At 36.3% G+C, this 144,179-nt stretch overlaps 4 protein-coding genes and 1 pseudogene across 10 annotated transcripts; 3 read left to right on the top strand and 2 right to left on the bottom strand.

The window, feature by feature from the left end:
- Positions 1-28,423: 28,423 nt before the first annotated feature.
- On the bottom strand, positions 28,424-28,867 carry LOC131148089 (uncharacterized). Its single transcript, XM_058097825.1, has one exon. It carries the CDS (start codon positions 28,865-28,867, stop codon positions 28,424-28,426), a length of 444 nt encoding a protein of 147 aa, XP_057953808.1.
- Positions 28,868-35,127: 6,260 nt separating this feature from the next.
- On the top strand, positions 35,128-43,766 carry LOC131148091 (long chain acyl-CoA synthetase 5-like; annotated as a pseudogene).
- LOC131149855 (uncharacterized) lies at positions 43,539-50,507 on the bottom strand. 3 transcript variants are annotated; one of them, XM_058100629.1, is made up of 4 exons: positions 49,809-50,495; positions 47,432-48,373; positions 45,175-45,327; positions 43,539-43,671 (listed from the first exon to the last, which is right to left on the bottom strand). In XM_058100629.1, the coding sequence occupies exons 2-4, from the start codon at positions 48,353-48,355 to the stop codon at positions 43,654-43,656; spliced, it is 1,095 nt and encodes a 364-aa protein (XP_057956612.1). In that variant the 5' UTR covers positions 48,356-48,373; positions 49,809-50,495; the 3' UTR covers positions 43,539-43,653. The 3 variants fall into 3 exon arrangements, with proteins under 3 accessions (XP_057956612.1, XP_057956610.1, XP_057956611.1); XM_058100627.1 differs by lacking the exon at positions 43,539-43,671 and having other exon boundaries at positions 44,915-45,327; positions 49,809-50,507; XM_058100628.1 differs by lacking the exon at positions 43,539-43,671 and having other exon boundaries at positions 44,915-45,327; positions 47,432-48,405; positions 49,809-50,507.
- Positions 50,508-73,697: 23,190 nt separating this feature from the next.
- LOC131149857 (pentatricopeptide repeat-containing protein At2g27800, mitochondrial) lies at positions 73,698-106,019 on the top strand. 5 transcript variants are annotated; one of them, XR_009135310.1, is made up of 3 exons: positions 73,698-75,530; positions 105,043-105,365; positions 105,576-106,019. XR_009135310.1 is itself a non-coding variant. In XM_058100630.1 (3 exons), exon 2 carries the CDS (start codon positions 74,165-74,167, stop codon positions 75,518-75,520), a length of 1,356 nt encoding a protein of 451 aa, XP_057956613.1. In that variant the 5' UTR covers positions 73,700-73,906; positions 74,021-74,164; the 3' UTR covers positions 75,521-75,530; positions 105,043-106,019. The 5 variants fall into 5 exon arrangements, 3 of the variants coding, with proteins under 3 accessions (XP_057956616.1, XP_057956613.1, XP_057956614.1); XM_058100630.1 differs by having other exon boundaries at positions 73,700-73,906; positions 74,021-75,530; positions 105,043-106,019; XR_009135309.1 differs by having other exon boundaries at positions 73,719-75,530; positions 105,462-106,019.
- A 3,774-nt stretch (positions 106,020-109,793) lies between these two features.
- Positions 109,794-113,828, top strand: LOC131149858 (elongation factor 1-alpha). Its single transcript, XM_058100634.1, has 3 exons — positions 109,794-110,061; positions 111,948-112,430; positions 112,557-113,828. The coding sequence occupies exons 2-3, from the start codon at positions 111,969-111,971 to the stop codon at positions 113,439-113,441; spliced, it is 1,347 nt and encodes a 448-aa protein (XP_057956617.1). The 5' UTR covers positions 109,794-110,061; positions 111,948-111,968; the 3' UTR covers positions 113,442-113,828.
- The last annotated feature ends 30,351 nt before the right edge of the window (positions 113,829-144,179 follow it).

Consider the following 144,179-nt stretch of genomic DNA (forward strand, 5'->3'; position numbering starts at 1 on the left):
GTCAAAAGCCAGGAGTTGGGGTTGATTAAAAGGATTATAGGGTTCCCAAGTAGTGAGTTTCCTTTCAGGTATTTAGGGATTCCCTTGGTTGCTTCTAAACTAAATTTTATGCATTAGTCTCCTCTCATAAATAATATTGGCAATCTCATTGGTTCATGGCCTGGGGATAGGCTTTCTTATGTAGGAAAGTTGGAGCTTATTAGTTCAATTATTCAGAGGGTTGATTGCTTCTGGCTTGCTATTTTTCCAATTCCTATGGTTGTAATGAATGATATCATTAAGTTGTGCAGGGTGTTTTTGTGGGGTGGTAAAAAGAAGTCGCTTGTTACTTGGAAAGAAATCACTTTTCCTAAGGAGGAAGGGGTATGGGGGTTCTTGATCTCTGTATTTGGAATTGGGCTTTGCTTACAAAGGCCTTGTGGAATATTCATGCAAAAAAAAACTCCATGTGGTCTAGGTGGGTCAACAAAGTTTATCTTAGGGGAAGAAATATCTAGGAGGTTTGTGCAAAACATAAGGACTCTCCTCTACTCAAGAAACTCATTGAAATTAAAGACATGATTCTCTAGAGAAGCGACTCTTATGAGGAGGCTGATTTGCTGTTTAGAAAATGGCTTGTGGGGGATCAAATGAGTTGCTCCTTGGTATACCAGTTTTGTCGATTCAGACATTATAAAGTCCCTTGGCATTTTGTTGTCTAGAAATTGGCAACACTCCTAAACATGCATTTGTTCTCTGATTATGTGCTAAATGTAAACTTCTTACTGCAAATAAAATGCCGATGGAAGGTTATGATAAAGTGTGTGTCTTGTGCGATAATGAAGAGGAATCTCTTGATCACCTATTCTTTAAATGCAAAGTTTCTAAGTCAGTTTGGGATCAGCTTAAGGCTTGATTGGGTTTGACAAGGAAGATGTCTACAATTAAAGCTTCCCTCAAATGGCTCACTAAGGAAGCTAGGGGTAAAGGTATCCAGTCTTTAGCCAAGAAGGTTTGTTTTACCTATATGGTTTATTCGATTTGGCATTTTCGGAACAAAATGAAGTTTGAAGGTTCTATCACTTCGGTGGATTCTATTATTAGAGTTGTTCAGATCCATGTGTATCTGGTCTTGTATGACAAATTTCCATCTTTCTTTGGACCCTTGGCTGATGTGGAGAGTTGAGGTTGTTTAGTTGTCATAGTTGCTTCTTTGTTCTTGGCCTTTGTGTCCTGGGTAAGCCCAGATTTGATGTATTTGTTTTTTTTTTGTTGTAGTTGCTTCTTAGCTACTTGGCCTTTGTGCCCTAGGTATGCTTAGGTTTGATGTATCTTGGTTAGGTTGTTTGAGTGGGGTTTCCAATATTCTCGGGTATGCCCAGAGCTTCTGTATATATCCTTTTTGATCATTACATCTTATAATTTACAGATCAATATATATATATATATATATATAATTTTAAATTCTTTATTCATTTAATAGTCATATTTTACACACAGAAGAATTAATATTTAGCTTTATAATTTTTAATTTATGAAATATGTATTCTAAAATTTTCATTTATGTATTTTAGCTATATATTTGATAACTTACTTAAATTTAAAAATATTAAATTATATTTTATTGGTTTTACGATGTGTTTAGCCATTTAATTTGTGTGAAACTTAACATGTAAAAAACATTTTATGGCATTATAATTATTAGACATTTTTATGATTTATTAGTAATTTTTAATTTTTTAATATATTTTTAAAAATTAAAATAATAATAATAGAATAATTTTATCATTCTAATGTCAAATAATTGATCCAAATTGATGTACCAGTCAACTTGAGAACAGTTAGGTCTCCTATTCACTTATTCAATTTTCAAGATATCATGCTAATCGGTATTGTGAACTAATATATTTTAAATCCAAGACATTTTTAGATGGGTATGCTCAAGCAACCAAACATGTCCATAATGCAGATGATTTGTGAACAACCAAAGAACATCCCTTTTTCTCCTTATAGATCATTATCATTGTGCTCATCATCGTCCTTACTATCATTCGACAAACCGCAGACCCTACAAAGTAATAATTATATAAAAAATTAGAATAAAATTTTTAAATACGTACGCACTATAAGTATAAATGATTTGATAGTAAGAATGGTTATACATAGTTAAACAACAAATGATACAATTTAAATATCTAAGTTTGATCAGCCGGGAATGAACTTTTGGGTACCATAAGCTCCAGCACGTCCAACTCAATGTCACAGACGTGTCAGAATTGACCCCACTCAATTTAGAGAGGGTATGCTTGACTTAGAAACCTGAGTGCTTAAATCAATTAAGTTTTCTTGTAAGCGCATAATTTTCAACTGTGGAGGAGTTTTTGGGCAACGTCTGCTCCGACACGTCTAGCTCAACGTCATATACGTTTCAAAACTAATCCTACTCGGTTTGGACCTCATATGCTTGACTTGGATACCTGATGGTTGGACCTCATATGCATGATTTGGACACTTGAGTACTTAAATTGACTAAGTTTGTTAAGTTTGCTTCTAAATGCATAATTTTCAGTCGGGGATGAGTTTTTGGGCACTGTCAGCTTTGCCACATCCACCTTAACATCACGAATGTGTTGGAACTGACCCCACTCAGTTTGGAGAGGATATCCTTTTTGATCATTACATTTTATAATTTACAGATCAATATATATAAATTTAAAATTTTTTATTCATTTAATACTCATATTTTACACACAAAAGAATTAACATTTAACTTTATAATTTTTAATTTATAAAATATTTATTCTAAAATTTTCATTTATGTATTTTAGCAATATGTTTTGTTGACCTGATTGGTCACACCCAATTTTGATTATGACAAATACTTTTGGTACTAATGGTTGTACTAAGACTTGCATGTAGGTTCACTGTGCACGTGTATTCGGACTAAAAGACATATCATGATGGCGTGCGGTGTTCGTGCCGAAGAATGAATAATTGTGCTGTGTATTTGTATTCATTATTTCATTTCTTCATTCTAGGATGTAAATTAATTATGGATTGTGCACTCCTATAGCTTGTAATAATTTGCATCATGCAGGTAGGTAGGTATGCTCAAATCAACCCTAATTGGACTTTAGGTACCTACACAAACCATAGAAAGACCTCAGGGAACACCCTTCGGTTGACCAACACCGAATTTTTTCAGTGCACTCAAAAAAGCCTAAAATGACCCTAAGACACTCACTCTTACACGTATATGAATGATCATTTGAAATGGGTGATTGAATGCTTAAAACAAAACTGAAATGCACAAAGCATGCATGTTCGGTCGACCAAACCTTCCAGTTCAATATCCCCTGGTCGATCGAACCAAGACCGGGTCAACAGGTTGACCACAACCCGGTCGACTGAACTTCTGTAGTTCATTTAGCCCCGGTCAACCGAACATTCCTGAAGTCAACTTTATTGACTTCCTGGTCGACCGAGTACTTTTTAAATACCACCAACCTAGTCGACCGACAGGCTCGGTTCAAATTGACCCTAGTCGACCGAACCTCACAAAAATGGGAAAATCACCTTGGACTTACAAGTTCGGTCGACCGACCAAGTTAGTTCATTTTAGTCCCGGTCGACCGAACCTCACAAAAAGGCTTCGGATTTACAAGTCTGGTCGACTAAACTCACAGTTCATTTGACTCCTAGTTGACTGAACCTCTATAACTTAGGTCGACCGAACTTGCCCTAGTCGACCGGTGCTCTCGGGTTGCCCCATATTTTTTACCACGGTTAACTTTTTTAAATGTGATTAATTTAATTAAATAATATTAAATTTTTTCTAATTATTCCACTTATGTCCTTAACGGTTATATTTTTGGAGAAGTTTATAAATACTCCCTCATTTGGAATAATTAGCAAGAGATTAGTAAGATCATTAAGGTCAAAATTTTCTCAAATTCAAAAATCATTTTATAGCCCATACTACTCCCATACACTTCAAAACTTCACTTTCCTTGATCTTTCAAGTGTTATGAGTATTTCTAACTTTAGTGTGCTTAATCTTACTAGCTAGAACTCTCACTTGTGTTTTTGTTTGACTGATTTTACTTGAGAGTTTAGCATTAAAGTTCTTCCACCGATTTCATTTGATAAATCTTGTGTGGGAAGACTTTAAGGGTTGTGGTTCTAGCATTATCATTGCAAGATACCTAAACCTACATTTTGGTGTGCAAAAATCCTTTTCAAAAAGCTAATGTTTCAAAAAACTCCATTGTGCTTTGTATATTGAAATATATCATTGAGTTTGCTTGATTCAACTTGCTTAGCATATTTGAAACCCTGATATGATCTTGTGTTATTCACATACTGTGTATCAAATCTTGCGTGAATATACACTCTAGATCTGAACTAAAAATCCATACTTGATTGAGTGTTTAGCACACATTAGAGCACTGAACATATTTAGATATCATTCGCGCTTGTAATATTGATTGAGCTATATTGGTGCACATATCTGCTTGTTTAAAAGCGTATTTCCGTGTACACATTTTATACACATTGGTTGTATTCCAGGAGCAGACTTGAAGAGGAAGACTAGCCCTGTGGAATAGTCTCGAATTGGCTTAGACCTAATTAGGAAAGTTAGGTGCGTCATCCTGTTAAGGCGTGTTGGTTGAGGCCAGCCCCTTGAATTGAGCTGGTTTGTATAGGTGCCGCTCCACCCGTTTAAGTGAGCATTATAGTGGTAATCCTTGTGCTGGTGTGGCCAAGGCGGAGACGTAGGCAATTTGGCCGAACCTCAATAACATATTGTGTGTACTGTTTACATTTCCGCACTTTACATTTACTGCACGTGTATGTTTATTTCTTGATTGCGTAGACTGACCCTAGGTCGTATTACACTATTGATAAAACCAGTTAACCAAGGCAATAAATTTTAAATACCCAATTCACCCCCCTCTTGGGATTGCACAAAAGCTAACAATTGGTATCAGAGCCTCGCAACTTAGACTTAGACGTCATTTAGTAAAAGATCATGATGGCTCGTGTTAGTACATCCCCTTCATGTGAAGGAAGATTGGTCACACACCCACCAGTATTTTGTGGTAATAACTATACTGTATGGAAATTCCAAATGACTATGTATGTGAAAGCTTTAAATTGGAAATTTTGGAATGTCATTGATTAGGGTGATTGTGTGCCTTAAATCTATTGGTTGTACTAGTGTTTCTAAATCTGAGTATGAATTGAATGATCATGATAGGAACTTAGTGCAAATAAATTTTGATGGCATGAATGCCTTACTGCATGTTTTAGATTTTAATGTTTTATGCGAGGTTATGGCGTGCAGTAATGCAAAGCAGATTTGGGATGAGCTTGAGAGGAGATATGGAGCACCCATACAAAATAATGTGATCTCTCTGTGTGACTCAAGCCCTACTAATCCTGAAGGAGGTAACCAGTGCTTTGTTGCCTTAACAGTTAATGAGGTTATCTCTATTCCTTCTGCTTTAGTAGATAAATTTGGTAATTATTAATGTGATGAATTGAATGATGCATCTGATACTAAATCAAATGATAGTAGTGATAGTGAGAGCACGCCTACTTATGAAGAACTGTAAATTGAATATATTAGAATTCATAAGTCACTTGTTAAAGCTAATAAATTATATACTACTTTGAAAAACAAGTATGAAGCATATGAGAAAGAATGTAAATTAAAAGTTCTTGTTGAAAGGGAAAATGATTTTAAAATCAAACAATTAGTAAACAAGAATGAAAAATTAGAAAAATATTTGAATGCATTAAGATCTCAAACTTCAAATGATAATAATAAAGATCTTCTTATTGCAGAACTTAAGAGTAAAGCAAACACAATGTCCAATGAATTCATAAAATTACAAAGTGTTTGCAAAGAATTGAAAAACTCAAATATTCAAGATCTAGAAAATTAAATTGAAGACCAGTATAAGATCGTCCATACATTCACTAGAGGTAAAGAAAATTTTGACAAACCCTTAGGTTCACAAAAGATGACCTTAAACAAAGAAGGTATAGGTCATAATGGGATATAAAATAAGAAAACAAAGAACATATACATGGGGTACTTTGTAAAAGAATCGAAACACTATGCTAATACCTCTTCCAGTCCATACACTCACACCACATGTGTCTTATGTAAAAAGAGGGGGCACACAAAATTTGATTGTCTGTTTCAAAGAAAAGATGTGAAACCCAAACGAGTATGGAAAATTAAAGAATCACTAATTCTTAGCCCATCGAGAATAAAAAGTAGAAAAATGATATGGGTTGTTAAGAAAGAAAACCCCTTGAAATTCAAGGAAGAATTTGTTCAAACAGGAATTACATGATCACATAATTCTTCCTTAGCAGTTAGGATTAGCTATAGGGGGTAGTGTCTTCTAAAGGCTTAGGAAGTGGTTCAGGGCGGAAAAATGTAAAATCTTAGTATATGTCCACTTTAAAATTTTACATACTAAGTAGTTTGAAAAATCAAGCCAATCTGCAAATCTAAGCATATAACCAATCTGAACTTAATGCATATATTCAATGGTTGAAATATGAAATTATTGACTGTTTTAATAAAAATCCACTTCCAAATGGACATGACATGTTTGTCTTGTATTTAAATTTCAAATTGCTTAATTCACGCTTAAATATGAATACCTAAAGTTAAGCATACTCTGTCCATTGCACAAGTTTGAGTTTTAGGAAATGAAGTTAAAAAATCTTATCCTAAACTCATCATGAAAGCCTAAAATGCCTAATAAAAGTTTCAGTTATCACTCTAGGCTTGAAGCACCATTGATCATAAATTCCAAATACTTTTGGTGCTTATTAAAAGACACTTTTTTCTTGATCAAAATTAGAGGCATCCACTAGGAGATTCAAGTTTCACTGTTAAATCAAAAAAAAAAAAAAAAAATCCCTTTGAGCTTAAATTATAAATCCTCTAATTTTGCTTTATATCCTCCATAGGAGATCTTTACCATACCACGATCACATCAAGTAAAGATCCACCCTCTCACTGGTTCATATCCTTGCTCCAAAATTGTGATCATACCTAAAGGATACTTTCCAATCACCAAAGAGCAATGTTCCAAAATTCATACTCTCCTAGTTGCTCTTTATCTAAAGTGTTTGGGCATATTGTCTTCCATGCAAATATCTTGAATCATGTCCATTTATAATAAATACTCTTTGAACATAACATAAATTTTAATTTTTCAAGATTATTAATCCAAAATTTCTTTTATAAGCTCTCAAACATTAAATCAAATCCTTTAGAGCTTCAGCTTTGTGAATTAAGTTAAATGACTAAAATGAGTAAAGGTTTCAATCTAGATGATGGAACAAAATTCAACAAAACCTAAGCACGAACCTTAACATTCAAAGCCATTTAAACTTAGGTCTCTCACATATTGTAAATCATAAGAAAAGAAGCAAATATAGACTTAGAACTCTCAAAGAAATAATCATTGTGACTTTTTGGTTCGTTAAGCCTAAGAACTCAAAGCCAAACTAAAATCATTGAAAATATTATAACACTTGGCTAAAGAACCTGAAAAATAAGAAAATGCATAAAATGAATTAGCGCATAACTCAGGGAGAGCATATATTCTTTCATAATTATATACATTTAAATGCTCTCAATTTTTATTTATGCTTATATGTTTGTATGCCTTTATGAGAACAACTCTGCACTAATCTCATAACTATCCATTGTTAGTTACTAGTCATGTCATATGTTGGATATTTCATTTCTTTTATGAGTTGTTGATTGTACTACTGGAAAGCATGCTTGTGTTTTAAGCCTCCTGCATAGCGAATGCAATGATATAATTTGCATGTTAGTTGTGGATATTAGGTTGTTGCTTGCTTTATATGTTTTATCTATTGAAAACAACTCACTATTAGGTACAAGTTTTATGAGAAAATGTCCTATATACAAACGGCATACTGTCGAAACTTCGCCATGATTTTTCCATATAAAACCATGTGATAAAGATGATTATGATAAAATTAACGTTAAAATATTTTTGAAAGGATGAGTGAAAATCAATTAAGCAAATTAAACTTCATCTTAGCATAATAATCAAATATTTGGAAAGGCTAAGATTCATCCCTAGAAAAGGAGCATAAAGAACTCATTTGCATCATGCTTTAAATTTTAAATATTGAGGCTTTTCTAAGAATCTTGAACATCATATCCAGCTCTTAAAGCTATATATTTAGATATGGATTATTCTCGGTTATATACTTTATTTCACGCTTTAATATATATTCTCTGATGCATTTTGAAGATTCAAGGGAGACTATATTGGTTGTCATGTGTAAAATAAATAAGCTATATCCAATGTAGTTATGTTAAAAGTTTCAAAATGATGGCTTATACAACTAGGCTTAATGAAATTAATCTGTATTAAGTATAAGCAGTTTATTTTATCTAAACTAGTATTCAAATTCATAGGGGTAGACCTTAAGCTAAAATCATAATCTTGTTGTGCTCGCTCATTTTTAAGCTTAGATGTGCTTAAGTTGTTGTGTGGCATATGCTTGAATTTAATGGTCATATTGAAAATTTTAAGTTGAAATATGTTGTTTTGCCACAGTCAGTTGTGTAGCCATATGATCCTTGTTTTGATTTGCCTGATTTCTTTAGGATCTTTATGGTTGAGTTTTCTAGTTATATTCTTGCATATGCTTAATTGACAAACTAGAAAATTAATGCTTGCTTAATCTTTGAAGCTTCTTTTTCAGCAAGCAACCCCCAGTTTTTTTTTTTTAAGCAAACATCATAAGGGGGATATTTATTTATATATATGCATATATATTTATTGTAATACTTTATGGCAAGAACTACTTTCAAAACTCAAACTTTTTTCTTGCCTCATTATTATTATTATATACATATATGGTTTTGAAGTCACACCACCACAGGGTCTTAACTTCAATCCTTGTCATTTTTATTGGAGCAGATTCGTGATTTGGGGATCCTAGGCACCACTCCAAAGTTAAGGTAAGAAAAATAAATTATATCTGTCGTTTTAGAATTTAACCGGTTAATGGGAGCGTGTGAGCTTAGGGATGTTAGGATAGTAATTATTTCGGGATTTAGCTGATTAAACTAAAATATATGATTACAAAATTTTGTGCTCCGAACACTGTAGGCGTCGGTTTAGGATCCTTGTTGGCATATTCTCAGAAAACAAGTAAGGGAAATAAATTATGTTAGACATTTTCTAAAATTTAACTGATTAAATTATAATATGTGGTTACAGAAATTGATATATATGTTTTTTGGGTATTCGGATATATTGAAATTGGATTTTGGATTATTATTATTATTATTATTATTATTATTATTATTATTATTATTATTATTATTATTATTATGAGTTGATTTATTATTATTATTATTATTATTATTATTATTATTATTATTATTATTATTATTATTATTATTATGAGTTGATTGAACCCTAAAGGAAGGTGATTCATTTTATTTTTAGTGAAATGTATGTATATTCTTCCAAGCAGTTATTAAACTATGATTTAATACTCAAATTGTGTGGCATGAGTATATACGATTTTTAGAAAAGTTGTATAAAAATTATGGAGATATAATATATATATATATATATATATATATATATATATATATATATATATATATATGGTTGTGTGTCTAGATATGATGTAAATATGGCTGTGTGCCGAGATGTGCTATGATATGATTTTATACAGAGTAAATTGAGAACATGTTAGATTTTATACGGTTATATATAAGAATTATACTATATGGTAGCAGAGCCCTGATGGACTGTTTCATTAATCTTTGGAGCACGGTATCGTAGCTATGATAATGATAGTCAGTGCAACCACACTACTCAAGGAGGGTGTTGGTATTGGAAGTCGATTGGGCCTGCGGAGAGATGTTGACCGCTCCTAGGTCCACACCAGGTTGCGGTATGCCAATTGTACTACAGGCGTGTATAGTTTGACTTAGCCTGGTGGTAGGCCAACCATGGCTAAGTCTCGTCTTTGGGTTGCACAACCCGATAATGTGGGGTTATTACATGATGATGTATAAACGTCCATTCAGAGGAAAATTCTTTATGTGTATGTATATGAATGATGATTTAATTATTGCAGAGAATTGTGTTTTGATACGGTGTGTTTTAAAAAGGAAATATATATAGGTTTGAGTTCAAGTTACAATATTTTGTCAGTCAAATTTAATTGAATAATGGATGTATATTTGGAATACTAAAACTCATATTGTCACACATTGATAATAATTTATTCCTTCTTATTAAGAGGTGTCTCGCCCCAAGAATGTTAAACATTTCAGAAAATCCAAACAGCTAAACGGAGCAAGCTCCGAAGAAGAGGAAGCCTACTTATTGTAGTTCAGGGTATGTCTTTTTCTGGAATTAGGGATATTTTGGAGACTTTAGAACTCTGGTATTGTATATAAGGATCAGGTATGTTATGTTTTCCGCTGCATTGATAGGATGTATTTATGGACACGTGTATCCTTAGTATCCCACTTTGGGTCCGAGTTGACTTTGTTGATATTATTATAATATCAAAGTATTTTTATAGTAGAATTTACAGGGTCATTATATTCGGGCCTCGTGAGCTTTGCTTATCAGTTAGGCCACCCTACTAACCAGTGCTCAGTCTTTATTTTGCCTCTTAAGTTGTGCTCATCAAATGGGCTGGTCTTCAGGCCTCATAAGTGGTGCTCATCTGTTGGCCCAGTCTTCAGGCCTCATAAGTTGTACTCATAAGTTGGGTCACTCTACTGAGCAATGCTTAGTCTTTGTTTTGCCTGATGAGTTATGCTCATCAAGTGGGCTAGTCTTTGGGCCTCATGAGCGGTGCTCATCTGTTGAGCCCTTCCTTTTCAAGTCTGTTCAACTTCTTCTTATGGTTATCACCTCTTCTAGGCTGATGAATTTCTGGGTGCATGTCATCAATTCTCCCATGTTGATTGGGGGCTTCTTCCCTAGTGAATTTAGGAAATCCCCTGGCTAGAGAGCCCTTGTTAGGGCTGTCACTGCCACTCCGTGATCTAAGTTTCGAATCTGTAGGTTTTCGTTTACGAAACGATGCATGAATTTTTTTAACGTTTCCCTTTCTTTTTGAACAAGGCTCATCAGATGAGCTGAAGTTTTTGCTATTTTCTGACTGCTGATGAAGTGTCCAGCAAACTGCTACTCCATTTCAGAAAAAGATCCAATGGAACTAGGCTTCAAGGTTTGATACCACGCCTTGGAATTCCTTTCTAAAGTGGCTGCAAATGCTTGACACATGATTGCATCTAGTGCGCCTCGCAATTGTATCTACACTCTAAAGGTGTCCAAGTAATCAACAAGATCAGACAAGCCATTGTACCCTTCTATATTTGGCATTTTAAATTTGCTAGGTATGGGAACATCCATTACCTCTTTAGTGAAAGGTGGGTCTGAGGATTTAATTGAGGACTCCCTAGTGGAAGGGTTGCTGCAAGCTTCCTTCATCATTTTCTCCAATTGATCAAGTTTTTTTTTTTTTCTTCTAATTCGTGTAATCGTTGTTCAAAAATGCCCTTGCTATTCATGTCCTCCAACTTCTTTGTTGGATAAGATGCCTTATTAGCGACTTCTAGGAGAACTACAACTTTCTCATTTGAGTCGGGTTCTACTCAGTTAGGATGAGGATCAGGTTCCTTATGATTCTTTTTTTTTTTTTTGCTACAAGATCATAGCAAACATGTCCTCCATCCTTTTTTGAAATGTAAGGAATTCACTTCTCGTTATGCTAGAATTGTCACCAGGTGCAGAATGTATGGATTAGGGAAATTGACCACTCATTTTCGGTTCTGACTTCGAATTGTGTGATGTAGCCATGATCAAGGATCGGAAAAAATCTCTCAAAAGAATTCACTCAAACAGCGCTAATTGTTGCCACCTGAAAATCGAACGATCTTCGTGAATCGTTTCCTGATCACGACCACCTGAAAAAAGTCAAGTAAGGATGACTTGGAGGACTCGAGGTGTTCTCCGGGGAATCACTACGATGCTTAAGTAAGGGACTAATGAAAGACTATGAATTGCACCAGTAGAAAAAAGTGAGTATGAGTGAGATGCTTTATCTCTTCTTCAAGTCCTTTTTTATAGTGGTAGAGGTTGATCCGGCATTGATGAGCGCATTATTGCGCTTATGGGGGTTATAAAGTTTTATGAGTATTTATATGAGGGTTTTTATTGTAGTCCTGTAACGGTTTCCTCGCATGAATGTATTAAAGTTTTCACATCAGTTATATAGAGGTATTTTTATGGTGGATTCGTAACTCTTTTTCTCTTTATGAGTATTAATTTTGGGTATATCAACTTTAAAAAATGAGTACTTATTATAAAATTATTTACATTAAGTACTAGTGGATTATGAACGGAAGGAAGAAAACAAAAGAGTTCACTAAATAAATAAAGAAATAGGATACACAAAACATTTTAAGGAAAGCAATTTAAAACTTTTTGGTTTACAACTTTACCTAATCATCAAAGTGCGGAGACAGGAAAAGAAAGGGCTAAAAGCCAAACACCTCCATTTTAATGTCCACTTGCTTTCTCCATATACATTTTTATAGGGACCATAACCACATATATGTGTGTGTATATATATAAAATGCAATTGTACCACGTCAATGATGCAGACATCAAACTACCACTTGGCTTGAATCATTCAAATGCCGAATCCATATCTCAAACTTCAGCATTTAATTTTTTGAGAAAGTGGATCAAGCTGACTAGGCCATCTTCATCCTGCCCACTGATAACTCCATCTGCATGAAGAAGCAAGCAAATCTTAGATACCCGTAAGTTTCATTTGTAAGGATATTAGAGTCAGCTGAGTTAAAAACCTGGCAGTACTAGCTCTGTGAAACTTCACTTTGTGAGTCTCACAATATCAGAATCACTAAAAATTCTTGCTCTCATTAATTTGGAAATATAGTCTGCGTAGCAGATAATATTTGGCATGAAAAGAAGATTGTTGACACAAATAATGGCAATAGTCCTTAAAGATATATCAATGCATTATGAATTTTGCTGAAAATTAAGGAACATGGTTCTCTTTTAGGACAATCGATCAAACAGAAATGAGGTAACTAAAAGAAAACATAGTGGATAGAGCCACTTGAATATATAGTTGAACACATCTCTCTACTACTACTAATAATAAAGAGAACCCAACATTGAAGTTTCCAACATTCACTCTTTGCTCATAGTCTCATCGTTTCTCCCAAATACTTATGAAGAAATTCGCATTTTCATGTTTAATTATCAAGGAAAGTATAAAATAAAATAAAAAATATATCAAATCTATAAACAAAATTTTGATTCTACTCATCATTAGTATATAATTTTTTCATATTTTCAATCATATTAAAATAAACTTTTATTTTAAATAATATTTAACATAGAAGGAAAACACAATGGAACATGAGTTTCCTCCTTTTCCTTTTCTTTCTTTTTCTCAAATAAAATCATTGATTCAAACTGACCCCAAAAGTATCTCTACTACTTACTGTCCTAAAAAAACGCAAGAAAGGAATAAGTCATTCTTTCTAGCTACATAACTATCACCTGTGTTTAGAGAAGACACACCAGCAAAAGTCATGACCCCCTTTCAAAATTTTTATGAATCGAGTAACGACACCTACATTAAGACATCAACATGAGAATGTCAGTTCAAGAAAATGTCCTCAATCGTGTGAACTGGCGAAAAAAGATTCATATATGATCCCACATGATGGGACTTAAGGCTTGTTATTAATTGTTGTTGTTAGGAGTGTTCATGGGTCAACTAGGTCTGGTTGGGCTTAAAATTTCAACTGATTTGATCTTGTCAATTTGATAAAAAGTCAATCTTAAATTCAACTATTGAGGATATAGTTTGGGTCAAATTGAGTATCGAGTAGGTTAGTTCGGGTTGACCATTTTACTTGTTTTAAAGTGAAGTAAAAAAGGGGGGAAAAACACAAAGGAATATGTGTGAGATTTTTTATCAAATATAAACACATATATTACATTAAAAATACTACTTAAACTAGTGTTATTCAAGTTAAATATATTAAATTAATAGACTTATACACACACACACACTCTAGCAGAGACCCCATGCTATGCACAGAGTATATTTTAATAATATATTTTATATAGAATCATTAAATTATAAGTCCATAAAAATATGAAAATTTAATTTTATGCGTTAAAATTTAAAATTTCACTATTCGATTAAATACATGCCAGAAAATTTTTGCAACATTTTCTATATTTCAAATATTTTCCTTAAATCCAACTTTAACAAAAGCCTTAAGGTCTCATTGGAACTTGAAAATGTTAGAAAAATAAAATAAAAATTTGAAAGAATCAAAATTTTCATATTTAGTCTTGAAATGTATGAGAGTGAAAACAAAATCAAAATATATACCGAATTAATAGATAAAATTTTGATTTTAAGCATCACTAATTGTAATACCCCAAACCCCGAAGGATCTGGGATGTTTACTTTTTGCCATTAATTTACAGCTAAACTTGATTATTATTAAACCAGAGCGTTAATTAACTGTATTACAATCATTTATGCTAAAAAAAGAAAAATTACACAAACATAATCATCTAGCATCATACTAATATTACTAATCAAGTTTCTTCTTTTTTTTCTATTCCCACCCGCATGCTTGCTATGCCTGATTTCCGATATGTCTTTGAGAGTTATCTGAAATATAAAATATGATTGGGGTGACGACGCTCAATAAGTAAATAAGATTATTATTAGTGTGTGGCCAAAATGAGTTTTTATAATTTCGTAAAACAATATTTAATACTATAACTTCAAAACTGCTTCTAAAATAAATGTAAATTTAAAAATTTCTGCATAAAATTTTTACCATCAACTATAACAGTAAAATTTAATAATCATATACTGTGACTGTTAATTAAACTTTTAACTTTAAAACTATCACAAAAATATTTAATTATATACATACATACATATATATATAACTCCTTATACGTTTCCATTAGATCATTATTTAGGCACAAGAATGACCCTATTCATATAAACATATATTTTTCCTTCAAATCATCAATAACTCTATACACGTAATTAAATATGTATAAACATATATTGTAAAAATCACCCTTAGGCCTGTTAGCCGTAAGTCATATTTACCCCCATGATTAGGTTGTGCAGTCCGAAAACTGGACTTATGTAAGAACCCGACCCGAGATATGCAGATTGACTTAATAACGAAAAGGTAAAAAGGTAAATTTTGCAGGCTTCATCGATGAAGTCATTGTTCTTGTCGATGAAGGCCTTTATAATCTTCATCGCCAAAATTCAGAGCCTTGTCGATAAAGAGATACCGAACGTGTTGTAAAATATTGGAAAAAAGTTCGTCGCCGGGTCGGTTCGTCAACGAAAGGCTTTCGGGCTTAGACATTTGCAGAGGTAGTAGACAAAGCTGCAATGATTAAAGGTGGCCTTTAGAGAGGCACCGCAGCACAGAGTCAAGGGAAGAGGCCCACACCTTCAGATGTTTAGGCAAGGTCCAGTCAAGGGTCTTGGAGAAGGTAGGATAGTAGAGGTGGACGAAGACAGATAGTGAGAGATCATACTGTACAAGGTGGACAGATGCCCCCTCTTTGTCCTATATGCTACAGGAGACACCCGGGAGAATGTTAGGTTAGGGAGGTGATATGTTATCGGTGTTATCAACCCGGGTATATAGCGAGGGATTGCTGAGCACCACCAGTTGCCGCACCTGTTCCTAGACCATATCAGGGAGGTTATCAGGCACCTCGAGGTAGACAGTAAAGGAATATTGCCCCAGCACGAGTATATACATTGACACTGGGGGATGTAGAGGCAGCAGGGGATGTGGTGACAGGTACCGTTTCAATTATGTTATTTACAGCTACTGCATTATATGATTCAGGGGTGACTCATTCTTTTATCACCTGAGAGTTTGTTAAATTTTATGAGTTAGAAATACGGCAGTTGGATGTCAGTTTTTTAGTGGCTAAGTCGATAGGGGCTATGGGGAAATGTGGTAAAGTACTTAGTAAATGTTCGGTACGCATCCAGGGGAGGATTCTATTCGCTAATCTGGTGGTTTTGGACATGCATGGGTTTGAGGTGATATTGGGTATGGACTGGCTAGCTACTCACTATGCCAGTATTGATTGTCATCAGAGGGAGGTAGTGTTCAGACCTCTAGGGGGACAGGAGTACAGGTTTGTGGGATCTTGTGTGTGTACCCCACCACAATTGTTATCCGCCATTTAGGCAAGGCAGTTGCTGCTAGAGAGTTGTCAGGGTTTTGTGTCTTGTGTAAAGGAGACATCAGAAAAAGAGTTGAAATTAGTGGATATCCCGATAGTGAGGGATTTTTCTGATGTTTTTCCCAAGAATTTGCCTTGACTACCCCCTAATTGTGAGGTGGAGTTTTCTTTTGATTTAATTCCGGGGACTACGCCGATTTCAAAAGCGTCGTACAGAATAACACCTGTAGAATTAAAAGAATTGAAGGACCAGTTGCAGGAATTGTTAGACCGGGGATTTATTCGGCCTAGCGTATCGCCCTAGCGAGCGCCGATATTATTTGTGAAAAATAAAGATGGGTTGATGAGAATGTGCATCGATTACTGTGAAATTAACAAAGTGACTATCAAGAATAAATACCTGTTTCCCCGCATCGATGATTATTTGATAAATTACAGGGGACACAGGTTTTCCTGTAGATTTAGGATCTAAGTTTCATCAGGTAAAATCAAAGCAGAAGATGCTTCTAAAACGTCGTTCAAGACTTGGTATGGCCATTATGAATTTTTGGTTATGCTGTTTGGATTGACAAATGCTTCTGCAATGTTTATGGATTTGATGAACTGGGTATTCTACCAGTATTTAGATCAGTTTGTGGTACTTTTTATTGACGATATAATGGTGTATTCAAAGAGCCCAAAGGAGCATGAGAAACATTTGAGGATAGTACTTCAGGTACTGAGGGAAAGGAAACTGTTTGCAAAATTCAAGAAGTGCGAGTTCTGGCTAGAGTAGGTTACCTTCCTTGGATATGTGATCTCCAAGGGTAGTATCTCAGTAGACCCAAGAGGTGGTAGTAGATTGGGTGCGACCGAAGAATGTGCAGAAAATCAAAAGTTTCCTAGGATTGGCTGGGTACTACTGCAGATTTGTTGATAGTTTTTCAAAATTGTCGGGTCCATTGACTAAATTGACGAGTAAAGGGGTGAAATTTGAGTGTTCTGATGATTGTGAGTAGAGCTTCTAGGAGTTGAAGCAGCAGCTTATCACTGCACCGGTGTTGACAATTCCTTTAGGTGAAGAGGGTTTCGTGATTTATAGTGATGCATCACATAAAGGGTTCGGTTGTGTTCTGATGTAGCAGGGGAGAGTGATTGTTTATGTCTCAAAACAGTTGAAAGAATATGAGAAGAATTACCCTACCCATGATGTTGAATTAGCAGCAGTGGTATAAGCACTAAAGATTTGGAGACATTATCTTTATAGGGGTAGGTGTAAAATTTTTACTGATCACAAGAGTTTGAAATACGTTTGTATACAGAAAGAATTGAACATAAGGCAGAGAAGATGGCTAGAGTTGATAAAAGATTACAACTACACCATCAGTTACCACCCAGGAAAGGCCAATGCGGTGGCTGATGCCTTGATTCGGAAGTCAGTGGATGCATCATTGTCTGCAGTAGCGATCCAGCATCTAATTCAGATGGATCTAGAGAGACTAGGGATAGAACTCGTAGAGGGTGATTATCGTCCATATATTGCCAATTTGGTGTTGTAACCAACTCTACAAGAAAGAATTAAAGAAGCATGGATGAGTGATGTAGAGTTAATAGAACTTATAGAGAAAGTACAGGATGGTATGGAGGAGGATTTTAGTATCTCAGATGATGGAGCCTTGAGGTTCCATACCAAGTTATGTGTACCTGCCGATCCTAAGATTAAGAAAGTGATTTTGGAGGAAGACTGTCGATCATTGTATACGGTACATCCTGGTAGCACTAAAATGTACAGAGATCTTCAAGAATCTTTTTGGTGGAGCGGAATGAAAAAAAAGATTGCTGAGTTTGTAGCACAGTGTTTGACATGCCAACAGGTGAAAGCTGAGCATCAGAGACCGACGGGGTCATTGCAACTAATGTATATTCCTGAGTGGAAGTGGGAGCATATAGCGATGGATTTTGTCACTGGGTTACCGCCAGCACTACATAGACAGGACGTCATCTGGGTAGTTGTGGATCGACTTACGAAGATTGCCCACCTCCTGCCTATCAGAGTTAACTACTCCTTAAACCCATTAGCAGAGTTATACGTTCAGGAGATAGTGAGAATGCATGGCATGCCAGTGTTCATAGTTTCATAGAGATACACATGGTTTACATCTCGTTTTTGGATGAGTTTGTAGGAGGCCATGGGTTCTCAGTTGTCGTTCAGTACAACATTTCATCCTTAGTCAGATGGGCAGACAGAGAGAACAATACATATATTGGAGGATATGCTACGTGCATATGTGCTAGACTTTAAAGGCAGTTGGTTGCAATATATACCCCTAGTTGAGTTTGCGTATAATAACAACTATCAGATTAGCATTGGGATGGCACCATTTGAGGCATTATACAGCAAGAGGTGCCGATCTTCATTGTACTAGGATGAGATTGGGGAGAGACAAATATTGGTGCCAGAGCTAATACAGCAGACTTAGGATAAAGTCAGACTTATCAAGGACAGGATCAGAACAGCACAGAGTCGGTAGAAGAGTTGTGCAGATACTCGCTGACAAGAGTTAGAGTTTAATGTTGGAGATCACGTATTTTTGCGAGTGGCACCATTGAAAGAGTTATGAGGTTTAGGAGGAAGGGTAAACTAAACCCTAGGTATATTGGACCATTCTAGATTCTTAAAAGAGTGGGTCCAATTGCCTACAAGTTGGCATTACCACCAGTTTTATTAAGAATTCACGACGTATTTCACATATTCAAGTTGAGAAAATACTCCCCCGATCCCTCCCATGTGATCAGTTATGAGGCACTAGAGCTCAATGATGCTTTGTCTAATAAGGAGGTGCTAGTGCAGATTTTGGATTGGAAAGAACAAGAACTGCGTACGAAAAGCATACCACTGGTAAAAGTTTTGTGGCACAACCATGTAGTAGAGGAAGCTTCTTAGGAATTAGAGGAGCAGATACGCCAGAGATACCCACAGCTGTTCAGTGGGAACCAGGATTAAGGTATGTGTTTTAAATTTGTACAGTATAGGTAGTATTTTGGCTTTAATTGTTTTGGGAGAATTTTCTTTCAATGGTTGTAATCTCTTAGAACCCTCTACATAACCACGGTATTCCTCTGCCATAAGTGAGGGTAATTAATAAAAATGGTGGTTTCTGAGAGCTGGAGAAAATTGGCAATGGTTTTCTCTGCAGTGGGCATATAAGGAGATCCCGCGAGCGTTTTTTCATCTAATCACACAATTCTCTCTCTCTCTCTCTCTCTCTCTCTCTCTCTCTCTCTCTCTCTCTCTCTCTCTTATGCAAACCCACGGACCTTTTCCTTTCTTCCTTCGATTCCGACTCTGTTAAAGCCCATATTGATGATTGGGAACCACCACAGGATTCCTATGCAAACCCACGGACCTTTTCCTTTCTTCCTTCGATTCCGACTCTGTTAAAGCCCATATTGATGATTGGGAACCACCACAGGATTCCTAGAAAGATTCTCTGCAACGTACGTGGAGCAAATTTTCAAGTTGAGATTCTGAGGCACCATCCCAAAACCAGGGTAAGTGGTGTATTTTAGGGTTCCTAAGTTATCTTGGAGTATATGAAATGTAGGAAGTATTATATGGAAGTTATTCTGGGAGTTGTGTTGAATAATTTGGGGAAAATGTGAATTGTAGGTTTTTAGGCTGCAAACACCGAAGAGCGTAGAAAATTGGGTGTTTAGTGGAATCTCAGTAAGCCAAGTAAGGGGAATAAATTATTGCAGTCTTTTTATGGAAATTATGGGTTGAGAAATATGTGAAAATGGTGTATGATATTTTACCTAAAATTTATTTATGATATAAATATCAGACGAATTTGTGTGGCATATGATTTATATTGAAATGTGTACATGGAAATGTGACTACTGAATTGATGAAATGAATTGTGAAAGTTGAAATGAGATTATTGAAAATATGAATTGAGATAAGAGATTTGAAATTGGGGAAAATGTTGAAAGTGAAATGTACTAAAAATGAACATCTTCTAAGAAATGATGAATACGTGACATATAAAAAGGTTTTATTGAGAAATGTGAATATGTGAAATGAAAATATTGTAATGTTAATTCTACAATATGAAAATGAGAAATGTGAATATGAGGACTATGAATATGGCAAATATGAATATGTGAAATGAAAATATTGCAATGTTAATTCTGTAATATGAAAATGTGAAGTATGATTATGGGATATGTGAATATGTGAAATGTGAATATTGCACCGTTAATTCTGTAATATGAATATTAAATTATGAGAAATGAAATATGAAATTCGAAAGGGAAATACAAACATGTGATTGATGAAATTCCAATACCACATAATGATTGTTGGTATGTGGTAGTGATAACCCAGGTGGATGGATATGGAAACCCTAATAATGGGTTGTGATATTGAGAGCACGGTACCATTGCTAGTGGTGTTAATGCAATCACACGGACTCATGGAGCGTGTGGCGTGAGAGTCAACTGAGCTTTATAGTAGAGTTGTTGTGCCCCCTAAGTCCGGATCAGGGCTTTTGGCTAACCAGTCATACTACAAATAGGAGACATGTGATGATATTTGACCTAACCGGGTCGGCCAACCGCGGCTAGGTCTAGCCTTCAGGCTACACAACCTTCACCATGGGGGGAAGCATGGCGTAGCGAATATCCTCAGGGTAGCCATGAGTACAGACACATATGTATCGGTTATGGTGACACTCGTGATCTTGATATGAAAATGGAAATGAAAAGGAAATGGAAATGGAAATGAAATGAGAATGGAAACAAAAAAGAAAATGAGAAATGGAATAGCACAGGTTAATAAATAATTAAAGCGAAGTAAAACACACCGCTTGAGGCTTACGGAGTAAGGTGAGTGCTCTAATAAGTATCATTTGTAGCTGAACCTGAGTTAATCGGGTTAGACTGCAAACAATATCAGGACAGAGGGAAGCTACTTGTATAGGTGGGTAAGCTTCCCTATTCTTAGGACCTTCGCCGGTAAACTTGGGAGATGAATGAATGATTTTGGAAATGGAAGTAAAAGCTTATGAAAGCTTATGTTGTATATCTATATGATTATGATTATGATTATGGAATTGGTATATTTTCTCAGAAGATATTATTATTGTAACGAGCATATGTTATTATATAATGAATCTTATATTGTCACACACTGTAGATAATTTATTTCGTCTTACTGAGATGTGTCTTACCCAATCATTTAAACATTTCAAGAAACCGAGATAGACCCGATGATAGAGCTCCGAGATAAAGGGGAGCAGATATCCTGTGTAGTCGGGGTGAGTATTTTGAGCTAGGGAGGTTTGATTCCCCTAGAGGTTTATGTAATAGAAATGTATATATGGATGGTATGGTACTCTGGCATGTGTATTTGCTGTGGTATGTATGTATATATATTTGAAATGACTTCCGTTATTAGGGTTGTGTATGAGTATGACTATATACCAGGTACCCACTTTCAGATTGGGTTATGTATTATGTTATCAGTGGTTGACGTAGCCGATATGTGGTGTATGTATTAATTAAATGGCAAAAAAATGGTATGAAAAATCAGAGCGTCACATTACAAATCTACTCCAACTGAGAGTACTTTCTGTATGAACAAAGTTGTTTCTTGGTTTCTTGTTTGTTTCACTATTCAGGATTGTTGGATCATTGCCTAGAGAGAGGGGATTCTCGTTAGAGAGGCGAACTCCACCTTTGAGGGAGAGAGGTTGTAACTTCACCTAGTAATGAAGTTGGGAAAAGGAAAATCCTCACAGCGTGTTGCTTGAGGCAAGGATGTAGGCTGCTAGCCGAACCTTGTAAAAAATCTGGTCTTCAACTCTTCTTCCCTTATTCTCTTTACTTTATTGCAAACATATAATCTGCGTGTATGATTATTTGGTTGTTGAGAATTTGCTGCATATTGGAAGTTTTGTTGAAATACTAATTTAGTTCATATTTGAAATCAATAAAAGTTATTGGTTGTTTGATTGGATAAATTTTGAATATTGAAATTTGAACACAGCTGGCATAAATATTGTGAATTTAAATTATCTTATTGAAGATAAAATACAGAAAATTTAAGATCAAATTTCTAAAAGTCTATCTTGATATTTTTCATTAGAAGTTGGATTGTGATATTGTTGGTATTGTGATTGTAATCAAGTTAAACTGAAAAGGGATTGTGTGACTATTGGAAATTAATTTGAAAAGAGTAATACTTAATTAAGGTATTTGTAAAACAAAGTTTAAAAATAAATTTTAAAAACCCAATTCATCCCCTCTTGAGAGTACACCTTAATTCTCAATTGGTATCAGAGCCCTAGGTTGTAGTAAATCTTAAACTATAAGTTACATAAAGATCCCTATGGCATGCCTAGGTGTATCCCCTTTTGGCGAAGGCCAATCCTCATCTAGACCACCTATCTTCTGCAGTGTTAATTACACCTTCTGGAAACAATGAATGAGAATACTTTTGCAAACCATGGATTGGAAAGTCTAGAAAGTAGTCGCACATGGCAACCTCATCCCCACTAAAAATGTAGATAACAAAGGCATACCTAAGGTAGAAAAAGATATGACTGACAATGACTTGAAGATGCTGCAAATAAATTCTAGTGCAATGAATGCACTATATTGTGCCTTAGATGTCAATAAATTCAATAGGATCATGGAATGTAAATCAGCTAAAGAAATCTAGGATAAACTTGAAGTAACTTATAAAGGAACGATAGACGTAAGGGATAGTAGAATTGACATGCTCACCAGCGAGTATAAGGCGTTTATGATTAACCCTAAAGAGACCATTACTAGTATGTATACTAGGTTCACCCACATAATAAATTCTCATAGTGCATTAGGGAAAAACTACTCTACTTATGAGATGATTGGAAAAATTCTTAGAGGACTTCCACTGATTTAGGAACCTAAGGCCATCGCCATAACGGAAGGCAGAAATCTGAAGAATACCTCCTTAGATGAATTGATAGGATCGCTGATCACGTATGAGTTGGCGATAAATGAAAGAAACATTGAAGGTATCAAATAAAAGAAGTCAATAGCTCTAAAAGCTACAAAAGAAAGTTCTAGTGAAGATGAAGACAATGAATTAGGTGATGATGATATAGTCTTATTCACTAGAAGACTAGGAAAATTCTTCAAAAAGAACAAGAAATTTACTCAAAAATTCAGAGACTCAAAATATGATAAAGGAGAAACTAGTAAGAAAGAAACAAAGAATGAACCTCCTATATGCTATAATTGCAAGAAAGTTGGACATGTAAAACCTGATTGTCCATAGCTAAAGAAATACACCAAGAAAAAGAAAAGAAGGCGATGAAAGCAACTACATGGGATGAATCAAGCTCGAGTGAATTAGGAAATGAATCAAGTGATCAAGACATAGCAAACCTTTGCTTCATGGCAAAAGATGACGAGATAAATTCCTACTCTAATTCATTTGAAGATTCTAGTGATGAATTGTGTAGTGACTCATGTGAAAGCATGCGTTCATATAGAGAAATTCAGGTTGAACTATTTTCCTTGCATAAGAGGTTCATAAAAGTAACCAAAAGAAACATAGCATTGAAAGAACAAAATGAAAAACTAATGAACCAACTAGAGACATCAACATCAGCTGAAAAAGAAAATGACTCACTTATTGATGAACTCATGAGTAAAATCAACAAGATGTCTCAAGATCTAGTAAAGCTGCAAGTAAATGGTAAAAATATAAAAGACTTAGAAATCTGTGTTCTCAAAAGTAGAATTGAGGATCAAACTAAAATCATCTACAATTTTACTAGAGGAAATGAAAACTTTGATCAACTGGTTGGATCACAAAGAATGTCTTTGGATAAAGAAGGTATAGGATTCAATGGAGTTAAAAACAAGAAGAGAAAGAACCTCTACATGGGCTACTTCGTAAAAGCCTCAAAACATTTTGCAAACTCATCTTCCAAAAATGCATATGAACACACTACGTGTTTCTTGTGCAAGAGAAAGGAGCATATAAAATTTGAATGTCCTTACAAGAGAAAAAATGTTAAAGTTAAGAAAGAATGGAGAGTCAAAACTAAAACTAAAACTGAATCAAAAAGACCTAAGAAGGTTTGGGTACCAAAAGTAACACCTTGAAACCCTTCTTGTAGGTATGTTTTAGGACCACCCCATCAAGACAAATGGTACTTGAATAGTGGATGTTTAAGACATATTGACCGGTGCAAACTGCAAGTGCACAATATCGTAGTTTTATAATATAGTGATGTGTAAAGTATTATCCTCGGGGATTGATGTCTTAATTTTACCAAGTACTGAAATTTTACTAACCTTGATTTTATTTAGAAAAATTAACAATTTTAGACTGCAAAATTTAAACAAAGCTACTTTAAATAAACTATTCAGGAGAATTTAAAACTGGATACCGCATGTTAAATTGATGATGGTGAAAACTTCTAGAAAACCGATTTCACCGAGTTTCTCACTATGCTTTACTCATTTAGCTAATTAAATTTTTTTTTCTCTGTTTGTTAGCAAATCGCTAATTTTTCCAAAAGCCTCTTTCGATAGTCAATCAGAACCTATTCTTGTTTATTATTTAACATAAGAGTATGCAACTTAATAACGCAAGAACGCAGTAAGACCCTCGATTTTTAATGCTACGTAGGTTCATACAAGTCTTTCGATCTCTATATTTACCTATGCTGAATTATCCAAGATCTATCCTATAATCCCCCCTTTCGGTAGCAAATCACAAGACTAAAATCATTTAATTAATAGCCAGTTAATTAAAAGCATTAGGCACAAAATAATTCAAACAAACATTAATGAAAACTACTTCAGATTAGCATCAAAGAGCAAGCATAGTTCGAAACTGGCTACATCGTTTTCCTAGAATTCAAAAATTTAGTTCATTCCAAAAATTAAATCCAACATAACAAATTTCACCATATTTTCTTCAATTTGGAGCGTACGGAAAAGATCAACACTCGCCGCACCGCCGTCGCGCGTCACGAACACCCTGAACACCACTGTTGTTCGTCGCCTTCCGATTCTGAAAAGATAGTATTTTCGCGTGCTTCCAACTCTCCTTTGCTGGCTGTGTGTGTATCTTCGCAGCACCCCCCAAAAGAAAACCACAAGAAAGCTCCCAAAAAGATAATTTTTCCAAGAAAATTTTCGTGGTTTGGCCTCCCTTGTGTGTCTCCCAAGAAAAATCTTTTTTTTTTTTCCATGGTGCGGCCTCTCTCTCCCCAGCCCAGCGCACGTTGCCCCCCTTCATCTCTTCTTGCACACGGCTCCCTCTACAAGGAAACCCTCCTTTGACTTTTCCTTTTTCAATCCTTTCCTTTTGCTTTTCTTTCCTTTCTTTTTTTGTTTCTTTCCATTCTATGTACCCAGCGCACACTGCCCTTATGAGATGACCCGGCTGCATGGCTGGGTCACATCTCATTTTTTGATTTTTTGATTTTCTTTTTTTTTCAAATGTACATGAACTGCCCTCCTCTTTCAAGCCCACTTTCGACCCTCTTACAGCTCGTAACTCTCAAAGCTTAAAACACAAAAGATGTAAAGATCTTTTTCAGCTTTTCCCAAAATTTTGAATCATCTCAATCAGAGCTCGTATGAGAAAGATACGCCAATATTACGAAGAATTGTCGAAATAATCCATAAAACGGCGTATGCTAACTTCACGTCTGATTTCGATCTTGATGCATCCATTATTTCGTAAAATGCAAAACATGAAAATTGTAGAACATTTTCTTATCTTTATATGGCATCCTGAATCATCTGAATTGGAGGTTGGATGAGAGAGTTACGCCAAGATTACGAAGAATTGTCGTTGGTTTTTGGCTTCCGATAGTTGCCCTACAAGAAAAAATACCAAAATTTCATAAATTACTTAATAAAACTCAAATATTATAAATAGAACATAATTTTAAAATATTGAGAGTAATTAGGCATTTAAATACAAAATAGGATTCCCAATGCATGAATTAAAGCACCTAATTACGCAATTTAAGCGCGTAATCACATATGATAGGAGACAAATCCAAGTTTACCTCATTAAAACTAAAAGATGGTGGACATGTTGCCTTCGAAGACAATGCTAAATGCAGGTTAATCGACATCAAAAAAGCCAGTAAGGAAGCCTCTTTAATAATTGATGATGTTTTATTGGTAGATGGGTTGACAACGTATACTGCATAAATTTTGAAAACTTGATATCTCAAGAAGTCACATGCTTCACAACTATGAATGAAGCCAGTTGGCTATGACATAGGACTTAGACTTTAACTTGCACATTACTTTAATTTATCAAAAGAAATCTCAAACATCCTAAAAAACCTGAATCTGAACTGTGTTCAATGCCATTTTATTTCTCACTTTCCGATTGGAACTACGTAAAATTTGATATTAAACTGCATTCTCTGAGAAGACAATATGACCTTTGGCCTAAATATTACATGACAGAACTATTATACTTGGGATAGCTTCTGAGCTGCTCATTTTTAGAGTGAGTCTACTTGACATACCTGCATCAAATGTGTCTCATGCTTCTCGAGACTCCTCTAATAGACCAGTAAACACCAATACAAACTGATCCAGATACTGGTGGAAGACCCTATTCATCAGATCCATGAATGCAGTTAGGGCATTCGTCAATCCAAAAGGCATAACCAGAAATTCATAGTGGTCATACCACGTTCAGAACGCAGTCTTTCGTACATCCTCTGATTTAACTTTCACCTGATGATACCCATATCAAAGATCGAACTTGGAGAAAACATGTGTGCCCTGAAGCTGGTCAAACAGGTCGTCAATGTGGGATAACAAGTACTTGTTCTTCATCGTCACCTTGTTTATCTCCTTGTAGTCGATGCACATCCTCATCGACCCATCTTTCTTTTTAACAAACAGCACTAGTGCTCCCCAAGGTGACACGGTAGGTCTGATAAATTCCCTATCTAGTAATTCCTGCTATTGCTCCTTCAATTACTTCAATTTGACTCGTGCCATTCTATACAGAGCCTTGGAGATCGGTGCCTTACCTGGAAGCAAATCAATAGAAAACTCCACTTCACAATTAGGAGGCAATCCAGGTAAGTCCTCTGGAAAAACATCCGAGAACTCCCTTACTACTAGGATGTCCTCCAGTTTGAGTTTTTTCATTAATGCTTCTTTCACAAATGCTAAGTACCCCTCGCATCCCCCAAAAATAGTCTCTTTGTCTGAATGGCTGAAAGAATCTGTAGGGCAAAGCGCACACATGACCCAAAAAATTTAAACTCCTGCTCCCCAGGAGGTTTGAACATTACCTTTTTCCTATGGCAGTCAATACTCGCATAGTTGGATGCTAACTAGTCCATCCCCAAAATGACATCAAATCCATGCATATCAAATACAATTAAGCTAGCTGGCAGCATTCTACCCTGAATATCCACAGGGCAATTTCTAATTACTTTACTACATGCTACTACCATCCCTATCGGTGTAACTACTGATATATCGTCATCTAAGAATTGTGTTTCTACCTCACTTAATCTACCATACCCCAGAGATACAAACGTGCACGTGGCTCCTAAATCAAACAACACAATAGCTTTATTTAAAAACATATAAATGTTACCTGTCATCACATCTCCTGCATTTTTCGCATCGCCTAGAGTCAAAGAATACACTCGCACCTAGGCAGCACCCCTCTAGTAGTTCTTACGCGGTGCCTAATTACCTCCTTGGTATTGATGAGGTGTAAGTGCATTGCCCATCGGCCCACGGCAATAACGAGTGACGTGGCTGGGTTTACCGCACCTATAACAAACATTCATTCTTTTCCAGCACTCCCTCGGATGCCTTTTTTCACATGTAGGGAAAATAAGGTATGATGGGATACCCTGAAATTCCCCACTACCCGTCTCCCGTCTCTAACCTCCGTCATTACCATACCTCCTCGAACAACCCTGCCTCACACCTGTGAGAGAACTAGAAGGAACAGGCCTTTTCTTCAGGTTTTGTACCCTTACACCTCTCTGTCGACTCATCTTCGCCACGGTGGCTTTATCCACCATCTCTGAGAAGTCCTGCACCTACAAAACTGTCACCTGCTCGAAGATCTCCTGTCTCAGGCCCCTCTCGAACCTCCACGCCTTTCTGAACTCGTCAGGTACCATATATGGAGCGAAGCGTGACAGATCCACAAACTGGGCAGCATACTGTTGAACAATCAAATGTCCCTGAGTTAGGTTTAGGAACTCCTCCACCTTAACGTCTCTACTAGTGTTAGGAAAGTACCGATCGAAAAAAATCTCTCTAAAGTGCTCCCAAGTCAGCATTGTAGGTACCGACCTCTGTTCCTCTAGTAGCTTAACAGCCAACCACCACCGCTCAACCTCTTCTGTTAGCTTAAACGTGGCGTAAAGAACCTTCTGTTCATCAGTGCAGCGTAACAATGCCAAAATCTTCTCTATCTCTTGCACCCAATTCTCAGCTACAATTGGGTTGGCTCCTCCTAAGAACGATGGGGGGTTCATCCGGGTGAACTAATTGATGGTATAACCCAAGTTGACGATAGGATGGTTCTATCCCCTAGAACTCCGCATGACCTCAACCGTGAATTGCTAGGCGAAGTCCCGAATCACCGATGTAGAACCATTGCCATCCTCATTTGACATCCCTTCGTTACTACTTCCTCGGGCATTTGTATTATTATCCTTAGGATCCATCATAAAGACCAAAATGAATTCAGAATTTTAATATCTTAACATGTCTGGTACATTTATAACACTAAAAGACCCATTTAATATCTTAATTCTCAATATAAACCCCAAACATCCAACATAGACACAAAACCGTCAACATTTTTATTGAGAACCCCAAAAACCGTTAACAATTTGTGAACACCCCCTCAAAAACCGTTAACTATTTGGCCCTAGCCACCTTAACTAATCCTTCTTCCTATACAGATTTAATAAATTTTAAGTACTAGGCCTAAATCATCACCTCCAAATCACAACGTACTCTGCCAACTAAATATTCCCTTTCAAACTTTCAAGTTCCAGTCTCTGCGCTTGGAAACAAAACCATCGATGGATTGCCGTGGTTTATCTGAAATAGTCGTTTCAGGAAAAACACAAAAGTCCATCAAGGAAATTTTGCGCCCCAGGCTATGAAACCAAAAACTCAAAATTGCTACTCGTATCCTAACTCGAACCTTTACTTTGGTAAGATTATCATAACAAAGTCTGCTAGCAACCTAGGCTCTGATACAAATCGTAACACCCCCAAAGTCGAAAAGGGGCCCGAAGGGTTATATTAAATAAATCTCCAATACCACTTGTGATGCCCCGAACTCGCCATGTGGGGCCCAGAGTGCCACGTAGGAAAAGCTACATAAATCATGTAATAATCTTTGATACCATAAATGCACAACCTGCCCCCAAACTAGGGTCTCGAGTGTTCCTGTCCATAACTGAAAACATAAATATGCAACGGAAGACAAACCACCTCAAAACACATTAGCAGAGTTCTAATTGTCCCAAACACAATTACAAAGCTCCGTGTCATTATATTACAACCCAAAATAACAATACACGAAATTTGGTGTCTCACCAGCTCTGACAACCACTATTGACAGTCTAATCCCAGCCCGAACTACGCTAGGCTCGGTTCTTTGAAGGACCTAAAATATTAAATGGATATTGGGGTGAGACACTTCTCAGTAAGGTGGATCAGATTATCATCAGTGTGTGGCTAACATGAGTTTTAGTGTGAATATAATATTTGCATTTATTTAAGTGAACATAAAATGACATTTGAAAAATGTATTCTCCTGTATAACTTAAAAATACATATACCTTTACTTCATAACATAGTTCGGCTCAATACAGCCCATTTATCATAAATTCAAAAATATATGCATAGAAAAACCAACCTCTTGGTCTACTAGACTAACGACATGTTTCCCCTCATGACGAGTTGTGCCGCCCAAAGGCTGGACTTAACATCTGACCGGCCGACCAATGCTAAGTCAAAGTAACTAGTCTATAATTACAATTTGCCTACCCTATCCTGGAATGTACCTCGGTAGGGTCCCCCGAATGTCCTTCAGGAGGGGTCTCCCGACATATCCTTCAGGAGTAAGACTGTACCCAGGCCAAATCAACTATCCCCTACCACACTTCTATACCAATGTGGTTGCACTCCCTCCTGATTATAACTACGATACCATGCTCACATTACATTTGATCCATTAGGGTTCTTAAACCATATATTGCAATTTATGAAATAAAACTATAATAAAATCTCATTTCCGTATATCAGTATAAAACATGTCATATTGTATCTCGGTATCGAGCCGCTGTTTCATAAGCCAGTATACAACCATTATTTCATAACCCGGCATATAGTTGTTATTTCATAACCCGACATACAGTCGTTATTTCATAACCCGACATATAGCCGCTATTTCATAACCTGACAAATAGTCATCATATTATGTACTGATAAAACACCTGATAAAACCATCATGTTTAATTATGTTGCAATACTCATTCTCATGCCACACAATTTTGACTAATAAATCATAATATAATAAAGTGCTCGGGGAACATAAAAGTTGTTAAAAACAAGGGTGTGATCCTCTCTAGGGTTTCATTTAACTCAAACTATATGTTTTATAGGAAAAAGGAGATGATCGACCCATTCACTTTAGTTTTCCTTAAATACGTATAATAATCAAAACTATCATTTTCATAAGCCTGATAAGTTCATAAAATCATATATACCGTTTCTAAAATCATATACATCATTTTAATCGGTTCATATTTCAAAAAGAGCTGACACAATCTAATCCCCTTACTTGTTCCTGGAAAATCTACCTAAAACCTTCAGAACCACGAAACCCTAGCCGCCTGAATTTGTCGAGGATCAATGACCTACGAGCCGAAAGGGGGGAGAGAGGATCGAAGAGCACGATGGAGACCCAGGAGAGTTTTAGAGAGAGAGAACTCCAAACCCTAGGAGATATATATATATATATATATATATAGAGAGAGAGAGAGAGAGAGAGAGAGAGAGAGAGAAATTTATTTTTCTAAAAACAATGAGCTCAACTCTATTTATAGGCAAGCTGGCCCGCATGAAACCGTTGATGGTTTGGCAATTTACCAAACCAATTTCTTTCGCAGAAACCTCTCAGTAGTTGAAATCATCGACAGTTTTCCTGATATTTCCAAAACCATCGACGATTTGGTCTAAAACCAAACCTTCCCACCTAAAATCGTCGACGGCTTTCCCTTAGTCCTACAAAACCATCGATGGTTTGGTGTTGTACCAAACCATCTCCTTTCTTTTCTTTTTCTTTCTCTTTTCTTTTCCTTTTTATTTTATTTTTCCTTTTATTTTATTTATTTTCCTTTATTTTTCAGGTTTGGGTCACTACACTTAGAATATTTGGCCCCACCCAAACACAGAGTCTATGTGACGACCCAAAAATTCTACCTTTTTTTTTTTTACACATGAAACTCTTTTACCATATATAAACCACCCGACCCCCAAGTGGATACCAAATACAACTATCCATAAGCTATATTACAATATAATGGAAGCATAATATACATACATCTCATATACAATACATACTAGAGTATTATTACCATCATAATACAAAAGTATCTCTTTAAAAACCACCTATATAACCCAAGGTACATAAACATATCTATACACAGATAAAATAGCAGTGTCTCACCGGCACTAACTTCAATCCCCAAAACCACTAATCCTTCCCAGAGCTCTTCAAGCTTGTCTCTCAGGATTTCCTGAAATGTTAAAATATTATGGAGTGAGACACCTCCAGTAAGATGGAATAAATTATTGTTATTGTGTGACAACATGAGTTTAAATGAATCAAAACACGTTCATTTAATAAATAATTTAACTAAGTGATCATGAAATATGTACTCATATCCATATGCATATATATACATTTGCAACCATATATTTTTCTCAAAAATATGTATCTGCTCAATACGTTTTCCTAGATTTGAAACCCAACATGTCTGTAAACGTTGTTTCATCATGTATGTAATGAGGAACCCAGCTGAGTGGAAATCCATATATCACTGTTATGTAATCACCCCACATGACTGGGTTGTGCGACCCGAAAGCGGAACTTAGCCACGGTTGGCCCACCAAGGTAAGTCAAAACAATTCTCATCTATAGTATGATTGACCCACCGCAGCCTGGTCCATACCCATGGGTGGTCAACTTCTCCACAAACTCAATCGACTTCCAATACCAACACTCTCCCCGAGTAGGGTGGTTGCACTGACTCATTTCCTAGAAACGGTACCGTGCCCTCATGTACATCATTGGTCCATCAGGGTTCTCATTTCCGCAGTTCCACAGTAATCTCAATATCAAAAATATCACGTATGTATAGTCTAAGAGGAAATTAATACACATTCGTCATTGTTGATGACTACTCCAAGTTTACCTAAGTACTTTTCTTATCCTCCAAAGACAAAGTGTGTAAGATGTTAATCAACTTATACAAGAAGCTTCAAAACGAAAAAGGGTATGGAGTTCTAAACATTTAGAAGTGATCGAGGTAGAGAATTCAAAAATAAAGATATTGAGAAATTCTGTGATGAATATGGAATAACTCAGAACTTTTTGGCACCTCGCACTCCTCAACAAAATGGAGTTGTTGAAAGGAAAAATAGGTCACTTTAGGAAATGACTAGAACCATGCTAAATGAGCATAACTTACCTAAGTATTTTTGGGCTGAAGTGGTAAATATCGCGTGTTATATGAGGAATAAAGTCTCCATTAGAACTAGTCTAGAGAAGACCCCCTATAAACTTTGGAAGAAGACTGAATATATCTTACTTTCACATATTTTGGTGTAAATGCTTCCTATTGAATGATAAAGAGGACTTAGGAAAATTTGACGTAAAATCAGACGAAGAATTTCTTAGGATATGCATTGAATGATAAAGCCATTAGAGTCTACAACAAGAGGACCCTTTCAATCATAGAATCATTCCATGTAGCTTTTGATGAGGCAAATATGTTAGACCAAATAGTTAAAGGTCTTTCATTCCTACTATGTTTTGATGTTATCAACCCATTAGCTGCTCTCAAGGTCACCAACGTTTCTCTAAGATATGTTTCAGGTATACAAAATGGCATCTGAACCAACAAACAGTCAAAGCAACTCATGTCATGAGCAGAAGCACAAATCTCTCAAAGCATTCATGAACAATACAACAAATGTACAAAAGTCATCTGAAAAATGAGAATAAGAGAGATATCATCCTATAAATATCTTGTACATAGAGTGAAACTCAATACTAAGAGCAAGAAAGGGGCGTATCACACACACACAACAAAATACTAGTAAAGTCTTAAAGTCTATAAAGAAACCCCCAAACGGACAAGAACCATCTTAGAAACTTAAAAGGACAAAATTTTAAGAAGGAGGATCTCGTCGACAAACACAGGACTTTGTCGACGAGTTTAGCACAAACTTCGTCGATGAACACAGAATTCTCGTCGACGAAAAGTTACCGAGGGGCATCTGAATTCAAATCCACAACTCGTCGACGAACACAGGGCGTTGTCGACGAACTACATGAAGGACTCGTCAACAAACACAGGTTCTCGTTGATGAAAATATACCGAGAGGTACCTGAATTCAGAACCAACATCTCGTCGATGAACACAGGGTTTCGTCAACAAAATTGCTGAAGAGCTCGTCGATGAACACAGGGCTTCGTCGACGAATGTCGGGCAGCAGCTAACATTAAATGCTGCGAACGACTATTTTTGAATTTTGTCTTACATTCATAAATGCCCAACGGCTTTCCAGTGTTGCACTCGTCCATTTAATGTATAAATTGGAGTAAATAGCATTTACTTCATAACTAGAGAAATCATATTGAAAGAAGATCATTAATTGGTGTTGTCATCTCTAGGGTTTACTCACAAACTCACCTGCCCTCTTCTTGCTACTCTTAGTCTTGCATTCACTCTATTAACAAAGAATATTGGCTTAACTACCTCAAGGGAATATTCAAGCTTCATTTAATCTTCATCTACCCTTTTGTAAACAAGGGCTCTTTGTGAGCTGTTTTTGGGTGTCTCTAAGTGAGCACCTTGTTGAAGCTCTTTGTGAGCTGGTGTGTATTGGCTTCTCCGCCCGAAGGAGGATTTTAGTGGATTTTGGGAATCCTTGAGTTGGTCTCAAGGCGTGAACGTAGGCGGGGTGCCGAACCACGTAAATATCAATGTGTTAAGCTTTTCTTCTCTCTTATCTCATTTATATTGTTATCGTGATTTTCTACATTTCCTTTTACATGAAAATTTTTATGCACTTGCTCTTTGTAAGATTTCTGTGTTTGCAGAAAGTAAGCACATCACTGAAAAAAGTCTATTCACCCCCCCTTGCTCCATGGACTAAGCCTTAGGATAGAAATCTCTAATTAAATAGAGGTCGGGTCGTCATCCAAATTAAAACACAACTAGGCTCCACAAAAGCCCAACAAAAATTTGTGGTTTATAACGACTAATGGGCAAAATAAAGAAGTTTTGGGCCTCATTTTCTTCCCGTTCACTAACGTAATTATTTGTACTTGCTTTTACTCCTCCCTACACTGCACATAAAAAAGAACATATTCTACTGTTTTTTTATTTAGAAATACTTATGGTTTTGCTTTCTGTTAAATTTTTCTTATAAAATCATCACATTAGTTTTAGCATTGTTCCTTCCATGCGTCCTTGAGGTGTACATGCTTTTGGTGAACATTATTGGTGCCTACTTAACATTTTTGTTATTAACTTATCATTCATGTAATTCTTGGCTTTTTAACACTGCAAAACTAATTCAGGCCTGCTATGCTCATGGGCTATATTGCGTTCCTTTATATGACAGCTTAGGTATGTATTCCTTCTTTTCCACGGGCCTGCACTGCATAAGCATGCAATGATGTCTTTTATAACATAGACCCATGTAGTTTCTCAAGGTTTATGGGAATGAGCAAGATTAGGACCCAGTAACTAATTGCCAATTTGTCATTACAAGTTCAATCTTCTTTCTGGAGACGTTTTGTGGACTCCTGAACTCAAGTTTTGAGTTCTGTTCTGCATATGTTGAAGGAAGTGTGACCAATTGCCTTTTATGGTTTGGTGTTTGAAATACTTTCTGGATATTTTATTATCCATGCCTATTGACCCTACATCAACCTAGCAGCATGCTGCATACTAATTAAGGTTTGGACGCTCCTTTGTTATAATTTAGGTGCGGGTGCTGTAGATTTCATCATTTGCCATGCTGAGGTTTCAATTGCATTTGTTGAAGAGAAGAAGATTCCTGAGGTACATGTCTTTAGCTTACAGTTGGATTCTGGACAAAGATGGTTTCGGAAATATCATTAATTAGCGAAGATCTTATGTAGAGCAGTAGAATAGAATAAAATTCCTGAGGTATGTTTGCTTTTATTTACATTTGGATTCTAGATTTAGATGGTTTAGGAAATATGATTAATTAGTATAAATTTGTACATAATCAATTATTCTATATATATGGAGTCATTTTTAAATTTTAATAACTGACAACATTTGGCTCTGTTTTAGTTTGTGAATGTATATGCTGGTGCACAATAGATATACTTTACAGCAAGCTTCTGGTGTGGTAACTTTAATGTTTGAGATTGTAATTTCTTATCCACTTTGTCTTCTGATTTTTTAGATGTTAAAAACATTTCCCAACACAGCAACATATTTGAGAAGTAAGCAGCTCGTCTTCATAAAATTCCCTTATCAATACGCAGGGTATGAAGGGAGAAAAATTAACCTTTGTGCTTTTCATTATGTAGCAATTGTCAGCTTTGGGAAAGTTACACCAGATCTAATGGTAGAAATTGAATGGTCTGGGTTGAAAATATATTCATGGGAGGCATTTTTGAAGCTGGTATGCTGGTTCCTTTGATCTGTAACTTTTTCTCATGCTTCATTGTTCTGTTAATATATGTGACATTTGACATGAAATTCCTTTCAGTGCATGAACTGCCTAAGAAAAAATAAATAAAAATAAAAAAAGAAAACTTGCTGTGCTGATATTATCACTAGGACCTCATATTGTTCTTTTTATGATGATTGTTAATTAAACTGTGGCAAACGGTTTTATTTTTATTGCTTCTATTACTTGATGATTATTAACCCTGATATGAGAATTGATATGTGCAGGGAGATAATATGTGTTTTGATCTTCCAGTGAAAAAGAAAAGCGAAATTTGTACAATCATGTATACTAGTGGAACAACTGGTGACCCCAAGGGTGTAATGATTTCCAATGATAGCATTTTATCTCTTATGGTTGGCGCAAAGCTCCAACTAGAGAGTGTAAACGAAGCGGTCAGTTCCTTTGATTTCATGTCACTGAATAAAATTTAGGTAAACCAGATTAAAAAAAAAGGCAAACTTGTGCTTGAGCTTTTTTGGTTCACAAATGGAAAAGCCTAAATTGCTTAATCTAGTCATTTTGTCTTAAATTTTTTTATTTTGACAGCTTTGTTGAAACTTTGCAGTTAAGTGAGAAGGATGTGTACATTTCATATCTTCCTTTAGCTCATATCTTTGATCGGGTGATGGAGGAGTTATTTATTTTTTATGGTGCCTCAATAGGGTTTTGGCACGGGGTGAGATGACTAATTCTTCTTTCACCAATTAAGACTTCATTAATGAACTCATTCTAATGCATGCATTTATTACTTCCTCAGGATGTCAGATTATTGATCGAAGACATTGAAGAGCTAGAACCAACTATTTTCTGTGCTGTTCCACGAGTGCTGGATAAATTTTATTTAGATTTGTTTATATGTTATGCATTAATGTGCTCTATGAGTTGGATTATTTGCACATTTGACGCACATGTTAAATTTAAGGAATACTTGCAATAGGATGTGTTGATGCCTTTGTGCTATGCAAATGTTATGGGTTTTGGGTTGGTTGTGGCCAGACCCAACTCGTTCAAATAAAACAAAAAGGGGGGCTGGGGTGGGGAGGAGGTAGCTACATGGAAAGTTGAACCTTGCACGGAGAATGCATAGAAGACTTAAATTCTTGACCAGCACAAGCACAGTTTGCTATGCCAAGCTTGTTTTCAAGACCAAGTTGTCCTAGGTTTATATATGCATTAGAGGGGCTCCTTTCCAATAGGCGCATGGTGGTTTTCCCTTGAAGATTCTTTACATATGGCAATGTGCATACTCTTCCTAAGCATGCAAGAGCATATTTTCAAAGTCACGCCTAACAAATACAACAACAACAAATCAAGTCTTAAGTCCCACTAGCGGTGGGGTCAGCTATATGAATCCTTCTCCACCAATTTCTATGATTATGAACAATTTCCTTCGACAAATTCAGGGCTATTAAATCCTTACTCACTATCTTATTCCAAGTTATTTTAGGTCTACTCTAACCTTTGTTGTCCCTCACAGTAACTAACTCGCCCTTCCTCATTAGCGCATTAGGTGGTCTACGTTGCAAGTGCTCAAACCATTCGAGTCGTCCCTCCCTTATATTATCCTTCTACAAGAATTACGTCTAACTTACCACAAATATGTTCATTTCTTAATTTATCTTTTAACATTATACCACTCGTCCATTTTTGCATTCTCATCTCAACAACTTTTACTTTTTGGATATGCTATTTCTTAGTCGCACAACATTCTGATCCATATAGTATAACTAGTCTTACAATTGTCCTATAAAACCTCCCTTTTGTAAGGGTATTCTATAATCACACAACACACTTGAAGCACTTCTGCATTTTACCTAACCTACTTTAAATCTATGCATTACATCTTCTTCAATTTCTCCTTTAGCTTGCATAATAGGTCCAAGGTATCGAAATCTACTAGTCTATTAATTTCTTCATCATCAAGTTTAGCTTTGTCTCCAATATTCGTCCTATTATGACCAAAATTACATTTTATATAATCTATCTTATTTCTACTTATCCTAAAGCCTCTAGATTCTAAAGCTTTTCTCCATAATTCTAACTTAAATTCTACTCCACCCCTAGTTTCATCAATCAAGGCAATATCATCTGCAAATAACATACACCATGGAACCTCATTTTTGGTACTCCTAATCAGTTCATCCATTACTAAAGCAAAAAGACGAGTTCAAAGCAAATCCTTGAAGTATGTCTATTGTGATTGGAAATTCTCTAGTCTTTCCACCTATAGTCCTTTAATGGGTGATTGGTCATTATATATGCATGTCAAGTCTATAAAAGGAGTAGTGTCTGGTGACCATGTGAGAAGAAGAAGAAGATATAGAATAAAAGAAATTGGTGTGTTTTGTGGAGTTTTAAGTTCAAGCTAAGGAGAGGGACTTTATAAGAGGTTTACCTTAGGTTCTTCCTTGTACAAATTTCTTTTCTTTGGTTGTGTAAGGGTTTGTGCCTTTTCACAAATTGAGGGGAGAGAACTATGAAACTTGGTTATTGTATTTCTCTGACATTAGGCCTAGTGCAGAACCATATAAATTTCTTCGTATTGTAGTTGTTTAATTTTCTTTTATTTCTTGCAATTTTATCTCATGTCATCTCCAATCCTGGTGCGGGTCGTCCTTGTGGCCTAAGAGTTGCATTGGTCATCAGCAGCAGATCTGTCATGATACATATTCAGGGTGGACGGTCAAGTAATTGATTAGTCCAAATGTTTAAGTTGGCAGGTACTTTCTGCAATTCTGAGAGTACTGTAAGATGCATGCAAATGATTATGTTGTCAAATCTGTTTAAATTTGTCATAGGTTTTGGGAAGTGTCGGGGTGAGGGGGGGTGTCGATGTGAAGCCCACGCCGGTCCTGAACTACACAATGAGAGGTAGCTTATCTCCCATCTTATCCCACTTCTCAACCCCTCCCAGGATTTGAATCTAATAACTCCAACATGGAAATCTCAATCTTCTAGGATGTCCTCTAGGAGACAAAACTCTGGTAATTTGATTCCCATATTTTCTACATATCTGGTGAGGGTAGAAAATTCTAACACAATGATTTGCAGACTAAACGAATTAAAGATTTTGCATATCCTTCAATCATTACCAATAATTGTTGTCTTTCAGGTTTGACACACAAGATCTCCTCAGAAGGTTTCCTGAAACCGCATTGTTTAATGCTGCCTACTCCTAGTAAGTTATATTCTACATTCTTGTTTACAAAATTTGAATAAAATGGAAATTTTGGAAATACAAGTATTGGAATCATCTAATAACAATCTTTGTCATGCGTTTGTATTCTACACCATCCTTTCTGATTTCAAAATCCAATCCTCATAACACACCAGAGATATTAAAAGTTTACAAAAGATAGCGATGGTATCAAGTATCAAATTTTGTGCCTTTTTTTTGGTAAATAATAATTTATGGAAACAAAACAAGAAGCAGAACACACAGAACCAGAGCAATAGAGCAGTACACAGTTATGATCACCAACACTAAAAAGCAATGGAATAGGTCAATGCAAATCCCATACAACCACCATCTCATTATATTACATCTCCTCGAACCTTAGCCTGCCCTCCTTAATGTTGTTTTTCACAACTCCCTTCATATCACTGCTATTATTTCTAAAAATTCTGCAATTTCCTTCTACCCAAGCATGATAGACAGACGCAACCATCAACTTTTGTGCCCTATGTATTTCTTTTGCTAAATTTTCTGTGCTTATGTTCATAAAGCATAGGTCACCACATCATTGGATTTTACTGGTACTGTTTCTGCTTGTTTTTTTAATAGAAAAATACTGTTTTTGCTCTTTTTTTGGAGGTAATTATCTTATATATGCCTTGTCTGACTTAATTAATTCCTATGTCAAAATTCCCATAGCAAATTAAATAACATGAAGAAGGGGCACAAACATTCAGATGCAGCTCCGATTTGCGACAAAATCATTTTCAGCAAGGTGGTGGAAGCAGCTTCTGTACTTCATTTAGAAACCTTTAGAGTAGTAATTCAGTTATCATACCTAAAAACCAATCTTTAGTTATTCTTAATTTTTCTGCCTTCCTCAGGTAAAGCAAAGACTAGGGGAAAATGTTCGACTCATTCTATCTGGAGCTGCACCTCTTGCTAACCATGTAGAAACTTATCTACGAGTGGTGACATGTGCCAATGTTCTACAAGGATATGGTATGCTGTCCTTTGAAATGAGTGTCTACCATTTATATACTGTAATTGTTTCCTTTGCTTTTTATTAATATATATATATATAGAAGCCAACTTTTCCTCCTCTTTCTTTGGGGGTGGGGAAGGAGGGCATAACAGTCTTGCCTCTCAGAAAATACAGCTAGAGTGCCAGGTTGCAGCATTAGATGGCAAGTAGTTCTCTTGTTGAAAATTATAAGGGTAGGGAAATTTGAGCTGATTATTACACTGTTTAAAAATCCTTTATTTGTGGCATTAGTTGGCACGTAGGGCTTTATGCATTTTAATACAACTAATATGAACCCCTCTAATGAGCAGCACCAAGGGCAGGGGGCCTCCTGCATTTTTTTATTTTTTATTTTTTTTATAGTAAGGGCCTCCAGCATTTTAATAGGACTAAAATGAATCACAATAACAAACAAGATGATCAAATAAAGTATTTCTTTAAAAACCATTCGTGTATAACATCCTTGCATTTCTATCATTTTCTATATACTGTAGATGCTGTTAGGGGGAAATATGTAACTGTTACCTCGTTTAGAAACTCTTATCAAATGATCATGAGATCCGTAACCATGCATTCTAATGATTTTTTTTTTTTTGGATTGTTTTGAATCTATTATTAATCCATTTTATCATGTATATTGCTGTGTATTGCTATGATCAGTCTGTTTTGAATTGACATATGAGAGCCAGGTGTTTATGCTGGTCCTTCATGATTAATGAGGCCAAAAAAGTATATAAATCAAATCTTCATAAGTTTTTGCTTCCCAACTTTCGGCAATTTGTTTTACATCATTGATGATGTAGGTCTGACAGAGACATGTGGGGGAAAATTTACTGCAGTAGCAAATGAATTAGAAATGCTGGGTACTGTGGGCCCTCCATTACCAAATGTGGATGTACGTCTTGAATCTGTTCCTGAAATGGGATATGATGCCCTTTCAAGTACACCAAGAGGAGAAATATGTGTGAGAGGGAAGACCTTATTCTCAGGATACTACAAAAGTGATGATCTTACCAAAGAGGTCATGGTTGATGGATGGTTTCACACAGGTTTGCCCAAATAATTATCTTCCTAACTTTGCACTTGATCACAAATTTGATTTTCTGGTTGACCCTGCTCATAACAATCTTTGCACCAGGCGATATTGGTGAGTGGCAACCTGATGGAAGCATGAAAATTATTGACCGTAAGAAGAATATTTTCAAGCTCTCTCAAGGAGAATATGTTGCTGTTGAAAACTTGGAGACCATTTAGAGTCTGGTTTCTGATATTGAGTCAGTAAGTCATCAACTGATAAGTCTGCATTAAGGAACACGAACATTTCTAATGGAGGAGCCCTTTTTGTGCACAATACTCACTTGGCATAGATACAGATCCAACTTGCCTAGGCTTTTTTGACAGGAATTTTTATAATTGTTTAGGGTTAAAATGCAGTAGATTTTTCTCTGACAACATTATAAAAATTCAAGTCCCAAGGGCATTGATAATTGGACAGGAAGTGAATAGAAGTAACAAACTTATGCATACAAAAACACACCCTTATCCTTGAACCATAATTCTCTTAAAAATTATTCACACACATGTGATTGCATCATGTGAACTTGTCCTGTTTTCTTGTCCCCACAGCATAGAATTGTAATATCATTATTTCTAATATAGATAAAGAAGTTAATGATCAAGGCAATATATGTGGATCCGTCCATCTTTAGAAAAGTTTGATGTCAATGCCGTGTAAAATATTTATAAGATAGAGATAGCTGCCTTCTCATTTGGAGATGGTCCTTCGTGTGACCAACTAGAATGAAAAAGTTTTTTGACGAGGGTCATTGTCTTGAAGTCTGTAAATAAGTGAGGTTCTCTATGCAAAACCTCCCTAATAGTAAACTCCCCAGACCTCGCGGCACGGTAATTTGGGCAAGGACATAGTATTATTATATTATTGTATGAAGATATTTTAAGATTTTTCACATAGTAGCTGTATGTATATATGCTTGTAAGTTGCAACCAAAGGTTGAAATCCGAAGGCAATTTTTTTGACGATATGGTGTAGATTTCATAGAGGTTCTGTAATTATAAAAACACTTCTGAACCCGGTCAATTGTTGTTTCTTTTTTTTTTTTTTTGGGTTTTTATTTTGATGTTGTATGTGTCCATATACATAGGGCATGTTTCACAACGAAGTTCTCCACTCTGTTGATTTATAGGTTTGGTAGGGACACGTGAATGAGCTACCCTGTTTATTCCAGTTCTTGCTCTATCAAATGGGGATCTGCTTATCTCTTAGGAATTCATCTCGTCCTTCAATTTCAGATATGGATTCACGGGAACAGCTTTGAATCATTCCTTGTTGCTGTCGTCAACCCGAACAAACAAGCACTTGAACGTTGGGCTGAAGAGAACAACGAAGATGGGGATTTTAATTCCCTTTTGCAAAAATCCGCGGGTAAAAGAATACATACTTGGAGAGCTCACAAAGATTGCACAAGAAAGAAAGGTTGTTCCCAATAGAAATAACTTTTCACCTAAAAAAAAATTTAAAATAACCTCCCAAAATTACTTGAAACTTATATGATGCTTGGTTATCATTATTTGACAGTTGAAAGGTTATGAGTTTATCAAATCTGCTCACCTTGATCCCGTGCCATTCGACATGGACCACGACCTTCTGACTCCCTCATACAAGAAGAAGAGACCCCAGTTGCTCAAATATTACCAGGTAAGTCCATGAGTTTGGCATCAAAAACACACATGCACACACAGAAGGATTAAAAAGGCCATGTTATTAACAGATGAGACCCTCTTTTGCATGCCATAGATTGAGCAGAAAGCCAGAAAGCAAACTGGCCATAGTGATTCTTAGTTTATTTTCAAATTCATATAGCAGGAAATTGTTAGACATGGCTGATAAACTTTATGTTGGTTTGCATTGTGTTTGTGGCAGTCCGAAAACTGACTAATACCTGTTTCACAGGATGTGGTAGACGACATGTACAGAAGCACACGTAAGCCCATTGCCTGAAGGTTAAACACACATACAGCTTGAAGGTCTCACCCATTTGGCCGGCCATACCCTGTTCTTCCCTGTCTGTTGTATCCTAGTATTCCTCCAGGCTCTGTAATTGCATACGAGCTTCTTATAGTTCAACATTTATGCACTGCTGCTATGAGCTTCCACATATTAAATGGTTTAAGGTTAAAAATTTGTGCACTGCAGAGAGTTTTCTTTTTCCTTTTCCTGTTTCCTTCTCATCTTTCTGTGCATTGAAATTTTTATCATATTGCATTCTTGCCAGAGGCATTTTTTGTGTAGAATAGTTTCCTCTTTTAGCTTCTGTTCATATCAAGGATTTTGTTTGAAAAAAAGAAAATAAAATAAGGAAATCTATTCTCTATTACTTTTCTCTCTCTATATCAAATACAGTTCAAGGATGAAAATTTGTTCTGAATAATTAAAAATAAAGATCAAATATTAATACTGCACAAAATTAAATGTTTGTTCACTAATTTATTATATATTTTATTTTCTTTCTCATTGTCCTCAATAATCAAACATGAAAAACATATATTTTCATTTTTTTTCATTCCCATAGTCTTTTCTAAGTTTCAAAACAAGGCCCTTGGGTACAATTTGAAATGCATAAATAATGGAGTGTGAATAACTTAAAATGTCTTTATTCAAGCAATTTGGTGATAGTGTGGAGTTGGCATTAAACTGAATCACTTATCGTGGTACACAATTATCATCCTAATTTTCGATAATGGGGACCTTTCAGCCATATAAACAAGGTTCATCGCTTTTATTTTTTTTGGTGGAGGGAGGTTGGGGATGGGGGATGTCTGTTTCTATGGAGTTAATTTGACCTCTGGATTTCCAATTCAAGGAATTGGTCTTGTAAAATTAGAATTCTGTTGTTGTTCGGAGACAGGTTAGTAGTGTAAGTACAGCAACAATGGTGATGAGGTGTTGAATGTGATATGTGATTAATTGATCACATCATTTACTTTTGGGAGTGTTGGTGCAATGAAACATGACATGAGCATGGGAACACGAAATCATCTTTTAAAAAATAGAACACGATAGGATAAAGATGCGTTAACTAATAAAAAATATAATATATTATATTTAAATATATTAAATATAAAAATATTAAACATTTATATTTATGTATCATCATTATCTTAGAAAATCCAATACGAACACAAATGCATTGTCCTCCTCTCCTTTTATGTTCCAAAACATACTCTTGTGGTTACTTTTCTATGTAACCCAATTCCCACTAAAAGAAATTGCATTCATGCATAATATTTGCACATTATTCTGTACTCATGGTAAACAGTAGGACAATGACAGGTAAATTCAAAACAAAAATGGAATCATCAACTCCATTATCCACAGCATTTGAAGCCATTCCCTCCTTTAAAATGAGGTTGATAACATTACATGCGCAAAATCTGGCTCCCTCAATAGAAGCAATTGAGCGGCAGATTGGACTAATTTAAAAGGCTATCTACAGATAAAAGCAAAAATATATATATATATATATACTTTTGAGTTATAAATAAATAAATAAATAAATTTGACCCAGATGAAATTAGCTTTTAGATTCATCTGGTACCTGAGCTGTTGTGCTCGAATTTTGCTGGCATTCCTCACCCGCATCAGTTGGGGCATGAACTTCCAATGGCACCAGCTTTGCTTCAAGATCCTTGACTACAGAAGTTAGAGATCTTACACCTTGTGCTTCAGCTAGCTCACCAGGAGATGATATCTGTCACAAGATAGAAAAGTTTGGCTGTTAGAAATATACAAATATGTGAAAACAAGCAGAAAGCTTCAGGCCAATACTCAAGCCCGTAAATCTTTGTTAAAGTGCTGCACACTGGATCAAATTTTATTACCTAAAAAATATTATCATTTCTCTTTGCTTTCAATTCTGAATATATGCATCAAACTAAACCCAAAGTATTTGTTAAAAAGTTTGATATACATTGTTGACCCACAACATAACAGCTTCAGCTTTTAGGGAAAGTGGTAATCTAACATCGTATCAGAGCTGGTTTCCGGGTCCTAGGTTCTAGTCTTGTTGCCCGTGTTTATTGTGAGATATTCAAAAAAAATTATTGTATTCCCTATAACAAGTGATATTATTGTGTCTTAATCTCTCCACATGCTGTCAGGCTGCACGTGTGAGAGAGTGTTAAAACTTCATATACATTGTTGGCCCACAACTTAACAACTCAAACTTTTAAGTAAAGTGGTAATCTAACAGTATTAAATAACCAATAAGGCATAAATGGGAACTGTCAGAAACACAGGTTAAACCATTGTATTAGCAAGTTCTAACAGTACACTTTTTTTGTTCAGATAATGAGTTCTTAGGATTCTGAATAGAAACCAAGGGATGGACTCAAGTTCACTTTGGTGGTGGAATTTGAAAAAACAATAGAAATTATACCAAATTACAAAATTTCCCAATATAGTGACTACAAACTGAGGGTTAAGTAAATTCCCTAATGTGATAAAAAAAAATTCTAACTAAAATATTTCACCAAACAAGAAAATTTATTCTTACTATAATAAAATTCTTTAATCCTATGAAAATTCTGCTCCTAATATTTTTCTATTTTTCTTCCAAATGTACATAAGTTTTCCCCTTTTCGATAAAAAATTCTAAATCCGCTACTAATAGCAATTGAACTGTCAAATTGATACTTCACGTGTGCAAGGGCGCAAAAATATCTGGTATAAACCACAATAAATGGAAAAGGAGACCAAGCTACCAAAACTTTCCAACAACCACATCTTTCGGTCATTTTGCTTGTGTTTTGTCTTCGGTTTTTTTTATATAAAAATAATTATTTTTTAACTTCTAGTACTAGAGAAAATAATTTCAGTGTGACCTTAAAATTTTTATTCATTACCAACAATGCTCCATGTCTCTATAATTTTTGGAGGTTTATAGGATTCCAAAATTTTCTTCTATTTTCTTAAATCTCTACACCAATGGTGATCTGATGAAGGATTTAGAACAGTGGTCAATCATGTTTGATTTACTAACGGTCTGTTTGGTATCGTTGTCGCTTCCTGTTTTCTATTTCTATTTCTCCACAATAAAAAAACATATTATAAAAATGTGTTTGTTTCTGTTGTCAGTTTTCTATTTCTGTTGCTGGTTTTCAATTGTTTGCTAAAAACTGAAAACCAGATTTCATGGTTTTCGGTTGTTTTGGCAACTTGTTGCTAGAAATTTTAATATCCATAAATAGTTTTTTTGGATTAAGTTATTCATTTTATACACTTCTAAATTAAAATCAAAATTAAATGATCATATAAATTTAAATATAATCAAAAGAAAAATATACATAAATTTTTAAAAATAATAATAAATTCAATTACAAAATACTTTTACTATTTTTCAATTATCATATCTAGTAAAATTTTTATTGTAAAGTAAAATTTAAAAGTAGAACAATTAAGTAAAATAATTATAATAAAATTTATTTTTATTATAGTAATTTTTTAAATGTGTATTATTTGGAATTTTATTATTTTAATCTTATTTTTATAATATTTTGATTTAAAGATGAAAATGAACATTTTTTTAATTAAATTTTTAATTTGTATTGATTTTATAAATGTTAACCAAACAGGATGCTGGTTTTTAATTTTTAGCTTTTGTTTCTGTTTTTCAATTTTCGTTTCTCTAATTTTTTATAGTGACACCAAATAGCCCCTAAACTTTAATAACCTTCAAGATATAAACTTAGAAGCGCTAAAGCAAGTTACTTCACTACCTACAACACTCCATTAAGTGCTAGTTATTTTCAAACTACAAGAAAAATAAATGCATCTAAACATCTTCTAAGGCTCACCATTTCTAGCTCTTGGATTCGTTCCTCCAAATTGTCAATGGAAGCTTCCCTGTGAAGAACTTTAAGAACATACAGCAGGTGCAAATGGAGATCATCCAAACGGTGCTGCTGAAGCATACAATCAGGAATAGTGCACTGACACCCCACTGAATAAAAAGGGCAATTCACTAGCTTCATAGGACAAATAGTAATGCAATGCTTGTCCATTGCACGTCTCATGATATTATCCGAGCACTTCTGCTCACATGGAAGTATCTTAAAGGGACATATTGAATCGTGCTTCTCCATCTGAGCAGCAGAAAATCTAGCACTACACCCCTCATTTGTGCAGTTTAAAGATCTAAACCTGCACTGCAGGCCATGCTCAGCAAGCTCTTCCTCTGAGCTGAATTTCAAATTGCAGTGGAATGTATTCTTTACGTCAAGATTCTTAAGCAAAGTTTGTGCAATGATTTCCCTCCTATCAACAAACCAAAAACCATTAATTTCCATCTCCTGTACAAAATCATCAATCTTATCCTCTCTGCTCTCACTCAGTAGCCATCCCGAAACCCGGCTAAACAAATTCATCTTTGAACTCGCAAAATCATCAACAAAATCAGATATAATATCGTACGGATGGTCCGATACTTCTTCATCAGGACCATCTTCTGAGAGAACAGATTCTGCAACAAATGTTTCACTTCTCTGTGTAAGGTAGTCAACCATCTCTTTTCTCATATCAACAGCCACTGAAGCAGGGGTCTTAAATAGATCACCTGTTGTGTTATCCACACAAGCTGTGGCTAAACCTGGGAGGAACACTTGTGCTATCTTGTGAACTATTTCTGTATCGAAAAGATCACAATGGAACAAAGGGCTTCCCTCTTTCACCTCTTCAAGCTTCTCCGGTTGCAGTTCCACATCGGCTAAACAAAGTTCCATTTGAATTCCAAATGTAAACTGCAGAACAGTTTTTCAGCTACAAAAAATTACTGTCATGGATGACAAAAATACAAAAGGGCTAAATTAGAAGGGGATAAATGCTGGTAAAATTAAAGTCCAATTTTTCATTTTTTCTACACGTTTCTGCTTTGCATTGGCAGCTTACTTCTAAAAACTTTTAAAGGAGACCCCTTACTATTGAGATGAAAGTAGTCCAAATACAAGGCTTAAAGTCTGTGCTACTAAGTGTTGTGTGAAATTTTCCCTCTTTTTATCTTGGCTGATTCAACAATCAACAAATAATTCAGTATGTAAAATTTATTTCTTCTTGAAAATTTCATTTCTCCATCTTGAGTTACTTTCTTAATTGCCTGCATACATAATTAATGAAAATGGTCTAATTTTTCAAGGAAATCCTTGACCTTGCATTTGGGAGCATCAATTCCACACCTTGGATCTACAACAGAATGGATTTGGACAAATCACAATACAAACTTATATTGAATTTCATTAAATTTCCATGTAAATCCAAACCAAGGCTCAAAATCTTTAGTATCAAAGATGAAATTTTCTATTTTTTTAATGTCGAGCAATCCAAAAATCACCAAGAAATTCAGTACCTATTCCAGTTCCTTTCTTCTTGAAATTGTCATTTTCTAAATCTTGAATAACTTCCTTAATTGCTTGCAAATTATTACTAATTAGTAATTAGCCATCCAGCTAACTCTCAAATTTGTCTAATTCCAATTCTGCATGAATAAACTCCATAACCTAACCTTGGATTACTGAATAAACATAAATCATCTAGCTTCACAAGAAAAGAAATGAATTAATGAATCAATCAATCCATCGATCAAGAGAGAGAATATTGCTCTTACTCTTGTGAGGCCTCAAAGATCCGTCAAAAAGTTTCTGGAGTCATCGTCTGACCAAATCCAGAAGTGAACAGTAGCAAAAAGAGTTCTTTTACCAAAATGGGAATTTTGTGAAACCTAAACACTAACAGTGGGTTTCCACATTTTATAAATTTAAGCCAATCTGCATGCTGAAGAGGCAGATTTAGAATGTGACCAAATCAGGTGTCTGAACATACCGATTCACCTGAGTCGACATTTTGAAATTGCTATATGGGTGAGAAGTAATGGATAGCGTTTTCCTTTCATAGTTAACCGCAGCTGATACATATACATTTCGAATGCATTACCGAAAAAAAAAAAAACATAGTTGGTGAATGAGATTGAAATACACAGAATCCCGGTAGACGAATACTCTCGTTTTTTCCCACCCTATGAATGTTTATGGATCTTTGTGTTCTCGTGATCTTGTTAAACGACAGGTAGATTTCAAATTCGAGTTTGATTGAATCAACTATTCGACCACGGGAATGACGTCCAGGTGAAATTGAAAGAAAAAAAAATCAAATAGAGATTGATGGGGAAGAATCCTTTCATACCTGGAGGAAAATGGAAGATATCGATCTGCGATCGTCAACTAGAATAGTGCTTCCGTCCGAGGAGTGTAGGAAAGAGAAATAGAAGCCTAGAGTAAAGAACGAGCAGAATAAAATGTGCGACCTCGGATATTTTGGTTGAGCAGAGTTTAGAAGATTTTGCCCTAGCTTTTTCTTGCAAGCCTCCGTCGCCGGACGTCCCGTCGTCAAAGGTCTCCGAACGGCGGATCTGAGAGAGGCAGACTCCGGCGAATCTATGCCCTAGGCCCTTGTTTTAGATCGAGTTTTTGCGAGCCTCCGTCGCCGGACGTCGCGTCGGCGAAGGTGAAACTCCAAACGGCGAATCTGAGAGATCACAGAGCTTCAGCGATAAAGGCTTCGGACCCATTCCGTCTAAGTGGAAAGGACGCTGTCAGAATAACTCCGCCGTCGGCGTTCGTTGCAACAGTGTGGTGCCCTAGCTTTAGCTCGAGATTGCGAGCCTCCGTCGCCGGGCCCGAACGGCGAATCTGAGATAGGCAGACTCCGGCGATCCTGTGCCCTAGCTTTCCTCGTGAGCAAAGGTACGGATTTCTTCCCCGATTTTTTTTCCTCTTTCCCTCTCCGTTCGCATTTTTGGGATCTCACGACCTCCTCAAAGTGTTTTGAATAGGGGTGCAAAACGGGCGGACAGGCCTGTCCGGTCGGGACGCCAACGGGCCTATTCATAAACGGGTCCATATTAAATATTAAATGAGTTAACATGCCCGTTTAATAAACAGACGTATTATAGATTACTCATTTAAAAATATAATTTATTTATTTTAATTTTTTAAAAAAAAAATTTCAAAATTATTTTAAAGAGTTAAAATTTACAAAAATAGATAAAAAAAAATACATGTGAGGGAGTGTGAAGAATTAAATATATATTTTTTAAAAAAAATAAAATAAAAACTAAATAAAAACATATCCCAGATGAAAATAACAACCTTGAGAAGGAACTTGTTAAGAGCCACAAATTTTGCCAAATAATTAATGGATGTCAAAAATTGCACAAAATCATTAGTTAGTTAATCTAGACGCTTGAGTTCTGGATGAAGAAAATCAAAAAATGGGGGGAAGTCAAGTTCAGCATGATTGATTCAACTCAGAGAAAAGCAAATGCGAGCGATCAGACCAATCATCGTCGATGGTGAAGACGTACTTCTTCTTGGAAACGAGGAAGCCGAAGCAATGGCAGGTGGAGTCCTTGAAGGAGATGCAGAAGCAAAAGGCCTTTGGTCAGAGGATCCGATTCACGTCGTTCTGGTTGTAAAGCTCGAAGTTGAACCCATTGGGCACTTGGATCGTCCTACTCGGATCGCCGTCCTGCACGATGATCAAGTGGGTATGAGTGCAGGAATGGCCTCCACATCTCTAAGAAGTCCAGGATCCTGATTGTCGAGATCACGATGTCCAAATCGTCCTTCAGCGACGGTGAGAGTCGAGACTGAGAGGAGAGCCGCGTGTTGGCCTTACAAGACTTAAAATCTTATTTTGATGACAACAAATCAGAAGAACTTAACATATTTAGTTAATTGATGATATTTCGGGATTCAAATATGTGAATATAAGGTCAAGTGCTCACAAGGATCATTGAAAGTTTATACTCCAAAGAAAGATGATCAAATGAAACTTAAAAAATATTAAGACATGAATTTAAAGAGATCCAAAGATAGCCTTGCAACATCAACATGTGTAAAGTGTGTAAAAATTTAAAGCTGACTCAAGTTCAAGTCAAAAAAGAACACAAAGCAATATACTTATAATAACTCAGGAAAAAAAATTTTAAAAAATTAAAAGAAAATTAATTAATTAAAATTATTAATCAATTAATTAGTTAAGCATTATTAAATTAATTAATTAAATAAACAAATAAAAGGAATAGTGTGGAAAAGAAAAAAAATTGAAATAAAGATATATAAATATATATATAAGATTATTACATAATATAAGTTAAAGTAGATATATATATATATATATATATAATATTAAAATAATATATATTAAATGTAATATGATGGATTGGATTTCAATTTGAAATCCAATTCCATCTTCTTCAGTCACCTCTCTACATCTCTCTCAGCTTCTCTTCTGCGTCCGTTCTCACTTCTCCATCTTCATCTCTCTCTCCTCAATTTCTCGATAGATATTCAGCCGATCAAAAAACGGAAGGTACCATTGGATTCCTAATTCCGCCACTGACATTTTTATTGGAGCGGATTTGTCGTGAGGATGACGACGTAGGTACCACTCCTGAGGAAAGGTATATTTCCTCTAAATCCTAAATTTCTCCTTAAATCTGTCGTTAAATAGACGATTAGGCACCACTACATGGTCCTAGTTGCGATTGTCGTCATTTCAACGTGAGTAAATTTCTAATTGGGGTTTTCTAGACTCCACTCCAAAGCGAGAGTGAGATTTGAAATATTGGGTAAATTAGTTATATTTGAGGGTATAATTATTTATTTGAAATTTATGGACCTAAGAAATATTAAAATAATATTTTATTTATGGTTAATTTAATGGAATTAGGATTTTTGATTAAGGGCTCAGGTGAGCACAGCAGGTATTTTTCGGGGTCCCTCTTGGCGTAGTTCAAAAAACCAAGTAAGGGGGGAAATATATATATTAAACCAGAATTTTTATGAATTTAATAGAAAATAAATTGTGTTATATATACGTGTATATGTTTCGATATGAGTTTAAAATGTCAACCATTTAAATTATATTTTTTCAAGTTTAGGATTGTTTATTAGATATGTATATGCGAAAATGAACTGATGAAAGTGGAAAATATTATCAGGATAATTATGTTAGAAATGAAAGGTATTTTCAATATATAAACGTTAAATGTTGGTTGGTTTATTTTACAGACAATGTATGAATTTTATTACTAAATTGTGTGGTATGAGTAAATGTAGGTTTTGTGCAAATATATGTTAAATGTATTAGATGCAGGCTAAGTAAGTAAAACATTAAGAATGAAATATGATATAAAATATGCTGCATGTGAGTATTAATGCAACCATATAAATATATGACAGTTGAAAAATATTGGGTAAAACAGTTGAAAAATGTTAGGTAAAACAGCTAAAAGATGATGGGTAAAATAGCTGAAAAATGTTGGATAAAACAGCTGAAAGATGCTCGGTAAAACAATTGAAAAATGATGGGTATGTAATAAAATAAAATGAAAATGGAAATGAATGAAACGAAAATAAAGTGTAAAATGTGAACAATGTAAAATGGGAAAGAGTTACTTAAAGTGAAATGAAATGTTAAAGTTATAAACATGAACATAGGTGAATGGTTGAATAATAATAGAAAGAATAATGTATTATGATATTAGAAGTATCTATGCTAGTAGAACATATTACGATTGGGCGGAGCGTACTCTTTGCCTGAGAGCTTGTTGATAAATGCGAGTGCGTTAGTAACTTCAGATGTGGCAGTAGCTGCATAACGTACTAGGGTAGAGAGAACTTACTTGTATAGGTGGGTAGATTTCCCTATCCTTGGGGCCTTCGTGGTAAACCTTTGCTTGAACTGTGTGAGTACGAAATCAATTTAATACTTGAGGGCTTACTGAGTAAGGTGAGTGTCCTGGTATGCTTTAGTTGTGACCTTCGAGTTGTCAAATGTATCAGAACAGAAGGGTACTACTTGTATGGGCGGGTAATCATCCCTATCCTTGGGTAATCTCATGGGTTAAATCTTTTACATGTGATTGATTAGGTTCAGAGAATGATTTCAGAAATTACGCTAACGATTTTCAAATGTTAAATATTATGTTGTTATATAAACTCATGTTAGTCACACGTTATTTTAATATATTGTTTCTTCCTTTACTAAGACGTGTTTCACTCGAATATGAATTTATCTTTTTCAGAATTTCCTCGAGATTGAGCTTAGTGAGTTTGAGGTTTTATAACATTTTTGGAAATAGAAAAAGAAAATGATATATTTTTATGTTAATTTTGAGATGTATAAATTTATGTTTTATGTTCTATATTTTAAGTTTGCTGAGATATGGATGGTTGAGAATACCGGTATTTGGAGATTATGTTTTGGAGACATATATATATATATATATATGTGATTACGGGTAGTGAATAGTTAATTTGGATTATGGATAGGAATAGTAAACTTTGGTATTATATTTATGGAAAATATATTTATGTTTTTCGCTGCGTACATGATATTAGCATGTGGATTATCAGGTAAATGAATAGATTAGTAGCACTCCGGACCCACGTAAGGGGTCGGGGCGTTACAATTCCATGGAAGACTCCAAGCTTAGAGCCTTGTTGTAAGTACTTCATATTAAAAGATCTTATGGAATTATGTTGAAGCTCTTTATGAATTAATTATGGACTTAGAGACCTTATTTAAAACCCCGAAAAAAGTTTTATAAGAAGTCAAAGCAAGAGGGCAAAAAGAACTTCTGAAAACTAAATTGAAAAACCAAAAAAGTGACTGCCCAGATGACTGAAGTGCAATTCCAGAATACTGAAGAATTGCCTGAGAAGACTGAAGTTTAACTTCCGTTTTCTGAAGAATTTCCTCAAAAGATTGAAAAATAAGTTCAGTCTACTGAAGAATTTCCTGTTGGAATACAAAAGAGGAGTACCCTCAGAAGACTGAACCCTTCATCCCAGTCAACTGACCCTGTATCCAGTTAAATTTTTCAGAGTTTTAAAAGTACTTCAGATGACTGAACCCGACACTTCAATCTACTGAACACTGTTAACGGTTAGAAATTTTAAATGTTTTAAAATTCAAACTAAGGTTTTGAAATTTGGAATAGCTTCCCTAGAGAGGGGGTGAATTGGCTTTTAAAAATTTCTTTTAGATCCTTTTTAGAATTCTTAAACTTATTTTATTTCTTTTAACCAATTTATGACTTATTTGTTTAATTTGTTAAGCACTCGAGAACTTAGTTTCTTTATTTAATCTTTAACCATACAAACATCCAATCATTCAACCAAACCAATCAACTATAATTAGAAAGCAAACAAACAAGCCAATACATAGCACTTATGTAATATAAAAACTCAAAATGGTTGTTTGTTGATATTAGCCAAATTTGAACCAAGCCCTGTAGTGAATGAGAATTTATACTTGCTGATGTAAAGCCCTGTATAAATGAATCCAATCACTCTTTCCAAATATTTAGAATTTAAATAAACTTTTGGTAAATTTATCTTTGGGATGTTAACCAAATAACATACTCCCGTATAGTTTCCGTAAGATATGGTGTAACCAACGTACTCCCTTTCGGTTTCCGCAACCCAAATCAAAATTGGACTCTAAGTTTACTTGATTTCCAAATATGGGTAGTATGTATAATTTAGATATTTAAAACATCCACGCAGTTATATATGAACTGAAAATAAAGAATAAGGAAAGAGAGAGTGAGACAGAGATTTTTACGAGGTTCGGCTTCAACACAGCCTACATCCTTGCCTTTGGAAAAATCACCAAATGAGTCACTAAACCTGTTCCATTTACGGGTGGAACAAAACCTGATTACAAGCAATACCCCACACTCAAACACTCCTTCACTAGGCTAGAGTCCGCCTCTCCAAACGATGTCCCCTCGTTTGGTCACTCCTTTAGGCTAGAGCCCGCCTCTCTAAGCAATATCCCCTTACTTAGCCAACGATCCAAACAATCCTTAGAACTTCGAAGAACTATAAGAAAACAAGATATAATCTGCGTACAAGTATACTCTCTCAAAGAGCAAGTTAGTATAATTTCAGCACTATATACTTCAATGTAAAATATCAATATGAAATAGAATGAAGCTCAAGTGTAGAATTCACCAATATCCTTCTTAGATGAGGATTAGCAGTAGTAATTCAGAGAATGAAGTATTAGCACTTCAGAATATCTCAGCAAAAGAAATTTGCAATGAGTGAGCAAAAGAATTTTGGGAGAACAAGAGTGCTTTCAGCTTCTCAAAACAAAATTTTCAATTCTTGGATGTATTTTGATTTGCAAAACCATGTATTTATAGGCTTTCAAACTTGTTTCCATGTTGCAAAAGTTTCCTTTAAGAGTTTCCCAAAATTTTAGAAAGTTTGGAGCTCAAACGGCTATTTTTTAAAATATTAGATTTTAAAAAAAATTTCCCATTAAACAGTGTTCATATGTCTGAAGGTTTGAGTTTAGTCATCTGAAGTTCCTGAAACCCCTTTAAAAATGTACTGGACATAGGGTCAGATGTCTAAAGTGAGGGTTCAGACGTCTGAGGTGTTGGGTTCAGATGTTTGAAGTGCCAGGTTCAAACGTGTAACGATCTGAATAAAATGGTTGTTAAAGAGTAAAAGAAAAAGGGATATGGGAACAGAAAACAGAAGGAGGCCGTCGTTGGAAGGACTAATGGAAAAGGGGGGGGGGGAAACAGCAAGACTTCGTCGACGAATACAGGGGATTCGTCGATGAAGGCTTAAGAGAATTCGTCGACGAACACAGGGGCTCATCGATGAGAAAATACCGAGAGGGGTTCTGAGGCAGCCTAAATTTCGTCGACGAATACAGGGCTTCGTCGACGAAATTTGTGAAAGACTCGTTGACGAAGAACGAACTCGTAGACGAAATCCTCTGTTTTATATATATACAAAAATCCGGATAATTTGACTTCTTAAAGAAGCCAACGCTCCCTCTCTCTCCCCCCCTCGGCTCACTCTCTCTCTCTTTTTTTTTCGTTTTTGGGCTATTTTTACGCCAGATCAACGATCCGAAGTCACCACGACGCTCCTGGCGGAGTTCTCTCCAAATCTGCTAGAGCGGATTGTGGGAGAAAGCTAGTTGGAAATCATCCCAAAATTGAGGTAAGGCTTTTTAAGCCATATTCGGTCTTGCGCTAGTTAGAAAAAATGTTGTGCACATGAAAATACTGAAGTTTAATACTGGGGGTTTTCAATTTTAGAGTATTGGTCAGGGAACCCCTCAGGTGTTAAACTTGAATGCTTTTGGGTGAAAACTTTCTACTCAATATGCGGGTTTTTGACAGTTGAGGAAAATATTGTATGCTTAGAAATACCGAACTTTAATTCTGTCATTTTCAAGGTGTTGAGTTAGGAACCCTGCGGGTGCAGAGCAGTTTTATTAGGGGGCTTTCCAGGAATCAGGTTGATTACGCGCCGAAATTGTGTAATTGGACGTTTAACCCGAGCTTTACGGTTTATATTTTTAATTAAATGTCCAAAATTGTCCAATATTTTAATAAAATGCCAAAATCATCATTCTTGAACTTTATTGCACTATTTAGGAGAATTTGGTAATTTTTTGTCGCAGGAAAATACCTGAGAATCAAAACCGACACCTGTGTGTATTTCATACATAACTTTTCCGTCTGAGCTCCGATCGAGACAATTTAAATTTATGGAGAAAGAGGAAAGGATCATCTACAACTTTTGTGTTTTGAGCTTTGTGAGATACGGGCTTCAGAAGAGCAGAATTTGTGACGAACAAAGAACAAATAAAATGAGAAAAAATATAATAATTAGGTTATTGATGTGACCCGGCCATGCATGGCCGGGTCGGGTTGTTCCACGCCCGATCCTAGGGCACCCAAATTCTCCCTTTTTATTCTCTCCTTTTTTTCTTTCTCTGGCCTGTTGGGCGGTGCCCTGCGCACCAAGCCTTCCTCTGTTCTTCTTCTTTTCCTTCTTCTTCTTCTCCTCCTCTTCTCTTCTTCTTCTTTGGTTTTGTTTTTTTTCCCGTCCATTGCAGTTTCTCTTCTTTTTTTTTTCCTCTTTCTCTATTTCCTTGCCTCCTGCCTTCTTTCCCTCTCCCGAACTCCCTCTCTCCCTCTCAATTTATTTTCTCCACTCTAACCACCTTAGCTGCTACCGGCCATCACAGCAAGCTAGCAGCAGCTTCACCGAGCAACACCAGCCAACAGCAGTCCCTGCTGCCTGTAGCTCCATCTCCACCCCAAACCAGCAGCAACCGAGCAGAGGGCAGCAGCAACTGAGCAGGAACAGCAGCACCCGAGCACACCAGTCGCTGCAACCAGCTTCTCCAGCACAGGCAGCCCCCACAAGCACCAGTGCTACCAACCCAAAACAGAGCAGCACTCTCTCCTCTTTCTTCTTTTCTTTTCTTCCGTTTAATTTCAATTGCAACTTAATGTTTTGTTTTTTTTTTATTTGTTTAGTTATTTATTAAATTCTTGAAGAGTTTATTTGAATATTGTTCAAGTGGTTTTAATTTCTTTTGAAGTTTAATTCTCTTTTTGTTTACTTATTTTGTTTTTAATTCAAGTTATTATTATATTTAAATTAGTGGCTTTTTATCGTTCTTTCAATTTAAATTCCGTTTTACTTCTTGAAAAGTAGTAATAAAGAAAAAGAAAAAAAATTATAAAATATAAAAAAAGGAAAAGAAAAAAAATGTTCTTGTTTTGAAGTTTTTTCCAAAAATCTAGTTTTTTTTGAAGATTGATTTAGTTAGTTTCCTTTTTGTTAAAGTTCATATTTTTACTTTTTGGTTCGAGTTCTTGCTTTGTGTTAAAATCTTGGTTTTTAGTGTGTGCGTTTGAATCTGATTGAGTTTCCATTCTAGCATGTTTTAATTCCTTATTTTAGTTTCCATTTTTAATTAGTGCGTGTCACAATGTTTCTTTAAGTAAACTAGGATTTCTATTCTTGTTTCTTTTATTTAGTACATGTTAGTTTTAGGGTTTTTAAATTACGTGTCATCTAATTCGTCAAAAGTAAAATTGAATCATCTTGAAAAATCCAAATCTGAACCGAGTTCAATACAATTTTGTTTTCGATTGGACGAATGTAAAATCTGAGATTTAAACGCATTCCCTGAGGAGACAATCTAGCCCTTGGGCTTAATATTACACGACGTAACTCTTATACTTGGGATAACTTTCGAGCTGCTCATTTTTTGAATGAGTCACAGGTAAGGGGATAAACTAAGCTAGTATTGTTTTGGAAAATGTTTATATATATATATATATATATATATAGTTATCATTTGATTTATGGAAAATGTATATGATTATATATATATATATATGTCTTATATTTGCAAAATACTGTGAAAATGATCGTATGTTGAATATGTGGAAAATCTACTGTGTGGCATGAGTAAAAATGTTGTGAAATGCTATTTTCTGGGAATGTGGATAAGATGGATTTTTATGATGAAAAACCGGCGTACGGGCCGAGATGTTTTCATATATATATATATATATATATATGGATGTGATTTGTTGGCGTATGGGCCGTGTTATGTGATTTGCCGACGTACGGGCCGTGCTATGTGACTATGATTGCCAGTGTACGGGCCGTACTATGAGATGTGATTTGCCGGCGTACGGGTCGTGTTATGTGATTAATGTTTGCCAGCGTACTGACTGTGCTATGTGTAGCTGGCATATGAGCCGAGCTATGATAAAATGTGTAATATCGCGTACAAGCCGATGATTTTCATGATACATGTATATATGTGAAATGATATGATTGATATGAAAATAAATGATATGAGATATTTATATATCACAGTTTCAGTATATGTATATGATATCAGAACCTGGTTGGCTTGGTTTAGACTAGCACTTGCACGGTATTGTTGCTATGTGTCTATAGTCCTCGTGAACATGATATCTGTGTTAACGCGGCTGTACGGAGTGGTGTGAGATTGGATGGTTGATGTGGTTATTTTAAAAAGTGTGCTGTTATCGCCCCTAGTGTACGGACCAGTCTGGATAGACCCATCGGACCTACAGACTAGACTATTGACTTGGCAGTGGTCGGCCAACCATTGTTAGGTCCCGCCTTCGGGCCACACAACCCAATCATGTGGGGGTAATACATGACAATAGTCAGCTAACCTACCAAGAATGGTTTTATGTTATTATTATTATGATATGAAATGAGATATGTTATGAAAATGCTGTATGTTCTATCATGTTGATTTATATATATATATATATATATATATATATGTTTTCCCAGATTGATGAAACAGTACTAAATGTGTTATATATGATATATGTTGAACACGAATTACTTATGTTGCCACACACTAGTATTAGTTTATTTCCCTTACAGAGAAGTGTCTTACCTCTAAATTTCATTAACTTTTCAGGAGCCCCGGATAGGAAAGCGGGAAAAGCCCCGCAGAATTAGTGTTATTTATCTGCCCTTTGCGAAAGGTAAGTTTTTGGTAGGGACAGTTAGCTTTTTGGGGAATTGTCCCTAGATTCCATTTTTGGGATGTATATATACTGAGAGTTAGTGTTTATAGTACTCTGGTATGTATTGGGCACATTATGATGAGATGTATATAATTTTATACTTTCTACTGCGTAAGCTTCTGCTGTATATTTTGTTATATCCCTGGTACCCATGGGTCCAGGTGGATGGTGACCTGCTGAGCTGGATTGTAGGATATGTAGTATTGATCTTATGATGTTGATAATATAAAAAAAAAAATGTGAAAAATGAGCAGGTCGTGACAAGATGTCTGAACAGCTACTACCTTCTTCAAATTTGTTCTAGAAAATCTTCAGACGTCTAAAGTGGTTCTGTGTGTTGTTTAGACAGCTGAAGTCCCTTCCATGAACAGTTTTCAGATGTTTGATAGCAGTGACCCCGCTTCAGTGTTTTGTACATAACTTTTTTTATATAACTCCAAATTAGGTTTTCTTGATGTCAAAAGAAAGTTAAGAGAAAATACTACAACTTTAATGTTGAAAAAATTTTAAAAAAATGAGATTTTGATAGAGAAAAATTCACCTTAATGAAAATTTATAAAAACTAACAACATTTGGAAAAACTATTTTTGGTGCTTTTCATTCCAAAAATGATTCTAACCTTTTCAAAATAATTTTTGACCTTTTAAAATATTTTCCAAGTATGTCCAAGTATTTTAAAAGGTATTTAGGTTCAAGAAGTTAACCTAAGAGTTTCAAAATATTTCAAACGATATTTTAATAAATGATATTTTACATGAAATATTTTAAAATATATCATGCTTTGTCCTTTGATTGAGTCCATCTTTTCTTCAAACTTCCATATTCTTTGAGCTTTCTCACTTTGCCTTTCTTTGGCTCTTTTGACTTTAATATTCCTTAGCTTTCAACAACTCATTTATGTCTTCATATTCCTCAAGGTTTAATATATCATCTTGAGATCCATGCTTTGACTCATTTAAGCTTCATTTGATCATTGTGAGCACTTTCACCTTAGTTTCTCATATGTGAGCCCTAAAATAACATTCCTCACACAAATATGTTAAATTCCATTTGTTTGTTAGCATCAAAATAAGATAACAAAATTTTAAGTCTTGTAAGGCCAACAGGTTTCTTGTGCCCCAAATTTTATGAAAACTTGGGAAATACTCCCAAGTAATATTGAGCAACACGAAAAATACTTTTAAGAGCCTATAAATACATGTTTTTAGCAAATCAAACACAAAAAGAAATTCAAAATCTGTTTCAAAGCTGAAAGCACACTTGCTATCTCAAAGCTCTCTCTTGCTCTTACTCTTGCAATACTAATTTGCTGAGAATTCTGAAGTGCTGAATCAATCTTCTCTGATCTCTATACTTCTGAGTTGCTATTTCTCATCTAGAGAAGATCTCGGTGATAAAGTATCTTAAGCTTTAATCTATTTCAATTTGATATTTGAATATTGAAGTATATAGTGTTTTTAATTGTACTAATCTGCTATTGTGAGAGTGTTATTGTACACATGAATTATTTCTTGTATTCTTGTAGTGATTGACGATTCAAGGATTGTCTGAATTGTTGGACTAAGCGTGGGGTATCGTTTGGAGAGGCGTTGCTCTAGCCTATTGAAGGAGCGACCAAGCGTGGGGTATTGCTTGGAGATGGGGCTCTACCCTTAAGGAGGGATTTGTAAATAGTTTGCTTCGCTCGGAAAGGAGTGCTATAATGGAATCTTTAGGTGGTATTGGTCTAAGGCGAGGACGTAGGTTGGGAATAAGCTGAACCTCGTAAAAATCTCGGTGTCATTCTGTAATAACACCAAAAAGAAGGGATAAAGAAGATTAGTGGAGTGACTTCCAAAAAAAATAAATAATAATTAATTAATTAATTAATTAATTAATCGAATAAAAAAAGAAAAAAAGGAAAAAAATAATTAAAATTTATTTATTTTTTTATTAATAAAATATATTATTATTAATATTAATTAAATATATTATTATTAATATTAATTAAATATATTATTATTATTATTATTATTAATCTTATATATTATCACCTGAAGCTTCTTTAAGAAGCTTCAGGATTTGTTGAAGATTGTAGAGGCCTTCTCTGCGCAACAGACCCCCCCCACTGAAAACTCTCTCTCTTTCCTCTCGTTCTCTCTCCCTCTCTCCTCAGTTACGTGGCAGATTCTCACCCGATCAAGAATCAGAAGATATCGCTAGACTTTATTCTCCGCTGCCGTCATTTCTACTAGAGCGGATTGTGGTAGGAGCGGCGTAAACGTATCTCTTGGAGTAAGTCAATTTCCTTTTTTTCTTTAATTTCTTGTAAATTATAAGCTCAATCGACGAACGGACACCACCACGAGAATCTATGGATGATTCTCTACAAGTCTAGTGGGATGGAATTCTCGTGGAGTCGTCGTGGGCAAAACCCCAAATTTGGGGTATGGGGGTTATTAAGGGGCTTATTTTCAATTAATTAGGATTAATTTAAAAATGCTAAAATGTTGAGCATCTGGAGTTGAAATAGGATTTCTAAAATTTAGGATCCGGATGAGCGCCGCAGGTGTAATTTTGGGACTCGCAGACAAGATTCTGAAAATTAAGTGGGGGTGTTAAATAATAGTTTAAATGAAAATTTGAGGTATATGGAGCTTATGGAAGGTTAGTTGAAATTGTTTTGGGAGAAATAAGTTAATCTGGAAAAAATGCAAATTACAAGAGTTGAATTTCGGGCGCCAAGGGTGTAGGATTTGGGTCCTAACGAGTCTCTCAGTAAGCCAGGTAAGAGGAATAAATTAGAGCAGTATTTTTAGAATTACTGTTTAAATTAATATGTAAAAATGTGCTTATGGTATTTTTTCTGGAAATTATTACGATATAAATATCAGATAAATTGTGTGGGATTTAAGTGATTTTAAATTGTGATATTTTGGAGTGTAAAAATAATATGTTATGAATATTATATGAAAATTGTGTGGCACATGACATGTGTTGAAAAATGTGAAATATAACGATGGGTATTTTCTAAGAAAATATTGAAATGAAAATGATTGATATGATTAGTGGAAAATAAAGAAATGTGGCATTTATTTGTGAGTAAAAATTATTTTCATGAGAAATGAGTTTGTACAAATTATTGATATGAGTATTTTGGGAAAATGTAAAAAATACGTGAGATATGATATATGTTATTACGAGATGATGAAACGTGCACAGAAAATGATGAGAATATTTATATTGAACTGAATTGTGATATACTTGAATATGATTGATGAAATGTCAATACCGCATAATGATTGCGGGTATATGGTAGTGAACCCTAATGGATGGTTATGATATTGAGCACAGTACCGTTGCTAGTGGTGTTAGTGCAACCACACGGACTTTTGGAGCATGTGGCGTGACAGTCGACTGAGCCATTTTGTAGGGTTGTTGGACTCCTTGAGTCCGGATCAGGGTTATAGGTCGGTCAGTCGTACTATAGACGTGATATGTGATATGATACTTTGATCTAACCGGATTGCCAACCGCGATTTGATCCAGCCTTCGGGTCGCACAACCTTGACCATGGGGGGAAGCATGATGTGGATAGAAAAATCCTCAAGGTGGCCATGAGTTACAGACACGATGTTGGTATTTGATACTGAGGATACTCATGAGTCGGAAAGTAAAATGGAAACGAAAAGTGAAAAAATGATAAAATTGGTTAAAATGAGAAATGAAAGAAAGAATAGAAATTAAGAAATAAAAAAATGATAAAATTGAGAAATGGAACCGTGTGAGTTAATAATATAAATAATTGAGGCGAAGTAATATAAATAATTGAGGCGAAGTGAAACTCTCCGCCTAAGGGCTTACTGAGTAAGTTAGTGCCCTGATAGGTATCAGATGTAGTCATATCTGGCTGCATAACATGTTAGGGCAGAAAGAAGCTACCAGTATGGGCGGGTAACGTTCCCTATTCTCAGGAACTTCACGGTAAATATGTGTTGAAAATTATTGAATTTAAGAAATGATTTTAAAGCTTATAAAAGCTTGTATTGTATATCTATATGATTATGAGAATGTGTATATCAATGTATTTTCTTATATGAAACGATGGTTTGAAAAGTAAAGTGTATTATAGCTGAACTCATATGACCACACACTGTAAATAATTTATTCCTTCTTACTGAGATGTGTCTCACCCTAATTATCTAAATTTTTCAGGGAACAAAGATAGACCAGGTGATAGAGCTCTGTGATCATTAGGAGCTGGGACCCTGACATACAGGGCGAGTTTTTGGATTAGGGGGTGTGTAATTTCCCCTAGAGTTGAGTAGTTTTTGAGTTTGTGATAATGATGTATATGTGTGTATGTAGATGTTCTGGATATTGTATTTTGAATGATATAAATACACTGTCTTCCGCTGTTAGGTTTTATAAATAAAATGACTTTTTACCTAGTACCCAATGCGAGTCGGGTCGTACAAATGATAGTAGGATTGTTGACGTGGCCGATTTGTGAATGTTATGGATGACGTGTGATTATTTATTTATTATTGAGAAAAAAAATTGTACAAAAATCAAGGCGTCACACATTCTCTAGCCTTTCTTTTTATTTTCAGCAAACATATATATTGTACGGTGTATGCACAGTGCAGGCTGCTGAAATTACAAAACGGGATTAAGAATGTAACGACCTGCTTAAATAACTAATTTATTTATTTATTTATTTACACTGTAACAATTAACATACTTTAATACCACAACATTAACCTAAGCAGCGAGAAGTAGAATCATATAAACATATCCATAACCATTATATACAATACTAGAGTTCTGAAATGTTTTCCAATATATACAAATATAACTGTATTCCAAAAATATCATCAACTGGTGAGGGCTATACAAAAACGCTCCTAAAAATGATACTCACTCTCTGATAGGGCACTACAGACGCCCCTCTATTTGCGAGTCTGATCTGTTCGCCTACCTGGATCACCTGAAAAATGTTTCAACACTGAGATGAGCCAATGCTCAGTAAGAAGAAATATGCTATTACTAGTATGTGGCAAATGAACTACTATATATCATGAAAACTGTTTTCATATAAACACGAATAATTGAATATAAAAGTACAGTACTAATAATAAAATACACCATCTCTTTCCATGTTGTTTAACATAGCAGTTTTATAGGTTATAACTCAAAGTACTTTTAGCGTACATAAGTAGAGTCACTGTTTCTGTAAATCCGTACGTATGTAATAGTAACTAAAACTGTTCCCTGTGGCTATCTGTGTGTCATGACTTGCCCTCCTCATGACAGGGTTGTGCAGCCCGTATGCTGGATTTACCCTGACTAACCAATCAGGAATAAATCATTGAACTCCGTCAGTTGACCTGCCCACCTCAACCCATATCTGGATGGGGAGCTTAACCTCTTCAAGGGCCTAGGTGGTCGACCTTACCACGTATTATCTGAATAGGTGGTTGCACTGAATAAAGTAACATAATATCTGTAGCAACGGTACCGTGCTCTGTAGCTGCAAGTCCAATAGGGTCTGATATCATATAATATATTTATATACATATCTATCTAATTTGCCATGATTCTGAAGTATTCGTAATAACCATGATGCTGCATAACTGTACTGTAATTCACATGTCGTAACACTGAAAACTGAATAATCATAACAATGAAACTACATAATTATAATACTGATATTCGTGTAATCATGGTACTGAGATCCGTATAATCATGGTACTGATATTCACATAAACATAATACTGAAATTCGTAAAATCATGAAACTAGCATTCGTAAACATATTTCTGTACCATATTCATATTCACAAGCCACAACATATTTAAATACATAATTTTCATAATTAAATAAGTTGTATAGTATTTTAAGAAATACCTAGCATAGCATATTTCCCTTACCTTAACTTCAAAAAGCCCCTATGAGATACTAGCCTAATACTTGCAGAGCCTCCTACAAAACACCCTGAAACCAATATATGCCAGAACATAATATCAGTATTTTTCCGCCTATATCATTTCCTATAATTGTCATAAAGCCAAAAAGGAACTAAAAGGTCTTACCTTGAATTTGGGAGGAAATCCAACTCTATTTTCCCAACGATCTGCTCCGGTAGATTTGTAGAGAACTCCGCCAGGAGCGTCGTGGTGGCTTCGGATAGTTGATCCAGCAACTGGTGGGGCTGGAATCGAAGAGAGAAGGGAGAGAGAGACATAGAGAGAGAGAGAGAGGAGAGAGAGAGGCGCGGTGAAAATGATAAAATATCCCGGTTTCCCTCTATTTGTACTGCCAGATTCGTTGACGAGACATTTCACTTCGTCGACGAATCCTTCAGTAAATTCATCGACGAAGCCCTGTATTCGTCGACGAAATTCAGAGAAACCCGAACCATCTCTCGGTATTTTCTCATCGACGAAGCCCTGTGTTCGTCGATGAAATCCTTAAGGCCTTCATCAATGAAACCTTGTGTTCGTCGACGAAGCTTGACAATTTTCTGAAATTATGATTATTTAATATTATCTCCAAAATGCAATGTCATCGACGAACGTGGAGCGTTCGTTGACAAAGTCTACGACCTCCTTCTGTTTCTGTATCTATTTTCTCTCCCTCTTGTTATTATTAAAATGTTATTATTCTTCAGGTCACTACAAAGAAGAACTCTTAATATAAGAAAGTACGCTTTGATTAAACTTTTGCGAAAACCCAAAAGGGAGTACGTTGTTTAATCATTTGCAGAAATCTTAGTTAAGCGAGAGCAAGAAAATTTCATTCATATACACAAGGCTACAAACAAATACCTTGAGTTCTTGCAAAAGCTAAAAATTACTAAAGAGTTGCATGTCATATCTTGATTTGGTATTTTGTGATTAAATGGTTTAGTTGTTGATTGGTTATTTGATTGATTGAATATTGGTTTATGGATTGATTATTTAGTTAAGTTTTTGTTGTGTAATTTTTAAATTAACAAGAGGTTAAGAATTCATAAAAAGAACTAAAAGAAAATTTTAATAACTCAATTCACCCCCTTCTTGGGACTTCACCTTAACTTTCACAGCGAATTAGGGTTTTTTGTGTGGGGGGCACGATTTATGATGTATATAAAGGATCCAATAAACAAGTCACCCAATGAGGTGACCCAACCCGAACCCGGTTGAACCCATTTATAAATGGGTCAATCCGAGACCAGCCCATTTATTAAATGAGTTAACTTCCTTAAACCCGAACCCGTTTTAAACAGGCGTGTCACGAGTGACCCGAAGGGTTATGACCCATTTTTCCAACCTTAGTTTTCAAGCCCACAACATTTTTCAACCAAAAAAAAAAATTAAATTTCAAAACCACAAACCATTTCCAAAATACAAACCCAAAAATTTCAAATCACATTTTTAAAGTGTACACTTGGTTTTTCATCTTTCCCTTCATGGGCAGCCCTTCAATGACCCTTGTTGTCGGTGGGATTGAAAGAGCTATCAAGTCTAGACCTCAGGTGGATGGGTCGGATTCTGTACTAGATGGAAAATTAGTTGAGAAGGAAAACAACGTCTTTGGTGGAAGATGCACTTTTTGCGCAGGCACTTCAAAGGCATGTACCTCAATCCAAATTTCGATTACCACTGAGGAAACCTGAGATAATCAATGGAGAATTAGGCTTCACTTTTTCGAATATTGAGATGGACAAAGTGGTAGAGGAACTGAAGTTTGCTCTTGTTCTTAAATTCTTAGCGAAGAGACCGTCAATAAATGTGATGCGGCTCCAGATTCTTAAGACGTGGGGTTTCTGTGAGGTTCCGATGATTAGTTTTATGGATGAATATCAAGTGTTGTTGCACCTGGCGAATGAAAAAGATTATTTACACGCATGGGCGAGGGAGGGACAGGTTGTGGCTGGTTGTCAGTTCTGTTTGTTCAATTGGACGGTTGATTTTGATGTCAAGAAAGAATTATCCATGGCTCCTCAATGGATTTTTGTAGCAGGTCTGTCGTTGTTCTTGTATTGGTTGGATTGTCTTCAGATTTTGGCAACAAGGCTTAGAAAGTTTCTTGGAATAGATAATGCCACACTATATAGAACTCGGGCTACGGGGGTGAGAATTTGTGTGGAAGTTGATTTGCAAGAGGAGCCAGTTAGTGGCTTCCCATTGGTGGTAGGTCAAAAACATCAAGTTTGGCAGAAATTGGTGTATGAGAAGTAGGGTTATTATTGCAAAAAAGTGTTTCTGTCAGGGCTATACAGAGATTGCTTGTAGGTTGGGTGATCGTATCAAGGCAAAAACAGTTAATAAGAATGAGATGATGATTGAAGAGAAAAAAGAGGAGGTCAAAGCTTGGAAGGAGGTGCGAAGAAAGGACAAGAGTTTAAAAGAAGGTGCAATTTAAAATGTGGAAATGGATCCTATTATTGTGTCAGAAAATAAGGAGATTGGAAATGAGGTAAAGTTAGTTGTGGACAAAAGAAAACAGGTTTTAGAGGAGGGTAGTCCTCACTTGGTCCTCATTGATGAGGGATTGCATGCGAGTGGGTCAAGTAATAATTCTCAGGTAATTGGGAAGAGCGAGATGGTACAATTTCAAGGGCAAAGAGAGTGTAACACATTGGTGATGGATGAAGGTAGTAAGGGAGGAAAAGAAATTCCAGTGGTGGTTGAAGATTGTGTTGTGCATCAGTCGGGTGGAAAAATGCAGGGTGAAGAGATACTTGGAAAGAATATGGTGATAGAAGAAGGGGAGATTGTTGAACCTGCTTTTGACGTAAGAGATACGAGGTGGGACCTAGAACAGTTCCAGCTTGCTCATAAGAATGAGAGTAAAATACATGGTCTGGCTTCTAACAAAGGCTATGATTTAGAAGGTAATTTTTCTAAACCCAAAATTCCTTTGTTAAAAGCTTCCAGTAATAAAGCAAGGCAGTCCCAACGGGTTATTACCCGTCATGTAAAACTTATTTTATGAGATAAAAAATGATGGTGTGGAATATGCGAGGTACAGGCACATCAAAGAAACGCTTGAGGAATTTGGTTAGGAAATATTTGATTTCGGTGTTGGTCATTTCGGAACCGTTCATACAGAAGGACTTTATGGTTCGTTTCACTCAATTTTTAGATTTCCCTAACTATTATTCGAATGAAACAATGGGAGGTAAAGTGTGGGTAATATGGAATGAACATGATGATTTTGAAATAGTGAGTATGTTGAATCAAATGATAACAAGTTGGCTAGTCTTAAATGGGACAAAAGTGCTTGTCACCTTTTTTTTTTATGCGAAATGCTCCTTTTATGAGTGTAAGGGTCTTTGGAAAGATTTTAGAAGCTCTTCAAGTAGGGTGTAATCCTTGGTTTATTGTGGGGGATTTTAACATTATTCGGGACGATGGGGAATGAATTGGGGGGCAGCCTAGACCTTTGGTTGCTATGGAGGAGTTTAATAATTGTTTAAACAATTGTGGTGTTGTTGATTTAAAATTTCATGGTGGGCACATTTCTTGGTTTAATGAGCATGTTGGTCCGACTAGGAGATGGGCGAAGCTTGAGCAAGCTCTTGTGAATGTGTTGTTCATTAATCTTTTTCAAACTGCTAGGCTGGAATACTTGGCAAGGAAGACGTCGGACCACAAACCTATGGTGATACACTTCTCAAATCACTCAACAAGATATGAGCCACCTCCTTTCAGGTATCAAAATATGTACAGTTCCCATGAAATTTTTTTGCCTTTTATTCGTCAGATCTAGATGGAACCAGTTCAGGTGTTGGGTATGTGTAAGTTGGTTGCTAAGCTCAAAAAGGCTAAAGTTGCTTTAAAAAGGTGGAATGTAAAGCTCTTTGACCAGATGGACCTTAATATCAAGGATTTAGAGAATCGAATGATAGACCTGGAGGAGCAGTTACAAAGGGGATATAGTTAGGAGGTAGAGATAGACTATCTAGTTACAAAATGTGAACTAGATTATTTGGAAAAAGGAGAGGAAACCTGTGTTGCTCAACTTGCAAAGAAGCATTGGTTGGTGGAGGGTGATCAAAATTTTAAGTTTTTTCATGCAGTTATTAATCAAAAAATGAATTCTTTGATTATTAATTCTATGGTCTTAGATGATGGTACAATTTTTGCGTCCCTCGAGGAGATCCATGAAGGTGCGGTTAAGCATTTTCAAAATTGTCTCTCGGAATAGTCTAATAGAGTATTACCTAATTTGAGCCAGCTTATCTCTAGGGAGATATCTGAGGAAGAAAATGAGTACTTAGGCAAAGATCCTTACAAAATGGAGCTAAAAATAGCTCTAAATTCTATCCTAAAAGATAGTAATCGATGGTTTTGGATAAGGATTTTATAAATCTTGTTGGGATTTTGTTAAAGAGGATTTGCTGGATGCTTCCAAGGAATTTTTCAGTGGAGCGCCTCTACCCAGATTTTTCACGTCTTCGTACTTTGTTCTTATCCCTAAGGTGAAGGATCCAAGAAGCTTTGAAAAGTTGGGATATCAGAATATTTGTATTGAAAGTGACTCGGAATTGGTGGTGGGATGGATCACATTTGGAATTTTCTCTTACTGGTACTTATGAGACTTTTGGGAATTGTTAGAGAAGGAGCTACAAGACCTTCAATTCTTTATAAAACACAAATTTAGAGAAGGTAATTATGTGGCAAATTACTTAGCTCGTCAAAGCTAGGGAGGCAACATGAGGAGATATTTTGTAAGTGATGTGTTGCCAAGTAAAATGAGAGGTCTAATTCATATGGATAAGATGATTATTCCAAAACTTTCATTTTTAATTGGCATCATTTGGCTCTCCTATGTTTTCCTCTGGTTTTTGTTTTGCAGGTATTAGTCATAAGTTTGTAGGTATTTTGTTTTTCTTTGTGTTTGTTTGTTTTGATTCATATGGTCTTGTTTAGTTTGTTTTAGTTGGATTTTGGTACGTGTATTGTTAGGCTTATTTTGGTCTAGTTGTCTGGGATGGTTTTGCTAGTTTAGTTGTAAATCCCTTGTGGCTTGTTTGTAACCACGACTTTCTTTTGCCATAAGTGAGGGCTATTAGTAAATTTGAGTTTTTTGTTAAATAAAAAATAAAAAAGCCTACAATAAGTAGATCAAATACCTAATAATACTCCCATCAAGCAAAAGCAATACGATTTCAAGTAATCATTCATCTAAGAAATAATTGGCCAATCTCTCTAAAATTGAGATGAATGGTTAAAAAAACTTCATTACTGAACTGCCACATAGAGGTTAGGGCTTCGCCGTGAAATAGATGCACACATTTTTACTAAAATGCCCTTGGATATCTTACCACCCGAAGGAAGATCTGTTTATAATAGCTTGTTCGAATTTAGGACATTTTTAAATGTGAAAGATTTATGGGTAAAATTATGTGTAAATTTTTTTATGTTAAATTTAGACTTTAAATTAATAAATTGGAATTAGATATAATAAAATATAATGGAAGAAGTAAGTCTAATTATAGGTTGTTTAATATTAGAGTTGGTTTGAGTAGTGATTGATCTTTTGATTAGAAAAGTTAATTAGACATGTTTTGAATGCTACTTGAAATATTTTCAAAAGTTTCTTAACTTGTTTCTGTATAAGCAGATTGATGATTACTTTTGAGTTATTTGGATCTATCTCGATTTATTTTGAACTGCTTATGTAACAAAGTAATTTATAAGTCTTTATTGCATTGAAAAGAAATTTTCTTCGAAATCACTCATAATCTATAGGATATTAGTCTTCTTTTAAAATTTTTATCACCACCTTTGTGTGGACTTCTTCTATGTAAGAGTTAATGATTAAATCAATTATATAAACTTTAACCTTCTTATGAACTATATTGTGAAGTAGTGGGATCCATTAGTATGTAACAACATTTTTTTTGTGCATACTATTATGAGAGCATTCCTTGTATGGTGAATAAAATATTTTTCCTATCCTCAAGCATCAATTTTTCATTAATGTATTTAGAAAATTATCTATGAAAATAAAATACACGACCATTATTGTTACGAAAGGAACATCAATCTTGGGGGAGGTGGAAATTATCTTTTGACCATGTTTCACACATCTCACTCTTCCTTTCTTTTATGACAAATATTATATTTGCCAAACACTCAAACGCTCTTAATAAGAAATTCTTCTCTTTCCTTTTATTTAATGAAGGAAATCCTCATTTGTTCTTTTAGAATTTTAGTTATATATTTTATTAAATCAGATGAAGTTGACGAATATCATACGAATTTAATAGCATGGAAATTAGTTCAAAACATTGTCCACAAATATCAATGGATCCATTTTCTTTAGATAGATTTACGAGACCTTACAAACATTGGAGATGTTTTTTAAATTCCTTGGGGAATTATTGGGATTCTAGTTCCTTAATGTCAATTTTAATATGTCTTGGATGAGGGCTTGGACAAAATCCTAATGGAATGACATTGGAGTATACATGGTTATTAATTATATTCAAACATTAGCCTCCAAAGTTTAGACCTTAATAGCCTGATTCTTTTTTGGTTTAGCTTTACTTCCCATAACTCTTAGTGTGTTATTGTGATAAAAAAAAACTCTATGTTGTGATATGTGACTCATATACTGAGTGGATTACATGTAAAGAGAGAAATTATGGTAGAAATCATAATGTTGGTCTGTAGGAGGAAACTGTCAACGATTTTCCTATAACCGTCGACGATTTGGCCCAAGAATAGTGAAATAGTCAACAATTTTGAGTTTGTTTCTGCAACCGTTTGCTCTCGGTATTAAACCATTGACGATTTGTTTGAAATCGTCTACGGTTTGATTCGGTAACCTAGCATAGATTTTCAAATTTTGAATTAAGATGTTAGGTTGGTTGGGTTTTGGAGGGAAAACTTTCGGAAACTTTATATATACGTTGTATATATTGTATCTAAATTTTTTAAAGTCTACAACCAAATTGTTAGATTTATCACTAGTCTCATTGCTCCTCATATGATGTTTTTTTTTTTTAAATAATAATCTTAGTCTCATCATTATTACCTAAAAAAAAAAAGAAAAAAGACAAGATGCTTATCATCCTACATTCATTGCATATTAATTTTTTTTTTTTTAATCATATAAAGGTAATAGATTTCAACTTTAGGCATACTATTTATTAGGATTGATTACAATTCAATTAACAAAACTATATCTCTTGAAACCTATACAAAGTTTTGATTCATAAAAAAATACGAATTGAAACTGAATCATTTTAAATGATCAATCGAAATCTAATTTATCGATTTTTAGACTAATATTTAATGATTAAATGAATTAAAACATTGAATTTAATTAAAAATTTTAAATTATTACATCTTAATAATTTTTCTTCTATAATAATTAACATGCAAAATTTAATATATTCATTATTAAAATTTAACGGTATGTCAAGAACAATATATTAAAATCATATTTTAATTAAAATTATTAAAATTATAAATTTATTGATTAACCAATATTGTTGAATGAGGCGAACCAAAACCAAACAATAATCGAACAAATTAAAATTTTGAACTAAAACTAAACGGAAAAATAATTAAATAAATTTCGGTCGAATTTAATTCGCTTTGAAATTTGTTTAATTTTTTTTTATTTTTAAATTTTCCGATTAAGTAGAGCGTCTACTCAATAGAGCGTCTACTCAATAGACCAGGCCAGACGCCAGAGTAGGCACTAAACCGCTAGGGGCGGGTAAGAAAAATCGCCCTACAACTTTAGTTGATACAATTGTACCAGCTGCAATCAATTGTAGATTTTCCACCGAACGCAGATTCTTCTTCTTCTTCAGCTTCTTCAATCCCTCACTTTTGCCGTCGGATTGTTTTCCACATTGCACCGCTGAAAAGGTGAGAGATCTCAACGTTCAAACCATCTTTCTAACTTCGGATTCGGCGCTCCCATTCATTGCTATAACATTTTGGGTAATTCTGAAATTCTTCTAGTTTTGGTCTTCTGTGCAGTATTTACGTTCATTTGTCTAAAATCGCCACCATTTGATCGCTTTCCGACGGCGATTGGGGTAGTTGTTCACTTTAAAGTTAAATTTATCCTTTAGTTAATTTTTCCCCTTTTAATTGGACCAGCCGTCTTCTTTGCATGGTAGTATGATTGCTTCTGATAGATATCGTTTGAGGTACCTTTACTTTAGCAGGAATTATATCAGTGAGCTCTGTACTAAAAGCCCATCTCAGGATTGCTCTGGTTTTTTCAATACATCGACTAGTTGTACGCTTTCCCTATCGATCCCTAGGAGGACCAATTATTATCATTTTTCTTGTCATTTCAATTTTAGTACTATCGTGGCGAGGTCTGTAAACCTTTTAACTCGGACCCAAATCAACACAAGTGCCAAAATCCATTCAAATGCGTTCAGATGTGCATGCCGTTCCTTCTATTCTTCTCATTCAAATAATGGCCTGGCGAGATCAGTTACAAGTAGGAGACGTAAAAAATCAGAATGTAATAGTAGACCTCCTCTGGACCAGGCCCAATTTCAGAAGGCAGTGTCCCAACTCCCACCTAGATTCAGTACTGAAGAGCTCTGCAGCCTCTTGAATCTCCTGGAAGATCCTATGGTATGTCTAGAGCTATTTAATTGGGCATCACAACAGCCTAGGTTCAGGCATGACGTCTCCACATATCACATCACTATTAAAAAGCTCGGTGCTGCAAAATTGTACCAAGAAATGGACGACGTTGTAAATCAAGTTCTCGCAGTTCGTCATATTGGTTCTGAGGCTCTTTACAATACTATAATCTATTACTTCACTGAAGCTCGGAAGTTTACTAGAGCAGTGAATATATTTAAACACATGAGAAGCTGCAACAATTTGGGTTGCAGGCCTTCAATTAGAACCTACAATCTTCTATTTGCAGCTCTTCTTGGTAGAGGGTGCAATTCATATGTAAATTATATGTATATGGAGACAATTAGATCCCTCTTTAAGCAAATGGTCAATGACGGGATCGAACCTGACATTTTCTCATTGAATTCTATGATAAAAGGGTATGTCCACTCCCTCCATGTAAACGATGCCCTTAGAATTTTTCATCAAATGGGTGTGGTCTATAGTACTCTCCCGAACTCTCATTCCTACAATTATTTAATCCATGGGTTATGTGCCCAAGGCCGAACAAACAATGCTACAGAATTGTGTAATGAAATGAAGACAAAGGGGTTTGTCCCAAGCAGTAAAACTTACAATTCGCTTGTGAATGCCTTGGCTCTTGGTGGAGAAATTAATGAGGCTGTGGATGTTCTGTGGGAGATGATTGCAAAGAGGAGATCAGCTGATTTGATTACATATCGGACAGTCCTTGATGAGCTCTGCCGGCGTGGAAGGGTTGAGGTGGCGATGGGGTTGTTAAAAGAGTTTCAAGAAAAAGATGTTGTAGATGGGCTTACTTACAGGAAGCTTCTACAATGGCTTGAAGATGACTCTGGAAATTTTAATGCCTAAAAGGAGTCAGGTATTGAGCATTGTAGTTCTTTGATTGCAATTAATTTGGTTATCCTCATTTACAGAGCATTGTGCATGATTTTGTTAAATCTTCTTGCTTGAGTTATGATACAACATTACTAATTGATGGTGAAAAGCTTGCTTATTCCACAAAAATTACTAATTTGAATATTGCAGTGGCAACTGCACTGTCTCAGCTTCTTCTAAATTTTCTAGTGATATGTTTAGTGCTAGCTTGGTATCTAATAGGACTGCTACCACTTAAAAAAAAAAAAAAACTTATGTGCCTAATAAACAGAGTGGTGGGTGAGTTTCTTATTATTAAATTTCAAATGATGAGAATTTCTTCAAAAAAACATGATACAGTCTTCCTAGAAAGAAGTCTTCCTAGAAAGAATAAGGGTTACCTTGGCCCCTCCATCAATCCTAACATATTCAGCATAAATTGCAAGCTGGCATATATTATGTGCTTGTAGACCTTTTAACATTTAAAATAAGATTGGTACTTTATCTAGCTTGAAAGCATTTTAATTTCTCCATAAATCATGTTGGGCCCTTTAAGAAAACCAAGATATTCATTATCTTCTTTGTTTATTAATGATTTTGTTCAAAAAATCCATTAGTTTCTCACATATAATGCACATGATCCCAATCCATTAAAATTTTTCAGCTATTTGTTAATGGAGGGACCATTTGTAAATAGGGGATTTGTGTGTCACTTTTTTTGGAGTTAAAGGAGACATTTGTCGTAAGGAGCATATTTCAAGAGGTGTGAGTATATTTTTTTTCCTTTCAAAGCTAATTCAGATTGACTTATTCACCCCCCCCGCGGCAGGGGGTGAGACCAGTTGCATTCAGTTCTCTTTTTCCCCTTTAAAGGTGCAGCGGTGCCATATCACCATTTAGCGTCATCTTGTTTCTGTGCCAGTGTCCGTGATTCCTTGCTTAGAAATAGGCAGCTAGCCATCGTGGAACTGGATATGGCTCTTGAATATTGTTTCCAGCAATGTCTTTTGGTTGAAAAAAGACTTTTGAATCCTTTCAGACAAAGGGTGGTCCTCTGTCATCCTCCTGCTTCCGTCTTTCTCTTCCTTTTTTCCCCTCATTGGGATAAAAAATTGCATCTGCAGTTTCGCACTACATTGTGGATGATGGAAAATATCTTCCTTTTATCATATTTTTGTCTTTTAAGAAATTCCAATACATGAATCTTTTTTGATTGCTGCTTCACAAAATTAGTGGCAGTTAATATTTATGGTTTATTCTTAATACATAATTTTTTTTTTAATCACTAAAGGAAAGGGCATCAAGGGGATGCCAGCCCAGAGTACAGAAAGCCAACCACTCTGAGGGTGCCACAAAAATTTACATTATAATCATTCACAACAATACCACGCCAGATGGTAACCGCAGTAAACCACTGCTTTTTGCTGATTTGGAGTAAATGTCTATTTTTTCTTTAAGAACATGCATATAAAGGAATAGAGACCATGCTATATCAAGTAAATGTCTATTTTTTCTTTCAGCTACTCCATTCTGATGAGAGGTATGTATACATGATGCTTAATAAATAATTCCTTTGGACAAGCAAAAAGACAGAAGCTCATTTTGAACAAATTCAAGTACATTATAAGATCAAAAAATTTGGATACCAATGCCATATTAAGTTTTTATTTCCTAGTAGAATTGATTAAATACATTCAAAAATTTAGGCTTGTACTTAAACCAATAGATCTAGGTCATATATAAAAAATCATCCATAAAAGACAAAATATTGATGAACAGTCAAATTTTTGACTCTACATGGACCCTAAATATCTGAATGAATTCAAGAAAACAATGATTTACTGTGTGACTCGATTCTAGATGGAAAAGATGCCCTAACATGCTTTCCTAACTAACATGCATAATATTCAAAATGAGAAAAATACTTGAACACTGGAAAAACTTCTTGTAGCTTTTGAAGAGATGGATGACCCAAACAAGAGTGCCACTGAAACACCATGAGTAGAATTAAGGAAGTTGTATGAAAAGAACTAGATCTACTACCATCACCAACAAAATAGTACAAGCCATCCTTCTTAAGCCCTCCACCAATACTCTTCTTCGTCTAGAGATCATGAATAATACAACTAAAAGGAAAGAAGGTCATAGAACAATTATGAGATTTAGTTAATTGACTAAGAACAAGTTCAAGGGAAATTTGGGCACATATAACACCGAGGAAAGAGGCATAGAAGGAGACAAAAGAATATTGCCACAACCAAAAACTGGTGTAACTGCAACAAGAGTAACATTATAGTGTAAAGTATTTGGTTTGAAGGACTCATATAAATTAGGACTACTTGTCATATTGGAGGATGCACCAGAATCAATAACCCATAGTGAAGAGGATGAAAAGGCAAGAAGCCCAACTGTACCTGAATGGGTCATAGTAAATGATGTACTCAACTCTCCAGTGGAGTGGACATGTGCACTTGAAGTTTCAATGGTGGGATCATCCTCGGCAAAAGACTTATTAGCCCACATCGGTTTCCTATGGAGATCCTAACAACGATCCATGGTATGGTTTTCCTTACCACAATGTGTGCAAATGTGGTAAATGCCATGATAAACTCCTCGTCCTAATACACGACCTCGGCCATGACTACTTTCCAAATTCCATCCTAAACTCTCCAACACTTTCATTACCGTAGTTGGAGATGGTGCTAACCATGGCTAAACTATCACAAGAAGAAGCTTGAGAAGAAGATTTTGGTGATACACTAAATTCTGGCATATGCTTCATTCATAGATGAGATGGATTCTCTAGCAAAATCTAATCACGAATGAGTTGAAGCTCAGGACTCAGCCCAGACAAAAACTTGGTAGCCAAAAACTCTACCCTTCACCCCTTAATCATCTCATTGTCAGAGCTAACTGGTTGATAGATGTTGAGTTCCTCCTGCACACCCTTCAAAGTGCTATAGTACTTAGTAATGGACCTACCTTCTTGGTCATATTTGAAGGACTTCTCATATAGGTAAAAAATGAGTTTGATTTTTATCTTGTAAGCAGCTTTCACAAAGATCATCCTATATGGCCTTCGCTATTCTATGAAACATCACGTTCGCAACAATTCATGGCTCCATGCTACTCCACTACCACACTAGCAATATTTCGTTCTCTTTCATCCAATATTTATAATCCTTAAAGTCTGGAGATGGAGGAGAATGCAACGAGTACATGGACTTCCCTTTCGCATTAGTATACACATGCGTTGCCGGAGACTACAACAGGTAGTCGGAGGATCCATCCAGCTTGATGGCTGTGATCTGTACGATAACAATATAAGCTGAATCTCTCTCTATAGAGACCATAAAAAACACCTCTTATACACTACAATAAGTGCACACCAATATAGGGAATGAATAACGCAACAACTCAGCGAAATCAGGCAGCGTACATAGGCACAGAACATTACTTCGAATCTCAAAAGTTCAAGAGTTGAGTAGGAAGCTACAACTATTGGAGATGCCTTCAGCACAGCACACAGCACATGGCATATCTGAATAACTGACGCCTGCCATTCTGTTTCCATATACTTTTATTTTATTATTCCCTCAGTTTGTTGCTCTTTTTCCTTGCCCAGCTGTATATAAAGGGCAGCATTGTATTTTCTCAGTTAGTTACAAATATTCTTTGGCAATTGTATATAAGCACACACTGTGCGCTTGCTGAAAGATATACAGAAATACAGAGAGTATTCTTTCCCTCCTTTTCTCTGAAATCCTCTTCGATTCTCTCTCTGCATTTCCATTTTTGACATGGTATCAGAGAAGGATTCACAGGTACTTCGCGTTGGAGAGGATGATACTTCCAAACTCTCCAATGAGAAGAACTCTCCGGACCGATACCTGAATTTCTCTGACCCCTTTAACCCATTCCAAATTGAGAATGGTGATAACCCTGCTGCTGCATTGGTCTCTGACCTCCTTACTGCTGATAATTATGTCAGCTGGTCGCGTGCTGTAAGCCGAGCTCTTCGTGCGAAGAACAAACTCGGATTCATCAATGGCACGCTTCTTAAACCTTCTGCTTCTTCAGACCCTCTTCTTGAGGCCTGGGAGAGGTGCAATGATCTGGTTGTGTCTTGGCTACAGAATTCTGCAAGTGCCTCTGTGAAATCAAGCCTTGCTTTAGTTGATGATTCCAGAATGCTGTGGTTGGAACTTTGGGATCGTTTCACTCAACAAAATGGTCCTCGCATTTTTCAACTTAAACGTGATTTAGCTGCTACAGCACAAAGTCAGGATTCTGTCGCTATATATTTTGGTCGTCTCAAAGGTTTGTGGGATGAGCTTGCTGTTTATGACCCCCTTCCCAGCTGTGACTGTGGAAAATTGAAGATCCTTCATGATCGTTACAACTGTGATTGTGTCATTCAATTCCTCATGGGATTGTCCGACTCTTATTCAAACACGAGACCAGATTATGCTCCTTGATCCCCTACCACCTCTTAACTGCGTGTTCTCCATGGTCCAGCAACAAGAACGACAACACCAACTCATTCCTTCCTCTGCCCCCTCTGACCTTTTGGCTATGATGGCCAAACCTACATACAATCCCACAAAATACACCCCCAAGTCTTCCAACTTAAATGCCCAGAAAACCAGCCGTGCATATTGCTCCCACTGTAAGATACCAGGCCACTCTTTTGATAATTGTTTTTAGATGGGCAATGCTGAACCCCCTTTATCTTCACATTGTCACATGACTAGCCACATTGTTGCTAAATGTTACAAACTACACGGCCACTCCCTGGACACAAGCTCTATGGGAAACCCAGAAGTTTTGCAGCCACTACCACCCACTCCAGTGCTCTTCCTGAGGCTGATCATGAGGTTGTTCCAACTGAATCTATGGCATTTTACCAAGAGCCAATATCAGCAACTTCTTGCTCTTTTGCATCCCAAGGAACCCAGCTCACCCATGGCTGCTCTCTCTGCTGCTCGGCCCTCTCCATCTCCATCTTCCAGTCATATCAACACCTCTCGGGTTTCTGGTATGGCCATTTGTTCAGCCACACACACACAGATACTTCATGACTCACATACCCCACCTTGGATTATTGACATAGGGGCAACTGATCATATGATCTGTTGTTCCTCCCTCTTCACATCCATAACCACTGCTGTATCTTACCACGTCAAGTTACCTAATGGCACAGCAGTCCCTGTTACCCACATTGGTGTTGTGCAAATTTCTGAGCACTTAGTGCTGAACCATGTCTTGTGTGTGCCTTCTTTTCATTTTAACTTACTTTATGCCAAACAACTTGCTCAACATGCTTCCTGCTGCCTAATTTTTCTGTCTGCTTCTTGCTATCTTCAGGACTTAGCTTCTTGGACAACAATTGGGATGGGTGAAGTCAGAAGTGGGCTTCATCATCTACTCAGCTCACGGGTGTCACCTTCTGCTCTTGTTGATGCTTGTCCTACTTTCCTCCACAAAGACCACCTCCGTTCTGCTTCTACTACTCAGACAACCTCTTGTTCAGATTTATGGCACTACAGACTTGGCCACATCTCTCCTTCCAGATTATTTTTAATTACTGACCCCATTGTAACTCTCACTCTGAAACACAATAACAAAATGCCATGTTCTGTCTGTCATTTAGCCAAACAGCATCGTCTTCCTTTTCCACAATCTGAGCACTCCTCTTTACATCCCTTTGATCTTGTCCACTGTGATATTTGGGGTCCCAACTCCACCATTGCAGCTGATGGATCCTGTTTCTTCCTTACCCTTGTTGATGAGTTCTCTAGAACAACTGGGGTTTACATGCTTCAAAATAAATCTGATACTAGAACTTGTATTGTCACCTTTTGCAATCTCATTGAAACACAATTTCAGACAAAAATTAAGATACTTAGGAGTGACAATGGGTCTGAATTCCAAATGAAAGATTTCTATCAAACCAAAGGTATCATACACCAAAGAAGTTGTGTGGCAACACCCCAACAAAACGGGGTTGTTGAGAGAAAACATCAACATATCATGAATGTGGCTCGTGCCTTACGATTCCAATCATGTCTCTCCCTCAAGTTCTGGTCTGACTGTGTCCTTACAGCAGTGTACCTCATTAATAGAACCCCCACACCTCTCCTTCATAATAAAACCCCTTATGAAACTCTCTTCCATATCCCACCCAGTTACCACCACTTACGAGTCTTCGGCTGCCTTGCTTATGCCTCTACACTCTCTCATGGGAGGAAGAAATTTGACCCCCGTGGTAGAGCATGTGTTTTTTCAGGATATCCTTTCAGCATTAAAGCATATAAATTACTTGACTTACAAACTGAGCAAGTGTTTCTATCTCGCGATGTCCACTTCCATGAAACAACTTTTCCCTTCCTTTCTCTCCTCCCCAACACATCTTCCCCTTCTCTTTCTTCTCCATCCCCTCCCCTCACCACCATGCCACACCCTATCATTTCCTCTAATTCCCACCAGCTTCCTTCCTCCTCCCCTATTCCTCCATCTTCACCTACCACTACCCTTCCCGAGGTACCCCACCCCCTTTCCCAAACCCCTCCTTCCTCTTCCCCTGCTTCTCCCCCACCATCCACCTCTCCTCTCCTCCCTCGCAGGTCCACTAGAGCCAGAAATGCACCCAGTTATCTGCAGGATTTCCACTGCCTACCAAACTACTCTTGCTGCTCCCATCCCAGAGTTGAACATGCAGCTGCTGTCTTCCTCAGGTAAACCCTTCCCCCTGCATCATACTCTCTCCTATCAATCTTTTTCCCCTCCATATAAAGCCTTTTCATCCATTATCTCCACTCACATTGAACCACAAACCTTTAAACAAGCTATTAAGGACCCCGGTTGGTGTCAAGCTATGGATACTGAGCTGGCTGCCTTGGAAGCAAACCATACTTGGGAACTCACTGCTTTACCTCCTGGTAAGGTACCCATTGGCTGTAAATATGTCTACAAAATTAAATACCATTCTGACGGCAGTGTTGAGAGATTAAAGGCCAGATTGGTAGCTAAAGGCTACACTCAACTTGACGGAATCGATTACCAAGAGACATTCTCTCCAGTTGCAAAGCTAGTCACCGTGAGATGTCTTTTAGCTGTTGCGTCGATTAAGGGTTGGCATTTACATCAGTTTGATGTCAACAATGCCTTCTTACATGGGGATTTACATGAAGACATTTACATGACCAAGCCTCTTGGCTACAAGAAAGGTTCTCCCAACCAAGTTTGCAAGTTACTCAAAAGTTTGTATGGTCTCAAACAGGCATCGAAACAATGGTATTCTAAACTCTCCACTGCTTGCTTGACTCTGGTTTCTCTCAATCCAAAGCTGATTATAGCCTTTTCACCCGCAACACAAATGGCATCATTGTTATTTTACTCATTTATGTTGATGACATCCTTGTCGCCAGCAATGATCTCAATGCTGTGATTGACTTCAAGGCTTTCCTACATAGCAAGTTTCAGATAAAGGACCTCGGCACATTGCGCTACTTTCTTGGCATAGAGATTGCAAGGTTATCTAAAGGGATACATTTGTGTCAACGAAATATACACTAGACATATTAGCAGATTCTGGTACCCTGGGCAGCAATTCTGCTAAGGCTCCTATGGACCAAAACCTTAAACTCACTAAGTCCACCGGTACTCCTTTATCAGACCTCAGTGTTTACAGAAGACTTGTTGGTCGCCTGCTGTACCTCACTATCTCCCGCCCAGACATATGCTTTAGTGTTCAAACTTTAAGCCAATTCATGGCCAACCCTTCTGATTCCCACCTCTTGGCAGCTCAGAAGGTTCTTCGATACCTCAAGGGTGCCCCTGGTCAAGGTCTCCTTCTCCCCGGTTCTTCTTCTTTTCAACTTGAGGCCTATTGTGACTTGGATTGGGCCTCCTGCCCTGACACCATAAGATCTGTCGGGGGCTACTGCATCTTTCTTGGCTCTTCCCTTACCTCTTGGAAGTCTAAGAAACAATCGGTTGTTTCACACTCATCGGCAGAGGCAGAGTATAGATCAATGGCTGCTACCTGTTCTGAATTAACATGGCTACGGTTCATCTTATCTGCTCTTCAGGTTCCTCATCCTCAGGCTGCTATACTTCACTGCGATAATCAAGCTGCCCTCCACATTGCTGCGAACCCCTGTTTTCCACGAAAGAACAAAACATATCGAGCTCGATTGCCATTTAATTCATGACAAAATCCAAGATGGAAGCCTCTGCACTCGTTATGTCCTTAGCTTTGCTCAACTTGCTGACACCATGACCAAGGCTTTGCCTTCAAAAGTCCTTTCTTCTCACTTATCCAAGATGGGAGTCGTAAATCTTTACACTCCATCTTGCGCGGGGGGGGGGGGGGGGTATTGGAGATGCCTTCAGCAAGCACACAGCACATGGCACATCTGAATAACTGACGTCTGCCATTCTGTTTCCATATTCTTTTATTTTATTATTCCCTCAGTTTGTTGCTCTTTTTCCTTGCCCAGCTGCATATAAAGGGCAGCATTGTATTTTCTCAGTTAGTTACAAATAATCTTTGGCAATTGTATATAAGCACACACTGTGCGCTTGCTGAAAGATATACAGAAATACAGAGAGTATTCTTTCCCTCCTTTTCTCTGAAATCCTCTTCGATTCTCTCTCTGCATTTCCATTTTTGACAACAAGCACAAAACTAAAGTCAAAATATACTAATAGGAATCATAGGCATAAATAATTTCTCACTAATCCTGTCAAAGCTGGCTTTGAGCACACAGAGCAGAGAAGGCCACACTTTTGTCACAGATAACTGTGCAGACCATAACGGAGCATCGAAGGCACTTAAAACAGTATTTTGAACACTCCAAAACCAACCTGGAAGGAGCTAGGAGCATAGATGGGCACGAAAATAGCAGTTAGAGCATCATAACAGTATCATCACTGGACCAGCAATCAGAGAAAACATCAGAGCAGTAACAACAGTCTGGAAGAAACAGTAGGGTGCAGTTTTTACACAAGCAAACTACCATAAGCGACACAACACCCATAAGAGTGGCTTAAGGCTGAGAGGAGAAAGAGAGAAAAAACCCTAAATGACTCTTAAAGCAGAACAAATTCTCTACTTTGAGGGTTGACAAGGGAGAGAAAGAAAAAGGAGAGGAAGAGAGGGCTGTAATAGGTCATATTAATTACGTTCAGGGAAATTGCTCTGATATCATGTTGTTAATTTGAAATAAATTGAAGAACCAAAGAGGAAACACAGAACTCATAGTTAGAGATAAAGAGACGAAGAGAAGAAAGAGAAAAGAAACAATCTGTAGGTTTTTTTTTTTGGAGGTTTTTACGTACAACTCTAGGCCTGCCTCTTATATGTTGATAAGAATATAAATATTTAGGGACAAAAATATCCTCACTCACACAACCTAATTACTAAAATATTATATTTTCTTCTAACACAGAAAATTCAACATTGGTCACCATAATGCAATTATATGATGCAAATCACAAACTTCACCCTCAATTATTTAAGAACAATCTTCAAGTCACCTTTAATCTTGAGTATCACATAGAAATGAAACAAATTCATTCACGGATCTCACAAATGCAGCAATAAAACTTGATTTCCAATGCTGGAAGCGACAATTTCTTGCTTCTCATACCAATTATCGCACTTACTTACTCAATATCAAGTCTAGAACCAAAATATCGTGCTTTAAATCAAAATCTCATGAAAAAACACCAATTTCATATGGTTGGAACCAATTTCTTACGAGTATAGTAGTAGGAGGGGAATATGGTAGAACCCCATTTGCGACAGCTGCAAGGTTGTATTTTGGAGAGGTTGGCAGCTGGAGAATTTCAGGTGTGCGTGGGGCTTCACGGCCACTCAAATGGTGTTTAAATTTCAGGGGGGAGGGTGTTGAGAGGTTCTATTTTTTATAGTGGTGGTGGTGTTAAAAATTTATTCCAGGAAGTTAGGGTTTCAAAAATTGGGGACATAACTGTAATTTTCAAATTGTTCAGAATTACAAAATTGCTTTCTTTTTTTCTTTTCTTACAAGAGGGAAACTCATATATACTTTAATTCAAATCCAACAATAACTGCTTACAACATGGTTTTCACACTATTTATAAGAAAGCCTCTAAACACATGAAATTACACACCTACCCCTAAAACTACATTGCATTACAAACATACCCTTAGAATACACAAATACCACAAACAACTCCCCAACATGCATAATCCTTATACTAGTAAACAACACACACATACTTAAATAAGTAACTAAGCACATATGGTTTCGGACCCAATAAACCATTGGCCTTATTTTTTGACATAGGCTCCAAATTGGGTCGCAATGATCCATCAAATACCTGCTTCTCGTCCTGCATCAGTATGCCTTCTAATTGACACAAAATGGAGTATGAAGCCAAGGGGTCATGAGCTTATCCATTTGATGAAAAGGTAGGCTTATGCATACCCATGAATTGTTACTTATGAACATTGTCAAGCAAGGTTTAGGGACGACCCCATACATGTGCTGGCATGAATTGTTAATTAAGAAACAAATAAGAAAGATTATAGGAATAAACCAATCCAAGAGATTTTAGGAATAGTCATAACTACAAAATCTCTTCCATCAAGGGATTAACCTTGATTATGATTCCTAAAATCTATATCATAATTTTAGCATGATTAGAGCCATAAAATCTGTATATCCAAGGATAGGGTTGTTAATCTCTCTATATATATCTGTACAATACCTATGTACATCGATGAAATAAAAAGATAGAGAATTTGACATGGTATCATAGCCACACGATATTTGGCTCTCAGTTCACGTTGACCCTAGCCCATAGCCTCCTTCTACCCGATCCCTTCTCATATGGGAGACGACGATGAAATTCCGATTGAGTCCAGTGACTCTACCACTGATCCTAATACGCTCCTCTCTGAATTATTTACCACCAAGATGGCCAAAGCTTTGTCCAAAGCTCAGGCCCCGACCATGCCTCCTAAACCTGCGGCTGTTTTGATTGGCATCAAGTTGGATAGTTCCAACTATGCTTTATGGTCCCAAGTTTCTTGAGAGCTGGCAAAGACAAGTTGGGCTACATCAATAGCAAGTTACCTCCACCATCTCCAACCGACCCGTCCTTCTGCAAGTGGTGCACTGACAACGCCATTTGTTAGCTTTGGTGTATTCCCAAGAGGGGGGTGAATTGGGTATTTAAAAATTAATCCCCTAGGTTCAACTAATCTAACAAGCAGTATTTCACAAACTTAGGGTCTTTCTATGCATTCACAATTCCAATCAAATATTTAAACGATAAACATAAACATACAGGTGCACAAAGTAAATTGCGGAAATGTAAATAGTGCACACACGATATGTTATTGAGGTTCGGCCAATACTGCTTACGTTCCCGCCTCTAGCTCGTAAGTCCGAGGATTCCACTAAAGCTCACTTAACGGGTGGAGCAGCACCGATTACAATCAGGTCAATTAACGGGGCTGATCTCAACCAACTCGCCTTATCAGGATGGCGCACCTAGCTTTCCAAACCAAGTCTAAACCAGTTCGGGACTATTCAACAGGGCAAGTCTTCCTTTTCATGCTAACACTTGGAATACAACAAATGATATAAAATTTTGTACACGGAAATGTGCTTCTCGACTAAGCAGGTATGTACTACAATATGCACAGTATACTCAATCAACCACACATCAACAATATAAGAAATGTAAGTTCAGTGATGTGATTTTGTGCAAGCAACACTCAATAAGGTATTATCACTAATATGCTCAAGAGTGTTCTAATCATGCTATTTCTTTGAAATAGTATATATCAAATCTCAATAATAAATCAGGGTTTCAAAGAAGCTGCAAATATTCAGAACAACTCAAAATATTTTCTTCAATGTAATATGCTCAAGAGTTGTTTGAAAGAATAATATAGCTTGTAGAAAAATGTTTTGCACAACAAAATCAAGCTATAGGAATCTTTGCAATGACAATGCAAAGACCCTTAAGCTAATGAGTTTTTCCCAATACTAGATTTTTTAATAAAAATCTGTGGGAAAACTCTTGCTTGACTCCCCAAAAACAATGACAATCAATCAAGAAAAATAATGGGAGTATAAGCAACCTCTAATAAGCACTAGCCCACTCAATAAGCTCTCACAATGCTAAAATGTATCAAGGGAATAAGTATTTGAGAATATTTTGAGCAATATGAGTTTTTGAAAAAGAGAGGATTTTCTACTAATGATTTTTGCTAATCACCTCTTAATTTTGCAAATGAGCCCCTATATATAGAGAATGGAAAAATTATAACCATTGGGGGACACATAGGGCATTCTTAAATTTGTTAAAAAAGTTTAGAAAAATTAATCCTGTTTAATTATTTTTAACTTCAGTAAAAATTAATTTAACCCACGTGATTCGGGTGCCCGACTCAAGGTTCGGTCGCCTGAATAGACTCAACCAAAAAAGTGTTTTTTCGAAGTTTGGGTGCCCAAGTCTGGGATCGGTTGGCTGAACAAAAGGCAGAATGTTTCTGTTCGCGGTTCGGGTGTTCGAAGCTAAGTTCGGTAGCCCGAACTTGCCAATTCGGTTGCCCGAGGGATATTTGAACGTAATGTTTGGGCGCTCGGGTTAGTGAAAAGGTGTCAGATCAGGGATTCGGTCGCCCGGGGAAGATATGGTCAAAATGTGTTCGGTCGCCTGAGGTGAAATGAACCCCTGGGGTTCGGTCGTCTGAGCTCTCTCAATTTTTTCCTATTAAGTCTAATTTTTAATTCAATTGTTTCCCCTAATAATATATGTGATATGGGGACTATTTTGTGTATTTGTGTAGGGACCTAGGGTCTTTTCGAGTACGCCCAAAAACCTGGCGTCGGTCGACTGAAGGGTGTCCTAAGGTCATTCGGTCCCTATTAGGGGTGAGCATAATTCGAGGAAACTTGAATTAACCGACTGAAATTGGTCGGTTCGGTTCGATTAAGAACACAAGATCGGTCAGTTCGGTTATGGTTTTACAAAGTTCGGTTAATTGGTTCGATTAAGAGGAATGTTAATTCGGTTAACCAAAATAACCGATTTAATAATTAATTAAAATTTAAATAGAAATTAGTATATGTTAATTTGTTAATATGTTAATTAGTATATGCTAATTTGTTAATATGTTAATTTGTTAAAGTGTTAATTAGTATATGTTAATTTGTTAATATGTTAATTAGTATGTGGTAAAAAAATTTACAATTATATTATGTTTTTATTAATTAATTTTAAATTAATTCGGTTAAATTCAGTTAACCGAATTACCCGAAAAGGTAATTCGGTCGGGTTCGGTTTGGTGAGGCCCCTCTATCCGGTCGGTTCGGTTAACAGTTCTCATTAACCAAAAATTTCGGTTAATTCGGTTAATTAACCGAATTTGGCCGAACCGACCGTTTGCTCACCCCTAGTCCCTATGGTCAGTCTATGACATTTTTGAGCTTACAGATCCTATATGCATGATATGTAGATAATTATTACAAACCTTAGATTCTAATTACTATTACAGACCCATATTACATAAAATGAATTATAACATGAAACTAATCTTCAGGGTCTTCATGCTTTGCTTTCATGTGTCATTATTTGATGTGCTAAAATGAACCTGCACATACACTTGAAAGCCATTAAATACCTAAGTATTTGTCATTATCAAAATCGGGTGTGACCTATAAGGTCAACACCATTGTCAAAGGCTGGCTGATCAACTCCATGGATCTGGCGTTAATGAACAATTTCATTAGATTTCCCACGGCCGAACCGGTTTGGGATTCAGTGGCTGCTACCTATTTTGATGGTGGCGATACCTTCTCTCCTGTGGACCCAGGTAACCTTGGTCATGCCTTAGTCATCACTATGATGTGAATAGTGGTGCTTGGCTCCTCGACTCTGGGGCCACAGATCATATGACTTTTGATCTCGCAAATTTCCTCCACCGCTCATCTCCAAGGCACACTAGCATTGCGAATGCTAATGGAGTGGTCTCACCTGTCGCAAGGGTCGGATCTGTAACCCTATCGCCCTCTCTTCATTTATCCTACACTCTATTTGTTCCCTCTTTATCCCACAAGTTGTTATCTATTAGCCAAGTTACTACATATCTAAATTGTGTGGTACTAATATATCCTGATTTTTATCTTCTTCGGGATATTCTCATCAAGGAGATCATTGGGCGTGGTACTAAGAGGGGGGGATTGTACTACATGGAAGATTTTAGTTTGGGTCGTGCGCATAACGTGTCTTCTTCACCTGGTTCCAAAGCTCGACTGGTTTGGCTGTGGCATTTGGGACATCCGTCATTCTGTTACTTACGACATGTGTTTCCTGATGTATTCTCCAACGTGGATATTTCTGAATTTAAATGTGATACTTGTATTTTAGCCAAAAATCATCGTGCTACTTATCCATTAAGTATGAATAAAAGTGATACACCATTCACTTCAATTCATTTTGATGTATAGGGGTCCTCCCCTATATTCACCCTCTCTGGTGTACATTGGTTTGTCATATTTGTTGATGACTGCACCTGAATGACATGGCTATATTTGATGAAACATGAGGATGAAGTGTTATGTGTTTTTCAGTCATTTCATGTTATGGTTCAGACTCAGTTTTCCGCTAAGATCTGGATTTTCCGCTTTAACAGTGGTGGTAAATATGTTAATCACCACTTTCATTCCTATTTTCAACATCATGGTCTTATCCACGAGACCTAATGTCCCCAGACCCCTCAGCAAAATGGGGTCGGTGAACGAAGGAATTGCATCTTCTTGAAACCGCACGGGCTCTCCTCTTAGGCGCTCATGTCCCCGCATGACATTGGCCTGATGTTGTTACCACTGTCGTGCGTTTAATAAACCGACTTCCATAAAAAATCTTAAATTTTAATACCCCACTCTAGTCCCTGTCAGCCTCGGTCTCCTTACCTACGGCCCTCATGACCCCTCCTCGCATATTTGGGTGTGTGGCATATGTGCACCTCCCTAAGAACCAACGCACCAAACTTGACCCATGTGCTCCTTGATGCCTCTTCTTGGGCTATGCTGCACATAAAAAAGGCTACCGATGCTATCATCCTGTTACCAAGTGTACCTATGTGACTATGGATGTCACCTTTATGGAGTCCGAACTGTTCTATCCTTCTTCGACATCCAATTCTTCCCTTCGGGGGGAGACACTGGATGAAGAGTTGAATTGGCTGAGTTTTGACTGGCTTGAAGATCAGAATAACAAACCAATAATTGGTGAGGAATCAACGGACATATCCTTAGAGCTGGACATATCCTCTAAATCTAAAGGGCCTTTAGCAAATGAGCTCACACCATCAGGAGACGAACCAGAATCCCCCTATCTCTCAGTGCCTGCAGACCCATCTCTTGAGAATATCCCCAAGGTAAGCAATTCCACTACGCCGTTATTTATGAATAACATCGATACTTCTGCTAGGTATATCTTACCTTTCAGGCATAATCGTGGCAAGCCACCAAACAGATACTCACCATACATTGAGGAAAGGAGCTTTCCACATGTCATATTCCCACTACAGTTTAGGAAGCGTTAACAGATCCCAAGTGGACTCAGGCAATAGAGGAAGAAATGGGGGCACTACTAAAGAATCAAACATGGACCTTGGTTCCACTGCCCAAATGAAAGAAAACAGTCGGGTGCAAGTGGGTCTTCTCTATCAAACAAAAGCAGATGGATCTATAGAATGATACAAGGCGAGGCTGGTAGCAAAGGGATATACTCAGACATATGGCGTAGATTATCAAGAACATTTTTGCCCGTAACTAAGTTAAATACAGTCATGGTCTTGTTATCTCTCGCCGCCAACTTGGATTGGCCACTGCATTAGTTTGATGTAAAGAACGCATTTCTCCATGGTGATCTTGAAGAGGAAGTCTACATGGATATTCCTCCAGGTTACGCAACATCTTCAAAAGCTTAAGTTGTGTGCAAATTGCAGCGAGCACTGTACGGACTAAAACAATCATCTCGAGCATGGTTTGGACGGTTCAGTCTGGCAATGAAGAAGTATGGCTTCCGCTAAAGTAATGTAGATCATACATTATTTCTGAATCACCAACAGGGCAAGATAACAGTTTTAACTGCATATGTCGATGATATAATCATCACAGGGGATGATACGGAGGAAATCTCTAAGCTTCAGAAACAATTGGCGATTGAGTTCGAGATGAAAAATCTAGGAGGACTTAAATATTTCCTGGGGATAGAGATTGCTAGATCAAGGCAAGGTATATTTCATATTTCCTGGGGATAGAGATTGCTAGATCAAGGCAAGGTATATTTCTTTCCCAACGAAAATATGTATTTGATTTGCTAGCTGAGGTTGGAATGTTGGATTGTAAGCTAGCAGACATTCCAATCATTCAGAACCACAAGCTTGGTGAATATCCAAGCCAAATGCCAATGGACAAAGGAGGTACCAGAGATTAGTCGGTAAACTTATTTACCTCTCACATACCTGTCCAAATTTTGCTTACGCAGTAAGTGTGGTAAGTCAATTCATGCACCAACCTAGCAAGGATCATATGGAAGCAGTGATTTGGATTTTACGATACTTAAAATCCTCTCCGGGAAAAGGGCTTATGTTTTAGAAAAATAATCATCTCAAAGTTACTGGTTATACAAATGCAGATTGGGCGGGGATGCCAGGGACAGAAGATCCACCTTAGGTGACTTCATGTTTGTCGAGGGGAATCTTGTTACATGGAGAAGTAAGAAACAAAATTTGGTGGCATTATCAAGTGCTGAAGTAGAATTCCGTGGAATGGCTAAAGGACTTTGTGAACTCTTGTGGCTCAAAAGACTTCTAACTGAAATTGGGTTTGCTCCTACCTCCAAGATGGATCTCTTTTGCGACAGCAAGGCAGCTGTCGCCATTGCTCACAATCCTATCCAGCATGATCGTACCAAACATGTGAAGGTTGATAAACACTTTATCAAAGAAAATCTCGAAGCTAAAATAATTTGGTTTCCATTCGTTAAGTTCGAAGATCAACTGGCAGATATTCTTACAAAGGCCTTATTAAGGAAGAATTTTTACAACTCACTAGACAATTTGTGCATTGAAGAGTTGGATGCTTCCACTTGAAAGGGAGTGTTGGCGTGAGTTTGTTAATTAATAAACAAATCAGAGAGATTATAGGAATAAACTAATCAGAGAGATTATGGGAATAAACCAACCAGAGGGATTATAGGAATAGTCATAACTGCAAAATCCTTTCCATCAAGGGATTAACAATGATTATGATTCCTAAAATCTGTATCATGATTTTATCATGATTATAGCCATAAAATCTGTATTGCCAAGGAAAGGGTTGTTAATCTATCTAATCTGTACAATACCTCTGTAAATCGATGAAATAAAAAGATAGAGAATTTGACAACATGAACATTAGTGCCTTACTTATCTCATGAAGAAATTCAATTTTTCCTTTTGAAGTGAATCTATATCATTAGCTATGACAACATTTGAAGGCACTGGTGAGAAAAGCAAACACTTGTTCGAATTAGTGCGTTATTTATGTGGTTAGTTCAGTCTTCAACGTGTGTTGTGTCATGGGGTGACAGTGTTAGGGGGTAACAAAGGAAGACAAGGGCCTTGTATATGTTAATATCTAGGAATGTGTGCTCCTACATTTTATAGGATTTTGCTTTAGGAACAACGTTTTTAGTTTAGCAACCTTTTCCTTAAACACAACAGTAATTGTAAAGATTCCTCTGATGCCCACACGAATGATGTCAAGCTTTATTGCTACACCCTTATTGCATTTTTGGTACATAGGATAGAATGGAATCAAGAAGAATGAAATCAAATTTATCATTTGATTTTGTTATGCTCTTTATTCAAAATTTTCATTCCATTCTATTCTTACCCCATTCCATTCTGCAAACTAAACATGACATTAGAGTTTAACAAATTTTTGTGGTAAAGTTAGATTTGGAGGAAAGAGAAGAGGAGAGAAGAGAAGAGGAAAAGAAGGGAAAAAGAGAGGAAAGAACTGAGCAGCAGTTTCCTAGAGTCCCGCACAACTCGAGGCCTGCCCTCTTATATATTAATAATAATAAAGTTATAAGGACAAAAATGCCCTCGTTGACATAAACTAATTATTAAAAAATAACATATTCTCTTCTTACTCTCCCCCTTAAGTTGGAGGTGTATAAATATCACCTAACCCTAACTTGTAGCAAACATTAGACAAGGTGGGCTTAAATAAAGGCTTCATGAAAACATCGCCTAACTGATTGACAAGATTTCACGAAGGGAGTCCTCACAACATTCTTGATGGGAATCAGGAGGTCTTACCCCTTTCCTTCACCAACATGGTGACACGTGGACGGCCTCTAGATGTTCACTTTGGTTTGTAACTCTTTTGTAGGTATGCTTGGAGTGTCTTAAAGAATTTTGGTGCGAGAAGACCTCAGTTGATATGCTGTTGCAAGTCCGAGTTCAAGACCTATGTGGGCCCCACCGGTTCCATTGGTTCCCACATAGATTGGGCCTCCTTTTGACTTTTGTTTTGTATTTAATGTAACATTGCAAGACAACTTGTTTGCATGTGAGAGTGTTAGTAAGTTGTGTTAGGATTTAAATGTGTTAGTAAGTTGTGTGTTTAATAGTTAGTTTCCCCATGTGTGTTTTCCCATGCCTTGTTCCCCCTATGCTTGTGTAAGAGTTATTGTCTTGTCCTTTTGTGCTTAGTCTTTATATTTAGCATTGTAAGAACTATGTTAGCAGTAGATATTGATATTGAAATAGAAATCCTTTTGTTGAAGCTTGTTAGCTTTGTCCAATCTTTATGATTGAGTAGTGTGAGGCTACGCGTTTTCTTTAGAGATCAAGTGGTGAGAGACCACTATCTATCCCGCGACACTATCACCATCTCTTCCCTCTCATCCCACGTCACTTTTATATTCACACAGCAACTCAATTTGTCATTTTGTTCAAAGCTTGTTCCAAGGAATTTTTTGGTGTGATTGGAGTTTGTGGTGAACCATATAAAATCATCCAACGATTTTATCTAGTAAGATTGATATTTTCATAAGCCCCTAACTGGTTGTGAACTCTTGTTTGAAGCCCATAGTCCTAGTTGAAAATAGCCTTTGAATTCCTGCATTTTATTCAAAACCCATAGGAGTTCTGGCAACTGAAGTCGTTGGCTTATTCGACTGAACCGCTACTGCCAATCTGGAATTCTGCTCCCAAATTCTTCAAGCGAGTGACCCTGAAGTCCAGGCGACTGAAGTCACCCAGATCCTTTAAATTTCAATATTTTTACACTTTTGTCAATTGTGGGAATAATGCTATGCTAACATAGAACTTATATTTTTGAATCTTTGAAATAGCTTCTTTACAGCATATAACTTGATTCCTTTGTGAAAGAACCGTTGGAACCGAATTTCTGGACAAACTATACATCTTTTCAAAATTCTTTAAACATGTGAATCATAGCCTAATTTATATTGTTTACGTTTGGTTAATTCAATTCTCAATTTAAAGTGTTTCTGGTGTATGTGTTGGCTTGAGGGTTATTAGTAGGACTAGGCCACCCCTCCCCGTCCTACATCATTTCTTCAACACAACATTCCTCACGAAATGACAATCGATTTCTATGTGCTTTGTCCTCTCATGAAACACTAGATTGCTAACAATATAAATGGCAACTTGATTAACACAAAATATATCCATTGGCTTCATTACCAAGAATCCCATCTCTAACATAAGAGACTTCAGCCACACAAGCTCACTCACAATATGAGCCGTAGCTCGATATTCCACTTCAGCATTAGATCTTGCTATAGTAGTTTGTTTCTTACTACTCCAAGTAACAAGATTAACTCCCACAAATGTACAATATCTATTAGTAGACCTTCAATCATCAATAAATCCAACCTAATTTGCACTAGAGTATCTTACAATCTAATAATTTCTATTACATTTATATATCAAACTTTTGTCAAGAGAGCCTTTGAGATACTGAAAAATCCTACAAACAACATCCAAATGTTGTTGTTTGGGATTTTCCACAAATTGACTCACCACCCCCATTGCAAAAGATATGTCAAGTGACTCAAGTCTAAGATATGTTAGGTCTAGTGATAGTCAAGTAGATATTTATTAACTTTGTGAATACACAAATCACGAGAATTTATATTTTACCTAGACTCTGTCAAGAGGTCAACGATTGTGAGAATTGCTCAAACAATCCCAATCGGACCCTCTTGCAGTGGAAGACCAGATAATGACTATTTATACCGGGACAACTTGCCAATCAACGGTCTATATTGACATTTGTATTAAAAGTCGATCTACCACCCCTAGACAACTTCACATTGGGATCCATAGGATTATAAGCTGATTTAGCTCCCAACAAATCAGTCTCATTTAGCAAGTTCGGCTTATATTTTCATTGAGATAGATTCAACCCTTTCCTACACCGTACAATCTCAATACCAAGAAAGTAAACCTTGATTTGAAATTTTTCTTGAAACCATTGCTTAACAACCGCAATCCTAATATTGTTGCTATCAATGATGATATCATTGACATAAACTACTAGAAGTACCACACCTGTCTCCATTTTGCGAACAAAACCCGAATGATTAGAGTAGCGCTAGATAAGCCAAATGAAAAAACTACAATATTAAAATTTTCAAACCAAGCTTGAAGAGTTTGTTTAAAACCGTAAATAGCCTTATGAAACTTGCATACTTTACCATTGTCCCTTCGAGCAACATATCTAGGAGGTTGGTCCATGTATACCATCTCTTGCAAATCTTTGTACAAGAAATCATTCTTCACATCCAACAGATATAAGGGTCAATCAAATTAACTTCCAATGAGATCAATACATGAACATAATTTAATCAAGCAACCGGAGAGAAGACCTCAAAATAATCAATACTATGTGTTTGGGTGTACCTCTTGGCAACCAACCGAGCCTTAAGTTGTTTGATAGAGCCATCAAGAAGATGTTTGATGGTGTACACTCAACGACACCTAACCAACTCTTTACCAAGAGGGATATCCACCAAGTCCTATGTCCTTTGAGTTCAATGCATCCATTTCTACATCCACTACATGCTTCCACCCCGGGTTAGCAAGTGCTTCAACATGCGATGAAGGGATAGAAACTGAGGAAATAGACAAGGTAAAAGAATGCATAGAACTAGGAAGGTGAAGAACTGAAAAATAATAAGTGATAATATAAGTGGCTAAGGATTATTGAGCACATGTTGAGTAACTTTTTGGTGAACAAAGAGCAAATCCAAGTCACATTGGGATGGATCTCCAAAACCAAAATTCAAATTAGTGATGGGCGGAGAAGACGCCTACATGGTGAAAGTGATGTTTGTCTTTGATTTTAGTCATTCATAAACCTTTAATTGCTTCTCTGAATCAGTGGCAAAAGATTTCTCAAGAGGGTTAGGATAGAAGCAGGAGGATCAACACAAGAGGTGGGGACCAAAGAATGTTGATGGAATTAAAATAGATTCACCCAAGGAGGACTTGGCACTGAAAAAATAGGACGTCCCCTAAAAATAGGTGACATCAACATTAACATATTTCCTATTAGTGTGGAGATCATAACATCTATATCCCTTATGAGTTCTTGAGTACCCAACAAAGACACATTTAACAACATGAGGAGAGAACTTGTCTTGACCAATATGTGGAACATGAACAAAACATTTGCACCCAAAGACACAAGGCACAATAGAAAACGTGGATGTTTATAGGTACACGATGGAGAAGGGGATTTGTCCCTTTAGAACTCTTGAGGGCTTCCTATTAAGCATAAAACAAGCTATAAAAAGAGCATCAGTCCAAAAGGTTTTAGGAACATGCATATGAAGGAGTAGAGACTATGCTATGTCAAGTAATCCATCTAGCCAAGCAAAAAGACTTATCTCATTTTGAACAAATTCAAGTGAATTATCAGATCAAAAATTTGAATGCTGATGCCAAACTGAGTTTTTATTTCTTGGTAGAATTAAGCAAGTATATTCAAAAATTCGGACCTATTTTTTAACAAATAGATCTAGGTCATATGTGAAAAATTATCCACAAAGAACACAAAATATTGATGACCAGTCAAATTCTTGACTCTACATGGACCCCAACTATTTGAATGAGTAGCATGGTTCGAAATTGCAGTCGTAGGTAACGTCACGTAATGGTGGCGGGTGTAATGCCCGTGAATTTTTTTCACGCATGCACAACTATGCCAAAATTGAAAAATAAGCATGAAATCCATTAATGCATGATTTTTAATGAATTTTGATGGCTTCTATTCAACCTACAAATGCTTTTTAATAGGTAATATAATTTTTATATTAATTTTAGTACGCTGTTTACAAAAAAAATGCATATTTTTTTTTGATAGTTTGCATTACTTTAATGGGTAAAAAGATGTAGAAATGTAATTAAAACGAATAATCAATTAATTAAAGACATAAAGTTACTAAAAATGATTCAATACTTAATATACACATATATGAATTTGAAAAATGATTGGTATCAAATATCAATAATTGAATACATGAATACAATTTTACAAATTTATAATATAGCACATGTCACCACCAAAATGAATGACGTGGAGGGTCTTCCTAATTTGCATCTCAATCTTGAGATTGGGATTGAGAATTATCTTTCCACTCTTGTGGAAATACATAGCTGAAGAAACCCATGTTTGCTTCATTTTGTTATTGCTCCTAAAAGTGTATTAGTGGTGAAGAAGATCCAATTGATATAGGAGGTGCATAATCTCCTCCTTGACCATATCTTGAATAATATCCATAAGTTGGGGTTGGAGCTGACTCTGGGTAGTGTGTAGAAGAAGACTCACTAGATCTTGGAATTCCTGATCCACTAAGATAAAAATGTGAGTCACGAGATGCATAATGTGTATATGCTGGATGAGATCCATATGATTGTGATGATGAACCATCTAAACCAAAGTTGCCAAAACTACGAACCACACCATATGAATCTTCAGCAGAATCACTAGGGTCACCCCTAGCACTCCTTCTCCTGGGTTGTGAAGATTGGTTCCCTATAAGAATACCTAAGTCATAATTTTCAAGTATATCATGTAGTCCATAATGATTAGAAGGATATATATCCCTTACAAATGATGTCCCTATGTCATATCCATAATCATATTCTATACCGCCGCCCCTGCCGCCGCCACCACTACCACCCCCCCAACCCCAGCTCTAGCACCACTACCACCATCATCATCACTTGGTGGGCTCAAACCAAGATTTTCATCACTTTGTGTATGTTTAGGGCTTGAACTTGAATCATCATGCACGTTTATTGGTGGTTGATCACCTCCTTTTGCAGTACCACCAACTTCTTCATTTAACCAATTTGAATTGTCTTAACCATCGAGTAGTGGTGTCTCTCTCTCCTCTAACCATTGACTCAAAATGATCATCTTCTTCGAAAATGTAGTCCAAATTGATAGGATTGAAACCATCTTCAATTTCCTGTTGGCTTTTTCTCATTGTATGTCTTAACTTTAACCTCATGTTGTAATGTACGAAACAAGTTTTTCTAGTCTCATGTACTTTAATCTATTTCTTGTTTACGTATGGATGAGGTTAAAGGTGCTCCAATTAATCTGGAATGAAATTATAGATTCAATAATTACTACTATTTAATTAAAAACATACAAGTTCATAATACTATTTGCATATACAATTAAAATTATAAAATTACCTAAAATAATATTCAGCAGTTCTGCTTAGCACATCAGAGGCGTCAACTAACTTATGAAATACGATGCCTCTATCGCAATAAACTAAAAAGTTTATAATGCGTTTTCTAGTTGTTCTTGACCAACCATCACACATAAGGGTTACACCTCTTTCCTTCCAAATTCCAGCAAAAGAAGATATATTATTTTTCATTTCTCAATACTCTTGCTCCAAATAAATTTTAGATACCTCATAGGGCGATGGACCCTTCACTCCCTTTCCAACCTCTGCAGCAATATCAAACATAGACTACATAAATGGAGAGTTAGCTACATTCGTTGGAATCTGATTATAAATTAGGAATTTTCCAACTACTTTTCCTAATTTACTTCTTAAACCTTTTAGCAACTTAGTGTTGATTTTTGATTGTTTTGCACTCTTGCTTCTTTTTAAAATAGGATCCATTGCATTTACTCTAGTTTCAGGGGCATCAGGATTGATCCATTGTCATCCACTACCTCCAGCTTCTCGACCACTATAAGATCGAGTTCCTGTTCTACTGAAACCATTGGTAGCACCATTGCTAGAGCCACCTCCCTCTTCATAAATATTACCCCCTCCAGTTGTCTTGCTCAAAATATTTCTCTCTTCCCATTGTTGTTGTAATTGTATGCTTTCTTGTCGAGCAAATCTCATACTTTCTTCTTCCAAGTCTTCTTCATTCGTTCAAATTCTCAAAATCTCCTCTAATTTGAGCTTCTACTTCATCTTACCATTTTTGTTTATCTCTTTTCTTCTCAGCATACTGTTGTAGATGTTTCATCATTTGTTCTCTTACTTGTGTGGTCACATTTGAGTATCCAACTTGGCCCTTTTTATGTGCCAAGTGTTGTTTCAAGCATGTAAAGCCTCCTTTAATTATCTTCCCACACAACTTACACATAATAATATGTTTGTTACCATCCACCGCAGTAATAAAATGCCATCCAATATCCTCACTAGGTAAATTCCCATTTCCTTTCTCACGTGGCATCTTGATAGAATTGATTTGATGATCTCTGCACAAAACACAGAGAAAATATAAAGTTATAGTCTTTATAAAAAAATGACAGGTATAATATAATTAGTAATTTAGTCAATATTAAATTGTAAGTACTAAATAGTCCTAATTTTAAATACTTATTATGTAAAACTAAAATATAATATATGATTAAAAATAATAAGTAATGTTTATTTAAAATATTTAAATAAACAAAATTAGAAAATATTAGATATTTTATTTATTAGTAAAATAAGAGTGTTTATGCATATATTTAAGGGATGTGTTCTCTTGTTGAAAGTATTTCAATAAATACATATCTTTGAAATGTGTAAATAATTACAAAAAAATATATTCCTTTATCTTTAAAAAGATATTTTCATTATTCTTTGTAACTTGATTTTATTTTCATTTATAACTATAAGAAATTAACATTGCAATTTTAAAGGTGAAAAAGACTTTTGCTCTACTTTCATATACATCACTAATAGAGATCCATACAATACAAATTGACTATTTAACTTTTTAAGCATTTTCTCAGTATAAGGATTGAAATAAATTTTTTCTAGAAATTCTAGTAGTAAAAATCAGAATTATTAATGTATTAACTATTAAGTTAAAATTTTTTTTATTAAGTTATCAATTTTTACTTTATTTGATAACTAAAGGTCATACCTAGTGCACAAGGCTCCCACTTTGAGTGGGGTCTGGGAGAGGTGGATGTCGGCAAGCCTTACCCCCATTTTTGGAGAGGCCGCTCCCAACTCTCGAACCCGAGACCACCCGTATTGAGGTGGATGCACTTGCCATCGCACCAAGGCACTTTATTTGATAACTAAAAACAAAAAATAGATCATGTAAATATTTTTTTTTTTACCTAATTTCAAATTTAAGGTCAAAATGATGTTTTAAAACTTAAAAAATATTAAGAAAAAAGAAATATGTGATGGAACTAGATTTTCATAATTACTTTTCAAAAAAATAAGACAATTAAAATATTTATAAATTAAGAAAAAATTATTTAAATATGATTATTATTGATTTCTAATTTTTTACTTTATTAAATTACTTTTTATTTATTTATTTAATTTAACATACATGATACAAGCTACAATTACAACAAAAAATAAAATTTTTTTAAAAGAAAATTATAATAAAAAGTTTAAGTGGCCAGTGGGTCTTGACTCTTCAACTTATCTCATACATGCGCTGGAGAGTGGAGAAGTTGAGAGTGGAGTGTTGAGCTGAGACAGAGGAGCCTCGAAGGAGTAGAAGCACGAATGGCCGATGACTCCAAACTTCGAAGCTAAAATATAAGGTTGGCTGTTGGCGAGTGGCGACGACTGGCGGAGGGAGCTGTTGAAGGGTCATCGGCTACTTGCGGAGGCGGCGGAGCTACTGCAGGGCTGTTGTCGGTGACTCACGAAGCTGCTGCAAGTCTGCAACTCCGGTAAGGCTGCAAATGCGACTACTTGAGGGGGTAGATGAGTAGATCTGGTCTCACTCTCAGGCTTTGAAGTGAAGCCTTCTTATTTAGCTTCGTCCAACAAAAGTTCAAGGTATGATTTTTATTTTCCTCTTTGAATGTTAGATTGAATGGCAGATCTGCCAAGGATGGGTGGTTGGGAGAGGGGGAAAGTAGCAGAAAGCCTGGATTTAGGGATTCAGGAATCGTCCTTTGATTGGCAAGCTGTCCGCCAATGTAACGGTCCGTAATGACCTTTACGACTGTGAATTTTTTCCAAACCGCAATATCGGTCTATATCAGTTTTGGGGACTTCAATTTCAGTTACGTAATGGCCACGTAGCAGCCGTTATTTAAAACCATGAATTGAATTGGAGAAAATAATGATTTACCACGAGAGTCGACCCTAGACAAAAAAGATGTCCTAATATGCTTTCCTAACTGACACGTAGAACACTCAAAATAAGAAACAGACTTGAACATAGGGAAAAATTGTAGTTTTTGAAGGGATGGATGATCCAAATGTGCTTGTCGCTTATCAAGAGAAACACCATGAGGAGAAACTGTGGAAGTCGTATGACAAAAATTGGACCCACCATGACCACCGTCGAAATAGTACAAGCCATCCTTCTCAAGCCCTCCACCAATCCTATTCTTCGTTCGGAGATCCTAAATAACACAATAAGAAGGAAAGGTCACAAAACAATTATGAAACTTTGTTAATTGTCTAATAGATAGCAGGTTCAAGGGAAGTTTAGGCATGTATAACACATATGAAAGAGGAGTAGAAGGAATTAAGAGAATATTTCTAGAACCAAAAATTGCTTTAATCAAACCATTAGCAATAGTAACCTTAGAGTGTAAAGTAGTATGGTTCAAGGACTTGAACATATTAGGACAACCAGTTATATGAGAGGAGACGCCAGAATCTATAATCCAAGGTGAGGAGGATGAAGTGGCAAGAAGCCTGGTTTACCTGAATGAGCCACTATAGCACTAGATGTAAAAGATTGAGTTTGGAGTGTTGAACCATGCAAAAAAGATTCTTAAACTCCTCTTGAGACATGGTGAATGATGTACTCAACTCCCCAGTGGAGCAGCTAGGTGCGTTTGAAGTATCAATAGTAGAATTGCCTTTTGGAAGAGACTTGTTGACCCAAGCGGTTTCCCAATGCCAACAATGATTCATGGTATGATTTTCCTTGCCAGTGCAAATGTGAGAATTGCCACAACGAACTCCTCATGTGTAATAGCTGCCACAATCACAATCAAAACCTCGTCCTTGTCCTCCAAAACTTTCCCTACAACAAGTAGAGGTAGTATCCATTAATCCATGGCTGAATTATTGCTGGAAGGAGCTCGAGTAATCAGGCAGCACACACTAAACAACACCTTTAGGACTTCAACAAGACCAGAACTTACGACAAACTCTCCAAAATCTAGGAAATCCAGAACTTCAATAGGCAGCTATGACTACATAATTTAGCTTACAATATCATAGAGGAATTGCATAACCACCAATAACATGGCAGACCACAGTACTGCAGGCATTTAATAAGCAACCTAGCAGCAGCTCCAGGCATTACGGTTGGCAGCAACTGGCAACAAATGCAGAGAAGAACTGGAAATAAATATTTGAACACCAATCAAAACCAACCAGCAATCAGTACAAGATTGCAAGCAATCAATCACGAATAGGCATTGTCAAAACAGCTTCATCAGCAAACTACAAACAGAGTTACAGAGGAACAGCAATAGCAGCAGCATATAAGAAATAGAGTATAGCTCAGTTCACATCAGCAAATCACCATGAAAACACACTGCTTCTTGCCAAGGATGCTGCACAACCTAACCCATAGGGAGGGTGTCCTTAAACGACTCTCAAACCAACCAGAAAACCAGATTTGAGGACTGATTAGGGGAGGGTAGGGTAAGGAAAAAATGGAAAAGAGAGTTTCAAAACCAATTCAGATAAATCAGATTCAAAGGAGATCAATGCTCTGCTACCATGTTTTAAAGTTAGAGATGGGGGAGAGAAGAAGAGGAGAAGAGAAATAGAGAAAAAAGAACTGAATGGCAGGCTCCTAGAGTTTGCATACAGCTCTAGTACTGCCCTCTTATATATCAACAACAACAACAACAATAATAATTATAATAATAATTGTTGAGGGGAAAAATACCCCCATTGACACAACCTAGTTATTAAAATAACATATTCTCTTCTAAAAGCTATCTATCTAGAATTTAGAAAATTTCACCTCTAATGTTTTAAGTTCTGCCAACGAGTGCCTCCGTATGTTTTGTCTTTGCCGGCATTGCAGCCCTGAGGCAACTGGTGCTCTTATACTAACTGTCATTGACCCCAAGTTCCTTGTACTTCAGAAGTTTGTGTTGCATTTGTTGAGAACTCTCCCAACCAAGTCAAATCAAGCCATGATCATTGCATAAGTCGACCAAGTCAGATCAAGCCACAATTATTGCATGAGTCACCTGATCCCATATCGATAGCAAGTGAGCAATGTCACATCAATTTCATTACATATAAAGGGCAAGAGTCACATCTGTTAGATTACCACTTTACCTAAAAGCTTAAGCTGTTAGGTTGTGGGTCAACAATGTATATCAAGCTTTAACAACATACATAACAGAGCATGTAACAAACAAGCATCACAAGACACATGGTTGAAAAGGGTCTGCTCATGTTATTCATTAAGAAGGCAATAGTACATTCTTCACTCAAATATAATGTTTACAATGAATATCCCTAGAAGGAAAATATAGGGGCACACATTGCTGGATACTAAAATATAGTCTTTCCCTTCCCCCTCTTAATTCTTTACGTTGTCACCCTGTGACAATGTTGCATAGCCACAGTTCATTGTTTTTGTCGTAGCTAGGACTTGCTCACATGGTGTCACACTCCTGTCTGTGTACTTGTGAAATATATGGTGCACATTAATTATTTAGAAAAAAAAAATCACTGAGAGAAATAGAATCATCAACAGCATGGAAAAACTTTATACTTTCTAGAATCTTTTATACTTAATAGTTTATTCATCGATGATACCAAACAGTTAATAGTTTTTTGAGTCAGCAGCTTGGTTCATGGTGGATAATTTAGAATTCTATATAAATAATTTCTTAAAAAATTGCATTATTATTCATTATCAGATGCCACCCCTCGCCCCAACACCATTAATCTATTGATTCTTTGCTCTCTTGCAGTTCTAAATTGACTGATGAGCTGTAGGGAAAATGTTATATGAAGGCAAGATGGCATTATTTAGAAGGATGAAAACAGAGTACTGCCTACGAATTGAGTTTTGGGGAACCAACAATACTGGCAGTATCTTCTTCCACCAAGCATAGAGATTGGAAACAGAGAAGCATAATAGAAATATTGCCAGTTTCTTCATGTGTTCATAACCTTTTTTTTTTTTGGTACTATCATTTATTTCTGCAAATCTCAACCCAAATGTATGATCGAATTAACCAAGACAGAAAGCTTCCCCCTTAATATAGCATGCTACGCAATGCAAATTGAAGAGGTGAAATATTACACAAATCCCAGTTAAATCTTATTCAAGATATCACCCTTCTCCCCCATGGCACTAAAATGTTGTAAATATATTCTGATTTTGCAGAGGGCAAAAACAAATAAGTCTCTGCTTGAACTATTGGTTCTGCATTCTGATATAGTAATTTAACTTATTCTAGTAAAAGGGGACTTGAATGCATCTGTTTCAATTTTAATCCAGATTTCGGTAAGCACAAGATCTGGGGCTGGGATTTGAAGTTTAAGGATCACAATTGCGAAGATAGCTCTGTTTGCCAAACTCTGAAAGGCTTTATTATAAACGCATGTCGATGCGAGGCATGGATTTGAGGCAGCGATTGAATTCTCAAGCAAAGAGGGAGAAAATGGACTGAAGCTGTGCACCACCACAAAGTTGCAGGTGGGGAATTAGGAAAAAAAGAGAAGGAACTGACCCAATGAACAAGCTGTTTGCTCCTGTTTTTTGTGCTTTTATTTTACCTTGTTTTTTATCTTCCATGTCTTCATTTGCTCTGATTGTATACCTGCATTGAGAGTGTTTGTATGTTAATATATTTTGTTTTAACAAGTGGCTGTTTTGATTGTACATACATGGGTAAATTATTCTTCCCCCATCCGTAATCAGTTTATTTTTAACTAGTTGAAAGTCGGCTTTCTGGGTTCTTTGCTTGCATTAAAAAGAATTATCATACAACAAAATTTCTTCTCCATTTATCATTATTATTTTTTTTCTTCTAGTTTTACTTAAGTGCATATATTTTGAAGGTTTTATCCATTCTTTTCACCGTCCGATTGGATCAATGATTGTATTTGGAAAAGAAAAGGAAAGAAAAATAAGGAGAAAATTCATTTTCTATTGTATTTTCTTTTAATATTAAATTTCAACGCAAAAGACACTTTCCTCGCCTGAGGTTGAGGTTTGACAAAAGGAGAGAGACCAAAAAGAGAGACATCCCCTCAGATTTCAAAAATCTCAAGGACCTCCCTTAAGGTTTGTCAAAAATGATACAAACCTCCTCCCCTAAGATTTAAAAAATGTTATACTCTCCTTAGATTTATCAAAAAGACACAAACTTCTCCTTAAAAAATTTGTCTTTTTGTAAAATATAAAGGAAGATTAGGTGTCTTTTTAACAAACCTCAGGGGAGGTCCCTGAGATTTTAAAACTTCAGTGAAGGTTTTGGAAGTTTGAAACCTAAGAGAGGTCGTTGTCTTCTTGTCAAACCTCTTAATGTCTTTTATCTTAAATTTTATTAAAGATGAAAAGTTATTTTTATATTATTGAAAATTGAGAAAAACTAAATTTGAATGAAGTGTAAAATCAAAATTATGTTCACGAATTTGGTATATTTTTTATTTTCTTTCTTATTTTCCTTAATACTCAAACATGAAAATATGAATTTTTTACTATTTTTCTTTCCTTAATATTTTTCAAGTTCCAAATGTAGCTTTAGTCTTCTTATGGACTTGTGCTAAATACAGTGTAAAAGAAGATTATCTTTTTAATAAATCGAGATATGAGAAAGCAAAATAACAAAATGTCTCCTTTTGTAGGTTGTTGCTTTCTTTTATCTTATTTTTTCTCTCATGTAAAGCAAGATGCATTTCTTTTAACTCTTTTACCCAACCTTTTTTTCATCATCTTATTTATTTTTTGCACTCCTAAATACAATTCAAGAGGAAATACAATTTGCATGTCTTAGTGTCTCGATTAATTGAAAAATAAAAAAAAATGAATAAAAAAATATATTTAAATAACTTTGAAGATTTACTACCTTACCACATTAAATAATTTGTAGCCAATCAAATCTTTAGATTTTGATTGATTATGAGGCATTTTGATGTCAATTGACAACTGTGAATTTAAAAACTTTCTAACCTAATCTTTCTTTTGAATACATAAGATCCATATTTAACTATATAGGAGTTCTATCCCATAATTATATAGCGTTATGTTTATGAGTATGAAATTATGGCTTCTTTGGTTGGAAGGTATCAAGGCTCGAATGGAATTTTAATTCCAACCTCGATTCTTTTCCTTTGTTTAGCAGTCAATCACTAGATGAGTGGAATGGTGATTCCTTTAGAATAAGTATTGCGTTTATTGTTCGAAAAAGTTTGAATAGTTTGACAACATACACCAACACAAACAACACTTTTTAAGACTTAAAAAACCAAAGCTTACAACACTTCAAACTCTCCAAAATCCAGAACTTCAGGAGGTAGCTACGACTACAAATTGAGCTTACAATATCTTAAAGGAATTGCTTAACCACCAAGACCATGGCAAACCACAGTATTGCAAGCATTTAATAAGCAACCTAGTAGCAACTCTAGACATTACGATTGACAGCAACTAAAAACGAATACAAAGAAGAATTGGAAATAAATATTTGAACAACAATCAAAACCAATTAGCAATCGGTGCAAGATTGCGAGCAATCAATCACAAATACACATTTTCAAAACAACATCATCAGCAAATCACAAATAGAATGACAAAGGAACAACAATAGCAACAACATAAGAGGCAACTATTGTTAAAGCATTTTTGTCACAATAACCCAATGAAAATTATGGGAAGCGAAGCTAAACCAAAATAGAATCTAACTTTTGAAAGTCTAAAATTTGAAGGCTAATGTTTGAATAAAATTAATAATCATGCATACATCAAGGTCCTTTTATTAGGATTGTGTCCACGCCTTCCTCCAAGACAAATTAGGTAAGGAAATGTGCACAATAGAAATCAAGCATGCCCTATTCTCCTTTGAGTTTCTGCATGGAATGAAGAAACTAGAATCCAAATAATTGCTCGAGGAATTTAAAAAGCATCTCCAAGGTCTTGATTAGAGCCCAATGATCACACCATGACTTTAATAATCACATAGCATTTGCAAGTCTCTCAAATCTATCTAAAAAATATGGATCCGTTGATATCTATGTACAATGTTTTGAACTAATTTTCATGCTATTAGATTCGTATGGTCTTCAACAACTTCATCTGATTTAATAAAATATATAACTAAAATCCTAAAAGAACAAATCAAGACATCCTTCATCAAATAAAGTTGTAACTTTAGCAAACTCTTCATCAATACTAGGTTCTCCAAATGCACAAGCATTGAAGACTTGTCTAGAGGTTTCAACTTCTTTGTTTTCACATGGGTTCTAACGAGAGAGAGAGAGAGAGAGAGAGAGAGAGAGAGAGAGAGAGAGAGAGAGAGAGAGAGAGAGAGAGAGAGAGAGAGAGAGAGAGAGAGAGAGAGAGAGAGAGATGCTTGTGATTGTCCCTTAAATTCACAAAATATCCCAACTTGTATTAAATGACATAGAGGAAGGGGTGTGTTTAGCAAATATAATATTTGCCATTAAAGAAAGGGGGAGTGAGATGTGTGTGAAACATGGCCTAGAGAAAATTTTGACCTCCTCCACATTTATGTTCATTTCCTAATAATAGTGTTGATGCATTTTATTTTTATGGATAATTTTCTAAATGCAGATAGATAAAAAATTGACACTTGATAGGGAAAATTTTTATTCACCATAAATGGCATACTCTCATAATACTATGCACAAAAAATGTTGTTACATACTAATAGGTCCTACAATATAGTTAAAGTTTATATAAATGATTTAATTGTAAACCATCACATCGAAGAAATAGTTATTTTATAATTTAAAAATATATAAGAACTATTCATTATTTTAAACTAACGTTAAATAAATGGAAATTTTAAATTTAATTAATAATAAATTTTTTATCATAATTCATATGATAGTATATGTTATAAACATACATTAATTACAAGATTATTATTAATTAAAATAATAATCTTATATTATTTTTAATAGAAAATATTTAAATTTAAATTATAAATAATTAAAATAATTATTAATGAAACGGTTAATTAAAAATATTAAAATTTTTAATTTAAAATACGTTAAAAAATAATCATGTAGTACCTTATAATAAAAAAATCTAAATATCACTTATTTTAAATACAACCAAACACAACTTATAACTTTCATAATAATTATAAAGTTCAATACTTAGTATTAGCGCTTATTAAATTTAGTATACTTACTACTTTTACATAAGTGGTTCCAAACCCTAATTAAAAAAATTAAGATAGATATGGATAACTCAAAAGTAATCATCAATATACTTACACATTAGAAACAAGTTTAAAAACTCTGAAAAATATTTTCAGTAATATTCATAGCATGACTAATTAATTAACTCCTGTAATTTAAAGATTAATCAGGACTCAAACGAACTCTAATTTTAAATATCCTATTATTGGACTTACTTCTACTTTTATCCCTTATCGTATCTAATTCCAATTTATTAATTTAAAATCTAAGTTTATAATTAAAAAATTTGCACACATAAATCTTCACATTAATTTTACCCTAAAATAGATCCGAAGGAAATAAACCAAACCCGCCGAGCTTAGGGCGACACCCTCGCTATTATAAACGGATCTTTCTCAGGCGATAAGATATCCAAGGGGCATTTTCGTAAAAAGGAGTGCATGTGTTCCGCAGCGAAGCCCTAGCCTTTGTGTGGCTTCGGGCTATAAGTAGCGAGGAGCTCCTCAACCCTGCGCCACACTTCTGCCTTCACCCTTGTTGCCGCAGCTAGGGTTTTAGGGATTCTCATCGCTTGCGCAATTCTCCTCGAGAAGGTGAGTTCTTCCTTCATATTATCTTCGATCCTGTGGTGTATTTCTCTATTTCTTCTCTGTTAGTGTGTTGATCGTGTTTGATTTGTTCGATGTTTGAATGATTCGAGCATGTCACGTTTTCAAATTATGTTGTTTTCGTCTTTGGTCTCAGATCATGTGTCGTAATATGCCTCTGCTATATCTCGTTTTGTTGATACTTTATCTGTGTTCGTTGATTATATTTTGGTGGTTTTGGTGTGGTTATGTATTTTCTTTGATTATGTTCATCTTTTTTCCCCAACTCTTAATGAAGGGTTTTTATTTTCTTTCCCATTGATCTCAATTTCAGAGAGATTGGCATGTTATTTATTAGAAGAATGATTACTTGAAATCGTGGTTCTTCTGCTTGATGGGGTATTTTTAGATATTTGATCTGTTTAATTTTTGGATCTCTAGCATATTAGAAGAAAGGTGATTGCTTTGACATTGATATTTGGATTTAAGGGAGGTCCCTTTGTCCTCCTTTGATAGATGATTATTTGTTTGGTTTTGCATGATAAAGCTATTATTGGATATTTAATTTTCTTATTTATTGGATCTGTAACATTATAAAGTATATTTTTTTTTTTATATTTGAGTGCTTATCTGTGTATATATATTTTTGATATATCTTAGGATGTGTTTTGATCTGAGTAACAGGCCATCTGAGCCTCTGAATAACCGCAGGCAATAGAATCCTGGATCAAACCCAGACCCTATCTCCTTTGATATAATGATTATTTGTTTGATTTTGCACCATGATGCTATTATTGGATATTTTATTTGTTTATTTATTGGATATGTTACATTATGTTTGACATGTCTGTGTGTGATATATGTCTCAGGATGTGTTTTGATCTGAGTAACAGGTCATTTGAGCCTCTGAATAACGGCAGGCTATAGAAGCCTGGATCAAACCCTGACCATATTTCATTAGTATTTTTGGGTTGTTTTCTTTAACAAGCAATTGCTTGATTTTCAATAGACTAGTTTATAAATGTTTGCTAGCTTGTCTCAAGCTGGTTTTCCCGAGAGGTTAAGGGGGAAGATTTTAAGATCTTCTGCACATTTAGTGCACATGGGCAATGTCACTGTGATTATATTGTTAAGCTTTGTTTGCTCATGAAAAGATACCTGCTAGCTTACATGGATTTAGTTATTGACCTTAAATGGAAATTTTATTTACTTTTTTCCTTGTTTAATGGGAGAGAATTGTTTCTTATTTTTAAAAGATTGGATTGTTGCCCTGCAAAAGATCCCCCCACGTTAGCTTGAATAATTTTGAATTAGCCATCATAGCCATCAACTTAGTCACATTGCTTGTTCATATTTTGCTTTCTTCTAGGATCTTTGTCATTATTTATTCATCCACTGGATTGTGCCTAGGAAATTAATAATAGTAAATGTTTGTTCTATTTTGTTTCAAATAAAATATGCTTGTAAAATATTATTTATTTGTTTTATAATCCTTATTTGCAGAAGCTAGAGAGATTATGCATCAGATTTAAAGCCCATGTTACTTTCTGCTGATAAAAAATCCAAAATAGTTTTCCATGCTGGGTTTTGGGTTTTGTCAAGGGTTTTCTCATTGTTGCTGGGAGCATTGTTTCAACATCTTGAACTGTTGATTCTTTGCCTTTGTGTTTATTTCCATAAGTGATGGATTGAATTACTGTATTTCTAAAGCTCCTTTGTATATGTTGGGTGCAATTCGGGTTACACAACTCATACCAACATTGAATCCCTACATGTGGTTTTTATGCCACTACATGTGATCTGCATACCACATGGATATCAGTTGCAACTAGTATAAAAGAGCTGCCTAGAACTGTTTGTTTTTGTTCTAAAAATGGTATTGCATATTGCAGGTCCTTACTTAGAAGTTCATTATGGGTAAGGAAAAGGTTCACATCAACATTGTGGTTATTGGCCATGTTGACTCTGGCAAGTCAACCACCACAGGGCACTTGATCTACAAGCTTGGGGGTATTGACAAGCGTGTCATCGAGAGGTTTGAGAAGGAGGCTGCTGAGATGAACAAGCGTTCTTTCAAGTATGCCTGGGTGCTGGACAAGCTCAAGGCTGAGCGTGAACGTGGTATCACAATTGATATTGCCCTGTGGAAATTTGAGACTACCAGATACTACTGCACTGTCATTGATGCCCCTGGACACCGTGACTTTATCAAGAACATGATCACTGGTACCTCACAGGCGGACTGTGCTGTCCTCATTATTGACTCGACAACTGGTGGTTTTGAAGCTGGTATTTCGAAGGATGGTCAGACCCGTGAGCATGCTCTTCTTGCTTTCACCCTTGGTGTGAAGCAGATGATTTGCTGTTGCAACAAGGTGAGCTTCATTTGCATTTTAATTTTAGATTGTGCTGTTGACTTCTGTTGGTTGCTATGTTGTGCTGTTTCTGAGATCTAAGCTGTGAATTTAAGTTACAATCATCTTCATTGCCCATTTTTGTAGATGGATGCTACAACCCCAAAGTACTCTAAAGCTAGGTATGATGAAATTGTAAAGGAAGTTTCTTCCTATCTGAAGAAGGTTGGATACAACCCTGACAAGATTCCCTTTGTACCTATCTCTGGGTTTGAGGGCGACAACATGATTGAGAGGTCTACAAACCTTGACTGGTACAAGGGTCCAACTCTCCTTGAGGCCCTTGACTTGATTAATGAGCCCAAGAGACCCACGGACAAGCCCCTTCGTCTCCCTCTTCAGGATGTTTACAAGATTGGTGGCATTGGAACTGTTCCTGTTGGACGAGTTGAGACTGGTGTCCTCAAGCCTGGTATGGTTGTGACTTTTGGCCCCTCTGGATTGACAACTGAAGTCAAGTCAGTGGAGATGCACCATGAAGCTCTCCAGGAAGCACTCCCAGGTGATAACGTTGGGTTCAACGTGAAGAATGTGGCTGTCAAGGATCTCAAGCGAGGGTATGTTGCTTCTAACTCCAAAGATGACCCTGCCAAGGGGGCTGCTAGCTTCACCTCTCAGGTCATCATCATGAACCACCCTGGACAGATTGGAAATGGCTATGCCCCAGTTCTTGACTGCCACACTTCACACATTGCTGTCAAGTTTGCTGAGCTCTTGACTAAGATTGACAGACGATCTGGCAAGGAGCTCGAGAAGGAGCCAAAGTTTTTGAAGAATGGTGATGCAGGTTTTGTGAAGATGATTCCCACCAAGCCCATGGTGGTGGAGACTTTCTCTGAGTACCCGCCTCTTGGTCGATTTGCAGTGAGGGACATGCGCCAGACGGTGGCAGTTGGAGTCATCAAGAGTGTTGATAAGAAGGATCCAAGTGGTGCCAAGGTGACCAAGTCTGCAGCAAAGAAGGGCAAGTGAACCGTGCAGTTACAAGGCTGGGTTTCTCCTGGTGAAATCCAACCTTATAATAATTATATTTTTCCTGAAAACTCTTATTTGCGTTTTTGTACTTTTATAGTTAGGTGCTTGCTTTGCCTTGTAAGCTATAGTTTTATGCCATTGCTGCTGTTGGGTATCCCATCCCAGAATTGGGTACTGGACAGACGGTGGCATAACTATAGCAGAGTCTGAATTTTAACCTTTCTTTATAGAAAGGAGATGAGACTTTGAGAGTCGAGGTGCTATGGATTTCCAAAGCAGCTCAAAAGTTCGATTTTCTATCTTGTTTTTTTTTTCTTTGTTTATTGTGTTTGATCGTCATCTGGATATTTTCTATTTTGAATTTAAGTGCATTTTTGTGTCTAATTTTTTCTTGATGTATCCATATTCCATTCCATGCTCTCTGCTTTGGTTATTTCATTCTTCAAATCATTCTGCTCCCCCCATACCCACAGCGGGCCTGTAACATGAAATGCCAATTGCTACTCTGGATGTGGCAGCACGCCCATTTTGAAAATTTTGAAGTGGCCGAAAGAAGTGGTATACTAGAGAGGATAGAGAATGGGCTGGCTCCCTCCAGGCTGTTCTCCATAATGGGGACAGTATCTAATTTGGTTCATGATAACAGTACAAGAATGACAAGGTGGTGGCTGGCTTGAGCTGTGCCACTCGATTGATGCATTTTCCATCCAAAGGGAAGATCAGGATTCCATTTTTCGTCTTGTGGGAGGTTCAAAGGATGTGCGCAATGGCTGCATTTTATAAGTTTTCAAATATATGAGTAGGAAGATCTTAACTGAGAATTTAGAAATCATGAATGCTTGTCACAATTTTTAATTTTTAATTTTTAATACTTTTCTTTGATTCTGGAGAGCAAGTTTAATTTGTGTTTAGATGGGACTACTACTAAAATAATATGAGATTGTGAATTCAGATACAAAAAATTTGCATATTGGTGCTCTGATTATTGAGTCGCGGAAGAAATTTTTTTTTTTTTTATAGGACTGATGATATGCAAATGTGAATGCTTTTTCGATTAATGCTCATGGGTTCCTCACCTCAACAAAGGACAAGGGATTCTCTAAATATGCATGAAATTCTTTTTTATGTTAATGGGATTCTCTAAATATGCGTGAAATTCTTGTTCATGTTAATGATTGTGCAGTTTTCTATGGATAAAAGTTCCAATTAAAATTTTTTTAAACGAATATATGTGCTTCCAATGCTTTAAAATGATCCGTAAAAGTGGACATCGACAAATGAAAATGGACAATATTCTTTTAATAGCTTTAGTAGTCAATAAGAACATTATGAATTGTTATGAAGTCGTATTAAAAAATTATAATCTTACACAAAACAATATGAAAAAAAGGAATTAAAAGAGAATAACATAACAAATTAATGTAATTGAACACAATGAATTATGAATTAATATAGTTGAACAGATGTCAACAAAAATGACCTTAAGGTTTCAACCCTCAATTATAATATTTAACCCTTGTAAAAATCTCAATTACACCCATATGATAGTAATTACACTATGTCTAGGCTCAAACATGTGGAATTGTCAAATCCTCCTACTTGTAATAAACTTAAGTTGGTAGCTACTCTTGACGCTTTTGTCAGTCAACTAGCAATATAGAGTGTTTTCAAATAATACGAAAATGCCTCCTCCCTTAGATCTTTCAAACTTAAGTGTCTAACTGAAATTGCACATCACAAATTCAACTAGTAATATAGAGCCAGTTCAAATAATACAAAAATGTCCCCTAAGTAACAACCTCTGTTAACTTATCAACTGCATTTTCTTGTGTACTACTTTAACCAATTGAGTCTCATTAGTACCAATCAACTCTTGTATTTTTTGATACTTGATTACAATGTACTTTGTTCTGACATGATATACATGATTCATTACCAAGTGAATGATAGTCTTATTGTTACAAGGCAAATGAGTTGTAACAACCTGCTATTTAAGTGAGTTTTTTTTATTTATTTATAAATTTTATTTTATACTATAACATTTAAAATGCTCTGATACCAAACTGGATTAAATCCAATCATCAACCTAAGCAGCAAGAAGCAGAAATCAAATAAACATAACCATACGTAGTTATATACAATACCAGAGTGCTAAAGTGTTTCCCAAAATATACATATATATCTGTTTTCCAGAATACCCTCAATTGGTTAGGTCTATACAAAAATACTCCCAAAATACTCACACTACTGTTAGGGTAATACTGAGGCTCCTCTATCTGCGAGCCTGATCTGGTCGCTTACTTGGATCACCTGAAAAATGTTAAAGTAATTGGGATGAGTCAAGGCTCAGTAAGATGAAATATGCTATTGCTAGTATGTAACAAATGAGTTACAATACTGTGAAAATCTATTACTATATAGTCATGTATCACTGAATCTGTAAAGTACAGTACCAGTAATATAATCTTCATCTTTTACTTGTTGCTTAACATTTCTGTACTTTAGGTTTCTACTCAAAATACTACTAATATATATATATATATATATATATATATATATATATTTTCTGTTTCTGTAAACCTGTATAAACATAGTAATAACTATAAACTTCCCTGTGGATAACTGTGTGTCATGATTTAACCCCTCATGACAGGGTTGTGTGGCCCATAGGCGGGATTTACCCTGACTGGCCAACCAGGAATAAATCATTATACTCCATAGTCTGATCAGCCCTCCTCAACCCATATCTGATGGGGAGTATGTCCACTCGTGGGCTCTATGCGATCGACCTTTATACCACGTATTATCTGAATAGGTAGTTGCACTCTATATACTGTATGTAGCTACCGTACCGTGGTCTGTAAACTATATGGTCCAATAGGGTCTGATACTATATAATACATCTCTATATACAACTATCTGTTTTACCATGATTCTGTAATAACTGTATAAACAATGACGCTATGGAAAACTGTATCTATATCAATTGTGTTTCTGTGATTAACTGTAAATCTGTATGTCATGGTACTGTAAAACTGTATAATCATGGTATTTCTGTAATTGTTATAAAACATATTCACTATCTGTATATTCTGTAAAACATAATTTAGGAAAATACTGTAAACATATTTTTGTACTATATCCATATTCTCAAGCCACACAGTAATTCTAAAACATATTAACCATACTTGATAAATTGTATAAATCTCTACTGTGAATAATACTCTGGTAGAACATTTATAATTTTATACTGAAATCATACTTAAATAACCTAACATAGCATATTTCCCTTACTTGTTTCCTGCTAAAAATTCCCTACTATAACGGGTCCAACACCCGCAGGGTTCTCCCCTTAACACCTTGAAAACCATAAATTTCAGAACAAAACATTACTATTTTTACGTCTATTACATTTCTTACAACTGTTGGAGACTCAAATTCCGAATAAAAGACCTTACCTTGGATTTGGGATGAAAATCAACTTCGTCCCATCAACGATCTGCTCCTGTAGATTTGCAGAGATTTTCGTCAGGAGTGTCGTGGTGGTTTCAGATCGTTGATCCAACAACTGACGGGGCCGAAATTGAAGGAAGAAGAGGGAGGAGCTGTAGGGGTAGAGAGAGAGAGAGAGAGAGAGAGAGAGAGAGAGAGAGAGAGAGAGAGAGAGCGAGAGAGAGAGAGAGAGAGAGAGAGAGAGAGAGAGACTGCGGCCAATTTCTATGATTAAAATCAGTTTAGGGCTATTTATACTGCGAGCTTCGTCGACAAGCCATGTCATCTCGTTGATGAGTACTTAAGTAATTTCGTCAACGAACCTTACCCTTTGTCGATAAAATTCAGAGTAGCCCAAATTCTTCTCTCGGTATCTTCTCATCGACGAGACGGGACCTTGTCGACGAGGTCTTGAAGAACCCTCATCGACGAATCCCTGTGTTCCTTGACGAGGCCTGGGGAAATTTCTTGGAATTATCACCTCCAAAATGCAGTGTCGCGTTCATCGACGAAGTCGGTTGCCTCCTTCTATTACTGATTCCATTTCCCTCCCTCTTTATTATTTAAATACCATTATTACTCGGGTTGTTACATGAGTAGTCTATTTCTCTATGCCAAGGTTCAATTACTAATCTTTCCAACCACATAACCTCCTTTAAAAATCTCTGTCATTGCTATGTACTTGGCCTTAATGGTAGATAATATAACAACTGTTGAATCCTATAACATGGATTTCCAACAAATAGGTCTGTCTACCATATTGTATTCATAGCCTGTGGTGAACCTCCTGTCATCCAAATCTCCTACATAATTTGCATCAATGAATCTCTGTACTAAAGCTGAATCTTGTCATGTACCAAACTCAATGCGAAAATCTACATTGCCGTTCAAGTACTAAAGACCCATTTCAAAGTATTTTAATGCCTTTTTGTCAGGATTTACCATAAAACTTACTCACTATATTAACTGCATGTGCAAGATCAGCACAAGTATAAACCATGACATACATCAAGTAACCCACTATTTTGGTGTAGTGATCCCCTAAAGAAATAAAAATAAATAAATAAATAAATAACTAAAATAAATAAATAAATAATTAACTAAAATAAATAAATAATATTATTAATTAAATAATATAATATAATATAATAATATAGTAATATAATATAATAATATATTAATATAATATAATATAATATAATATTATAATAAGGAATTTATTTCCTGAGAAGGGAACAGAGAACGCCCCCCTTCTCTCTCTCCAACTCTGCTTCCTCTCTCTCCTCCGCCACTTCTCTCTCTCCCTTCTTGATTTCGTCGGCTAAACATGCACCGATTGGAGAACGGAAAATACCCTGGGTTCCATTTTCCGCCACTGACATTTTAACCGGAGTGGATTTATCTTAGGAGCGTCATAGGCACCACTTCTGGGGTGAGGTAAGATGAATAAATTATGTCAGGAATTTTTATAATTTAACCGATTAAATTGTAATATAAAATTACAGGAATTATATACACGCTTTTCTAAATATTTTGGTACATGGAAATTGGATTTTGGATTATTATTATTATTATTATTATTATGAGTTAATTAAATGTGTGTTTGTGAGTATAGGGATTTTATAATAATTTTTATTTTAAAGTTGAACCGATTGAACTAAAGTATTTGATTTTTGGATTATTATAATAGATTTTTTAAATGATTTGGCTGGTTGAAATTATTAGTTTGAGTTGTTAAACATGTTTTGGTAAAGGATTAAAGTGAGTAGGATCAGTTATCTCCGTTTTTCCTTTAAATATATATTTTGAGTTAAATAAATGGTGGAGATAATTTGTAAGAACCCGAACTGTGATAATGGGTATATATAAAGAGAGGGACATTTTGGTAAAGAGTAGATTCATTGAAGAAGCCGGATTTCGTCGACGAAGCTTGTGTTATTCTCGTCGACAAAATTCAGAGATTCATCGATGAGGAGAAGCCGAGGGGTCTCGAAAAAATCGGCGATCTCAGATTCGTCGACGAGGCCACTGATTCGTCAACAAAGCTAGTGAAAGATTCATCGACGAAGGCAGCATTTCGTCGACGAATTTCCCCTGGTCAAGGGTTATAAAAGGAAATTCTCTTTTCTTCTTCATTAAGTTTCTCAAATCTCTCTTTCTCTCTTTAGACCTCTTTCTACTCTCTCTCTCTCTCTAGATTTCTTCGCCGATTGTTGATAGAATCAGGAAACGGAAGTTATCACGAGGATTGTGGAAGGATTCTCTACAACTTCTACAGATCGAAATCTCGTTTCGGAGGTTTTGAGTTTTGGCAAAAGATCAAGGTAAGGCTCGATTTTCATTTCTGATCTAGTAGTTTTGTAGAGGATGGTCTTGTGAGTATATTCTGTACTGTGATTTGTAGGTTTTGGAACTCGGTTCACTGTTTAGGAGCCTTGGAGTTCGGGATTTATTATACGGGATTAAGGTAAGGGGAACTTTGTTTATATTGGTTCTTTTCGAAATCGGACTCGGTGGGACTGTGGTCCACGGTCTAGTGTGTGTTTTGGCTACTCATTTGGGGGGATCTAATGGGGAAAACTATGGTTTTTTCATTATTACAGTTTTGGGGAAAAGGGGGCGATGGGCTGAATCCTAGGTTTTGTTGAAAATTGAGTATATGTGTGATTTATACTACGATATTGGGATGGCCGTGCCTTGACTTTGTTTAAACTATATTTGTTTGGAAAACCATGATTTAGATTACCAAATGAGTGTGGTTTGTTTGGTTATAAGAGCATGCATGTGTATGTGATATGTGGAATTTGCTGATAAGAACGCGATTCCAAAATGATTCCAAGTACTGAGAGTGTCCGGCTCTATATCCAAGGGCGTGTGTTTATCGCCTGCCACGTAGGCAAGAGTATTCGACTCTATATCCGAGGGCGTGAGCCTATTCCAGCAGATCAGGCCGAAGGGTGTGGATCCACCAGTTAGCGCGGTACGATGCCATGGGAGTCGAGGACTAGCCATGTGCCGATAGTGCTATTAGACCTGGAAAAACGGATCGGGTCGGTTTATCTGTGGCGGATAAGGCGAATTATCGGGTGAAAAAATCATAATCCATATTCAACTCGTTTAAGTGGCGGATTAGGCGGTTTTGGGTCGGATAATTCATGGCGGATGGGCGGATAATCCGCCATTCTCAAATATAATTTTATTAATAATTTATTTTTGTCATAATAATTTAAATTGTATATGATAACTTGCAATTAGTTTGTGTATTAAATTTTTTAGTAACTATATCAATCATTCAATCATTTACACTAATTAACAACTCTTAATTCATGCAAGTAAAACTGTAAGCAATAAAACATAATAAATTAATCTCAATCCAACTCAAAATAAAAACTCAAACTGTGTGACTCGTGTGAGTCTAAAATCTAAACATTATAATTGTTCTTACAACATGTGAGTTTCTTTAAATACAACTATTTTCAAATTGTGTGAATCTCTCAAAATAAAACTATCAACAAACTAAAAAAAATCTCAATCCATCCTTCAAATAACTTCAAAATCATTTGAATGCCTTGAATTAATTGAAATTCTTTCATTTGTGACATCAAAGCTTTCATCTTCTTCTTCTCGTGTGCCTATCGTGAAAGAATTCAAAATATAATTTAAGTTATGAATCGAATAACATAAATTGAACTTATTAATTAGCATCTCAAAAGTTACAAGTTATCAAATTGGAAAAAAAAATTACAAATAATTTATTCAACGCCACAAGTTAAAACAACAAATAAACAATAATTTATTGACTACATAATTTTTAAAGATAAATAGAAACACTAGTTGCACAGCCTGTGCTAGTGTAGTAATATTCAAATAAGGTCAAATAGAGCAAGATGATACACTAGATGAGGTACGACCTGCTCTTTCAGCTTGAGCAATATTTTCAGCAAGTTCTTCCTTATCTACAAAATCTTCAACTGCATTCAAAATTCAAAATATAAATAAATAAATAAATAAATATTGCATAATACATAGTAATTATAATAACATAGAAATATAATTAAATAAGCATACCTCCTCGACTATACAGCCAATCACGAGTTAAAATGATAGGTTCAGCATTATCAGGCGTAAGAGAACTATGTGACATATTTATCACTTTTCCTCCAATACTAAATGCTGATTCCGATGCAACAGTTGATATTGGAATTGATAAGATATCTCTTGCCATTCGAGAAAGAATCAGATACCTATATTCATGACTCCTCCAAAAGTCCAAAATATCCAATTCTTTATCACAATCTACTATCCTCTCTCTAAAAAACATTTCTAGTTCTGACATAGGAGCTTCTTCATCTTCCTTAGCAAAAGCTTTAAAACGCTAAAAACAAGTATATAACAATAGAAATATAAAAATTCTATAGATGTATAATAAAAGTAAAATAAAAGTTGTACTTAAAAAAAAATCTTACTTTTAGTGTCACATCAACTGATGTTGCAATAGGTGTCATATGACCACGATCATGACTAATAATTGCTTCAAAGGAATGCATTTTCTTAGAAGTCAAAGGGGAGTGGTGCTTCACATACTAATCAAAAAGTGAATGCATCTCACGCTGGATGTCGTTTACTCTATCTTTCCAAGACATTGGTTGCACTTCTTTTAAACAAAAAGATACAAATTGTATCTTGAAACGAGGATCCAGAATAACAGCCATTGCCAAAATTTTACTATAATCTGACTAGTATTTGTCAAATTTCCCTTGCATTTGAGTAGCCACATTCTTTAAAAAGACATCATCACCCAATGCCGCATTAAGTAAAGTTACTTGTACCTTTCATACTCCTTGAAAGTACAAATTTGCAGTTGGATAAGATGTCCCAGAAAAAAGATTTGTCAAGTCATAAAAAAACCTTTAAGAAACTAGCAATTTTCTTAATTTCCTTCCATTCATCATCGTTTGGGCAAAACTTGAAATTCTCCTCACTAAACCTGAATTGGCAAATAGCATCTCTATAGTATAAAGCACTTTCAAGCATCATATAAGTAGAATTCCACCTAGTAGGGCAATTTTGGCAAAATCCTCTCACACGTGGCACTCTTACCTTTTCACAACATTCATGAAATCTAAACTTTCGATGTTGTGAATGCTTCACATATTTGACATAATCTCGTATTTTGTCCACAATGAAATGAGATAATTTTAGGCCATCTTGGACAATGAGATTCAATATGTGAGTGCAACAACGAACATGAAAAAATTGTCCTTCCCTTACCAAAGCATTTTTCAAGTTCAGATTAGACTTCAAAAACTTTACAAAACAGTCATTGGATGAAGCATTGTCCAATGTTATGGAAAATAGCTTCTTGTCTATACCCCAATTCACCAATAAGTCCATGACTTTGTTACTAAGTGCTAGACTAGTGTGTGGAGGAGGCATGCTTGAAAAACTCAATACTTTCTTCTGAAGCTTCCAATTTTTATCCACAAAATGTGCAGTTAAACATAAATAGCCATCAGTATTTAACGAAGTCCATAAGTCCGAAGTAAGAGAAATTCTACTAGAATTATTCAATAAAAGCTCACAAATGTGCTCTTTTTCCTTGAAAAAAACCCTTATAACATCAGTTTTTGCAGTATTTCTTGTCACAAATTTTGTCTTTGGATTAAATTCTAAAGCCCATTCATGAATTCCTTCATACTCAACAAAAGAAAAGGGCAAATTGTGTCTCACAATTGCCATTGCCAACTTCCTACGTTGTACAGCTTGATCAAGTTTTCATGTATGCAAAGACAACTTTCCATCACCTTGACTCAGTAGCATTTGTTTCAGATCATTATTTTTCTTTCCCATGCATTTTTTTATATGACAATGTAAGTTTGATGTCCCAGAGTTCTTACTATGGTAGAGATATTTCTTAGGACAATACTTACATTGGGCATATTGTTTATCTCCATTTTCACTCAACTCAAAATCTGTCCAAATACTAGATGTTTTTTTCCTAACTCTTTTTACCTGTGGAGTTGTTTCTTTTGTAGGTTTTGTGTTTGATGAATTTGGCAACTGAACTTCTTCTTCACTCATTTCATCATTTTGATCAATTGAATTCACTACTGATTGAGACATTTTTTTCTCAAATCCTTGTAATGCACTGCAAAAAATTAAGAAATGGGATTAAAAGTTTTCATTGCCTAGCGAAGGATTAAATTCATCTTGAAACAGAAACAATGCTACTATGCAGGCCTACAACAATAACAATACAGAGATGTCATCATGTCAAAGTAGTTAAAAATGACAAAGGTATACACTTAGTTTCCCTTAGTCCTCTGTACTTTTTATGAATGACTATATTTGTGTACTTTTCCTCTTATCATATCACAAACTCTCCTTTGAAAAACTCAAAATGTTAAAAGGATTAATGCTAATAGTAATAATTTTAACAATTTAAAGAGAAATATGATTAATGCCACCATACTTTTGTCATGATTATTACCAAATACAATCACTTGAGTACTTAAAGAGATAACCATCACCACCGATCATTTGATTTTTTTTACTGATAAAACACGTAGTCAATCTGATTTGGTATTTTTCCTCCATGAGGGTTTTCCTGGAAGACTAATTCCAGAAAAGGATTCCTATGCAAGCAAATATGATTTTCAGGTCAGTCAAACAAAATGGTGAAAGGCTGGAGTAAAAGATAACATTCTAACCAAATTAAATCACTAAAACAGTATGCCATACAAAAAAAAAAGAAAAAAGCATAATACCCTATACAATTATACAATCAAGACATTAAAAACATAACAAGATAAATTAATGAAATCAAAACCTCTTTAGCATCAAGAAAGGGAGTCCCAACCAAGACTGCATTATAAAAGCCCTCATTTTGACCAACAGAAGGGACAACTACAGAAAACTGGTCTAATTCGTGGGAGCCTTGTATGGGTACCAGTCCAAAAGGGTAATGTTTTGCATTTTTTATGTATCCGAGAATGTGAACCCGAAGAGTGAAGACCTAAAAAACACTTCCCAGTTATTTTCTAGAAGCCCAGATTTTAAAAATATTTTGCATACACTTATTAAAAATATATCCTAACACCTAACTAATACAAAAAGTTGTATTCGAAACCTTAACTAAGCGCACCCTCAAACTCCAAATTTGGCGTCATGCATGTTGTACACTTTCCTTGACACAATCAAAAGGAAGAATACGCATTGCATCAGAAAAGAGAAACAAGAGGAGGCAATATTATTGTGAAGTGAGATACATGACAACTAGAAGATCAACACTCTTCAGCCTTGTATTAGTGTGTAATCAATCTCCCTGCATCTCTCAACATGATTTCCAAGCACCCACCCCAACAGACTAGTTATTACTTCTTCACACCTCCTGAGCATTATATCAAACAGATGCTAAAATTTACCGTGCCAAATCAATTATTATACCACTGAAGAAAATATTAATCTCCATCATATTTGATACATTACAATTTGTAAATTGTTTTGTGAAGATCGAAGGAATGGGCATTGCTTCGCATCCAAATTGTGAAAAATGGGACACCATTCTTAAACATTTAAAATTATTTTAAACAAACACGTATCAGATTTATAACAGAATTATTTCAATGTCGGCATGTGAAGACACAAACAAAATGGTGAACGGTCGGAGCTCAGAGTCGGGAGTCGGGACTACCTTATGAGAAGTGAGATCTGAAGCCCCCTCGGATAGAGGAGATGAAGAACACCCGTGACCCGCCGGTTCTGAATAAAGGTGCTGCTGGTTCGAAGTGTTGAAGAAGAAGGATCAGAGTCGTCGGACACTCGGAGGGCAGAGGGCTTCGAAGGGTTGAACTGTCGAAGAAGAAGGGTTCTTGTGCGGCCACCGACTGGTTCTCTTCTCCTTCTCTGAGTCTCTGTTGGCTCAGGCTGAGGCTCAAATGAAGACGATGATGGAAGGCTAGCCGACTAGGGCTCTCTTCGAATGGGAATGGGAATGGGAATGGGAATGGGAATGGCTGAAATCGAATGGGGCTGGCAATCTGGCATTAAAACTGGCCTGGCTGGGCTGGGGGCTGGGACTGGGAGTGGGGCAGGGCGTGCCGCGTGCGCGTGAAGCACTTGGGCCTTTGGGCTTTGGGGGCAGTGGGCTGCTATAGCGGGCTGGGCAATAGGCTTTTATGGGTTTGGGTTTGTATTTAATAAGCGAGTTGGCAGATATCCACTAGATAAATCCGACCCAACCCGCTAAAGGGGCGGATATGAAAATGAAAACTCATATTCGACTCATTTAGCAAACAGATAATTATGAGTTGGTTAAAACGGATTGGAGACAGTTCGGAATAACGGATTTTTATCCATTTTGCCAGGTTTAGGCGCTGTGCTTCGTGGGTTGGCATCGGGCCAATGCCGAAATGCCGGACTGGCTTCGGGCAGATGAGTGTGACGACACTGTGTATTATTGATCATGTGTGTGTGTATTATGACGGGGCTGCGTATAAATGGCCGCCGTATATGTGCGTGTATGCACTGTGTGAACTAGTACTGGAATTGCATTTAACTGCGTGTATGTTGTATCATGATAACACTTAAATGTCACATACCGATATAACCTGTGTTCTTCCTTACTGAGAGGTGTCTCACCCCTGCTGTACGTACATTTTTACAAGTCCTTCGAGTAACCGGAACTAGCGTCCTAGTGTAGGGAGCGTAGTGGCCGGTGTACTGTGTTTAGTGCTTGGGTAAGTGCTAGGATTGTAATTTTGGTTGGGTTTCCATTTTGCGATGTTTTTGGGCACCCGGTTGTACGTTTTGATAGAGCCATGTTCTGCTCTTGTATAGACTATGGTATGGTACTGCATATGTTGATATAGAATGACTTTTTTCGCTGCGTATATGATTGTGGTTGGATGTGTTTAGGGTGCTTGGGAACCCCACGGGGTCGGACCCTCATCCATTGTACTGTATTTGTGATGCTTTTGTATGATATAGGGACAGGTTACGTTACTTTCTCACATCCGGGTTCCATTTCGGGGTTTGGGGCGTGACAGCTTGGTATCAGAGCTAACTAGGTTACTAGATCTTGTACACTTGGTTAGGCTTAGTTATGAGTACATACCAGAGTATAGGATGTGGATATGGGTAGAGTTGGCTGAGGATTGTTCGATTGCTAGACTGGGATTTGTCGATGATATTCCGTATTTTTCCTGGGATGACGATTCCAATAAAAGCAGGGCAGATCATTGATAACTTTCGTGTTGGTGTGATAGGACAGACCTAGACCTGGCAGGGAGTAGTTAACACGATTAGTGTAGATCATTGTGTTAACTGTATGTGTTGTAGGGATACCGATAGATTCCTATTGCGTTGCAGAATGGAGCCCAAGGATAATAACCTGGGAAGTGGCTCCGAGGAGACTGCGAGTGATGAGTCTCCTTCTGTGCCTCGAGGTTTGATGAGGTAGGTGTTACGGGAGATTGGGCGGCGTGTAAGGAGACACGTGCGCTCTTCTACTGCTGTGGGGTGCACCATTGAGAGGTTCACATGCATGCATCCTCCGACGTTCTATGGAGGACCTGACCCGACGATAGCAGAGGATTGGGTGGAGAATACTGAGAGGATCTTGGAGGTCTTGCACTGCACGGATAGGCAGCGAGTCCTTCATGCCACCTTCCAGCTATCTGGGGAGGCGAGTCGATGGTGGATTGCGGTGAATCTGCTGGAGAAGCAGAGAGTTGGTCTTGAGGAGATGACGTGGAGCCGTTTCAAGGAGGTGTTCTTCGATAGATACTTCCCGACTTCAGTACATGATGTGAAGGCAGATGAGTTTTCTGCTTTGACTCAAGGGAGTTTGACGGTGCAAGGGTATGTGGCTTGATACGTAAAGTTGTCCCGCTTTGCATCATGTATGATATCGAGCGAGTATGAGAAGACTCGGAGGTTCGAGAAGGGTTTGAGGAAGGATATCCGCAGACTGGTGGGTATGCTTTAGATCTGCGAGTTCTCAGTGTTGGTGGATAAGGCCACGGTGATCGAGAATGGTATCCAAGAGGATGAGGCGAATTAAGAATCGAAGAAGAGGACAGTACCTTCTGGTTTTCAAACAGGATCTCATCAGGGATCGTGGAAGAAGAGGAGCAAGGGCTCGGGTTACCACCAGAATACCGAGTGCCAAGACTCATAGGGGAGCCAAGCTAATGGTCATTGTACCAGATGTCATAGGTGGCACGAGGGTGAGTGCCAGTCATTTGGGGGTAACTGCTACAATTGTGGCCAGCCAGGCCATATGTCTCGTGATTGTCATGCACCGAGGCGAGACATGTCTGCAGTTAGTGGAAACTGAGGAAGCAACCAAATACCTTAGGGAACCGTTCAAACGAATACAACTCCGGTTAGAGTATACTCTCTTACTCCAGCGGATGCTGAGCATGCAGGTAACGTGGTGACAGGTACCTTATTATTGCTTTCGAATAAAGCTTCTGTTTTGTTTGATTCGGGTGCAACCCATTCCTTTGTGTTTGTGAATTTTGTGGGATGGTGTGAGGTTGAGACTCGAGATATGAATGAGGTGTTATTTGTTACTACGCCAGCTGAGAGTGTATCTTTCTGTAGGAAAATGTTGGTAGACTGCTCAGTGGAAATTCAGGAAAAGCTTCTACCGGTGAATCTTATTGTATATGACATGTCGGGGTTCGATATCATTCTGGGGATGGATTTGTTGTTCTCTAGTTATGAAGTGATCGACTGTCGTAGGAAGATGGTAGTTTTCAGACCTCCTGAGGAGCAGGAGTATGAATTTGTGGGATCGTGTTTGCGTTCGATGCCACAGATTCTGTCAACACTACAGGCGAGGAGACTACTCTTGGACGAGTGTCAGGGGTACCTAACTTATGTGAAGGAACCGCCATGGGATGAGTTGAGGCTCGAGGATCTTCGGGTAATCAATGAGTTTCCGGATGTGTTTCCAGATGATTTACCCGGTTTACCTCCAGATCGTGAGGTAGAGTTTGCGATAGAGTTGCTGCCCGATAAGACACCGATCTCTAAAGCTCTGTACCGGATGGCTCTAGTAGAACTTTAGGAGTTGAAGGAGCAGTTGTAGGAATTACTGGACAGGGGATTCATTCGACCTAGTGTTTCACCCTGGAGCTCCAGTGTTGTTTGTAAAGAAGAAAGATGGGTCGATGCGAATGTGCATTGATTATCGTGAGATTAACAAGGTAACTGTGAAGAATCGCTATCCTTTACCGCGTATAGATGATCTCTTTGACCAGTTGCAGGACATGCAGGTCTTTTCGAAGATCGATTTGCGGTTAGGATACCATCAAGTGAGGGTTAGAGCGGAGGATGTAGCAAAGACAGCTTTCCGAACCAGATATGGCCACTATGAGTTCTTAGTCATGCCTTTTGGGTTGACAAACGCTCTAACGGTGTTCATGGATCTGATGAACAAGATTTTCCATGAGTACCTAGATCAATTAGTGGTGGTGTTTATTGATGACATTCTGGTATACTCGAGGAGTACGGAAGAGCACGGGGAGCATTTAAGGTTAGTGTTACAGATTTTGCGGGAGAAGAAGCTGTATGCTAAGCTGAAGAAGTGTGAATTCTGGTTGAGTCAGATTGCGTTCTTAGGCTATGAGGTTATTGGGGATGGTATATCAATCGATCTTAGAAAGATTGAAGTTGTGGTCGACTGGGTAAGGCCGAAGAATATGTAGGAGGTTCTGAGTTTTCTAGGACTGGCGGGTTACTATCGTCGGTTTGTAGAGGGTTTCTCTAAACTGTCTGGACCTCTGACACGATTGACTAGGAAGGGAGTCCATTTTGAGTGAACCAGTGATTGCGAGCAGTGCTTTCTGGAGTTGAAGCACCGGCTTGTTACTACTCTAGTATTGACCATTCCTTCGGGGGATAGTGGGTTTGTGATTTATAGCGACGCGTCTCTAAAGGGCTTGGGATGTGTGCTTATGCAGCAGCGTAAGGTAGTGGCATATGCTTCTCAACAATTGAAAGAGTATGAGAAGAATTACCCTACACATGATCTTGAATTGTCTGCTGTGGTGCATGCATTGAAGATCTGGCAAAACTATCTGTACGTGGTGCAGTGTGAGATCTTCACTGACCATAAGAGCCTTAGGTATTTTTTCTCATAGAAGGAGTTGAACATGAGGCAGAGGCATTGGCTAGAGTTGATTAAGGACTATGATTGCACGATTAGTTATCACCTGGGAAAGGCTAATGTGGTGGCTGATGCATTGAGTCAGAAGTTAGGGCCTACGGCTGTATCTGCGATTGTAACTCAGTGTCACATTAGACGGGATTTGGAAAGCTCAGATATAGAGTTGGTGGTTGGTGATCATCAGGCTTATCTTGCTGGCTTGGTGATCCAGCCGACTTTGTTTGAGCATATAAAAGCCGCGCAAGCTAGTGATGCAGAGTTGGTAGAGGTCAGGGAAAAGGTACAGCCGGGACTGGCTACAGAGTTTAACATCTCTGAGGGAGGCGTGTTGAGGTTTGGGACTAGACTGTGTGTTCCAAACGATGATGAGATCAGAAGGACGATTCTAGAGGAGGCACATCATTCTATCTATACGGTACTTCCTGGTAGTACAAAGATGTATCGGGACCTGCGTGAAACCTTTTGGTGGTCTGGTATGAAGAGGCAAATTGCTCAGTTCATGGAGCAGTGTCTGACGTGTCAGTAGGTGAAAGTTGAACATCAGAGGTCGGTAGGGCCGTTGCATATTTTTATAGATTTTGTGACCGAATTGCCACCAGCACTTCATGGGAAGAATGCTATTTGGGTGATTGTGGATAGATTGACGAAATCTGTTCATTTCATTCCAATGAGAGTTAGCTATCCTTTGAGTAGGCTAGTAGAGTTGTACGTGCAGGAGATTGTGAGAATGCATGGGGTACCAGTGTCCATTGTGTCGGATCAAGATCCAAGGTTTACTTCTTGATTTTGGACGAGCTTGCAGAAGGCATTGGGGACGAAGCTTACTTTTAGTACAACATTCCACCCCCATACTGATGGACAGCCGGAGAGGACGATTCAGATATTGGAAGATATGTTGCGAGCTTGTGTGTTAGACTTCGGTGGTAGCTGGATACAATTTATGCCACTTGTGGAGTTCGCTTATAATAATAGCTTCTAGTATAGTATAGGGATGGCACCGTTCGAGGCTTTGTATGGTCGAAGGTGTCGATATCCTTTGTGTTGGGATGAGGTGGGTGAACGTCAGGTTTTAGGACCTGAACTTGTGCAGCAGGCATTTAAGAAGGTGGGTTTGATTCGGGAGAGGATTAGATCAGCTCAGAGTCGGTAGAAAAGTTATGCAAATGTTCGCCGCCGTGAGTTAGAGTTCGAAGTGGGAGGTAAGGTATTCTTGCGTATCACTCCAATGAAAGGGGTGATAAGATTTGGCAGGAAGGGTAACTTGAGCCTGAGGTATATCAGACCATTTGAGATACTTGAGGGAGTGGGTCCGGTAGCCTATAGAGTTGCATTACCTCCAGCACTTTCGAGGGTCCATGATGTGTTTTACGTCTCCATGTTAAGGAGGTACGTGTTGGATCCTTCACATATTATTAGTTACGATGAGTTGGAAATTGGGGATACTTTAGCGTATGAGGAGATACTTGTTCAGGTTCTGGACCGTAAAGTTCAGAAGCTTTGTACCAAAGAGATACCGTTAGTGAATGTAGTGTGGCGAAACCGCGAGGTCGAGGAAGCTTCTTGGGAACTAGAAACGAAAATACGCCGGAAGTATCCACAATTGTTTTGAACACTTGTACATGATCCTACCGTGGGTTGGGATAGGTGGTTAGTCGTCAGGAGTGTGTGTATTGTGAACTCCTGAGACCATTGTATATGTAACCACGGTATTCCTCCGCCATAAGTGAGGGTATGTATGTGTATGTGTATGTGTATGATGGGACTGCGTTGTGGTGATCACCAGTTCGCTCTTGAGTTGTGTCTATGTGTTCGATTGTATGTATGAATCTGTGAATGAGAGATGACAAATTTTGAGGACGAAATTTTTGTAAGGAGGGGAGATTGTAAGAACCCGAACCGTGATAATGGATATATATATATATATATATAAAGAGAGGGACATTTTGGTAAAGAGCAGATTCGTCTACGAAGCCGGATTTCTTCGACGAAGCCTGTGTTATTCTCGTCGACGAAATTCAGAGATTCGTCGACGAGGAGAAGCCGAGGGGTCTCATAAAAATTGGCGATCTCAGATTCGTCGACAAGGCCACCGATTCGTCGACGAAGGTAGCATTTCGTCGATGAATTTCCCTTGGTCAAGGGGTTATAAAAGGAAATTCTCTTTTCTTCTTTTAAGTTTCTCAAATCTCTCTCTCTCTAAACCTCTTTCTACTCTCTCTCTCTCTCTCTCTTTAGATTTCTTCATCGATCGTTGATAGAATCGGGAAACGGAAGTTACCACGAGGATCATGGAATGATTCTCTACAACTTCTATGGATTGGAATCTCATTTCGGAGGTTTCGGGTTTTGGAAAAAAATTGAGGTAAGGCTCGATTTTCATTTCTGATTTGGTAGTTTTGTAGAGGATGGTCTTGTGAGTATATTCTGTACTATGATTTTTAGGTTTTGGAACTCGGTTCGCTGTTTAGGAGCCTTGGAGTTCGGGATTTGTTATACGGGGTTAAGGTAAGGGGAACTTTGTTTATATTGGTTCTTTTCGAAATCGGACTCAGTGGAACTATGGTCCACTGTCTTGTGTGTGTTTTGGCTACTCATTTGGGGGGATCTAACAGGGAAAACTATGGGTTTTTCATTATTGCAATTTTAGGAAAATGGAGCGATGGGCTGGATCCCGAGTTTTGTTGAAAATTGAGTATATGTGTGATTTATACTATCATATTGGGATGGCCGTGCCGTGACTTTGTTTAAACTGTATTTATTTGGAAAACCATGATTTAGATTACCAAATGAGTGTGGTTTGTTTGGTTATATGAGCATGCATGTGTGTGTGATATGCGGAATTTGCTGATGGGAACACAATTCCAAAATGATTCCAGGTACTGAGAGTGTCCGGCTCTATATTCGAAGGTGAGTGTTTATCGCTTGCCACGTAGGCAAGAGTGTCCGGCTCTATATCTGAGGGCGTGAGCCTATTCTGGCAGATCAGGCCGAAGGGTGTGGATCCACCAGTTAGCGCTGGTACGATGCCATGGGAGTCAAGGACTAGCCATGTGCCGGTGGCACCGTGCTTCGCGGGTTGGCTATGGGCCAACGCCAGAATGATGGACTGGCTTTGGGCCAATGAGTGTGATGACACTGTGTATTACTGATCATGTGTGTGTATTGTGACGGGGCTGCGTATAAATGGCCACCGTATGTGTGCGTGTGTGCACTGTGTGAACTAGTACTGGAATTGCATTTAACTGCGTGTATGTTGTATCATGATAACACTCAAATGCCACACACCGATATAACCCATGTTCTTCCTTACTGAGAGGTGCCTCACCCCTGCTGTACGTACATTTTTACAGGTCCTTCGAGTAACCGGAACTAGCGTCCTGGTGTAGGAAACGTAGTGGCCGGTGTACTGCGTTTAGCGCTTGGGTAAGTGCGAGGACTATTATTTTGGTTGGGTTGCCATTTTGAGGTGTTTTTGGGCACCCAGTTATACGTTTTGATAGAGCCATGTTCTGCTTTTGTATAGACTCTGGTATGATACTGCATATGTTGATATAGAATGACTTTTTCTGCTACGTATATGATTGTGGTTGGATGTGTTTAGGGTACCTGGGAACCCCACGGGGTTGGATCCTCATCTATTGTATTGTATCTGTGATGCTTTGTATGATACAGGGATAGGTTAGGTTACTTTCTCACCTCCGGGTCCCATTTCGGGGTTCGGGGCGTGACATAATTAAATTCGTATTTTCGATAAAAAAAATATTGGGTATAAAATTTCTTGTTTTCCAATAGTTTATATAATTATAATTATTGAATAAATTATGTGGCATAATGTTTAATTATATTTTACTGCATAATTGAATATGAGTATTTTTGTGGTATTATCGTGAAAATGTGATTTGGACTATTTGATGGAAATACTAGAAATGTGTTGATATATATATAAATTTCTGGAATGGTTTAAAAGAATGCATGTATAGTACATAATTATGGTGGCATATAGATCCCGGGAAGTTTTATCAAATTGCAAAGTATGGTTTAAAAATTCTAATGGACCATAAATTGTTCGGTACCGTAGCTACAGCAATGAAGAGTTAGTGCGACCACACGTATCGAGGAGAGTGTTGGTATTCAATAGTTGATTGGGCTAGTGAAGTGTATAGTTTCCCTAGAGTCTAGACTAGCATGGGAAGACCAGCCGTACTAGCAGAGATGGAGTATAGTTGACTTAACTTGGTGGCAGAATGTCCAGGGTTAAGTCCAGCCTACGGGCAGCACAACCCATCATAGGGGGAGCATGTCATTTATCCACTTGGGGTGAGTTCTTATATTCATGTTTGTAGATTTAACCAAAGTATAACAAATTAGAGTATATGAAAATAGAGCATATGAAAACAAAGTATAACAGAGTAAAGTATTCCAGAAATTACAATTCATAGAGTATAGTTGCAAAATATTTACAGTATACATTTTATAGTTGCAAAAGTATTAACAGCTTACAATTTATAGTATTTATATAGGTGTGAGTAATAGTTTGCAAATGAAAGTTAATTATAGTAAAGTATTAAATGTATTTTATACTGTGGTATTACATGTAGTTGGAGCGAGGTAAACTCTCCGCCCGAGGGCTTGCTGAATAAGGCGAGTGCCCTGATAAGTATCAGATGTAGTCACACCCAAGTTAAATGGGAAAGGTTACATAAGGTATTAGAGCAAAGGGGCGTTACATGTATGAGCGTGTAATCTCCCCAATTCTCGGGAACTCTTGCTTTTAAAATAATGTTGCATATGTGAATACAGACTATAAGTGTTTTAATAATTATTGTCATTTAACAAATGGTTATTTTATGTATACACTAAACTCATTGGTCACACATTGATGATAATTTATTCCATCCTTACTGAGAGGTGTCTCACTCCATTATTATCAAATATTTTTCAGATGCCCTGTGAAGAGAGATAGGAATCAGAGTAGTGCAGCGGAAGCGTGGGTGAGGTTAGAAATAGTAGTTTAGATTAATAATTAAATTTGTTATTTATGGTTTATCTTAGAATTTCTAAGAATGTATTTAAATTTTTTATTGGAGATATTCTTGTAATAAAAGGTTTTTAGTACTCTAGTATATAAATATTGAAGTCTTCCACTGTATAATTATTTGGTATCAGAGATTTATTATCTTTAAATAACACTCTGGACCCTAGTTTTGGGTTCGGGGCGTTACATTTGGTGTATCGTATCCTTGACATCTCCACATCCTTTGATTGTGGGCGTTGTGTTGAAGATAGTTTGAAATGGTTTGCTAATGGGGTAGACGCTTAGCATTGCACATGTTAAATCTCTCCAACGTTTTCTCTATGTAAGCCTTTTGAGAGACCTAAAGCTTTCGACCTTTCTATCTCTCCACATTTCCATCCCAAGGATTTTGTAGCACTAAGATCCTTAATTTCAAATTCCTTATTCAATAAGGGTTTTGAATCGTTGACATTATAGACATTCTTTGTAGCAATCAACATATCGTCAACATATAATAGCAAAAATATAAATGCACCATTAAATAGACTCCTAAAGTAAATTCAATAGTTATGCTCACAATGGATATATCCCTAAATACAATCATTATACTCGCAATAGGCATATCCGATACTCATTATGTATGAATCAAAGCATTTATACTACTACCTTGGCAATTGCTTTAGACCATACAATGATTTACTCAATTTGCAAACATAATTCTCCTTCCCAAATTCCTTGAAACCTTTTGGATGTTCCATATAAATTTGCTCCTTTAAGTCACCGTGTAGAAATATTATTTTAATATCCAACTACTCTAGCTCCAAATCAAATTAAGCCGTCATGGCCAATAAAATATGAATGGAGGTATGCCAAATAATTGACGAAAATACCTGATCATAGTCTATCCTTTCTCTCTAAAAGTATTCTTTCCCACTACTTTCCTTCCCTTAAAAATTTTCACAAACTCCCAAGTCTGATTTTTATACAAAGACTCCACCACTTCCATCATAGCTTCCATCCACCTATTTGTCCATGGATCAAAAACAATATCTTGCAAAGAATATGGAAAGGAAATCATATCCTCAAAACTATTGTCGCAACGTTCAGGAGAAGGGTAATCCTAAGGTCAAGGAACCAGTAGTCTTACTCTACTTTTACCAAAACTAGGATCGGGAGTATAGTTGTGTGAGGGGAAGGTATTAGCACCCCCTATATACCTGTCTATGAACGGTACCTAATTAATTGCGAATTAGCTCAAATTGAATCAGATAGTCCTAAATTAATTATTAAACAATCTAATAAACATTAAAATTTCAAGAGAAAATGTAAAATTAAGTGCAATCTAGGAATGCCTACTAAGACCTCCAAAAGAGGAGATATTATTAAATGAACTTCCCTTGAATTGATATAGGTAAGGTCTAAAATACCTCTTTACCCTTTGTTTTATCTTTGGGTCTGTTATTTGTGGCTCTTATACGTCTGTTTGGATAAGCAAAGAAAGAAGGAGAAAAAACATGAAGGGGCAGCATAGTAGGACTCGTCGACGAAGGGCCTATGCTCGTCGACGACGGAACATCAGAGTTTCATTGACGAAGGATTTGAAGCTCGTCGACGAATAATTGTCGAGAGAAGGAAATTTCAAACTTCTGGATTTGTCAATGAGAGCCTTGTATTCATCGACGAAGGTTCTTCTTGGTCTCGTCTATGATGTAATACCCCGACCCCAAGGGGCCTGGGATATTAACTTTTTACTACTGATTTACAGCGGAAGCAAATAAACTCAATTTTTATTACACCAGAGCACTAATCATCCATATTACAATCACTTATTTCAAAAGAAGAAAATTACACAAACGTAAATATCTGAAATCATACTAATATTTCTAGTCAATCTTTATTTTTCTAATCCCCACCCGCATGCTTGCTAAGCCTGATTTCCGACATGTCCTTCAGAGTTATCTGAAATAAAATATGATTGGGGTGAGACGGCGCTCAGTAAGTAAATAAGATTATTATTAGTGTGTGGCCAAAATGAGCTTTTAAAGAATTTCGTAAAAACAATATTTAATACTATAATTTCAAGACTGCTTTTAGAATAAATATAAATTTAAAAAAATTTCTGCATAAAACTTTTGTCATCAATTTCAAAAGGTAAATTTTTACATTCATATACTATAACTGTTAAATTAAACTTTTAACTTTAAAACTGTAAAAATATTTAATGATAAACATACATATACTTTTCCTTATACGTTTTATTTAGATCGTCATTTAAGCACCAAAATGATCCTTTTCACGTAAACTTACACTTTTCCTTCAAATCATCAGTAACTTCGTACACGTAATTAAATATGTATAAACATATATTATAAAAACTACCCTCAGGCTTGTTTGCCGTAAGTCATGTTTACCCCCATGACTGAGTTGTGCGGTTCGAAGACTGGACTTAGCTGGCTGGCCGACCAAACTAAATCAACGTACGTAAACTTTAAGTGAGATTTTCCTTATTAAGTCCTGGTCCGGAACCAGGTGTGCACTCAGGAGAAATCCACTAACATAAATAACCACTCTGTAAACAGTGTGGGTGCACTCTGATCCGTATAAACTTTAAGCTGCGGTACCGAGCATCTGAAACTTTGAACTTTCGTTGTCATAAGAGGTTTTAAAATCATCTTATTATAATTTATGCAATTTAAGATAATATCGTGAAAATCTTATCTTTACTCATATTTTTATAAAAAATGTAACGTAAAAATAAACTCATGCCACACAATTTTTGTGTTAAAAATATATATAATTTTATTTTTGAATAGAAAGAAATGCTGAAAATTTACCCGAGGGAATTAGAACATTTCTTAACTCAAAAATAGATGCAAGTATATTAAAGATAGAACTGGTATAATTAAATATACGTAAAAATAAACTCATGGAAATTTTGTGGAACTAATTAACATAATTGAAATTTACTTATAAAATAAGCTCGGGCATGAATTTAAAAAAAAAAAAAAAAAAAACTAACATAATCAAAATTTACTTACCTTCTTCTTTTACCGTGTGCTACGAACACAATAACTATCTTTAAGAAATGAGATCGGAAAGAGTGGGTAATTGAGAACTTATTCAAAAATTCTCTCTCCACCACAAATTCTTTCACTCACTAATCATTCTTTTCCTTGGAAAATTGTTGTGAAAAATGAAGGTTGAGAGCTCCCTATTTATAGGAAAATTTTAGGGAAAGAATGAAATTTATAAAAGTGTGGGGAGATGGGTGAAATTATAATTTTTAAAAATTAAAGTATGGGCAAGGGATGGGTAAGGTATGGGTTGAGTATGGGATGGGGATGGAGGTCATGTGGGAGTGCTTGCCACCATTCCCATTAAATAAATTTTTAATTAACTTCTTACCTAATTAATTAATCAATTAGTTAATTAATTATTTTATTATTTTTATTATTTTTCTTAATCATTATTATTATCATTTTTATTACTTTAAAACTATTTTTAGTATTTATTTATTTTATTATTTATTTTTGAACAAGAATTAAATTTGAATTTTAAAAACTCATGTGGGCCCCACATGGTCTTGTGGGCCCCATACAACTTCGAGACCCGAATGAATCCTACGTAACTCGAATAACTCTTATACGATTTTATGCATCCTACATAACTTTGAGACTCGTGTAAACCTCCATACGGCTTCGGGACTCATGTGGGCCCCACACAATCTTGTGGGCCCCACACAGGATATCTATATTATTATTATTTTATCATATATTTCTACAAATTATATCAGTCAAAACATTATTTTATGTACTTATTTGCGTATATAAACAGTGTCTTGTGGCTCTGGGACTCATGTGGACCCCACATAGTCTTGTGGGCCCCACATATAATACCTATATTATTATCATCTTATTATGTATTTTTACAAATTATGTTTGTCAAAATTCATTTTTATGTATATATACTTATTTACATATATAAACAATGTCTATCCTGTTTATCCTATGAAATTCCATTTTGACCAGACCGACCTCCAGGGAGCGACTGAGCCGCAATGGTCTCTGAGCACTCGCTAAGACAAGGTCTTTCTTAGGCATCAAACATGGAATCAAGGATCCTACAGAAAACACTTCTGTATTGATATTAACTTAATGACTATTTTTATTATTTTATTATTATTGTACTTTAATCATATATATATATATATATATATATATATATATATATATATATATATATATATATATATATTTTTGGGTCATCACATATGAAGCCCCGTGTTCGTGGACGAGGGGCGCCTGGGCTGCAGCAGTTTTCTGAAATTTTGTTTTTTTGAATTTTTGAATGTTGGGTGGTTAGGCAAATGTGGGGAAACCTCTGAGGAAACTTTGTATATGTCATATGGGCATATTTTGAGAGTGAGAGTGATCATTATTGAAGTGTATTGTGTACATTGTGATTTCCATAGTGAAATTTGTGTGCCTTTTACTTCCGTGGATGTAGGTTTTGCCGAACCACGTAAATCTTTGTTTTGCTGTGCTTATTGGTTGTGTTATTTATTTCTTGTTGATTATTCCGTTGTGCATCTTCATTATACGATCAATATCATAATAGGGTCGCACACAAAAAAAACATGATATATATACAAATATAAAATTATCACGAAAATGCATCAAATTTAAAGCAAAAATGATTTCCAAAAACATTCTCCAAACTCCAAATTTTTTTCTAGAATTTCCTAGAAAATTTCAAGATTGTTCTGCGATTTTTAGGGAATTTTATCCAATTTTATTTGCTTTTGGTATATATTTATTTATTTATTTTCATTTTTGGTTCCCTAAGTAAAAAATGACTCAAAGAATCTTTATTTTATTTTATATTTCTAATTTTTCCCAATTTTTACTATTTTCCCAAATTTTTAAAAACAAACCAGAGTAGTTTAAGAGGTCAAACTAGCTAGCCAATTTGAACCGAGTCAATAGGTCTACTTAAATTGACCCAAGTCAAACTAAGTTACCCAGTTTAGCCAATTTGAACTGAGTCAATAGGTCTACCTAAGTTGACCAAGGTCAAACTAAGTTACCCAATTTAGGGTAGAGGAAGGCAGGAAAAGTTTGGGGCTGCCACATGTCAACCACTCGAGGCAACATGTGGCAACACTTGGGCAATTAAAAAAAAATTAAATTAGGATATAACATATGGCAAGGTGACGTCACCCACCATGTGGTAAAAGGTGATGGATGCAAGGAGGTTGGAAATAGATCGCTAACGCGACAACGATCCAACCGTCTATAGAAAACTTAGTTTGTGTGGCCAGGATTGCGCCACATCATTCCTCGAATATGCGGTCCTAGTGATGCCATAGATCATCATTCATACGTACAGTGACACATGTCCCATTAAATTTATTTATTTATTTTTAAAAATTAGTATACATATATATTTTTTGTTTTTTTTTCTTTTCCTTTTCTTTTCTTCTCTTTTCTTTTCGTTTTGTTTCTAGGTTTTGATTTAAACAATTAAGTGCATGCTAGGGCAAACCAAAGATATCCCAACATTTCAAAAATTCTTTTCTATCTAGCCCAATTTCAATTTTCTAAATTTCATTTTTTTTAGAAGCACTACCATTTAATTTAATCTTGAATTTTGCCCAAATATTCAACAAGTCCTAATTTTTAAATACTCTATAACATTCATTCCAATCACAATTAAATCGACTCATGCTTCAGTTAAGATAAGAGGGAGAGTATTTGGGTACTTACCTCTTAGGCTCTTGTTTACTTCTGCCCGTATTCCTTTTTGCAGCCTTTACACTTTCCTTTAGTAATCTTCTTATGCTAAAGTCCTTTCCAATTTTCTGTCTTTCAATCTTTTCTGAGCAGCCAATATTTTTCTCCAATCTCTCTAGCCCCTTCTGTCTTACTCCCTTTCTTCTTTCCTCTCCCTTTAGCAACTCAAAATCTTACTTTTTTGTCTCTATTTTCTCAATATAGGAAATCCTTCCACCTCCCCCCTCCCAATAATTTATTTGAGAAACTCTATAAAGCAAAGGAGGATCAATAACCAATCAATTTTTTAAAAAAATGATAGTGATTGCTCAAATTGATTGGTTTTTTTTTTTTTTGATTTATTTACATTTATTAACATATAGCTAACTAAAAACTCTCCCTTTTGATGTGTGTGCAGGTGTAAACATTAGGAAGCTAGCCTACCATAAAGGAGTTGTTTTATTTTTTTATTCATGTATTTATCATTAATATATATTTTATGATTTTTTATTGTACTAATGAATATTACAAAGTATTTCTTGTCAGAGAAGCTTACACCTATGTATAATATTCACTCACATGATAGTACCTCTAGGGTGGCTCTGATACTAAATGTAATGGTCGTTGGTCCAACATTGGTGAGGTATTTTTCACTTTGCCCCATTAGCCTCATGGGTTTGTCCTATAAAAGGCACCTCAAATAATTGGACTCCAAAACTTATAAGCCCAAGGTCTCCCTAATATATATTTTAAATATGAAACCATGAAAAAAGTGCATGAATAATGCTTTTGGATCTCTTTATAGTTGCATGGTGTTCATTTGATTGTCACTAATCATGCTACTCAACTTAGGGCACCTTTGGTTATTGCTTATGTAATTTACCAAGCTCCACTTATTACTCTAGCTTCCTTGTGTCAACTTTATTGCCTTGTCTATATTCTTTGAACATCTACATGACTGCCTCATTAAACACCACATCTTTACTCATAAATTCCTTCTTATCCTCTGAATCCCACAACTTGAATCCTTTAACCCCCTTTTCATAGTCAATGGGATGCACCTCTTGGATTTAGGGTCTAGTTTGGATTAAAGTTCACTAGGAATGTGAACGTATGCTACACAATAAAAGATATTTAATGTAAAGTAGTCAACCTCTTGACTTGTCCAAACTTCCTTAACCACCTTATTGTCCAACCTTGCAAAAGGTGACATAATAATATAACAATTTGTGTTGACACATTTACCTAGAAAGTCTTGGGTAATTTTGCATCAATCTCATACTCCTAACTCTCTCAAGTGCGATCATGTTCTTCCTTTCAGCCAACTCATTTTACCACGGAGCCTAAAAAATTGCAAAATGTCTAAAAATTCCTTAAGACCTATAGAAGTTTAGAAACTCATCAGAGTTGTACTCCAACCCATCAATTAGCATAAGACACTTCACTACTTTCCAGCTTGTTTCTTAACCTCTACCTTCTACTGCTTGAATTTGGAGAATACCCCTAACTTTTCCTTCATAAAAGTGAACCCAAAGCTTCCTAGAGTAATCATCGATGAAGCTAACAAAATACTAAACTTTGTTCTTGATGGTACCCTTGCAGGTCCCTAAACCTCCCTAGAACATAATCTAGAATGTCTATGCTCTTCTAGGAAGATAGTTTGAATTTCACTCTACATGTTTACCCAAAACATAATACTTGTAAAAATCAACTCTATATTGCTTCAACCCTTTCAACAATTTCCTTTTATGGAGTTCCATTATACACTACTCACTCATATTTCCTAGGCGCATAGGCCAAAGCAAAGTTTCAATGAAGTGACTACTATACTGTTAGCCTAAGGTTTCATTAATCTAATTTTGATGAAAAAAAAAACTATTTTGTACTAATGACTTTGTGTTTAAAGTTGTGTTTCAATAGGTTTCAAGCCATTAGAGTTGAAGTATTAAAAGAAGATTTGAAGACTTTATTTGTTATATTTTTATCATTTTCTCTTAAATTTTATTGAGCCAAAACTTGTATATCTCTAAAAATATAAAAGTCATGGCACAAAAGCAACTAAACCAAGAAAAACAAATGAAACTGAGTGACTATTTAGGGTTGTCTGCCAGAAATTCAATCACTAGACAAGCCACAAGTAAGGAATTCAACTTGAAATCTTGGAATCATGAAAACTAAACTTCTTTCTTACCATTTGAGTAAACCTACTTGAGCCTAAGCTCCAAAAACTATTGAAAATTACATTTACGAGCAAGAGTTTGAATCCATATTTTATATTTTAAGCTAAAGAACCTTAATATACTTATTAGCAATCTAAATTGTCTCTTCCTTTAAAAAATCTCAGGAACCTTACTCCATGGTATTTGTAAAGTGAATTTACAAAAGGCCTTCCATGTCACTTTGTGATTGAAGCTTAGGATAAAACACACTCACCTTTCTTGAGGTCTAAAAGACAAGAACCTCCCTTGAAAATTTTAAAATCCAATAGACCTTCCCTCAAATTTGAATCAGTGGGCACTCATACCCCCTCATGTATACTTTTTGTTTGTATTCAAGCGAAAGTTAAAAAATATATTTTTTTTCAATTATACCCTTCATTAGGAGTTTCTAGCTTTCTACACATGATGTGGCTGAATTTGTTGTTGTTTTTTTTTTTTTTTGAACTTATTTACATAATACCTTTAAAAATAATTTTTAAAAAATAATTTTTTTTCCAGTTATGCCCTTAATCAAGACCTGCTAGCTTCCTACACGTGATGTGAATGAATTTTTTTTTTCTTTTTGTTTCTTCCTTTTTATCCTTATTTACATAATGTTTTTAAAAAAATGTGTGTTTTTTTTAATTTTCCCTTAATTAAATGTTACTAGCATGGTACAATTGCCTTTGGAAATATTTTTTATTGTTTGCCCTTAATTACATACTATATGATTCATTTGCCTTTGAATCATGTCCCACTAATATTTTATATTTTTTTCTTTAAATATGAAAAGCTTTTTTCCCCCTCACTCTTCTTTTCTTTTCTTTTTTCTCTGCTCTCTCTATTTTCTTTTTTCCCTGATGATCTTTTCCTTCACTATTTTATGATTTTGTTTTGTTGTTTTTCTTTCTTATCAAATTTCACTCCATTTCTTCTTCATTTTGTAGGTCTGGGTCGAAAGGGAAGCACAAGTAGAGAGTTTTGAGCTCTTTAATTTTGAATCCATACTCGGGTGAAGATAAGTTCTTTGATTCTTTTTTATTATGTATTTTTCTGTTAATTTTATAGCTCTTTTCTTGAGTTTTTTTCTTACAATTTCCCATGAGCCAAACATGATGAAATTCTCTTCCAATCTAGATTCGGTTGAAACTAGGGTTAAGGCTCACTTGGTTGCGTAAAGATTGGGCCAAGACTAATTGGGTCTAAGCTTTAGAATTGGACTAGGCTTTTGGGCTTAATTCAGATTTTTGTGTTGGACCGAGTTAAACCTGTAGTGATTCAAAAAATTAAATAAAAAATTAATAATATTTTTAATTAATTAAATTAATATTTTAGGCTCCGTTTAGAACTCAAAATATTAGGGAACGAAAAGGAAAATATCAAGAAATTTTATTTATGTTTGTATCAAGAAGATGAAAAGAAAATGGAAAAAATACATAAATTATTAACAAAAAAATTGATTTTTGAAATATTAATATTTAGGTTTTCTAATTTTGAAGCCAAGGCCGAGGTCCGTGAGCGGGCTCTGCAAGCTCAGGTCGAGCGCCTTCGTAGGGAGGAACTACCTGCTAGAGAAGCTGCTGCTGCTGCTACTGCTTCCCGAACTGCAGTAAAGGAATACAAGGGCTCCAATCAGTTCGTCATTGATACCTCTAGAGCATATCGGGTGGGATTCAGGAGGTGCCGGGATCAAGTCAAGACCAAAGCTACCCCCATGTCTAAGTTGCGGATTTCTAGGGTCGTTGTGTTGAATCGATGCATGAAGTTCTTTAGAGTCTCCCACTCCCCTTGCACCATACTCATGAGATGGTCTGTTGTTTTAGTAACTCTCCGACTACTAAGGAAGTGGCCGGTGAACATTTGCTCCATCTCTTGGAAGGAACCAATGGATCCTGGTCGAAGAGTTCGATACTAGTCTCTGGCCGTACCCTTAATGGTGGTTGCAAAAGCTTGACACATGATGGCGTCTGGAGCCCCTTGCAACTGCATCAACATTTTAAAATTATCCAGGTGATCAATTGGGTCAGACAAACCTTCATATCTTTCAAAGGTGGGCATCTTGAATCTACTGGGCAAAGGCGC

This window comes from Malania oleifera, chromosome 2, assembly GCF_029873635.1.
Source record: "Malania oleifera isolate guangnan ecotype guangnan chromosome 2, ASM2987363v1, whole genome shotgun sequence".
Classification (NCBI taxonomy): Eukaryota; Viridiplantae; Streptophyta; class Magnoliopsida; order Santalales; family Ximeniaceae; genus Malania; species Malania oleifera.

Bases quoted from the DNA above. Each gene is read 5' to 3' on its own strand.
- LOC131148089 (XM_058097825.1), bottom strand. From the start codon at position 28,867: ATGAACCCCCCATCGTTCTTAGGAGGAGCCAACCCAATTGTAGCTGAG.
- LOC131149855 (XM_058100627.1), bottom strand. From the start codon at position 48,355: ATGGAACTTTGTTTAGCCGATGTGGAACTGCAACCGGAGAAGCTTGAA. The intron at 45,328-47,431 runs GTGAGCCTTAGA...ATCTTGTGACAG, and splicing joins GAATCCAAGAGCTAGAAATG to ATATCATCTCCTGGTGAGCT.
- LOC131149857 (XM_058100633.1), top strand. From the start codon at position 74,165: ATGATTGCTTCTGATAGATATCGTTTGAGGTACCTTTACTTTAGCAGG.
- LOC131149858 (XM_058100634.1), top strand. From the start codon at position 111,969: ATGGGTAAGGAAAAGGTTCACATCAACATTGTGGTTATTGGCCATGTT. The intron at 112,431-112,556 runs GTGAGCTTCATT...CCATTTTTGTAG, and splicing joins TGATTTGCTGTTGCAACAAG to ATGGATGCTACAACCCCAAA.